At 37.7% G+C, this 144,179-nt stretch overlaps 1 pseudogene; it reads right to left on the bottom strand.

The window, feature by feature from the left end:
• Window positions 1-43,872: 43,872 nt before the first annotated feature.
• Window positions 43,873-122,837, bottom strand: LOC132266298 (uncharacterized; annotated as a pseudogene).
• Between the last annotated feature and the right edge of the window lie 21,342 nt (window positions 122,838-144,179).

Below are 144,179 nucleotides of genomic sequence, written 5' to 3'. Positions count from 1 at the left end.
TTCTTAGTGGAAACTCTTCGACCTTAACGTTTATCGTTCCCCTCGACGTGCTCTACCTTTCCCCCTTATTAGAATTCATTTCTGACTGTTTCTTGAGTTCGGGTTTGAAGTCAAGTTATGATTTTGATGGGGCTTCTTGTGGGTTCATGTAGATCGTGTTGTCCCCGACAAAACCCTTTGGTATTGTCGGATTCGGAGCACTTTTTTTTTCGGTGGGCTTTTGAGATTTTCATCTCAAAATGAGGTAGGGGATGTCTTAGGTTTATAATATTGTTGTATTGATTGTTTTATAAGCATATAAAACTTGTGAGCATGCCTTGTTCAAGTTTTTAGAATTTAATTCTAATGGTGGTATATAGTTTAGAATTAAATTGTGGCGTGCTAGTAATTTAGGCCTTGGTATACTGGTTGACATACATTAAATTTGGGGCATTTGAATAAGAACTGCAAAACTTATTTAATATTTATTTTTGTAAAAGATTAATTCACATAGTTGTATCAAGCATGAAATCAACTTGTAATGTGATATTAAAGTAGGCCTTGGTGAGTTCTTTAACATATGTTAAATTGAGGGCATTTGGATACGTTTGAAAATCTAGAGAAAAATTAATTAATTAACTTAATTAATTTTATTTTAAGTGTGTTAGTCACTTAAATTGATATTAGATGTAATAGGTTGATAATTCCTTGAAATGTAGTCCGTTTAATTACCTTGTGAACATGTTACTAACTTGTTGTAGAATTAGTACTTGTGGGCTCTAAAGATGGTGATTTGACTTAGCATGATATGTGATATCATTGTCTTGAATAGCTTGTTTAAATATATCTTGTGTAGGTATATAGTTTGTTAGAATATTATAATTGCTTACCTTGAAAGCTTGTTACTAAATTGTAGCTTATTCAGTACTTGTGGCTTAGGATGGTAATGTGGTTCAATTGTTGTAAAATATTCTTGCTTTGTGTATAAATTGCATAATAGAGACTTGACATGTCATATGCTATCTAGACTTGAATTCTAGGACATGGTTTGTGTGGATTCAACCTTATTTGTGCATGGAAGATGGTTTTATGCATTATTGGATTGAATATAAGTTTGGTCTAACTTATTGATTTTGGAAAGTTGGTGAGGACATATTTCGTGTGTTGGCTAGGGTCTGGCTCTAGTATAGAGACAAGAGTCTTCTAAGTCATAAGTGCGCACTAGGTAGTACCTTGTGGGTCGTAATTACCTGGAATAACTTATACATGTGCGCACTAGGTAGTGCCTTGTGGGTCGTAATTACCTGGAAACACTTGGTTGGTCTAGAGACCGCATGTCCTAGTCTTTCCACTCCTTGATTTTGCATTCCACTTTAAGTTGTTAATCATAGATTACTTGTAACTTGTGAATTAGTGTATGCCTTGTGTATTTGGATATTATTTAGTATACTTGAAACTGTATACTTTCTACGTGTTTTTAGACCTCATTTAGCATACTTGAACTTGTAACCTTGTTAGAGTGTCTAAACTCTATTTAGTATACTTATGCTTAGTATGCTTGTTTTGTGTAATTGGATTTCACTTTAGTATACTTATGCCATGTATACTTGTCTTATGCGTACTTGTTTAGCTTAGTATAGTTGTGCTTGTATACTTGATTCATGAGTGCTCTATATTTATATCGGATACCTGTGTATGTATGTTAGATATTGCTTATCTTGTTTAACATGACTTAGGGTACTTGAACATGTATGTTTGTACGTCATGTATCATGTTTTATTACGGTTTAGTGTACTTGAGTATGTATACTTGTATGCCGTTGTTCAATTCAATTGCATTAGTAGCTTAGGATGTTCCCTAAGTCTCATTTTGACATAGACGTTAGGTGGCATGAGCCCTTTAACATGTTTCACCTTAAGGTGATATAATTGTAAAATGCTAGGTCGATGCATGTTCATCTCCTATGGGTAGCTTTATGTTACTCACCCACGTAGTGGGGACATTTTTCAGGTACAGGAATCAAGGTTTGAGATTTTCATTTTGCTTGGATGATTTGTAGCCTTGAAGGTTTCAATTCTTGTAAAAGTTGGCATGAAATGCCATTTTGTAACCTTATTTGTCTAAATTTGTATTTTTTGATTCGTATATGTAAAGTGTAGATAAGTACACTCATTTTAATGTATTGGACATGTAGAAAATGAGGCCAGAGGCCAATGACATCTATCTTGTATACCATGCATTTTTGTTTTCATGGTTTATTATGAAAATATTGAGAAATGCGAAGTCATTGCTTCATAACTTTTGCATCGGGTGTGGGAATTTCATTCCGTTTCTTTCATAGGGTTTCTATGATCATGCATGAGGTGTGGCCAAGGGCCAAACACCATTTCATTTTAGGTTTTGCATTTTAGTTCCATTTATTGCATTTTTAGGCATTTTTGGCCGTTGAGAGGTTATATTTTGCATTGGGGTCATTTTGAGGCCACGGACCATTGGGACACATCCTAAATGTCTTTTTACGTTTGTGTGCATGTTCACATTGCATTGGGGTGTCAATTGAGTTCCGCGTTGGTTTAGCATGTTTTAGATGCTTGAATGAGGCTAGGAAATGTTTTGAAACATATTTGGATCATGTAGAAAGCATGTAGAACCTTGGAGATGGACCAAGCACCATTTCCACACATTGCAGCAGCTTTTCATAGCAGCAGCAGGTGTGTTGGTCAGCTGATAGAGCTTCATCGGTCGGCTGACGAATCCCTCAAGACCATTCCAGTAGCCTTTTTGGGATTTTAGGCATTTCGGTCTGCTGACCATGGGGGTTCGGCCGGCCGACGGTTGAGTTTCAATCGACTGATGGTTACATTTTGGTCGGCTAATTCTCCCTGGAACTATCCCTTCTCTGCTTCTCTTGGATAGTCTTGTTGTTCCAACTTTGGAAGACCATATCTCTTTTATTTCTTGTCCAAATCGGTTCATTCTTGAGTCTAAATTCAAGAGCTTGCAGTTAGCTTTCCAGTTCTAGTAAGATAATGTTGAGGTATGTCTTAAACGGGGGAAAGCCACTTTGTTTTAAATTCATATCTTTTCCGTCCGGACTCAGAATCAGGAGATTCTTGAGTCTAACTTGTTTATTTTTTGTTGTTTTTCCAATGGTGTGCACGGTGGCACCCATTTTAGTGTGGAATGACCATTTTGCCTTTGATTTATTTCTTTTCGAGTTAAGCATTCTTGCTTCATTTGTTGGCTCAACTGAGTTCCGTGGCTTCATGGGGAATCACTTTGGTGCCTTAGGGATGACGTACATCTTTTGAGGCCATTTTGCTTCTTTCGCTTCCGCATTTTGGATCCGTTATCGGGTCATCTTTTTGTTTATCACAGGACACACTGGGTTTAAAAATCCAGGGTCATCACAAAAACTTTCCCCCACAAATTCTGAGTTAAACCAGAACTGATCAACATAACATTCATCATTTCTTCGTGAATGGTACCATGTTCTGAACAAATATCAGCAAACGGTGTTTTGTATTCACCACCTCTATCATTTCTTAACACTTTGATCTTTTTGCCAAGTTGATTCTCATCCTCATTTTTGTAATGTTTAAACATTTCTAAGGCTTTATCTTTGTTTCGTAGCAAATATACATAACATCATCTTGTGCAATCATTGATAAAAAGTAAAGAATTACCTTTTTCTACCTCTAGTTGGCATAAATTTAAGATAATATAATATACTACATAATATCATATTACAAAATTAAAATAATTCGACCAATATAGAATTATAATCTACTCATATAACATGCTTCAATTTCACATAATATTGAACACATCAATATTTAGCATATTCTCATATAATAATGTATATAACATTATTTTATTATATTTTAATTATTAATATAATCTCTACTTGTTTATATCTTAAATAGAAGCATATAATAAAATCTACGCAGGGATTAAATTATCTTAAGATTGTTGGAAAATATATGCTTCAAATGACATTTAAGATATAACTAACCTTCTATTAATATACCATTAGATAATTAATAATATGCTAAAAAATAATTAATTAAACGTTCAACTCGATATTTAATTAAATATGCAAATTAAAGCAATAAAATAATAATAATTAATAAAGAACCTAGACCGAGGCTAGTATTAGATATTATGTCATTAAAACAATGTACGTTCCGCATGGTGCTGACGGACTTTGTGGCGCTTGTCTCCCATGATACAACGGTTTACATTCACCTACAAACTCGTGGATACGGCGAACCTCCTCTGTGTAATACTCTCTCTGACTCAAAAATGCATCTATGCAATATAAATGCTGAATTGGGTGCAATCCAAACCAAATGGTTCGGACCAATCTTAATATGGCTCGATGAAATTGGATTAGGGTCTAAGCGGCTTAGACCACATGATATATGGATTGAACCTACTTAGGTTGTGTTCAAATCTAGAGAGGGAGAGAGAAGAAATGAATTGAACGAATTGCAAATGGTAGCCCAAGGGGTTATTTATAGAAATAGAAGTGCCTTTTCAGATTGGGTGTGTCTCTTCATCATTGGACACAACCATTTATATGTGTCTCTTTATCATTGGACACAACCATTTAAATATATCTCTTCATCACTGTACACAACCATTTATATGTGTCTATTCATCACTGGATACAACCATTTATATTTGTCTATTCATCACTTGACACAACCATTTATATGCGTCTATTCATCACCAGACACACCCACTGCAATAGGTTGCAATGGTTCACATTGAATAGGTTATGTCTGTTGGTTTTAAGTTATATCTTTTCAGCCCACAACCAATCAGTGATCACACCTATTCAGTCAAAGGCATCTGTTGATGACTGATGAAATGATTTTTATTAAAAAATTCTCACACCCTTTTCCCGCCATGTAATGCAAGTGCATCTTTTCTCATCCACATAATCTCAATTTCACATATATAATAATGATGGAAATTGTATGGCATTCTCAATGCAAATGCAATAGGCATGGCATTGTGCATAATTTAACTATAAGTATAACATTCATAACCAATCAACTATAATCATGGTATTACTACTTCACATAACAACAAACATGCTTATTTATATGATTCTCATTACTTCCATCATACTAGCAATTAACATTTAGCATAGAAAAGCATCCATTTATTTCATGTAAGCATGCTTAGAACATAATTTCAAGTCATCATCACTTATCAAGTAACAAGTCGTAATCTTGCATTCAAAACATGAATTTCTCTATAAGAATGAACAACATGCTCAATGAGAAGCAAAGTACAAAGCATTAGGGAGACCCCTACCTCAAGATGTAAGCAAACAAGCCCATATACAAAGCCCTAATTTTTGAAATCCTCCAAGTGTGTGCAAGGTTGGTCTCAAATGGAAGCTCTTTTGTGTAGATCACAACATTTTTCCTGGCCTTCTCTCAAATCTCACTCTAAACCCCTCCAATTTTGCCTCAAAGCTTGAAGTGACGTGTAGATATATATAGATATATATAGAGAAAGGAAATTTTAGAGAGAGAGCTTTTACCGAAAAAATTAGGAAGAGGAAGTGGTTTAGTAAACTTTAATTTTTTGTGTGTGGTTCCTCCTTTGCCATTTGTCACAATTTGGGTGATTTTTACTTTTTGCAAAGTTAGAAACATGCCCTCCTTTAAACCATGGAATACCTTCCTTGTCCCATAAATATTTCTCAACTTATATAGATACATATATATGTACATGCTCAAGAAAAGTCCACAATGCCCTTCTATACAAACGGTAAAACCGGAAGAGGTTTTCGATCCCAGAAATTGTCCCGACTTCTGAAAAAAATTCTAAATGACCCCGTCATTACTAAATGAATTAAAATAATTAAAAATACATTTCTAAAACCCTCTGATAAGTGCTCAAATGTGATGCATTTTAGCACCTAAGTTCGGGTATTTTAGTCCATTCATCTATCTTACTTTCCTATTTTCGTTCTAATTTGTGTTTTTGTCTATTTTAGGTCAATAAGGTTCAAATAGGCTAAAAAGAGCCTTTTAGCTCCTTTTTAGCGTCAAGAAAAAAATTTAGAAAAAGTCAGAAAAACTGCACTATTCAAGTTTCGATCGATCAAAGGAAGCCCTGATCGATCGAAGAAATCTACAATCGATTGAAAAGAAGGCGATGCCAGCTCAATGGATAAGGTTGCGAGTTGTCAAGATATTTTGTGCCACATCATCTCTGATCGATCGAAGCAAGCTTAGATCGATCAAAGACCCTGTTGGCAGTGAGCTGTCTAATTCCCGAATGCGCCTGAACTCCACCAACTTTGGTAGCTGCGAGTTTGCACCAATCAAAGGCCTATTTTCTGACTTGTTTCCTACCAAAGAGGCTTGTATTTAACTAAAATAAACCAATTTTTAAAGGATTCCAAGAATTGTTCCTTTAGTTGTTACAATATTAGACATAGCTATTAGATATTTTTTCTCTCTTTAGAACTAGGGTTTTTGGAGAAAAGCAAAGAGGAAGAAGATGGTGCCTACATTGAAGATAGCCCTTGAGGGTTGGATGACACCAACCATGAGTGGCTAAATCCTTCTCTTGGGGCTAGAGATAGCCCCTAGGCTTGCTTCCTAAACTTAGTATTTTGTAGTTTTTGGGGATTTATGTTGTAAATAATGTTTTGACCATGATTATATATATATCTTGAGTTTCTACATGATTTGTATGGATTAATTCTTCTAATTAATTTTTTTTTTATCCATATGTCTATGTATACTAGAATGAATGGTTATGTGCTTACACTAGATTTTATGAGTTTGATGCATGCCTATATGTGTTGGAATTATAAATCTTGTAATGACCTGGTCATTTCCCTTCTTTTCTTTTTTTGGTAATTTTTTTTTTTTTTTTTTTTTTTTTTTTTTTTTTGTCTTTTCCCTATTTCGTCCTTTAGTCGTTTTTCATTTTTCCTTGCATAACCTCACTTTTGTGCTCGGATTTGATTCCGGCTTTGCATACATCCATGATATCTACATTTTCACTTTTGTAGAAAAGCATGTTACATGTTTACTTTTCTAGTAAAGAGCATGAAAGTATGCCTTTTTGGTAATTATCCTAAACTTGAGGGGGTTTGTGTAATTAAATAAAGTAATTATTTTTCGTCTTAGGGACCATTTTGCAATTTAATTTGGAAGATATTTTCAAAAAAGACCTTTTTTCAATTTTTGAAAAAAGTGACAAGTGTCACATTCCTAAGGTGCCACTTGTTGGTTTTGTGGTGGAACCACTTGGAGGCTTAATCTCTTGACACATGGAGGGTGGAGATTCACCCATTTGTTGGCCTAGGATTGGTGCACTTGTTGGCTTGGATGGTTGACAAGTGTAGGCTTGAGATTAAACCTAGGAATGAACCAAAGATTTGTGACAAGTGTAGGACTCACCTTTAGTCTTGCAAGTGTGTGTGTGTGAGAGGTAGTGCAAGAGCACCTAGTGAGTGGAGAAGCCCACCATTTTAACTTGGGCTTTCATATTTAATTCATTCAACTCCTTCCTCTCAAGAACCCTAACCTAGCCACCATTGGAGAAAAAGCTTGACTAGTAGCTTTGACTTCATTTTTGGTGCCTTTCCACTCACCTTAGATCATTGAGCTTGGAATACAAAAGCCTTTCCTCATCTTCCTCTTCATAACCCTAGAAGGAAAAACTTGACATTTCCTTTGCTTTCCTTAGATTCAAGAGGAACAATCCTCTTGTGAGGTAGGGGGTGTTATAATTTAATTTTTCCAAGTGATTTAAGTGTTCTTGTAATGATATAAAAGTTGTATGCATATTCTATGTTAATTTAAGAAATAAATGATTAATGTTAGCTTGCATATAATTCACATTAGACTTGATAAATGGCATGGCCATGACTTAATCCTTTTTGTATATTAATTTTACATGATTTAAATGAGCTTTTAAATCTAGAGAATTAATTTAATTTAAGTTGATTTAAATTCTACTTAGTTGTACCATGCTTAAATTCCATTTTTGACTTGATATATGGCATATCCATGAGTTACTACTTGTCATATATTTAATTAGAATCATTTGGATAACTCTTGAAATCTAAAGAAATTATTTATTTGGTTTAATTAATTTCTATCTCAATGTTCTAATGATTTAGTCATTAAATTCATGGAGCTTTTGTGTTTGTATCACATGTCATGACTTGTTGCTTAACTTGTTGATTTTGGAAACTTGGGATATTATCAAGAACTTGACTAGGCTAGGACTTGGTTCTAGTACGGGGGATTATCCTCCTACATTATAGTGCGCACTAAGGGAAAGGTACCCATGGGTTAGTAGCCCTAAAGTAATCTCAAGAGTACGGTTTCAATCCTGGCAATATCCAAGTATCCGCTTTGGTTTGATTTCGCACCTTAATTTCTAAGATGATAACTTGTGAATTTGCATCTTATTATGCTATGTTAAGAGTTTTAAGGTTACTTTAATAGCATGGATTGAATCATATTAAATTGGAAACCTTGTAATAAGTTGAACTTATGTATGCTCATTCCCTACGAGTAAACTTGTTTACTCACCCCGAAGTTACCGGGTGTTTTTCAGGTAAGGAAGCCATATTGTGGGATACACAACAATCATAGACTTACTAGACTACTTGGAGTAATTTTGCTAAGTTAGAATATGCACTTGTTAGCATATCTTGTTCCATTTTGCTTATTATGTCAAAACATGTATGTATTGTTCAAACTATGTAATATGCACTTAAGTGCACCTTTTGATGCTCTATGGATGTGTTTGCAATGAGGCTAAGGGCCAAACGTGTTTACTTTAGCACTTGTATATACTTGGTGCATTAGTTTGCTTTAAAAGTGTATTTAAACAAACTTTGGAGGTTTAGCACGTGAGATTTTTTGTAAATGATGTGTATGGGGCCATGAGCCGTTGTTTTACGTATAAACAATTCATATTAAGGTTATTGGCATGTCTATACATCCATATCTCATTAGAAATTAGTTTTAAACATTCAATTTTGAACCAAATCATCATGGGAATCAAAGTATAGGTTGAACCTTAACACCTTGGGCTCACAACAGGCCTTGCAGCAGCTTTTCGAAGAGTTTCGGTCTACCGGAACTCCAGTTCGGTCGACCGATGGCCCAAAACGGCCAACCGAACCAAACAACCCTTAAAAATCACTGTTCATAAAGTATTCTGTGAGTTTTGGTCAACCGAAACTCACACCACCTCTATTTCGGTCGACCGAAACTCCCCTCACGCGCCTGTATTCCAGATTCTGCTCAGCACTGAAGTTCCGACTTCAAATGGCCATAACTTCTTTGTTTCTAACCCAAATGGGGTGATTCTTGAGCCTAAATTCAGGAGCTTGAAGTCATATTTCTATTTATACCAACCATGCATTAAAAATACAATTGTAGTGACAGTTATTCATGTTTTAGCAAGGTAGTGTCAATTTTTGCTTGAACCGAAAAGGGGCGTTTTGAGGGAACTCTTATCCAAAGTTCTTAGAACCTCTTAGAATGTTGTGAAATGGTTAGATTAGGTTGTATTCACCTTTTTTGACTTGTTTAGAGTCAATTTTCTCCTTTTAATTTTGAATTAACCATTTTGCCCTTAATTGACGGATTTAGCCCGTTTTAACTCTAGTTCCTCTTTTGCTCTCTTTAGCTTCCGTGACCTCATGAAATGTCACATTGGTATCTTAGAGATGATTTATATCTCAAAGGACTATATTTTATCTTTCGCTTCCACATTCTGGATCCGTTAACGGGTCAATCCTCGGTTCATTACTTACCCACCTTGTTGAAAAAAACCTGGGTCGTTACAAATCTAGCGATGGTCAAGGCATGGTGCTTAATTGATTACTCTTATGGCTTATTTGATGGATCATGTTTATTTCTTGATGGATTGTGCTACCTCCTTAGCTTATTTAGTTTAATTTCCTTGTCATTAGTCTAGTTGTAGTTTAGTTGCTTTAAATTCCTAGATAGGTAGATGATCCATTATTGTTGTTTGATGATCCATGCTTATGAGTGCAAGTAGTACACTTCTCTAGATTTTTATGTGTGTATTAATTATGGGTTTATTGAATGGTGAATGGCTTAGTTTGATAGGTTTTCTTACTCACTATATTGATTAGACAATTTATGCTTAATATGTCATCCATGCTTAGTATTTTAATTAATGGCACACACACTTGGTTTACAACATGGAATCCCCCTAAATTGACAAATGCTAAATGTTTAGTGAAGTGAAGCTTAGTGGTGAACTATATGCCATAAGACTTCTCTCACATTCTCTATACTTAAATCTCTAGATTGTTCTTAATTTGCATGTTTTTAATTGAATCACTAGCTTAATTCAACCAACCAAACCCCTCTTTGATCATTCAACCTACTAACCCGTGTTTAATTTCGTAATACCTTGTAAATCCCTTGGGATGATCCCTACTCGCTCTTCCTACGTTAGTAGTAGTAGTAGTGGTTTTTATAAATTTAAACTTGACTAAAAAGGCTTTCTTGAACCACACTCACTCACAATTTTGTCATAACGTGACGGCCTTCGCCACCCTCGGCTCGAAAAATGACTGAATCGAAACTTGGGGCCCGCATGGCACGTAAAATGAGGTACAAAAATAAATAAATAAAAAATTTGAAAAAAATTTGGGAGATTATAATCTACCCTTCTTAAAGAGATTTTGTCTTCAAAATCTACTCTCCTTAAGAAGGAGGCCCACAACCATACACCTTCCCAAGAAACACCTCACACAACCCGCAAGACTATAAGCTCATAAACTTTATTGCCTTTGACACGGGATGTCAATAGGCAATCACGTATCATTGTTACTAGCAATACAATGCTCATCGCCTTATGTGGGTACTCATCATACAACACCCTACCACCAACACATCCCATAATCTACACAAGGCTCCGAAGCCCACAAAGAAACAATCGCTAGACCAACGACATCTAACCTTGACTTATCCTTTAAAGGATACACGAAACTCAAGACAAGGAAATCCTGACCACTACCTATCAAGTCCTAAATCCAGGTCGACACATTCCTGACAACCACTCCCATGCAACCTAATACATAGCTACAACATCATATAATCGTACAAGCGATTATTAATCGCAACCTCTAGTTTCATTATCCTTAACACCTCTCAAAATAGGTAAGTAGAAAATCTTTTTAATGATAGTGTAAGCACAAGTCACACAAACCACAAAATGTACCATCATGTACTCAGGATGCAAATCCCCAAAGCAAAATTTCAATAATCTAATGGTCGAACCATTATACTCCATTGGCCACATAGTCCTGACAAATGCACCTCTTCATCCGAGACCAACTATATTAATCTTTAAAACATTGTCGTCTCCAAGAGAGAATCTTATTCAGACTAAATCCACACCGTCACACTCATATGATGCACAGCACCACTCTCTCACTATCACTAGTTACCCAGAATAGTCATTGACCTTTGATCCGACATCGTTCTAAAGAGGGACTGATTCAGGAGAATTGGTTGGCCAGCCATTCTCATCATTAATCCATTCTCAACTCCAACATCGTTCCCGCAGGTCTAAACCTCAAACATAGTCTCAAGCAATCCAAAAGATAACTACAAGAGTCATTCATTATACAATCATTGTTCTACGCAACCATGACCACTATACAGTCATACACACTGCTCTAAGAACCCCGATTACACCTCAATCATATACTACTTCTGTCCCAATATAGTTGTCCACTTTATAAACTGTAATTGTGAGTAATAATTTACGAAGTGGACAACTATATTGGGATGAAGGGAGTAACTAATAATGAGATAAAAATAACTCAGTACCAAATACTACAATCATCGACCAAGCGCAAAAGCTTTTCCAGTCTGTTCCTAACAACCCGTACTAGAGAAAAAACTTCATAATATCATTTGATCCAACACTTACCCCACTAGACTATTCGCTTCCTGGAACCTCAACACCCGAGTCGATCATCATCATTATTCCTTAAAGGAATTCTACATTTACTTTTTTAACTACACAGTACTCAAACGATATCAACATTTTTCCTTAAGACACTGCTTAACGCAAACATCTATGAAAAATCCGAGTACATAACTCACATCGCATCACCTATACATCCTCACCCTTACGATTCACGACATATCCCCTAGCTATTACCGCTAATATCAGACATTAGAACTATACAATCAATACTCAGTAAATCCTACCCTAACGACACCGGTCAAGACCACCCTCAAAACAAGCACTACAAAACTTAAAGACTTCACCTGCCTCTATCGAAGTAAGTCAAATCAAACGTTTATCGAAGACCACTAACAATAGAGAGGGCTGCACGCAGTTCTGCTCATCCGCGAACGTGCACAATCTCCTAAGTGGATAAACAACACTCACAACCGAAAATGTCCTTGTCAGGACTAGTACAACCCAAAAAGCAACAAACTCTGTCCTTATAAGGACCAGAGAATCTGCACGTGAGTGTACCTAACACCTTGCCATACATTACTCGTCAAACGTCCAACCGTGGACATGAAATCTCACTCGAGAAGAAACTATTCTCCTTACACACTAGGAGAGAGAGAGAGAGAGAGAGAGAAAACTAATCAAGACAACATGCATGAAACTACGGACTCAAAACTAGTCAATCTTGCCACAGACTAACCATCTCGCACTACCAGTGCCTATCAGGACAACATAAAGGAACTCAACACTGAAACCTCGTATACCCAAAGCTTGACAAAATGAATCTAATATGCAACACCTACACGCCCAGTGATAGAATATAATCCACAACAGGACCACCGCACAAGAGCGTTAACGCTCGCAACACACTAACACTAAGAATGATTACTGCCTGCCGGACACCACGTCCCGATCTACCCAGAAACAATCCCTTCCCAATTGGTAACCTCCATGACATAAAATGATGCTTTGCCATCCATTCCATATCTACGTTCCCAGGTGACATAACCTTAAAAATTTGCACATAATACTCATGACATTAATCATAGCAACCTACCAACTTATCAGAAAAATGGAGCGCTTATACGGCAATAACGCCTTCACTAATCCCAAGGGTTAAAATAGTCTACATTTGCGTTGACAAACACTTGACCTTGACACACGTCAAACGATAGTCAACAAGCAACCCAAAACTCCAAATCTTCGTTCGGACCATACCTTAAACCATCTTACTCATCAGCACCAGAACAATTACGCCTTATCACCTCTATTACCATTCTTCCCGAATAACAGCCCGAACTTCTCATCTCCTCAGAACAATGAGCTTCTACTAGTCAACTTCCCCTTTAGCACATCTAAGATAACACCAACACATTGCGAGGGTATATATCACTCTCGACACTCTCTACAGTAACCCCTAACAAATCCCAAGAGGGAAAGGAACATTGTAACCCTATGGCTCACACCCAAACTAAATATAGTAATAATCAGTCATTGACTTCTAGCCAGTCACTCAAACCACCCTTCATAATGCGACCTATGCACTAAGTTAAAAGACCTCGTGCCCTTGCATTAACATCATTACTTTTCTCTTCATCAATCTTTGAAACACCCTCGGCCGGTCGGCCCCAACAAAAGAAGGAAATGGGCTACCTGCTAAGTCTATGAGATCATTCTCATCCCAATTCATTCTAATTAATAGTTCCCTCTCATGAATCCTCAAAACGATGAGTGCCATTCGCCGGTACCCCAAGCACATTCAAAAAATAATCAAACACTTTAATAACCACACACTACCTGCGTTGCGCAATTCCATGCCATCTAGCTAAAACTGACCACCATACACACCCTCGAGACTCACTCGACAACCGTACCAAACTATCAACTCACTAAGAGTCAAAATACTCATAGTGTACCTCTATAGGTTTCCAAAATGGAAATCGCCTCTTAATTAACCAGTCTCTAAAACAGGCTCCTATAAGACCGCGAAATGAATCACATCCACCAATAGGTCACCCGGCATTGGCGTGACTCCACTCAACACTTAGGTCAATCTATACTTACTAGGACTAAACAATTCTCTCTTAACAACCACAACCAACACGTCTCATCAGACCGTACTAAAGTACACGAAACAGACATTCCCCTAGACCATACTCATGACTCCGCCAATTTCTATCACACTTACCGCAACCCAGTTCGAAGAGAACCACCACGCCAAATCGTAATCTTAAATACAGGCACTGAATCCTTAAAATCACACATCCCTTACGAAAGTCTCACGTCATAAACCCGACCTCCACGGTCACAAGACCCCACACACTAATGCATGGAACTCACACACAACATGGATATTGTGCCATGAAGCATGAACCCATTCTAAAGTCGTGCCCCAAGCACCACACTATGAAAGCAATGAGAAGATCTAAAATGACACATGTCAAATAACTCAATCCACGAGCTAGGATCCCACGTCATTCGTTCGATAAGAATTAACACCTAAACAACCCCAGAACAATCGAGTTCCCTACCTACCTAATATGCTTGTGGAGCTACCAATAATAAAACCGCACTAGCTATAACATATATACCTAAGAAAGTGGTTAAGTAGGGGTATCGATCCACGAAGATTGCGAAGCTTATGGCAATCAAGTTTCAAAGATTAATTTCGTGCTTGTTAATGTCACAAAAGATGGTTGATTTGTTTGTTTTTTGTTTGCATAAGATTAAAATAAACTAAATTGATTTTAAAGAATAATAAAAGGGAGGCTAGGGAATTGAGTTCACCACGACCTCGTAATTATGCATACTTGTAAGTAACTTGGGGATACAATTACGTGTGATGTGTAAAGTGTAGAAATATAAAATAACTACAACAATTTTCAAGAAAATCATGTAATTTAAGACCAAACATAACCCATTTGCGGTTGCCATGGCTCATCCACCTAAACTAGGGTGTGGTATGAACCATCTTCCCTAGGCATGGCCTATCAAAGTCTTAACATTACAAATTTAGCACATGAAATCAATCCTCTGGCATAGACTATATTTGGTTGGCATGGACCATCTACCTAACTACATTACTCTAAGGGTGTGGCATGGTCCATCTTCCCTTGCCATAATCTATCTAAATTCATGTATAACATGCCAATAATCCCATTTCATGAATATAAATCCTCACTGTCACATATGAAGATATTAAGTGTATAAATATATAATCATGCTTTCTAAGACAAGAATTACATGGAGTATATACCTATATATATATATATATATTCTGCCTAGATTGTGTATCAATTTAAATGTAAATAAAACATAAATTGAATAATACATCACATCTTTATTCATAAAACTCTTCACACACAAGAGTTTTCCCCAAATTACATTACAAAATTACACAATTACTTAATCAAGGCTTCCTTAATCCCTTAGAAGGGGATTTCGCTCAGCCTGGTGGTGGTAGAAACTCCAATGGTTGAAGAGAAATACTTCACCTTTAACTCCATGATAGCCCCAAGCCAAGAACACTTAAGAATCCTAGCTATTTCTCATTTTCTTTCTCTGGAATTTTCAAATTCTAAACTATATTGATATATGATATAAGAGATATCCCTATACAAGTGTATATAACCTCTTTATGGCAGAATTAGCTCAAAAAGCCATTAAACTCATGCATTCAAGTAAGCAGGAGAGAGATAAGTAACTGAAATTTCTTTTAAATTTCAAATCTGGGGAATTGCGTCCAGACGCCAAGAAGTGCGTCTGAACGCTAGGTGTACATGGCTCTCATGGCGTGCGCGCATTGCTGGCTCGCGGGGCTATGGCATCGGGCGTCCAGACACATGGCTGAGCGTCTGGACATAAATTTACAACGCTACTGGAATTTCAAATTCTTCAATTTTTCATTTGATGATTATGGATTGTAAAGGGCATCCAGACGCAAGATTTGCACTAGGAAAGTGCATCCGGACGCAAGGCTGAATCCTTCATATTTTGACTTCTCTTTTTTGCTCAGCTTCCTGGACCTGACTTCATTCTCAAGCTGAGTACAATCTTTAGGCTCTAAGTTTATTTTGCCTGGTTCCATAACTCGCTAATTTCCTTGTCCATTAAAAAGCCTTAATATCCCCTTTTAACACCATTTTAGAGACAAGCCCTGAAAATGACAAATAAACACAAAAGTGTATAAAACATACTTTATTAACTTGCTAAATAGACTAAATAATGCAGTTAAGGGCACTTGAATATGCAATATTTGGCGCTTATCACTACCCAAGTCATAGCCCACACGACAAACCACATCGTATCAAGTACCATGCAATACTAGTAACATTCACATGCTCGACCGTATATATAAATCCATATACATATAGTAATCCGCAACATACATCATGACATAACTGTGTCCATTCACTTTAAATATACTTACATAAACCATGCATAAATACCCGTCACATTACCCTTTAAAACATGTTTGCACAAACAGTGCTCACTACTTGCCATTTTATTATGAATAACATGCTTTTGTCATTAACAAGTAACTTAACTAGTAAACACATATTTCAATGATCATGCTTAAAAAGTCTAATCATTTTAATTAGTCACATAAGCCTTTCACACTTAAACATTTTATATACATGCTTAAAATCACATACACATTTCATTTACATGGCCATGCATTTAACATATATCAGCATTTAAACACGTAAGCACTTAACAAGTTACATGCTTATTAAAACAGTAAACACTTAAACACAAAATATGCAATCAATGTAAGTCAACCTTCTACCATATCTAGGTAAGCCACTACCCGTCATTCGAAATGTATTCGAACCTTCACTCTGATACCAAATTTGTAACGACCCAAATCCACTGGATCCAGATTGCTAACTGGGTTCTTACCCGAACCCGAGGACATGCAGGGGTACTAAGGTCATTTCATAATAAATTAATACTTTAAGACTCAACAAGGACAAAAATGATCGTTTAACTTAATTATAATGGTTTAAGAACCGAAAAGGGTAAAACAGTCATTTACCAAGGAAATCCAATTATTAGGATGAAGTTTGGGGGTAATATAGTCGAACATGTGGTTAAAACATTTATTTTGGGTCACGTGGTAAATACTAGTAATAATAAATGGGTGATAAAGGGTAAAAAGGGAAACTAAATCACAAATGTATGTAGTAGGAACCGGTAGACGTGAGTACATTACACGTCGACTGGTTTGGCACATTCGGTCGACATGTGAGTAATTGACGTCGACTGGTTTAGGTCATCTATAGTGAAATTGCTCACTGCCAAAAATTTTGAGATACCGGTCGACGTGTAGGAAGCTACACACGAATGGTTCTCCCCAGACATGTATTTATTGGTTTTTTTTTTACCTAATCAAGTACAATAAACCACCCGAAACACAACCACTAAACCACCACAAATATACCATTAAGATGCCACTAAAACTGTTAATCAAAACACCATACACACACACACACACACACACACACACATATATGTATATTTATTTATTTCTACCCTAAATAATCCACTCAAACAAAACAACGTTAACATTTTACGATCATGGGTTACATACCCAAAATAGAATTATTACATTTACCACTCCCAACATACTACTAATGCAAAAGTATGGGCGAAGAATATTGTTATAATGTTAATACAATATTTTTAAAAATTTACAATTTCGTAACCACGTCTTTACCAAATCAAATGTAAATACAAAATGGGTCCAAAGAAAAAAAAAAAAAAAATGGAATACTAATCCATCTCTAGGCTCACAAAATCATGTCGTTAACCATTAACTACACATATAAGGGCTCGTCATCAACCACATCTTCATCATAACCTGAAAAATATCAGGAGAAGGGGTGAGCATGGAAGCTCAGTAGAAGTTGCCTAAGGCGTCAACTTTGGACTCCCTTAAGGCGCACAACACACATTAGGAATAAAAGAGAATCGGGATCATATATTGGGGATTTTATAACATTTAATTCACAAAACAAACCCAAAAATATCATTTTGGCATTTCAATATGAGTATGCATAAAATGCAATGCAATGCCCTATGATTCCCAACCTTAGTCTCGACCAGCCCCAAACTTGGCCTTTACCGGCACTAAACTTGGTCTCTACCGACCCCAAACTCACACTTAGAAAGAAAAAAAAAAAACATTAACCGACTTTACCGAGGCGAGATTGATAACTATCCCTGGTTCCAAGTCCAGCAACCATTTGGCGCCTAGTATCAACTTTTTCACGACCTACACCGAACCGCGCTCCCTCTAGGTCAAGTTAGCACCAGACCCGCGAAATCCGATTCCTTTTTATTAAAACTTTCATTTAACCTCTTCTCGTTCCCTTTTCCCGCGCATCTTTTCTCATCAACATAATCTTAATTGCACTTTAATATAACAACATGGCATTCTTAATGCAAGTGCAATAAGCATGATGTAATGACCCGGTCATTTTCCTTCCTTTCCTTTTTCTCAGATTTTTATGGTTATATATATATATATATATATATATATATATATATTTCATTGATCTTTTCTTTTCTGAGTTTGATTTCTCATCACTTAGTGCCATCTTGAGTGCTCGGGGATGGTTTCCGAGACTCTTTCCTTTAGATTGACAATTTCCTTAAAGGACCACATCATTTCCACATTTTTATTTTTTGGACACTATTCACTTTTTGTCTTCTTCCCCGTTTGTCACTTTGTTGGCATAACCTCACTTTTCATGTTCGAAGTTGAGTTTTGACTTCATGAGTTTTCATTCCAGTTGAGTTCCTCGAAACGCGTAGCTTTACTTTTGGAGAAAAGCTCGTCAGTTGTCTCTTTTTCCCGCAGGGGCATGGATGAAAGGATTCTTTAGAAATATTTTTCTTTCCTGGGGTGTTTTCCATAAATATCTTTTTAAGATGTTTATTTTAGGGGTTAATAAGAAAATATCTTTTGGAAGATATTTTCATTCTGGGCCAGTTTTACAATTATCACCTTTTGTAGTGGCCATTGTGCAATTAATGAAAGTTATTGCAAAATGCATCATTTTGAGCCTGGATCCTCGTGCGGGATTCATTTTCACTTTTTGTTGAGTTGTACTCTTAGAATTGTCTTCTGGTCATTTTTCCCAGTTTTAGGGTTTCTGACCCCAATTACCGCTGAACTTGTTCGGGGCATATTTTTTTACTAGGGACTCAATTTTCGACGTTGTTTCTTTTGTTATTTATTTTATCTCATTTTGGTTCTTTTTTGTTCATAGTGTTTTGTCGTTTAAGTGCGTCTACTCATGTGACGACCCTGGATTTTTAAACCCAGTGTGTCCTATGATGAACCAAAAGATGACCCGATAACGGATCCAAAATGCAGAAGCGAAAGAAGCAAAATGGCCTCAAAAGATATACGTCATCCCTAAGGCACCAAAGTGACTCCCCATGAAGCCACGGAACTCAGTTGAGCCAACGAATGAAGCAAGAATGCCTAACTCGAAAAGAAATAAACCAAAGCCAAAATGGTCATTTCACACTAAAATGGGTCCCACCGTGCACACCATTGGAAAAACAACGAAAAATAAACAAAGTTAGACTCAAGAATCGCCTGATTCTGAGTCTAGACGGAAAAGATATGAATTTAAAACAAAGTGGCTTTCCCCCGTTTAAGACATACCTCGACACTATTTTACTAGAACTGGAATAACTCTCACTACAAGTGGAGTTTTGATGAATGGTTGGCACAATTGGAAAGCTAACTACAAACTCTTGAATTTAGACTCAAGAATGAACCAATTTGGATAAGAAATAAAAGAGATATGGTCTTCCAAAGTTGGAACAACAAGACTATCCAAGAGAAGAAGAGAAGGGGTAGTTCCAGGGAGAATTAGCCGACTAAAATGTAACCATCAGCCAGCCGAAACTCAACCATCGGCTGGCCGAACCCCCATGGTCAGCTGATTGAAATCCCTAAAATCCCAAAAAGGCTACTAGAATGGTCTTGAGGGATTCGTCAGCCGATCGATGAAGCTCCATCAGCCGATCAACACACCTACTGGTGCTATGAAAAACTACTGCAATGTGTGGAAATGGTGCTTGGTCCATCTCCAAGTTTCTACATGCTTTCTACATGATCCAAACACGTTTAAAAACATTTCCTAGCCTCATTCAAGCATCTAAAACATATAAAACCAAAGAGGAACTCAATTGACACCCCAATGCAAGGTTTTTGCATAAAAACTTATAAAATTGCCCAAAAATAATTCCAAAGTTTAAACTCAAGAGTTTTATGCAATGTGGACATGCACGCAAACGTAAAAAGACATTTAGGACGCGTCCCAATGGTCCGCGGTCTCAAAATGAGCCCAATGCAAAATATGACCTCTCAACGGCCAAAAATGCCTAAAAATGCAATAAATGGAACTAAAATACAAAACCTAGAGGGAAATGGTGTTTGGCCCATGGCCCTACCTCATGCATGATCATAGAAACCCTATGAAAGAAATGGAATGAAATTCCCACATTCGATGCAAAAGTTATGAAGCAATGACTTTGCATTTCTCAATATTTTCATAATAAACCTTGAAAACAAAAGTGCATGGTATACAAGATAGATGTCATTGGCCTCCGACCTCATTTTATACATGTCCAATACATTAAAACGAGTGTACTTAAGTACACTTTACGTATATGAATCAAAGAATACAAATTTAGACAAATAAAGCTACAAAATGGAATTTCATGCCAACTTTTACAAGAATTGAAACCTTCAAGGCTACAAATCATCTAAGCAATATGAAAATCTCGAACCTTGATTCTTATACCTGAAAAATGTCCCCACTACGTGGGTGAGTAACATAAAGCTACTCGTAGGAGATGAACATGCATCGACCTAGCATTTTACAATTATATCACCTTAAGGTGAAACATGTTAAAGGGCTCATGCCACCTAACGTCTATGTCAAAATAAGACTCAGGGAGCATCCTAAGCTACTTATGCAATTGAATTGAACAACGACATACAAGTATACATACTCAAGTACACTAAACCATAATAAAACATGATACATGACGTACAAACATACATGTTCAAGTACCCTAAGTCATGTTAAACAAGATAAGCAATATCTAACATGCATACACAGGTATCCGATATAAATATAGAGTACTCATGAATCAAGTATACAAGCACAAGTATACTAAGCTTAATAAGTATGCATAAGACAAGTATACTTGGCATAAGTATACTAAAGTGAAATCCGATTACACAAAACAAGCATACTAAGCATAAAAATACTAAATAGAGTTTAGACACTCCAACAAGGTTACAAGTTCAAGTATGCTAAATGAGGTTTAAAAATACGTAGCAAGTATATAGTTTCAAGTATACTAAATAATATCCAAATACACATGACATACACCAATTCACAAGTCATAAGTAATCTATGATTAACAACTAAGAATGGAATGCGAAATCAAGGAGTGGAAAGAGTAGGACATGCGGTCTCTAGACCAAGCAAGTGTTTCTGGGTAATTACGAACCACAAGGCACTACCTAGTGTGCATATGAATAAGTTATAACGGGTAATTACGACCCACAAGGTACTACCTAGTACGCACTTATGACTTAGAAGACTCTTGTCTCCATACTAGAGTCAGACCCTAGCCATCACATGAAATATGTCCTTACCAACTTACCAAAATTAATAAGTTCAAAACTTATACCAAAATCAATAAGTTAGACCAAACTTATATTAAATTCAATAATGCATAAAACCATCTTCCATGCACAAATAAGGTTGAATCCACACAAACCATGTCCTAGAATTCAAGTCTAGATAGCATATGACATGTTAAGTCTCTATTATGCAATTTATACACAAAGCAAGAATATTTTACAACAATTGAACCACATTACCATCCTAGGCCACAAGTACTGAATAAGCTATAATTTAGTAACAAACTTTCAAGGTAAGCAATTGTAATATTCTAACAAGCTATATACCTACACAAGATATATTTAAACAAGCTATTGAAGACAATGATATCACATATCATGCTAAGTCAAATCACTATCTTTGGAGCCCACAAGTACTAATTCTACAACAAGTTAGTAACATGTTCACAAGGTAATTAAACGGACTACATTTCAAGGAATTATCAACCTATTACATCTAATATCAATTTAAGTGACTAACACACTTAAAATAAAATTAATTAAGTTAATTAATTAATTTTTCTCTAGATTTTCAAACGTATCCAAATGCCTTCAATTTAACATATGTTAAAGAACTCACCGAGGCTTACTTTAATATCACATTACAAGTTGATTTCATGCTTGATACAACTATGTGAATTAATCTTTTACAAAAGAAAAATATTAAATAAGTTTTGCAATTCTTATTCAAATGCCCCAAATTTAATATATTTCAACAAGTATACCAAGACCTAAATTACTAGCATGCCATAATTTAATTCTAAACTATATACCATCATTATTTAAATTCTAAAAACTTGAACAAGGCATGCTCATAAGTTGTATATGCTTATAAAACAATCAATACAACGATATTATAAACCTAAGACATCCCCTACCTCATTTTGAGATGAAAATCTCAAAAGCCCACAGAAAAAAAAACGTGCTCCGAATCCGACGATATCGAAGGGTTTTGTCGGGGACAACACAATCTACATAAACCCACAAGAAGCCCCATCAAAATCACAACTTGACTTCAAACCTGAACTCAAGAAACGGTCAGAAATGAATTCTAATAAGGGGGAAAGGTAAAGTACGTCGAGGGGAACGATAAACGTTAAGGCCGAAGAGTTTCCACTAAGAAAATCAAGTGGAGGAGAAGAAAGAATGAAGGCAGCCCCTTAGGCTCCCATGGATTCCTTCCAAGAGGGTGAAAAGGATGATGGAATTCTGACCTTTTGACTTAAGACCCCCTATTTATAGAAAATCTTAAAAAGTGCCCCGAAAGGGTCCCGTCGGGTCCGAAAAAGTGGATTTTGAGCAAACGCGCTCAAACGGAAAAACTCCATGAACGAAAAAGATTCTAAATGAGAAAATATGAACAAAAATAGAAACAGCATTAAAAACTGAGTCCCGAGCAGAGAGATATGCTCCAAACAAGTTCGACGGCATCTAGAAACCCTGAAATTGGAGAAAAATGACCAGAAGGAAATTATAAGAGTACATGACTCGACGAAATGTGAAAATGAATCCCGTACGAGGATCCAGGCTCTAGATGAGATATTTTGCAATAACTTTCGTTAATTACAAAATGGCCCCTACAAAAAGGGTTAACTGCGAAACTGCCCCAGAATGAAAATATCTTCCAAAAGATATTTTCTTAGATACCCCTGAAATAAAATATCTGCAAAAGATATTTATGAAAAGCACCCCAAGAAAAGAAAAAGATTCTGAAAAACTATGCATCCATGCCCCTATGGACACCAGGAGCAAGTAGAGTACTTTTCTGCAAAAGTAAAGATACGTATTTCATGGAAACTACTTAGAATGATGATACGTGAAGTCAAAAACCAACTCCGAACACAAGGAGTGAGGTTATGCCAATAAAATGACAAAGGGGGAAAAGACAAAATAGGGAAGAGGACAAAACAGGGAAAAGGACGAAACATGAATAGTGTCGAAAAACGAAAAATGTGGAAATGACTCGGTCCTCAAAGAAAGTTGTAAATCCAAAGGAAAGAGTCTCAGAAACCATTTTCGAGCACTTGAGACGACACTAAGCAACAAGAAGTTGAACTCAGAAAAAAAATTTCAACGAAAAAAATTCATTCGTAAAATTCTGAGGAAAAATGAAAGGAAGGAAATGACCAGGTCATTACAACTTAAATTCTACTTTTCTGGACCCGGTGGGACCCGTTCAGGGAACTTTTAGGGTTTTTCTATAAATAGGAGGTGAAATAAGAAAAAGTGGACTTTTCTTCTTCTTCCTCCCTCCCTTGGCCTGCCATCCATGGCAGCCTTGTGGTGCCACTCTTCTTCTTCTTTTTTCAGCCGCTTCCCTCGTGATAAATGTCGCAGTGCCTTAGCGTTTATTGTAAGTCTTGGTGAGATCTTCCTTCCTCCTTATTAGAATCCGTTTTCGGCCATTTTTTGAGTTCAGGTTTGAAGCCAAGTTTGAATATTGTTATAACCTCCTTAGTGTTTAATGTTCACCTTGTTGTCCCTGACATAACCTAGGAGTATCGTTGGATTCGGAGCTGTTTCATTTTGGTGGCTTTTGAGATTTTCATTTCAAATTGAGGTAGGGGATGTTATTGGTTTATATTTTTGTTGTCTTGCATGCTATTGATGCTTACATAACTTGTATGCATGCTTTGGTTCATAATCTATAATTTAATTTAATTATTTTCTTTGCGCAAGATTTAATTCACATGGTTATATATGTGATGGAATTAAATTGTGGCATGCTATTAAATTAGGCCTTAATATGTTTATTAATATATATTAAATTGGGAGTATTTGAATAAGTATTGAGACTTTTATTTAATAATTTTCTTTTATGAAAGTTTAATTCACATGGTTGTAACTAGCATGAAATCAACTTATAATGTGATGTTAAAATAGGCCTTGGTATGTTCTTTAATCTATGTTAAATTGAGGACATTGGAGTTGTTTTAAAATCTAGAGAAAATTAATTAATTAGTTTAATTAATTTTATTTTAAGTGTTTTAGCATTTAATTGGATTTTTAACTTGATATTGTTGATGGCTATGCTATGTTCTTTAACATACATTAATTTGAGGCTATTTGGAATTGATTTGAAATCTAGAGAATTTAATTATTTTTTATTTAATTAAATTCTATCTAATTGTTCCATGGATTTAATTATATTTTAGAAGTTGTTTCTATGTATAAATCATGGATTTAGACTTGTTGTGTATTCACTTGGTGGTGCTTTAACCATTGAATAACTTTGTTGTTAAATTTATATTCATGAGAACATGTTTCCAATATTGAATATATTATTGTCTTGTGTAATGAATTGCACACTTCGTTTTTGACATTATATATGCCATTTTAGAATTGAAACCCTAAGACATGGATTGTGTGGTTTCGACCTACTTGTGCATGGAAGGTGGTTTCATGCATTATTTAATTATGTATAAGTTGTGAACTTATTTATTGATTTTGGAGTCGCTTGGGACCTTGTTACTTTGACATGACTAGAGTTTGCCTCTAATGCGGGAGGTATGAGGTCTCCCCAATTTATAGTGTGCACTAAGGTGGTATTCCAAGTGGTTTTGTGCCCGGAATAGCCGTTTAGGTCTCGGTTTTACTCCGAGATTTGATGTCCAAGTCTTCCACTATTTAATTTCGCATTCAATTCCAAGTTGACAACTAATGTTTAATTGTAACTTTGGTTTTGGTTATTGGCGATTTAATGTTGTTAAGTACATTTATGCATTATGATTTTTAATAAATCATTGCAGTTTTAATGTTGTTAAGTACATTTAGGCATTATGATTTTTAATGAATCATTACAAATTTTGATGTTGTTAAGTACATTTAGGCATTATAATTTTTAATGAATCATTGCAAATTTTGAAGTTGTTAAGTACATTCATGCTATATTATTCAAATGTAGCTTAGGAATGATCCTGTAAATTCATTTGGAACATAGACGTTAGGTGGCATGACCCACTTTAGTGGTTTTCACATTTTAGATTTCAAGTTGATAACTTTGAGAATCTATATCATGTTGCCATGTATAACATGCTTCTATGCTGTTTGAATTGCATAAATGATGTGATTTATGCTATAAATGATTTAAGGTAGCTTATGATGCTCCTTGGGTCTCACTTTTGATAAAGACGTTAGGTGGCATGACTGATGTGTGTTTTTATTTATCAATAATATAATACCACTCGCAATAGAACGAATCCTTGTAGGATAGGGCTATGTTGAGGGTGTCAAATCTCAAGGACTGTGGTGGTTTATCAAGTTTTCAATTAATACTAATCCTTGTAGGATAGGGCTATGTTGAGGGTGTCGAACCTCAAAGACGCATCGCCATGGACCTCCAAAAATCCTTTGGGATCTTCTTCTTCAAAACCCTAAAAGCGGCCGTGAGAGAGATATATAAGACAATGGATTGATGAGATATGATATGATTGCCTTGTGCCTCCTTTTATAGAAGAATTAACTTCTAATAAGGGTTGGACGGGCTGTTAGGTCTTCTAGGGTAATCTGGGTCCATAAAGAAACAAAGAATGATGATTGTTGGTCATTCCCGCATGTATTTACGACTTCCGGGATGTCCAGGCTTGAGCTTCAGAGTCCCAGGCTCGAGCATTTGGGTTCAGGCTCGAGTATCACCTGTCAGCAACTTTGTCCGACTTTACAAAGAGATTTTGACCCATTTAGAGTGCGAATTGGAGATGGCTATTAGAGACAAAAACGTTAAGCTTCAAGTCTTCTTTCTAGTGCTGCTAAGTTTGCTCAATTTGGAGTTCTGAGTCAAAAGTTATGGCCAAAATACTAAAGCAGGTTCAGAGTTTTCAACCATGCTCGAGCCCGAAGTGTTGGTGCTCGATCCTTTAGATTCGTGCTCGACCCTCAAAGCTAAGGCTCGAGCTCTAGGAGCAAAAATTGTCCAGAACGTCTTTTTATTGATGGTGCTCAATCATCTCTTTATGGTGCTCGATCCCAAGGTGTTGGGCTCGAGCTTTGGGGCTGTAGGCTCGAGCTTTAGGTGTTAGTGCTCGATCCATGAAGCTTGGAATGAGGTCTGGGAGCTTGGAAATTAATTCCTTTAAATTCCGATGCCTTGTGCTCGAGCTTAAGGGTTAAGGATCGAGCACCCTATGGTCAGGCTCGAGCATCCTTTGTTCAGGCTAGAGCTTGAAGGTGCAAGGCTCGAGCTTCAATGCTTAGGCTCGAGCTTTGGATTTTAACTTCTTCCAAACTTCACTATTTTGACTCTCGACTTGTTTCGGATGACCGGCAATGACGCAGTAAGTTTCATTATCATTCTTTTCATCATAAAAGCCCGATTTTAACCGTTTGTTACGGAAAGTACCTACAAACACGAAATATATAGAAATTAGTCTAATAATGGATAGAAGTATCACTTTAGGTCATAAGATACGTATATTTAGGGGCTCGAATTTGTAATATTCAATGCTCATCACACCCCCAAACTTACATATTGCTAGTCCCTTAGCAATACAGAACTAAAAAGCCACTTTCATGGGAATGACGGTTGCATTTAGCTTATGCAACAAGCCTTTGAACCTCTAGGTTACCCCTAGTGGATGAGTTGTAGTCTCGTGAAGGTTTCCAGTGAAGATACTCACAGACTTCTCAAATCAGTGCCTTAATTGCACGATAAGCTCATTCAAACCTGTTTTTATATCATAATGTCCTAGCAATGCATCAATCAGTCAACTACAACAAGTATAAGGAACAATATTAAACATGAAAAATCTCTAACTCTCAATATTATATCAGTAGACATGGTCCCCATATGTCAGTTTAATCATATATTTAACAATCTCGATCCCCAAAATCTTTTTTAATAGTGAACTTACAATTTTAAACATGTGGCTTACTATCCATACTTACATCTAACTCATGTTATCCCTCAATTCACAAGTAAACCTTTCAAATTCTGATCCCCAAGGTATTTTTTCTAATTTTCTACAGGTATGCATTTATTTCATTTATCACTCAATTATTTTTCTACTTTTTTTTTTTTTTTTTTTTTTTTTTTTTTTTTTTTTGTCAAAAGGGTATTATGCATTGCTCAAGTCTATTAAGCTTTCTAAATCACTCTTGTAACGAGTTTTCAGCCAATGACTCCCAAACCAGATGGCTTTAGGGCATTAGGTGTTAAAACACCCCTACAAACCTAATTGCTCAAGTAATCTAGGCAACCTAAACTTTTTATGTAACAAACTTTCAACCATTGACTCCCAAACTAGATGGTCTTAGGGCATTAGGTGTTGAAACACCCCTAAGGACTTAATTCTTCAAGCATTCTAGGTACAGACCTAAACTTGACCATTTTTTTCTCTTTTCATTTGTTCCTTTCACATTTGTGAAAAACTTTTTTTTCATTTTTTTCATTGCATACATACCATTTTTTCTTTCAAAATATATATTTTTATATACCGTGGTTTTCAAAATCATCAAATTCACCTGCTCATTTCAATTTAACACAAATCAGAATAAGACTTCAAGTTTATACCCCACAGAATTCATGCAAGTGTGAACATGTGCAAAGTGAAGTATTCTAAGAATCTAAATCATCAAATTATAACTATCCTGACAAAGTGGACCACAGGCCACCAAATGTTATCAATTTTAAAAATCCTTATTTAGCATGAATTCGGCATACAAGACATCTTAAACCAATATCAGACTGCATATAGACATCACAACAATCAACAGATTTAAAATAATGCTTAAACAATTAAATTACATACTCTTGTGCACAATATATCAACAACAAAATTTTAAAAGGCACTGCCTTACCCCCAAACTTAAGATGCATATTGTCCTCAATGTGTGAAAACAGATGTAGAGTCAGAAAGACATTACCAAATACGCAGAACCAGCAAGGATCAAGAATTGATAGCTCAGAGGAATGAAATCATCACCTCACCCCCAAGCTTAGTCCTTTGTACCTAACAAAATAATCACACTCCACAACATACATCAGAGTATCAAGTATATGGAGTAAAACAAATATATATCATTATGCACAAGTCAATCAAATATATATATATATATATATATATATATATATATATAACTAAAACAAACCCAAACTAACCTAATCTAAAAAATAAAAATACAAAATACACAAAGAAACTAACCTATTTTTTTTTTTTCTTTTTATAAAAACAAACCTAAACTAACCTAATCGAAAAATAAAAGAAAAATACACTAAAAACCTAGAAAAACTCAGAATAAATAAATAAATAAAAAGAAAATTAAAAATAAACTAATCTAAAAAAAAATAACTAAAAAGATAATATAGAAAAAAATAAAATTAAAAGAAAAAGAAAATTAAAATTAAAACAAAAATGAAAATAAACTAATCTACAAGTGCTAAGTTTAACGTCTTTTGCAAACGTAAGGGTGACTCGCTAGTCAAAACTATAAAAAATGGGATATAGAACATCCACATTTAATCTCTTATCAATTTTTCCCATTACTTCCTCATTTACAAAAATGAAATCGTCTTCCAGAAAAATAACTTCAAAATAAATGGAATATTAAATATCATTCCCTTCATCCACGGTCTTGAAAACAAAATCAATAGTGGTCTGCCTTGCATCATTGTTGTGCTCTTGAAATATATCAAAGAATTATTTCCTATGTTATTTAGCAAGGCGGTATCTTTCAAAGAATCAATTGGATCTTTAGGAAACTCATTCTCTTCATCCTTTTTTTCTTCCTCTAAATGAGTCACATTCTCCTCACTCTCTAAGGTATTGATGGCCTGAATAGATTTATGATCTAACTCACAACGAATATCCTCATCAATCATGTTATGCTCTATTGGATTGGCTACTGGCTGACTTGCCACTTCCTCTTCCTCTTGACGAGATAGAATACTTATTATTTGCTCAACTTGAGCCTCTAATTTGGCTATAGCTTGAGAATGAGAATGAACAAGTGGGTAAATTTCTATAAATTTAGCAAAAGCAACTAATGCTTTTTCTTCAAATCCAGGCGAGTACCTTGAAGGTGATGAAGTTGATTCATTATAGAATTGTTGGGGAGGGTAGTGTTTATAAGGAAGATAAAAAGAATAATCAAGTCCATAATAAGATAATGATGCTTGTAACAAATTAGACTCAATTTCATATGGAACAAAACATGATGCAGGGTTATAAGTAGAAGGGATGTAATGATCCCTATAACCTGGATCTAAAATTCCTCCATTCACGCTCAATCCGCTTCAACATAAAATAATAATAATAATATACAACAAAAATAAGTGCAAGGATAAGAGTAAGAAAAACTCACAAAAGGTTTAGAAAATTCTATTCCTTCTACTTTGTTGCTCCCGTGCCTAAAATCTTGCACCTGGAAACAAAAACAAAAAAATCAAAAGAAAAATATATACAAAGTCCTAAACTACAAATTAAACTAGAATTAATTTCGAACTTAATAAATCCGTGACACAGTCCTCGGCAACGGCGCCAAAAATTGATGTGTGTTTTATTTATTAATAATAAAATACCACTCGTAATAGAACGAATCCTTGTAGGATAGGGCTATGTTGAAGGTGTCGAACCTCAAGGATTATGGTGGTTTATCAAGTTTTCAATTAATACTATTTTAATTTAGAAAGAGATTTGATTTGTGTGTTATGTTGCAATTTAATAATATATAAGAAAATAAACGGAATAAAAGGATTTAGATTAAGAGAAGAAATACTTAGGGATTGACTTCACCACGAACCTCATACTATGGTCAACTATCAACCTTGGGATTTTAATAATTATGTGTAATATGGAATTAAACTCAATAACATTCATTTAATTCAAATTTAAAGAAAGATGTTTCATGAATTTCAATTAATAATAACCTATCTTCAGTTCGCACGAGTTATCTACCTACCTATTTCTAACTAATTTTGCAGTATAACTTGTTTTCCCTAGGCATAGACTATGAAAACATTCATTCACAAAATACATTTGAACACCATTGCATGATCTTCATTCTTATGTCCAACAGGGCTCCGCCAGATATCGTCCAATAAGAATGGGTTGAATATAATTTAAGAGCAGTTATATCTAAGACAAGGTAATAACTATTCAAAAACTATTAATTAATTAAACACCAATTGAATTAAGTAATTGCCCAAAATCATGCAATCAAAATACATAATATATTAAATTCCCAAAGTATAGAACAATCAAACCATAGTATTCAAATTCGGGCTACATCAATGCCCTAAGATAGGAATTAGCTCCTCATGACGACGCAATATATCATCTGTGTTGTCGTGGTCTTTATCGCCATGGACCGCCAAAACTCCTTTGGGATCTTCTTCTTCAAAACCCTAAAAGCCGCCGTGAGAGAGAGATATGAGACAATAGATTGATGAGATATGATATGATTGCCTTATGCCTTATTTTATAGATGAATTAACTTCTAATAAGGGTTGGACGGGCTTTTAGGTCTTATAGGGTAATCCAGGCCCATAAGGAAACAAAGAATGATGATTTTTGGCATTTCTCGTATGTATTTACGACTTTCAAAACATCCAGGCTCGAGCTTCAGAGTCCCAGGCTCGAGCATTTGGGTTCAGGCTCGCGCATCACTTGTCAGCAACTTTTTCTGACTTTGCAACGCGATTTTAACCCATTTAGAGTGTGAATTTGGAGATAGCTATTAGAGACAAAAATATTAAGCTTCGAGTCTTCTTTCTAAAGCCACTAAGTTTGCTCAATTTGGAGTTTTGAGTCAAAAGTTACGGCTAAAATACTAAAGTGGGTTCCAAAGCCCGAAGTGTTGGTGCTCGATCCTTTTGATTCGTGCTCGAGCCTCAAAGCTGGGGTGGGAGTAAAAATTATCCAGAACATCTTTTTATTAATGGTGCTCAATCATCTCTTCATGGTGCTCGATCATAAGGTGTTGGGCTCGAGCTTTAGGGCTGTAGGCTTGAGCTTTAGATGCTAGTGCTCGATCCCTGAAGCTTGGAACGAAGTCTGAAAGCTTGGAAATCAATTCCTTCAAATTCCGACGCCTCGTGCTCGAGCTTAAGGGTCAAGGCTGGAGCACCCTATGGTTAGGCTTGAGCATCCTTTATTCTGGCTCGAGCCTGAAGGTGCAAGGCTCGAGTTTCAATGCTTAGGCTCGAGCTTTGGATTCTAACTTCTTCCAAACTTCACTATTTTGACTCTTGGCTTACTTCGGATGACCGGCAACGATGCGGTAAGCTTCATTATCATTCTTTTCATCATAAAAGCCTGATTTTAACCGTTTCTTCGGGAAAGTACCTACAAACACGAAATACATAGAAATCAGTCTAACAATGGATAGAAGTATCACTTTAGGTCTTAACATACGTATATTTAGGGGCTCGAATATGCAATATTCAGCTCTCATCAATGACCTTTTTGAATTATTTCATGTTAATGTGATAATCTTGTAAAACGTTAGGTCTTTGCATGCTCATCTCCTACGAGTAGCTTTATGTTACTCACCCCAAAGTTGCCGGTGACATTTTTCAGGTACAGGAATTCAAGATTTGGAGGTTGCATTTGCCTTGGCTGATTTGTAGCGTCTTATGACAAAACTTGTATATTTATTCTAAATATGTAATGTGTACATAAGTACACTTTTTGTGGCACATTTGATGTATATGATTTGTGGCTAAGGGCCAATTATCCTTAGTTTACATTTAAGTTCATGTGGTATTATGTTTTTACCTAAAAATGTAATTTTCCTAACTTTGGAGGTTTAGCATGTCAAAATTTGTAAATGAATTATAATAAGGCCATAGGCCATTGTAGCATGTTTAAAATGCCATATTACACTTGTGTGTATGTTCACATCATCACACAATAGCATATAACTTAAATTGATCATACTATGGGGGATTCATATGAGACTTAGGAACTTTTCTCCATTTTTGGTGCATGGTAGGTTCATATACACTTTCTCGAGTCATTTCAGCCGACCAAAATGCCATTTCTGTCGACCGATGACTTTTTGTATTTAATTGCATAGTAAAAACTCAATTCCAGTAGCCAATTTCAACTCTGAGCCACAAACTGGTCGACCGGTTTGTCATTTCGGCCGACCAAAATGAAGGCTCATTTCTTTTCTTTTCTTTTCCTGGCTCACTTCGGCCAACCAAAGCTCAATTTTGGCCGATCAAAATGAAGTTGCCTTGTAGGTTTTGTTTGATTTTTGCCTCTCTAGGCTTTTATTGTTTATTTCATTCCCACTCGACTTCGTTGACCTTGTGTAATACCCCTAGTTTTCAAAAGGATAAAATAGGAATTTAATTTTGATTTTTATTGCATTTTTATTTAATTATGTGACTTACATGCCTTATGTGTTTTTTCTTAATTGATTAATTGTGTTTATTTAATTAAATTGTTTAATTGTATTGGTGTATTTCTTTAAATTAATTATTTAACTGTACTTGTGATAAGCGCCGAATATTGCATATTCAAGCGCCCTTATTTGCATTAGTTAAGTCCATTATTTTATCATATTGCATATTCTGGCTTCATTTGTTTGCTTTTGTTTATTTTCAGGTTGGTTCCCCAAAGAGAGTTAAAAGAGATGCTTTGACGAGTTCTTAAAGAATCAAAGCACGCCGTTGCCAAGGACCTTCATTTTGGCCAAGATGAATGATCCATGGGACTCATGAAACTCTATGCAAAAAGTTCTAGGAAGAATTTCCCCATCTTCGGGCCGAGCTAAATCATTTCAGGTTGCTAGTAGCAAATTGGTGCAAGGCTGTAACAGCGCGGGTGCCGGTTCATTTTCCATCAGAATTTGACCTCCAATTCTGACCCTTTGTATGTGCAAATTTGGTCTTTAGTAAAACATGAAATATGAAGGACTATGAGTCAGATTTCCATAGACATAAAGTTTGCCTCATTTGGAGTTCGGAGCAAAGAGTTATGTCATTTTTACCAAAGGTGCGCGGAACAGCCTAGCAGCAGTGAAGTTCAACTTTGATCTTCATTTTAGACCCACCAAACTTGAGAACTGGACTTCCATTAAAACATGGTGTACTTAGATATTTGAATTAGCTTTCTAAAGCTTTAAACGGTTTGTCATTTGGAGTTTGGAGCAGAAAGTTATGGCCATTTTACCAAAGTAGTGCAAAGTAGATCAAGTGGAAGAGTGCAAGCTGATGAAACTTCGAGCGCTCGAAGGGCTTACTTCGAGCGCTTGATAATTGGGCAGAATGCTATTCGGGAACCATCATTTCAGCCCACTTGCACCTTGATTCCCTTAATTCTGATTTCTATCTTTATGAATTGGTTGGAGATGTCTTTTGAAAAGAAAAGGAGGGCCTTGTTTAGTAGGGTTTGGTGGAGAGGATGTCTACAAGGTGAGGGGAACCACACATAACATATCATATCTCATTTTGCCAAGATTTTTAGAGAGAGAAAGGGGAGGAGAAGATAGAGTTCTTGTGGCCAAGAATAGGGAGCTCGAAAATGGAGGGATCTTCCAAGCTTCTTCCTTCTTCTAGGGCTTCCATGTGTAACTAATTCTTCATCTAGGGAGGTGATGAAGCTCCTCCCTTGTAGGCATGATCTAGTATAGCTCTATTTTGGGGATTACAATGTATTTTCTATGGTCTTTTCATAACCAATAGCACTTCATTTGTTGTAATGAATGTTAATATTTGTATGGATGATTTCTTTAAGTTGATTATCTTGTTTTAGATGATGTCTTATATTAATCGTATTGCTTGAGTTTTCATGGTGAGAATGGAGACAAGGTTATGAAATGGTTTAATGGCATGTTGATAAGTACTTTGATAGATCATTGCTTAGGTGATGCCTTTGATGGTTTATGCTTATTTCTTACCTTCATGTGCTTCATCATTTTATCTAGGGCTTGATAATCTTTCATTCAAGTAAATGTGGTTAAGCTACACCTTAGTTAGGTAGTCTAAACATGTTCACCTTTGATGGAGCATGCTTGCTTGAGATTTAATGTACATCTTATTGATTATATTAAAACTATGTGTTGCTATATATTTCTTGACCATCATATATATTTTTTCCCCCAATTTAGCTCTAATCTAGCATGTGTATAGGGATGGAGGCGGATTCACTTTCCTAGTCCTCTTTACTTGTATTTCATCTCCTTTAAATTCTTGCAAGCTTTTATTTTATGCACCTTAATTTCATAGCTTAAGTGACAACCAACAAATCCTCTATGAACACCCCGTATCATTCTAAAAAGACTCTAGACACTTAGGTTGCCATAGATTAGCGCAGTCCCAGTGGTTCGACTTACCCGACCAATAGCCCTATTTTACAATGATTCGTGCTATTGCGAAGATTGATTTATTATAGATCGAATTCTCAACCGATCAACTTGTTTTATTGGTTGTATTTTTAATTGGTTAATTATGAGTTAATTTAATTATTTGAGTAATTGGTGGTTTAAATGACTGTATTGTTATATGAGTAATTTGGTTTTTATTTTATATGGTTGGGTATATAGTTTAGGTTAGGGTTTTCTGAAGATTAAGTAGCCGACTTAAATTAGTTGAAATTACAAGTAGGTTAAATAAAGGCCTATATATAGAACAGTATAGTCTGTTAGGGTTGAAAACCCTATTCACGTAATAGTCTGGAGAGGGAAAAACAGAGGCACACGGAATAGTTCTTGAAGGGGAAAACATAGAGGGAAATTGGGAGAACCAATTAGGCTTTCAGCTATGTACTAAAGGTGTACAACAGAGGAAGGGAGAGGTTGATTATGAGATAGAACTGGAGTAGTGTGACGGCCCAAGTTTTTCAACCCGGTGCGTCAGTGATGAACTGAAAGATGACCCGATAACGGATCTGAAATGCGGAAACAAAAAATAAACAACGGTCTCTAAAGATACAACATGACTCTAAGACATCAATGTGACCCTCAACGAGGTCACGAAACCCAAAGGAAACAAATGCGGAAGTAACGTTTCAAAAACGAACAAGAATGAACCTAGGGGAAAAAATGTCATTTCCAGCTTAAAAGTGGGTGCCACCGAGCACACCATTGAAAAGACAACAAAAAATTAATAAACTTAGACTCAAAAATCACTTGATTTGGAGTCCGGATGAGGAAAAAACAGGGGCAAAACGGTCAAAAAGTACCAACCCAAGAACATCTAATCGGTTAGATGACCTATTTAACCGGTTAGAAGGCCAAAAAAACACAACCAAGACACTGCCCCAAGTCATCTAACCGTTTAGATAACCCCTTCTAACCGGTTAGATGTGAAGTAGGCAGTAAGATGCAACCCAAAAACCTGGCAGTAGGGGTTTTTCGGGAAAAAGTGGATTTTTGAGGGCCTAGATGACATTTTTTGGAAAAACACAAAGAAGAAACCCCCCTCAAAATTGAGTTTTCTAGATAATTTGATTGAGAAATCGAAAAATAGTCACTGTGAAATGCCCAAAATACCCTCCCAAGAAACCTGGTCCAGAGGGTCGAAAAAGCTGCTAAATAGAAAAACAGAAGCTGAACTTTGGAAATGGTTTCCGATGCCAAGACGACATTTTCAGGAAAAACACGAAGAAGAAACCCCCCCTAAAATCACATTTTCTAAGTGACCATGTGAAGAATGGAATTTATTTCCCAAAGAAAATTTCCAAAATACCCTTAGGTCAAAATATGCAACAAAAGTGTAAAATGAGTCCGTAGGAGGCTCATTTCACTAAAGAAGAAGCTTTGCCCGGAAACGACCATGCACGCAAACGTAACTTACCTAATAAGATGTACTACAATGGTCCATGGCTCAAAAATATGGCCGATACAAAATATGACCCCCCAACGGCCAAAATGCCAAAAACGAAGTTTGGAATGAAAACTTGGAATTTAAAATCATGAAATGGTTTCAAAATGCTGTTTGGCCCTTGGCCACACTTCATACATGATGAATGAATGCTAATGGATGAGTTTCATACACAATGCACACGCCGGTGCAAAATAGCATACTAAAACGCATGATTTTTCATATATTTTCATTAAAGGCAAAAATCAACTTCCATGACATAAATGTGATTCTAAAAGAAGTTTGGCCCTTGGCCTCATGTCATATACATAAAATGAGAATCAAAATTGTGCTTAGGCACACATTATAAGTTTAGAATCAACTATGCACATTTGACAAATAAGACTATAATTGGCATTCCGAGCCAACCTTCACAAAAATGGAAGTTTCCAAGTCCACAAACCATCCAAGCATAATGAGAACCTCAACTTTGATTCTTGTACCTAAAAAATGTCCCCACTACATGGGTGAGTAACATAAAGCTACTCGTAGGAAATGAGCATGCATTGACCTACGTTTTACAAGTTTGAATGATTTATTTATTGTGGTTCATTCCACCTAACGTCTATGTCAAAGGTGGGACTCAAGGAGCATCCTAGCTACCTAAGATCATTTCTAGCATCAATCACCTCATTAATGCAATTTTAGCAACATAGGGTCATGCTTACACAAAGCAACAACATAGGAGTATGCTTACACAAAGCAACAACATAGGAGCATGCTTACATAAAGGAACAACATAGGAGCATGCTTACACAAAGCAACAACATATAGATTCTCAAGGTTATCGACTTGAAGTCTAAAATGCAATATCAACTAAATATAACAATTTAGCATAATTAGAATATCTAATACCACACATCAAGACATAGATTCTCTAGGTTATCAACTATAAATCTAAAAGTGTGAAATCAACTAAATATAGCAATTTAGTATGGATGTACTTAACAACATCAAAATCGCCAATAGCCAAAACCACAAGTCAACAAGGTAAACATGATTGTCAACTTGGAATTGAATGTGAAAACAAAAAGTGGAAGACTTGGACATCACGCTCGAAATTCTGCCAGACCTCAATGGTTATTCCTAGCATTAACCCACAGGGAAGACCACCCTAAGTGCGCACTATCTCAATGACTTAGAGGACTCACGTCTCCGTACTAGAGCCAAACCCTAGCCATCTCAACTCAACAATGTCCCAAGATTCCAAAATAAACCAAATAAGTTCATAACTTATACATATTACTACTACATAGTAACAAGTTAGCAATATAACTCTCAATTGTGCATAATAAGCATTTCATATTCATAATGCTATGAAATCACAAGTCAACAATATATATTCATATTAGAAACATATTCTCATGAATATAAATTTAACAACAATGCTCTTCAATGCATATAACATAATCAAGTGAATACATCACAAGTCTAAATCCATGCTCTTAAAATAGAAACAACTTCTAAAACATGATTAGATCCATGGATAAACAAGATAGAATTTAATCACATCAAAATAATTAAGCTCTCTAGATTTCAAATCATTTCCAAATGGCCCCAATATAATATATGATAAAAGACATATCATGGTCATTACATATATTCACACAAAAGCTTAATTAGGCCCATGAAACCATAAAAATAGATTTTAATTAATTCTCTTAATTAAAGTCTCTAGATTTCCAAACTCAACCAAATGCTCTCAAATTAAAGTATGTTAAAGAACATGCCATGACTTAATTTAAAAGCATATTACAACTCAATTTCATGCAAGGTACAACCATGAACTTTAATCTTTCACAAAAGATAAATATTAATTAAAAAGAGCAATTTTTATTTAATTAATAAAAATTTAATATATGTTAACCAACATATTAAAACAAGAGTTTCTACCATGCCACAATTCAAATCCAAATTTCTTATCATCATGAAAATTAAATCTTATACAAAGAATTAAATATTTCAAATGTCCTAGATTTGATACAAGGCATGCATATAGGTTGTATAAACATGGAAAATACATAATACAACACATATAAAATCCTAAAACATTCCCTACCTCCATTTGAGATGAAATCTCAAATCCCCACCAAAATAAATCGGCTCCGAATCCGACGAAACTCCTAGGTTTTGTTGGGGACAACACCACGAACTTGAATCCCAAGGAAGCCCCATCAAAAACACAACTTGACTTCAAACCTAAACTTAAGAAATGGCCAAAACGAGATTCCAATCTGTTGGAATCAAAGGCCTCGCCAACACGAACATAAAACACTAAGGCACGATAACTTTTCATTGAAGGGAAGAAACTCAAAAGAGGAGAGAGAAGGTGGCAGCCATAGGAGGAGCTTGGATAGGCCATGCGAGAGGAGAGAGAGAGAAAAATCTGATTTTTTATCTACTAACCCCCTATTTATAGAAAAACTCAAAAAGTGCCCCCAATGGGTCCGAAAAAGTGAAATTTGAGAAGACGAGCTCAAATGGCAAAAATCCGTGAACAAAAAAGATTCAAAATGAGAAAATATGAACAATGGAAGAAACGGCGTCAAAAACTGAGTCCCGAGCAGAGAGTTATGCCCCAAACAAATTTGGCACAAATCGGGGCCAGAAACCCTGAAACTGGAGAACATCGTCCAGGAGGAAATTCTAAGAGTCCACGACTCAACAAAATATGAAAATGAATCCTATACGAGGATCCAGGCTCAAAACAAGGTATTGAGCAATAACTTTCATTAATTGCACAATGGCCCCTCCAAAAAGTGAAAACGGCGAAACTGCTCCAGAATGAAAATATCTTCCAAAATATATTTTCTTAGATACACCTGAAATAAAATATCTTCAATAGATATTTACAAAAAACACCCCAAGAAAAGGAAATGTTTCCAAAGAACAATGCATCCATGCCCCTATGGACACTGGGAGCAACCAAAGTACTTTGTCACAAAAGTAAAGATACGTATCTCATGGAAACCACTGAGAATGAAGATACGTGAAGTCAGAAACCAACTCCGAACACAAGAAGTGTGGTTACGCAAACAGAGTGACAAACGAGGAAAAGACGAAATAGGGAAAAAGACAAAATAGGAAAAAGACAAAAAGTGAATAGTGTCAAAAAATAAAAAATACGAAATTGACTCGGTCCTCAAAGGAAGTTGTCAATCCACAGAAAAGAGTCTCGGAAATCATTTCAGAGCACTCAAGATGACACTAAGTGACATGAAATTGAACTCAGAAAGGGAAAAAATCAACGGAAAAAAAAATATCCGTGAAAATCTGAGGAAAGGGAAATGAGTGAAAATGACTGGGTCATTACAAGCAGTAAGTTCGTCGGAGAAATTAGAGACGATGTTGAAAGGTTTCAAATTGAAACCTAAATGCAAGTTTCATTCTATCTCCTGATCGGTATGACAATTATACATCAACCTTTGCAATAGCACAAATCATTGTAAAATAGGGTGATTGGTTGGGTAAGTCGAACCACTGGGACTGCAAGGTTATGGCAACTAAGATACTTAGAACAACTTTTAGAATGATGAAAGGGGTATATAGTGGTTTGTTGGTTTGTCACGAAAATTTAAGAATTGAACAATGCACAAAACAATATTGTGTTAGGAAGTAAGAGACAGAAAAATAAAGAGAGAGGACTAGGGAGATGAATCCACTTCCAACCCTATTCACATGCTAGATTAAAACTAATTTGGGGAAAAACAACATATATGATGGTCATGATATGTAGCAACACTTGGTTACTATAATATCTTCAAGAAGTTCATTAAATCAAAAGGGCAAGAATAACCTATCAAAGGTACACATGATTAAACTATCTAAACTAAGGTGTAGCCTTAAACATGCTCACTAAGTCAAAGATTATCAAGCCATTAATTTAATAATGAATGCACATAACGCTAGGAATCAAGCATAGACCATCAAAGGAGGAACCTAAGCCATGGACTATCAAGGTTCTCCATCTTCATGCCAATAAAACCATTCCATAATCTCATTTCCATTGTCATTATGAAAGTGCAAGCAATATGATTAAGAGAAGAAACCATCTAAGACAAGATAATCAACTTAAAATAATCATTTATATTCATTAAAATCCATTACAAGAAGTAAGGTGCTCTAGATCATGGAAAAACCAAAATTATACATCATTACCCTAAAATAAAATCAAAACTAGAACATGCTTACAAGGGAGGGCTTCATCACCTCCCTAGAGAAAGATTTAGTTACCCATAAGAACAAAGAATGAAGAGATTGATGAAGAATCCCTCTCCATTTTCTCACCTTAAGCTCAAGAACACCCAAAACCCTCTAAAATCTCTCTCTTTCTCTAGAACTTAGCCAAATGTGTGATATGGATCAGTACAAGCCTTCTCCCTCTTATCTAGGCAAAAACCTATTTCTATCCACTCTATCACGAGCACCAACCACCCTAGAGGTCATTTGGACCACAAAAAATGCAGAGGGAACAAGGATTAGCACAAAAGCAGGAGCAGGTAAGCTGCTTTTTGTAGATCGGCGGGCGCCCGCGGGTGCTTGTATCCGGAGGTGGCGTATTAGGGGTTTTGGCGGGCACCCGCGCAAGCGCACGGCTGGGGCCCACCAGAGCTGCGGGGCCTCGCGGAGGAGGGCCTGCTACTGTGATGATTGGCGGGCGCCCGCGGAGGCTTGACTTCCAAAAGCTCTCAACCTTCTCTATAGCCTCCTTGGTTGGTCAAGTGATGCGGTCGTTATTTTGAATACAATGCCGCAACATTCATACACATGATGGCTCAAGGAACTTGGTTCAAGTAATAGTCCCCAGCAATGGCTTACTTTGATTCTTCAAAAGATTGTCAAAACCGTTCTTTTAGCTACATTCGGGGGAACCAATCTAAAAATAAACGAAAACAAACAAATAAAGCTAAACTATACATTATTATCAACTAATGGACTTAACTAACGCAAATAAGGGCGCTTGAATATGCAATATTCGGCGTTTATCACACCCCAAACTTATATTTTGCTAGTCCCATATCAAAACCAAAATATAGAACCTAACAAAAATGACAACATATGAAATGCTGACAACATGTAACAATTGTAAAGCGAGAAATTACCTACAAAGCTCAAATGTAACTTAGAACAACAGAAAATTGGAGACAAACTCATTCAGCAGACTACCTTATATATGTGAGGCCTTGATAAACAAAAATGGTAAAATATATTTCAATTTTTACGCATCAATCATCATAGTCTATATAAACACTTCAATTGTCATTTCTAAAAGAGATTTGAACTCTAACTTCAGTGAGAGTGAACCGGATTCCCAATATGTGGCTTTTACCCTCTTTTTCCAATCTCAGAAACACAAGCCTTCAAATCATTGAATTTCCTTCTAAATGGGGTTTCTAAGGCATGACTACAACTTTTGTTGCTTGTTGAAAATTTATTCAATAGCTCAAAATGATACATACTATGGTTGTGCAATGCCGAAGCCCCTTAAGCTTTCTAACCAACCCTTGTAGCAAGTGTTAGGCCAACAACTCCCAAACCGGATGGCTTTAGGGTGTTAAGTGTAGAAATACTCCTAGGGCTTAATAACTCGAGTTGGAAAGGCTACGAACTCCAACGAACCATATTTACTTATTTATAACTTTTGTGAATGACCGTGCAATGTCTAAGTCCCTTAAGCTTTCTAACCAACCCTTGTAGCAAGTGTTAGGCCAATAACTCCCAAACCGGATGGCTTTAAGGTGTTAAGTGTAGAGACACTCTTAGGGCTTAATAACTCGAGTTGGAAAGGTTACAAACTCAAACTGGTCATTATCATTGCTTACTTTTTTCTTTGTTTTTCTTTTCTTTTCACTTTTTTTTTTTTTTTTTATAGATAATCAACTTAAAATATGCCAAAGATATCCATTCATTAGGGTCATCATCTCAAATCAGATGAGTCATGATCAAGGTCAATTGGGGTGCATACATCACAATTAGGTTCTCGGTGTGCATCTGTGTAATGTGAAGCATAAAAGAGTTTGAAATCCAACGAAAATCTAATTGAAGCGGTTATACAAACCGATAAGAATCAACATGGTCATTACAAATTTTTCTTTATTTCCAAAAATACCATTTGCCTCTATACACAAAGTCTTAAACATATGCTTCTATCTCCAATAAGTTCCATGATTACATTATCATTGCTTCCAACAGAATGACTTTACTAACTTACATGCATCAAGATATGGACATGCAAGCAAAAATGTTATCTAAAAAATGTAACAATTGCAATGCACCCCTAAACTTAAATGTCACATTGTCCTCAATGTGAGAAGACAAAGCATAAATAATGAAAAAGGAAGAGTGCAACAAGAACAATAGTACCAAGTTGAAGAGGAATTGAGTGGCGGTGTAAAAATAGGCCACTTCGTGAATTCCATGAGCATACCCCCAAACTTGGTTGCAAAAACCTGTCAAAAGCATCTACACACAGCAAGAATCATATAAATCCAAAATGAATGAAAATAACTACAATTTATTCAACTAAAAACTATAATCCATGCAAAGTAGCAAAAGTGATGCAGTTGTAAGTTCAAAAGAAGATAGAAAGCAATTGCCAAACGCGGCCCAAAGGAAGTCTAAAAAGTACTACTGAAAAGGGAAATAAGATTAGAAGCATAGATCACTTCATCATCAGAATGGTAAAGGATCTGCCAGGTGCGCCAGGTGCACGGTTAAGCAAAGTCTGGAGCATAACCTGTAAAACCTCCTGGCTCTCCTGAGTTTTCTGAATGGCGCCCTCAATGTTGCCAAAATGCATGTCAAATGCATCAAGACGAGCATTAAGGGCAAGATAATCAGCACGGGTCATAACATCCAACGGCGGAGCAATAGGGGCAGCTGGAGCAGCAGGGGCATCAGGGGCCGGAGCCATAGGAGGGGCTGGAGCATGCCAATCTAAGTCATCTCCAATTCAGGCCTGTCGAGACGTCTTAAGCTGAACTGTGCTGGACTTCCAGACCCCGAGGTTAAAGTCAGCCACTGTCTTCTCTTTTGCCTTACTACGAGGTGCTTTAAACTCAACATCTTTAAGCAACCTGGTAATAAGGTATGGAAATGGAAATGCCCAGGTGGTGGCACTGCTGGACCTCACCAAGATCAACTCATTATAAATCTTAAGAATTTGGCCCCAAACAAGTTGTGGGATGCAAAACCAGTACTCTTTTTCAGTGACGTAGAGGGCTTTCAGAAAATCCCCCTTACGCTCGAAGTGGCCTGGCACGGGAAGGACGTTCTTGGCCACGACCGAATCAAGAAACCACAGCCGGCATGGTAAGAAGAATTTATTGGTGCTTGTGGTTCGATTGTCGATAAATTAATTGTGACAAATTTCGCCCATAATGTCTGCCAAAGGAAGCTGAGCCGGTGGTTCACCATAAAGGGGGAGGCCTGCCTCATTTACTGGCAAAGCCAATGGACAATCCATAGCCATAGTAAGGTCATCCAGGCTAAATTCATAAACGTCGCCATTAATGGTGGTTTTGATGATGTCTGGTTCCGCATATGAATGGAACAGGTTTACGTAGAACAGATGGACCACGCACGGGTAATAGGCATGAGCATGTGGTTTGAAAAGTGATACGAGGCCACGTGCCCGCAATTCACGGACTGACCATGCAGTTTCTTGATTTTGCTCAAAATCAATGGCAATGTTGAATTTTACTTCGGGGACAATTGGCCATTCCGCCCAATTTAGAGTTGGAGGCAAGTTAGAAGGGCCCTTGGACGAACGAGCACACTTGGACACAACTTTGGGAGCCATTGGAGTGAGGAAATTTGGTTCAGGAATTTCTACGAACACCTAGCGTGCACAAGAATGGGGATAAGGGGCAAAATGATGTTAGATATGAAAAACTCCCTAAATTTTAACCTGCAAATGACATGCATTCAATACCCAACAATCATCAATCCTCCAAAAATAGATGCCCAACCTCCTTGGATCGAAAATTAAAAGAAAAAGAAAGGAGAAGAAACTTACCCAAGTTGGAGGGGCAAAATCCTCTTGTGTGTGATGAGAGAAGGATTGGAAGGAAGATTGAGATGGAAAAGGGAAGGATGATGAAGATAGAAAAGATGGAGATTGAGATGGGAAGATAGGGTTGGAGAGAGGAAGGTTTTTAGGGTTGAAGAGGTTTGGGGCGAGGAGAGAAAGAGAAAAGGAGAGGTTAAAAGTAAGGAAATGGGCTTCAAAGCCCATTTATCATCTAGCTGGGAGGAGGCACGGGTGCCCCGGTCGCGCGACGGGCGCCCGCGAGGCAACTTAGACGTACTGTGGGATTTGGCGGGCGCCTGCGGAGGCTTGGCGGGGGCCCGCGAGAATTGGCGGGCGCCCGCGGAAACTCCTAGCTCACTGCCTAAAACGGCGGGCGCCCACGATGGCTCTTCAAATGCTGCCTTGTGCAGCATATTGCAGCCTATAAGGGCCGGGACGTGATCTCCATCATCTTCAAACATAAATTTTGAATTGCGGAGGATCTTAATCACTGTGTATGATCACCGGGATGGAATTTGGCGCTCAATGGCCCAAGAGAGAGTCATTAAAACTTCGGATAAAATGGGAGACATGCCTAAATGACCTTGAATATTTCCCATGGTGCATGGAGACCTGAAAACGATGAAGAAGACTGAATGTGACTGCCGAAATACTGGGTGAGACAATTTCGGAAGAGTGCACATTTTGGTTAAACTTTGTAAATTTCTAGAAAATTCTTGGCAATTGACATGTGGAAGGGGGAAGCTCGGAAGATGGAAGAATTGCTTCCCATGGATGCTAAATTTTACGTCGATAGCTAAATGACCCAAGATCACGCATCAGTCCTCGTAAATTAGGTTCGTTAATAGGACTTTCTCCACTTTGCGGATAGGGACTATGCCATCAACATAAGGCTTAAGCCGCTGGCCATTAACCTTAGAGAGAGATCCATCGGTAGGATCTTAGAGTTCGACTGCACCATAAGGAAAGACGGAAGTGATAATATATGGCCCATCCCATCGTGAACGAAGTTTACTGGGAAAGAGCTTCAAGCGAGAGTTGAAAAGCCAAACTTTTTGTCTAGGGACAAAAGACTTGTGGACAATGTGCTTGTCATGAAAAGCTTTAGTCTTTGCCTTATAGATTTTGGCGCTTTCATACGCATCATTTTGAATTTCCTTAAGCTCATTAAGCTGTAATTTACGAGTAGAGCCGGCTTGTTGGAGATCAAAGTTGAGCCTTTTTATGGCCCAATAAGCACGATGCTTGAGTTCAACTGGGAGATGACATGCTTTGCCGAAGACAAGTCGATATGGCGACATGCCAATGGGCATCTTGTAAGCCGTCCGATAGGCCCAAAGCGCATCGTTTAGTCTTAATAACCAATCTTTGTGGTCCGGTCGAACCATTTTTTCCAAGATATGCTTAATCTCCTGATTAGATACTTCCACTTGACCACTCATTTGAGGGTGACAAGGTGTGGCAACCTTGTGAATGACAGAGTACTTAGAGAAGATGGATTTAAGATAACAATTTCTGAAATGAGATCCACCGTCACTGATGATTGCTCGAGGCATACCAAAATGACTATAAATATTGGATTGAATGAACTTGATCACGACTTTATGATCATTGGTTCTGGTAGCCTCGGCCTCAACCCATTTGGAAACATAATCCACCGCTATAAGGATATACTCAAAGCCATAAGAAGATGGAAATGGTCCCATGAAGTCAATTCCCCACACATTGAAAATTTCTAGGATTAAGATGGGGGTGAGGGGCATCATGTCTCTTCTAGACATGGAGCCAAGCTTTTGGCAACGCTCACAAGACTTGCAGAAGTTGTAAGCATCCCGAAACAAGGATGGCCAATAAAATCCGCTTTGAAGGACTTTGTTAGCGGTCTTTTTGGCACTGAAAGTTTGCCATAAGCAAGAGTGTGGCAAAAATTTAGGACACTTGTAGTTTCGGTTTCAGGAATGCATTGCCGGATGATTTGATCTGGGCAATATTTGAACAACTCTAGGTCTTCCTAAAAGAAATTTTTAACTTGGGAGAAGAACCGGTCTTTCTCTTGTTTGGACCAATTGGATGGAATTTTGCCTACCGCTAGATAGTTGACAATATCCGCAAACTAAGGGAGACTTGAATGGGAAATCTGAAATAGTTGCTCATCCGGAAATGAGTCTCGGACTGTAACAAATTCAGAGGATTTCTCAATGAGTAGGCGAGAGAGATGGTCGGCGACAAAATTATCAGTCCCTTTTTTATCCCGAATTTCAATATCAAACTCTTAGAGTAAGAGTATCCATCGAATTAGGCGGGGCTTGGTCTCCTTTTTTGCGAGCAAGTGCCTAAGGGCAGCATAATCTGAAAAGACAATGACCTTGGATCCAAGAAGATAAGAGTGGAATTTATCCAAGGCATACACCATAGCTAGCAATTCTTTTTCAGTGGTGGTGTAATTGAGTTGGGCATCGAAGAGAGTTTTGCTAGCATAATAGATAACATGGGGAAGTTTGTCCGCACGCTGGCCCAAAACCACGCCTAATGCATAATTGGATGCATCATACACGATCTCAAATGGAAGAGACCAATTAGGTGGTTTAATGATTGGGGCGGATGAGAGAAGAGTGCAAAGTGTCATGAAAGCTTCCATACAAGCTTCATCAAAATCAAACAGAGCATCCTTGGCAAGAAGATTACACAAGGGCCGAGAAATTTTACTAAAATCCTTGATGAAGCGACGATAAAATCCGGCATGACTAAGGAAGGATCGGATTTGACGAACAGAATTTGGAGGAGGAAGATTAGAAATTAACTCTACTTTGGCTTTGTCAACCTCAATTCCTCTTTTTAAAAATAATATGTCCTAGAACAATGCCCTTTTGGACCATAAAGTGCCTCTTCTCACAGCTTAGAATTAAATTTGTCTCCTTGCATCTTTGAAGTACAAGAGATAGATTGTGGAGACATGAATCGAAGGAGGAGCCAAAGACGGAAAAATCGTCCATGAAAACTTCCAAGAATTTTTCAACCATATCGGAGAATATGGACATCATGCACCTTTGAAATGTTGCCGGTGCATTGCATAGCCCAAAGGGCATGCATCTATAGGCAAAAGTTCTAAAGGGACATGTGAAGGTTGTTTTCTCTTGATCTTGGGGGGCGATTGCTACTTGGTTATAGCCAGAATAACCGTCAATTAAATAATAATAGCTTTGGCCGGCTAGCCTTTCTAGGATTTGATCAATGAATGGAAGTGGAAAATGATCCTTCCTAGTGGTAGAATTGAGTTTCCGGTAGTCAATGCACACACGCCACCCGATCGTGGTTTGTTGTGGCACGAGCTCACCCGTTGAGTTTTCAATAATGGTGAGGCCGGATTTCTTGGGGACCACTTGAGTGGGGCTTACCCACTTGCTATCAGAGATGGGGTAGATGATTCCCGTATCTAGCAATTTTATCACTTCTTTCATAACCACTTCTTTCTTGTTGGGATTCAACCGGTGCTGCAGCTCTCTGGAAGGTTTAGCGTCGTCCTCCAAATGAATGCGGTGCATACAAATAGAAGGATTGATTCCTTTCAAATCAGCCACTGCCCAGCCAATAGCTTCTTTGTGCTCTTAAAGCACCACTAAAAGGCTATTTTCTTGGTCTTTTAAAAGGTCCGATGCAATGATGACCGGAAGAGTTTGATTGACACCAAGAAACACATATTTGAGGTGGGCCGGGAGTGGCTTTAACTCAAGTTATGGTGGAGATTTCAAGGAAGGGACCGGAGGAGTAGTAGAGAGTTGAGGAAGTGGTTTTTTTGGCATCTTCCTAGGAGGAAAATCCATGATAGCACCTATGTCGAGCAACAAATTTACTTTTTGGATGGCTTGGTCAATATCAAAGCTCGAGAGATCAAAATGAGACATGCAAGTTTCCAAAGGATCTTTGCTTAGAATGAAGGGGAGAGATTCTTCAACCACTTCATTGACCACATCAATAAGGAAACAATCATCCTCTTCGGAAGGATGTTGAGTGGCATGGAAAATGTGGAATTTGACTTGCATATTTCCAAAGGCGATGTCCATGACCCCGGTTCTTCAATTAATTGAGGTGTTAGCCGTGGCTAAGAATGGCCTACCGAGGATCACGGGAATATGTTTCTTTGGATCATGGACCGGTTCCGTGTCAAGAACCATAAAGTCTATCGGGAAGTAAAATTTGTCCACTTTGATTATGGCATCTTCAAGAACACCCCGTGGGAGCTTGACCGATCTGTTGGCAAGCTGCAAGACCACGGAGGTTGACTTGAGATCTCCTACCCCAAGCTGTAAGTAAACTGAATATGGATTCAAATTTACACTAGCTCCTAAGTCAATGAGGGCCCTTTCTATCTTGTTGTTGCCAATGACACACGAGATAGTTGGGGTACCCAGATCCTTATACTTTGGAGGAGCACTGTGTTGAATGATTGCACTCACATTTTCAGTCAATCTTACTTTCTTTGGCAAATGATTATTGGAAGTGCGCTTTTGAGTGCACAAATCCTTGAGAAATTTTGCATAGGGAGGGATTTGCTTTATAGAATCTAAGAGAGGCAATGTAATGACCCGGTCATTTGCCTCCTTTCATTTTTTCCTGAAATTTTACGAATGAATTTTTTCGTTTAATTTTCTTTTCTGAGCTCTGTTTCGTGTCTCTTAGTGTCATCTCGAGTGCTCGGAATTGGTTCCTGAGACTTTTTTCTGTGGATTGACAACTTCCTTTGAGGACCGAGTCATTTTCACATTTTTCGTTTTCGACATTATGCGCTATTTCGTCCTTTTCCCGATTCTGTCTTATCTCCGTTTGTCAGTTTTTTGCGCAACCTCACTTCTCATGCTCGGAGTTAGTTTTTAACTTCACGTGCCTTCATCTTGAGTGGTTTTCTCGAATTACGTATCTTTACTTTTGCAAGAAAGTACTCTGGTTGCTCCCGGTGTCTATAGGGGCATGGATGCAAAGTTCTTTGAAATTATTTTCTTTTCTTGGGGTGTTTTTCGTAAATATCTTTTGAAGATATTTTATTTCAGTGATTTTTAAGAAAATATTTTTGGAAGATATTTTCATTCTGGGCCATAAATGCAGTTTTCACTTTTTGAAGGGGCCATTGTGCAATTAATGAAAGTTATTGCAAAATGTCTTGTTTTGAGCCTGGATCCTCGTACATAATTCATTTTCACATTTCCTCGAGTTATATACTCTTGGAATTTCCTCCTGGTCGATGTTTTCCAGTTTCAGGGTTTCTGGCCTTGGTTTGCGCTAAACTTGTTTTGGGCATAATTTTCTGCTCGGGACTCAGTTTTTGATGCTATTTCTTCCATTATTCATATTTTATCATTTTGAATCTTTTTCATTCACAAAGTTTTGCCATTTGAGCGCGTCTGCTCAAATTTTACTTTTTTGGACCCGGCGGGGCCCGTTCGGGGCACTTTTTGAGATTTCTATAAAAGGGGGGTGAGATATTTCATTTTTCATCTTCTCCCCTCTTCATGCACGACCTAGAGCTCCTATGGCTGCCCAAGGGGTGCTGCCATCTTCTCTCTCCTCTTTTGGTTCACTTTTCCTTGATGGAAAGTCTTCGGCCTTAACGTTTGTTGTTCCCCTCGCTGTGCTCTACCTTTCCCCCTTATTAGAATTCAGTTTTGACCATTTCTTGAGTTTGGTTTTGAGGTCAAGTTATGATTTTGATGGGGCTTTCATGGGGGTTATGTTCACGGCGTTGTCCCCGACAAAACCTAATAGTTTCGTCGGATTCGGAGCCGTTCCATTTTGATGGCATTTGAGATTTTCATCTCAAATTAAGGTAGGGGATGTTTTAGGTTTAAATTCTTGTTATATAGCATGCTTGTGATGCTTATACTACTTGTTTGCATGATTAAACATAAAATCTAGAGATTTTATTATTTATTTTTCTTGTACGGGATCTAATTTTCCCGGTTGCTCATGACTTGGTTTAAACATGTAGCATGATTTTATATTGCCCCTTGATATGCTCATTGTCGTGTATTAAAATTGAAACATTTGAATAAGTATTAAATATTTTATTTAATATTTATCTTAGGTGAAAGATTAATTCACATGGCCTTAACTAGCTTGAAATTAATATGTGTTAGCATATTATATTAGGCTTTAGCATGCTCTTCAACATAGTTGAATTTGAAAGTAATTGGAGGTGTTTTGAAAATTAGTAATTATTAATTAATTTAATTAATTAATTTGCTCCGAGTGCACTATTCACTCCATTTGAATTCCGACTTGATATTCTTGATCTACATGCCATATAGCTTCACATATATTTGATTTAGAATATTCGGTGAGGTTTTGAAACCTTTTATTTAATTAATTTCCTTGTTTAAGATTTAATCCACATGGTGATATACAACTTGGAATTGTATTGTGGTATGCTAGAAAATTAAGCTTTGGTGTGGTTGTTCACATATATTAAATTGGGATTGATTGCATGAGAATTGCAACCTTTATTTTATATTTAACTTTAGTGAAAGTTTAATTTACATAGGTGTAACTTGCATAAAATAAACTTGTAATGTGATATTACATTAGTCCTTGGCATATTCTCTAAGATATGTTAAATTGAGAGCATTTGGTTAAGTTTAAAAATCAAGAAATTTTAATTAAAAGAATTAATTAAAATCTATTTTGTGTTCCCATTAGCTTAATTAAGGTTTTAACTTGATGTTTGTATTGGCCATGACTTGTTTACTAGTATATATTAATTTGGGACTATTTGAAGTTGTTTTAGAACCTTGGGATTTAAATTAGCATGATTTAATTAAAGTTCTACTTTGTTGTTCTAACAACCTAATTGAGTTTTAGAATGGATATAGGTGATGACCTTGCCATGCCCTTTAACATGTATTAAATTGAGGTTAATTGAAATTGAATCGGAAGTCTAGAGAGTTTAATTGTGTTTATCTATTTAAATTCTATCAATTTGCTCCATGATCTAGTTGTGTTTTAGAAGTGGTTTTTATATTCAAATCATGGACTTAGACTTGTTGTATATTCATTTGATTATGTTTTGAACATTGGATAATATAGTTGCTATGTTTGTATTCATGAGAATATGTTTTCCTTATTGAATATATTGTTGCCTTGTGTAATGATTTGCACACTTCGTGTTTAACATCTTTCATGCATAGCATGTAACGAATCGCACACTGAAGATTCGACATTCATCATATCATATTAGTTGTGGATTTAGAGCATGTATTGTATAGGTTTCCAAATTTGGTTGTGCTTAGTAGATAGTTGATTATCTTGCATATTCCTGTTGATATATGCGTTGTTGCACAACTTGTTGATTTTGGAAACTTGGGGATGTCGTTGTTTGACTATGGCTAGGACGTGGTTCTAGTATGGGGGATAGTCTCTCTATATATAGTCTAGTGTGCACATAGGGAGGTTACCCATGGGCTAGTAACCTTAAAGTAACTATGTTGTCGGTCTGATCCGGCGTGACGTTCGAGTATCCACTTTGTTTGATTTCGCATTTCATTTTCAAGTTGATAACTAGATGATGTTGTAACTTGTTGTTTCTTATTTGTCATTCCATTTTAAGTTGTAGGATGTTAACTTTGCGAAATTGTGCTTTATGCGTTGTTTTGGAAGTTCCAATGTTGGTTAAATTGCATCGATATTGAAAATCGTGTTTTGACGTTCTAATAAAGCTTAGGATTGCTCCTATTGATTCATTTATAACATAGACGTTAGGTGGCATGAACCACTACTGTTATTTTGTGCTTTAGATTCTAAGTTGATGGCTTTGAGAACTTAAACCTTGTGGCATTATATAACATGCTCTTTTGTTGTTGAATTGCATGGATAATGTGATTCTTGTTAACTTGTATTCAACTATGTTTTTGTTATGTTGTATGGATTACTCTAGACCTAGTTCAATTGTATTGAAAATGCAATTCATGTTAATATATGCTCAAGCATTCTTCTTGTCGTGTTCTTTAGATTATCCCAACCATGATTCATTTCATACACGTATGTATATCATGATTCTTGTTGCTTAGACTCTAAGGTAGGTTAGGATGCTCCCCGAGTCTCACTTGGACATAGACGTTAGGTGGCATGAGCCCCTTTAACATGTTACACCTTAAGGTGATAAATTTGTAAAATGCTAGGTCGATGCATGCTCATCTCCTACGAGTAGCTTTATGTTACTCACCCCTACGATACTGGGGCATATTTCAAGTACGAAGACTTGGTTCGTGAAGCCTAGCATTCCTTGGACGTCGAGTAGCTTTCAAGTTTCCATTTCATGCAAATGTTAGCATGAAATGTCATTTTGTAGACTTATATGTCAAAATATGTATGTTTGATTCCATGTATGTAATGTGTACTTAAGTACACTCCTTTCAATGTATTTGATATGTATGAGATGAGGCCGGAGGCCAATGACATGTATATTGTATTTTATGCAACTTTTTAACTTCATGAAATGTTATGAAAAACTTGAAAAATCGCAAGTCATTTCTTCACCACGGTTGCATCGGGTGTGGGAATTCCATTTTCATTCTTTTATAGGGTCTTATTAATCTTGTATGAAGTGTGGCCAAGGGCCAAACTGTCATTTGATCCCGTTTTGCATTTTTGGATTCCATGTTTTCCATTCCAAGTCCATTTTTGCCTTTTTGCCCGTTGGGGGGTCGGATTTTGCATCGGCTATATTTTTAAGCCATGGACCATTGTAGCGTGTCTAAATAGGTAAGTTACGTTTGCGTGTATAGTCATTTCCGGGCAAAACCTCATCGTTTGTGTTTTGAGCCTCTTGTGAATTCATTTCGCTTTTTTTTTTTTTTTTTTTTGCATATTCTGATCTAGGAGCATTATGGACCTTTCACCTCAGTTTTATTTTCTTCTTTTGACATGGTCGCTTAGAAAACGTGATTTTAGGGGGGGTTTCTTTTTCGTGTTTTTCCAGAAAAGGTCGTCTTGGTACCGGAAATCCCTCGTGAAGTTTCAGCTTCCAGTTTTCATTTAGCAGCTTTATGACCCTCTTGTTCAGTTTTGATCTAGGTGCATTTTGGGGATTTCACAGTGAATTTTTTTCGATTCCGTCAACATGGTCAGGTAGAAAACTCGATTTTAGGGGGGGTTTCTTCTTTGTGTTTTTCTAGAAAAACTCGTCTTGACCTCCGTTTCAAGCCTCAGTTCTGGGCAGATCAAAAAAAATGTAGTAGCAGCCAAGGGCTGCCACCAGCCATGTCTTTGGGCGCCGGCATGCACGCCGGTGGGCTCACGCATGGGCGCCGTGTGCGCCATGGCCCCTCGTCGGGCCGCCGCGACGTCAATTCTTCTTTTGGGCTTTTCTCCTTTGTCCGGACTCCGATTCAAGTGAATTTTTTTTTGAACTTGACTAATTTTTCGTTGTCTTTCCAACGGTGGGCTCAGTTGCACCTGGTTCTTCCTGGATAATTACCAGTTTACCCTTTTTGCTTTAAGTGCTCGTTTTTCTTCGTCATGCCATTTCTCTTTCGTTCGGACTCCGAATCATGCGATTCTTGAGTCCATCTTGATTAGTTTTTCATTGTCCTTCCAGCGGTGTGCTCGGTGGCACCCGAATCTGTAGTTTTTAGAAATGACTATTTTGCCCCTGGGGGCTTATTTGTCATATTTTCGATCTTTTGCTTCCGCATCAGTTCTTGTTGAGTTCCACGACCTCATAGAAGGTCACTTTGACTTTTTAGAGTCTTGTTTTCTGTTTTCGCTTCCGCATTCGGATCCGTTATCGGATCATCCTTATGGTTCATCATAGGACACGCTGGCCTAAAAACCAGGGTCGTCACAGGCAAGTTGATCTTTACTTGCTTGAAAACTTACCACATGTCTTGAATTTTGCAGTTCTTGCTCCCAAAATGTGTCGACCTTTGGAGACGTTGAGGAAACGGAGCCTTAGGCTCATAAAACGTCTCCACATTTGGGTTGACAAGCTTGGAATTTTCAGCATTCGACTTTGGATTTTAAGAAGTGAATTTTGGATTAGAAGAGAGGAGATTTGGATTTTTGGAAGGAAGAACTTTGTCATTGTTACTTCTATCAACCTTGTTATCCACAACTCGACCACTCCTAAGGGTGGTGATTGCTTGGACTTGTTCATGAGTTGGCCCACTCGGTGGAGGGGTTTCGTCAATCACATGAATCCCTCTAGGATTCTCAAATAGTTGAGCGGGAAGCTTCCCCTTATCTCTTTGAAGAAGTTGGTTCATTGAAGTGGCTATTTGCCCCACTTGATTCTCAAGTTTAGCAATAGACTGATTGTGAGAATGAACCATTTGGAGAGTAGGCTGCAATGATGTCAATAGTTGCTTATTGGATTCCATCATTTGCTTGTTTGCAGCCAAAATCTCATCAGTTGGGAACGCAGGAGGTTGATTAGAGACATTTGGATTATATGGAGGACAGTAGCTTGACGAGGCCTGAAATGGCCTATTTTGAAATTGAGAAGAGGGCTGATTTTGATACCCTTGATTTTAAAATTGTGAATTTTGTGGGGCTTGTTGTCTCCACGAGAAATTCGGATGATCTTTCCATCCCGAATTGTAAATATTAGAATATGGATTATTTCCGGGCCTTGAGAACATTGCATTTGCTTGCTCTTGATTAGGATTAGGAAATTGTTCCGGTGTGGGACAATCTTCCGAGAGATGGAAAGGACTAGTGCATGATGCACACACCGCACTTGCTGAATTTTGAGACAATGAAGGAGAGAGATGTGGTGCCATCAATTGATAGAATTTATAAGCTATGGCATCAACTTGAGAAGACTCTTCCCTCATTGTCTTTGGTTGACGAGGGTTGGTGTTCTTTATATTGGTAGAGGTTGGAGCACTACGAGAATTATGTTGCAGTGAGTTTTCACTCAGATTCTCAAGTAGGGTTCATGCTTTATCCGCACTTTTAGACATGAATATCCCTCCACAAGTCAACCATGTATCTATGGGTATCAGTTAAACTAGCATAGAAGGCTTGTACCAATTGCCATTTTGGAATTAGGTGGTGCGGGCATTTCCTAAGGAGGTCTTGAAGCCTTTCCCAAGTCTCATTGAGTTGTTCCCCCTCGCTTTGTGAAAAGCTAAGAATAGAACGCCTCATTAGGTTGGTTTTGCTCACTGGATAATACTTTTTAAGAATTCTTATTGCAATTGAGCCCATGTAGTGATGGAGTTTGCAGCAAGGGAGTTCAACCAATATTTTACCCTTTCTTTTAAGGAGAATGGGAAGAGATGCAAATGGAGAGCATTGTCAGGGAAGCCCCTCATCTTGATGGTAGAACATATTTCGAAGAATTCATCAAGGTGCTTATAGGGGTCCTCATTTTCAAAGCCATGAAAAGATAGAAGCTTTTGGACGGTGCTAGATTTGATCTCATATTGGGCTACCTCGATGTTTGGCATCACTATGCAAGAGGGAGAGGCATAAGTTGTAGGGATGAAATGGTCCCTAAGTGTCATAGGAGCATTTGGAACTTCAGCCCTATCATCATGGATCCCTGCATTCCCGACATTTCCCTCATTGTTGGCCATTGTATTAATTGCAAGATCAAGACCTCTTAAAGTTTCTGATTCCCTAAGGTTTCTTCTAAGAGTTCTTTCAAGTGAATTTATATCAATTGGCACTTCAAGAGTAGGCAAGGATAGTGACCTACGACCCAACATCAACTACACAATTCACAACAAATATAATATCCCTTCACCATCACATCCACATACGATGTTTCCGTTCTCCTCAATTATCAATCAAGACTAGAAAAGTAAATGGCCACGACAAGGACCGATGCTTTGCAATATAGACAAACTAAGTATCTCTAATTTATACAAATGCAAGATATCCACAAACTTGAGACCAGGACTTCAAAAACTTACCGAGAGTTTTTTAGACTTACAAATTTGCTAGCTTTCCCACGGTAGGCCTTGAGTACCTAAAATCTCACAAGAAAACTTGAAACACAAATTAATCGAAACCAACAAGAATATATCCATAAGAACACAATATTCACAATCAAACCAAAGTTAGTCCTAGAACCTCCGTTGTAAAACCATTTGCAGTCCCTGGCAACGGCGCCAAAATTTGATCGATATGACAATTATACATCAACCTTTGCAATAGCACAAATCATTGTAAAATAGGGCTATTGGTTGGGTAAGCTGAACCACTGGGACTGCAAGGTTATGGCAACTAAGATACTTAGAACCACTTTTAGAATGATGAAAGGGGTGTAAAGCGGTTTGTTGGTTTGTCACAAAAATTTAAGAATTGAACAATGCATAAAACAATATTGTGCTAGGAAGTAAGAGATAGAAAAATAAAGAGAGAGGACTAGGGAGATGAATCCACTTCCAACCCTATTCACATGCTAGATTAAAACTAATTTGGTGGAAAAACAACATATATGATGGTCATGATATGTAGCAACACTTGGTTACTATAATATCTTCAAGAAGTTCATTAAATCAAAAGGGCAAGAATAACCTATCAAAGGTCCACATGATTAAACTATCTAAACTAAGGTGTAGCCTTAAACATGCTCACTAAGTCAAAGATTATCAAGCCATTAATTTAATAATGAATGCACATAAAGCTAGGAATCAAGCATAGACCATTAAAGGAGGAACCTAAGCCATGGACTATCAAGGTTTTCCATCTTCATGCCAATAAAACCATTCCATGGTCTCATTTCCATTGTCACTATGAAAGTGCAAGCAATATGATTAAGACAAGAAACCATTTAAGACAAGATAATCAACTCAAAATAATCATTTATATTCATTAAAATCCATTACAAGAAGTAAGGTACTCTAGATCATGGAAAAACCAAAATTATACATCATTACCCCAAAATAGAATCAAAACTAGAACATGCTTACAAGGGAGGGCTTCATCACCTCCCTAGAGAAAGATTTAGTTACCTATAAGAACAAGGAATGAAGAGATTGATGAAGAATCCCTCTCTATTTTCGCACCTTAAGCTCAAGAACACCCAAAACCCTCCAAAATCACTCTTTCTCTCTCTAGAACTTAGCCAAATGTGTAATATGGATCAATACAAGCTTTCCCCCTCTTATCTAGGCAAAAACCTACTTCCATCCACTCCATTACGAGCTCCAACCACCCTAGAGGTCATTTGGACCACACAAAATGTAGAGGGAACAAGGATTAGCACAAAAGCAGGAGTAGGTAAGCTGCTCTCTGCAGATCGATGGGCGCCCGCGGTGCTTGCATCCAGAGGTGGTGTACTGGGGGTTTGGGTGGGCGCCTGCGGGAGCGCATGGAGGGGGCCCGCGAGAGCTGTTGGGCCTCGCGGAGGTGGGCCGGCTACTATGAAGATTGGCGGGCGCCCGCGGAGTCTTAACTTCTAAAAGCTCTCAGCCTTCTCTTTAGCCTCCTTGGTTGGTCAAGTGATGTGGTCGTCATTTTGAATACAGTGCCGCAACATTTATACACATGATGGCTCAAGGAACTTGGTTCAAGTAATAGTCCCCAGCAACAGCTTACTTTGATTCTTCAAAAGATTGTCAAAACCATTCCTTTAGCTACATTTGGGGGAACCGACCTGAAAATAAATGAAAACAAACAAATAAAGCTAAACTATACATTATTATCAACTAATGGACTTAACTAATGCAAATAAGGGCGCTTGAATATGCAATATTCGGCGCTTATCATCTCCTTCTTGTAAACTTGTGTTCTGTGCATTCTATATGGTCTCCAGGAATTAATTCAACTTTAAAACAGAAATTTGATGTAAGTTATCAGACTGTAAACTGTTTGCATGCTTAATTAACTGATGTCAGTTCTTTTGCATAAACTGTTTTGTCTTCGTTTTAGATTTTTGTCAATTAATTCACACAGGAGTATGAGGAGTATCTAGGACTATATGAACTTAAAAAGAACCCTAAGAATGTTAAAAAGATTTGGGATAGGACGTTGAACTTCGCCGGAAACACAGAAAACAACCGCACGAAGCAGAGATAAGGCAGATGGGGTTGTCAGGGAGAGAGCTGGCTCCCTAATGGATGGAGCTGGCTCCTATGAAGAGAGAGCCGACTCTTAATAAGGGAGAGCCAGCTTTGGAAGCTATAGTGCCAGCTCCCATGGTGGGGGAGTCGGCTCCCTTGGGAAAAAACCCCTATAGGGTGTTTTCAGATAGTTTTCTGATTCCAGGGGCTTCAATGGAATTTCTGGAAAGTTATGGGAGGTTGTAAATATTTCAAATTAACATGTTAGACCCTCAAAATAGTTATTATAGGTTGGTGTACTATTTATAGGAGACATTGTGACGACCCTGGATTTTTCAACCCAGTGTGTCCTGTGATGAACCAAAACGTATCCAAAATGCGGAAGCAAAAGATAGAACAATGGTCTCTAGGGATACAACACTCCTCTAAGACACCAATGTGACCCCCAATGAGGTCACGAAACCCGAAGGAAGAAAATACGGAAGTAACGTTTCAAAAACGGAAAAGAATGAACCTAGGGGCAAACTGATCATTCCACACTAAAATGGGTGCCACCGTGCACACCATTGGAAAGACAATGAAAAATTAATAAATATGGACTCAAGAATCATTTGATTCGGAGTCCAGACAGCAAAGATATCAAGTTCGGAAGTCGAAGGAAGGGAAACCCTATCCCGGTTCGAACCAAAAACAGACACTACCTTACTAAAACTTGAATAACATGAGCCACAAGAAGAATCTGAAGCTCTAATTAGTACCATTGGAAAGCTTATTTCGACGCGATCAATTTAGACTCAAGAACAGACCAATTCAGAGTTAAAACGAAGAAGTTATGATGATTTGAAGTCGGAGGTGCAGTGTTGAACCAAAGCAAACACACACACCTGTGAACAGTAATTCGAGCGCTCGAACAAGGACTTCGAGCGCTCAAAATTTGCCCTAAGAAATCTGCCCAAAGTTCGAGCACTCGAACTCCCTATTTAGAGTGCTCGAACTCCTGTAGGCTGCCCTGAAATGTTGACTTGAAATGCAATTTTGAGGACTTTCTGGGCCTTTTTGAGAAAAACACAAAGAAGAAACTACCCTCAAAATCATGTTTTCTAGCCAACCAAGCCAAAAGAAAACTTTATTTTTTCAAGTGAATATCCCAAAATGCCCTTATGCTCAATTTAGGCTCAAAACGGCAAAAAATGTAAGTTTGCACCAAACATACTTTTGACTCCAAAGGCACTTCTAGGCTGAAACAAATATGCACGCAAACGTAATAAGTGATTTTGAGCACGCGGGAATGGTCCGCGGCTCCTGGAAACGACCGATGCAAACATAGTGAGACAATAACTTGACATTTTTCAATATTTTCATATTATACCATAAAGTCAAAACTACATAGGATACAAAAACATGTCATTGGCCTCCGGCCTCATCTCATACATGTCAAATATATTGTAAGGAGTGCACTCATGTACACATTACATGTTTAAATTCAAATATACATATTTTGACATATAAGGCTACAAGTGGCTTTTCAAGCCAACCTTTACAAGAAATGGAAATCTTCAAGTCCACCAATCATCCAAGCATGACGAGAATCGCAACCTTGATTCTTGTACCTGAAATATGCCCCAGTATCATAGGGGTGAGTAACATAAAGCTACTCGTAGGAAATGAGCATGCATCGACCTATGTTTTACAAGTTTGCATGATTTAATTATTGTGGTTCATTCCACCTAACGTCTATGTCAAAGGTGAGACTCAAGGAGCATCTTAGCTACCTAGGATCATTTCTAGCATCAATCACCTCATTCATGCAATTTTAGCAACATAGGGTCATACTTACACAAAGCAACAACATAGGAGCATGCTTACACAAAGCAACAACATATAGATTCTTAAGGTAATCAACTTGAAGTCTAAAATGCAACATCAACTAAATATAACAATTTAGCATAATTAGAGTATCTAATACCACACATCAAGACATAGGTTCTCTAGGTTATCAACTAGAAATCTAAAAATGTGAAATCAACTAAATGTATCAATTTAGTATGGATGTACTTAACAACATCAAAATGATTCATTAAAATCATATTCATGGATGTACTTAACAACATCAAAATAGCCAATAACTAAAACCACAAGTTACAATATAAACATGATTGTTAACTTGGAATTGAATGCGAAAACAAATAATGGAAGACTTGGACATCTACGCTCGGAATTCTGCCAAGACCTCAATGGTTATTCCAAGCACTAACCCGCAGGGAAGACCACCGTAAGTGCGCACTATCTCAATGACTTAGAGGACTCACGTCCCTGTACTAGAGCCAAACCCTAGCCATCTCAACTCAACAATGTTCTAAGATTCTAAAATTAAACCAAATAAGTTCACAACTTATACATAACTTATATAATGCATGAAAACACCTTCCATGCACAAGTAGGTTGAAACCACACAATCCATGCCTTAGAATTTCAATTCTAAAATGACATACATAATGTCAATTACAAAGTGTGCAATTCACTACACATAGCATCAATATATTCTATAAAGAAAACATGTTCTCATGAATATAAATATAACAACAAAGTTGTCCAATGCTCAAAACACAACCAAGTGAATACATAACAAGTTCAAGTCCATGATTTGAATATAGAAACAACCTCTAAAATACCAATAGATCCATGGAGCCATTAGATAGAATTTAATTAAACAAGGTGATTAAATTCTCTAGATTTCAAATAACCTCAAATTAATATATGTTAAGCAACATATTATGGTCTTTACATATATCAAATCAAAAGTGTAAGATAAGCAAGATATTATCAAATAGAATTGAATTAATTTAAATCAATTAAATCTCTAGATTTCAAAAGTTGTCCAAATGATCTTAAATTAATTTATATCAAGCACTAAGTCATGGTCATACCATATATCAAGTCTAAGATGGATTACAGGTAAAACACAATTTACTAGAATTTAAACCAAATTAAATCCATTTAATCTCTAGATTTGAAAACTCATCTAAATCAACCAAAATTAATATATATCAAAGATCAACTCATGGCCATGCCATTTACCAAGTCTAAAATGAGATATAAGCAAACTACCATTATTCATAATTTCTCAAATTAATACACTACATGCATACAAGTTGTATAAGCATCAAAAACATGCAAGACAACAACATATAACCCTATAACATTCCCTATCTCACTAGAGAAGTGTCTCTCTAGAATCCAAGGCAAAATCAACACAAAATGGCAAACCCTTCTAGGGTTATGAAGAGGAAGATGAGGGGAACAAAGTGTATTCCCAAGTTCAAGCTTGGAAATCAATGGAAGGCTCTCAAAAATCAAGGTCAAAGCTTAAGGCTTTAGGCTCCGTCCATGGAGGTTAGGGTTTTCTTTACAAAAGAGGGAGGAAATGAAAAAATGATGAAGATGAAATGTGAGTGGAGGGGATAGAGATCCTCCACTCACTATGTGCTCTTACACTATCTCTCACACACACACTAATGCAAGATCAAATTGTGACCCTACACTTGTCACAAATCCAAGGCTCCATCCTAGGTTAAATCTCAAGCCTACACTTGTCAACCATCCAAGCCAACAAGTGCACCAATCCTAGGCCAACAAGTGGTTAAATCACCACCCTCCACATATCCTCATCCAAGGCCTCAAAGTGTTTCCACACACATCACAACAAGTGGACCAATGAGAGTGTGACACTTGTCACACTTTCTGGAAATTGCAAAAAAATCCTTTTTGAAAATATCTTCCAAATTAAATTGCAAAATGGTTTCAAAGACGAAAAATAATTACTTTACAGTAATTACACAAAAACCCCTAAAGTTTAGAAAATTACAAAATGGTCATGCATCTATACCATTTACAACAAAAGTAAGCACTTAGCATGCTTTTCTACAAAAGTGAAAATACACATAGTATGGAATTTAAATATCGTAGATGCATGCAAAACCGGAATCAAATCCGAACACGAAAAGTGAGGTTATGTTAACAAAGTGACAACCGAGAAAAAGACGAAAGTGAATAGTGTCACAAAAGTGAAAATGACTCGGTCCTCAAAGCAAGTCGTCAATTCACCGAAAAGAGTCTCAAAAACCATTCCCGAGTACTCAAGATGACACTAAGTGACGAGAAACTGAACTCCGAAAGGAAAAGATCAACGAAAAAAAAATATCCGTGAAAATCCGAGAAAAGGAAAGGAATGAAAATGACCGGGTCATTACAACCTTCCCACCTAAAAAGGATTTCGTCCCCGAAATCCAGCCTCAACCAATAAAAGGCAAAACAAGGAACACCACAGAGTACATCTCCGAGTATTCCATACAACACGCTACACCAGCGACCTCAAAGTTGAAAGGAACCCCACAACCCAGTGTCATTTGCACCCACGTGCTCATGACAAGACAACCTCTTAAAAGGAAAATGACCACGCGGCCATACAACAAGTCAGAACTCACACATAGAACCCAAGGTCAGACAAGGGAACGGAAGACAACAACCGAAAGCATCCCTCCTGACAACCATCAAACGGATCCAAAACACATCCACCAAAAAGGACTCCAAAATAATCACGTATCAAATCAAGGTACAGAACAAACACAACGTAGCAGTACGAATAGTGACCAAAACCCGCCCACGACGCACTAATAATGTGTGGTAGCAATGACAGTACCTAGTGCCCGCCCACACTTATTCGTCAGTAAGGTAGCATCGACGGCAACTAGTACTCGTCCACAACACACAACTTTGTACGGTAGCATGACAGTATAAGGCACTAGTTCATAACCTGTCCCCACTAGGTATACCTATGAAACCTCTCCATACCAATGACATCAATGTCAAAAATGATCATTACCAAAAGCACTACGGAGACCAACATTTTGTGAGAGTTGAGATATGGTGTAAAGATGTCCAGCTGGACCATCCTGGCCAATCCCAAAGCTCTGACAACAATGCGATAGGTACCGTTATGCTTAAGGCCCCAAATCCTCAACACAGCAAAACTAACATCTCTAATGTCTCAAAATACCCCTATTAACAACAATAATCAGGAATCCAAAACCTGACAAGCAAATCAACACCTATAGAAATCAAAACGAACCTCACAATAAGACATTTCATCGAAAGTCCTTCATATCTCCCTGAAACAGATCAACTACAAGACTACACCATAATCAAACATCAGATCCGCATCCCTATCATGGATAACTAAATCCTCCAAATACAAATCCACCAAATGGCACACACATCAGAATGCCAACAACCAAGGTCACAAAATGAACCTCTCAAAACCGTACTTGGAAACACCAAGTTAAATCAAAATTCCTCAATTTTTGATCCACAACCAATCATCAGAACTACGATTCCTCAAAGCTATGCCTAGTCGTAACTAGGATGAGAAAACTCCACAGACAAGCCATATCCAACAACGATCTTTCAAAACTCTTCTAAGAGTCAACCACATCAAGGTCTCCAAAATTGAAATAAGTCTCCAAAAGACATCCTCAAACGAGCATCGAGCTCACCTCACGAATCAAACAAATCCTTAATGATATGGACACAAGTCCCAAAAAAAAAAAAAAAATGATCTCACACCAATCCACTCACTCTGAGCACCACAACCCATCAACAACCACGGCAAAACTCCCCAAGGGAAGACACGAAAGAAAAGGAACCACCAGTCTTAAGAAGAACAACATCACGACTCCATTTCTGAAATGAAAGATAGTAAGGTCAAAGACTCCACCCCTTACATGGAAGTAAGTCGACCAAAACCCATCAAATCCTTACCAAGGACTCAAGACAACGATAGTGATCCTCACGGACCAACCAACCCCAAAGCTATACACACTGCAATGAAGGGAAGAGACTCACTCCTTGTGAAGTCCCTAACACGAACCAACACAAAACCCTTGTGGAAACGCATACACACTATGTGCGACCAAGGGAAACGAATGGGGAAAACCAAACCTGGAAGTTATGCATATGACAAGGAAATGCAACTACTAAGAAATAAATCTACTCACATAGATAATAATCAAAGTTACATGCAGCATGTCTCCATGTAAGAATAAAAGCATGACACTAAAGTGCAATAACAACATGGCATCTCTAAGCATATAAAGAAGGCATGCGAATGCCACATAACAAGAAGGCAATTGTGGATAGACCTCTACCTACTCATACATCACAACATCAGAAATCATACTACTAACATGGTAGTAAACGAAACTGCAAAAGAACAAAAATGATGCAACAATGAACCCTATGGACACTGTGTCCTAGAGTGTCTAGGTAAAAGGAAGGACAACTCCTAGCCATAAATTGACTCCAAAACCAATGCGACAACAACCTGTCTTAAAACAAACATGAGCCTTTACCACAATGGTAAGACTCCAACAATCCAACTCCGAATCTAGAGGTGACACTATACATGACACTAGCAATGCAATGCTCTTACCAACCCAAAACATCGATCAATCGACTCGATCCCAAAAACATCATAACACAAAGAGAACTCAAACAAAATGGCTACTTTAGCTATACAATCAGACAACCAATTCAATCTCCAAAATCATCCTCAAAATGACCATCAATCACCCTCTCAACACCAGATGCCCAAAACAAAACTCACATCATCATCAACCAAAGGACAACGCCTATCACAACAAAACTAACATTGATTCCATCTGAACTGCACTTGTAGCTAGCCAGTACAGTAGCATGACAGTGCCATGCACCTGCCCATAACGTACCTGCCCACGGAAATTGCAATATCAGAGGAACCTTCTAAAACAATTAAGGATCCTAAGAGGTCCATGACCTCATCGTGGCCCAAAACCAATAATCTAGCACCATGGCAACGCTAAAGGACTCACCTCACGAGAGCCTAAACAAAATGTGTCTCACCACCTACCTCAAAACCAACACTAGGTCGACAATAACCTGTACTACCATAAAACCATGTGGACAATCACCAACAACCTCAAGGAAGAATGCCAAAATGAAACCAATTTCGCCAACCATCGTACTAAGTGAAAACTCGCCAAACGACTCAATCTCGACTCAAACATCCAATGACTAATCCCAAGTCCTGCCAAATATGCAACACAACAATGCATATACAATTCTAATCTAGCACACATCATATGTCATGCTCTTTACACTAGAATAAAATTATGCTTAAACAAACGGCATACTACATATACCACATAAGCACATAAGCATATAAACAAGTTATCAAACCAAAACATGTTATCATGAAGCATATAAACATATAGATCATGGCAACATAAGCATGATATGCACCCAAACCCGTCGTCTAAGGTATTCAAACCTAGGAGCTCTGATACCACTTGTGACACCCTGGATTTTTCAACCCAGTGTGTCCTGTGATGACCCAAAACGAATCCAAAATGCGGAAGCAAAAGATAGAACAATGGTCTCTAGGGATAAAAAACTCCTCTAAGACACCAATGTGACCCCCAATGAGGTCACGAAACCCGAAGGAAGAAAATACGGAAGCAACGTTTCAAAAATGGAAAAGAATGAACCTAGGGGCAAAATGGTCATTCCACACTAAATTGGGTGCCACCGTGCACACCATTGGAAAGACAATAAAAAATTAATAAAGATGGACTCAAGAATCACTTGATTTGGAGTCCGGACGGCAAAGATATCAAGTTCAGAAGTCGAAGGAAGGGAAACCCTATCCCGGTTCGAACCAAAAATAGACACTACCTTACTAAAACTTGAATAACTTGAGCCACAAGAAGAATCTGAAGCTCTAATTAGTACCATTGGAAAGCTTATTTCGACACGATCAATTTAGACTCAAGAACGGACCAATTCGGAGTTAAAACGAAGAAGTTATGATGATTTGAAGTCGGAGGTGCAGTGTTGAACCAAAGCAAACACACACACCCATGAACAGTACTTCGAGCGCCCGAACAAGGACTTCGAGCGCTCAAAATTTGCCCTAAGAAATCTGCCCAAAGTTCAAGCGCTCAAACTCCCTATTTAGAGTGCTCGAACTCTTGTAGGCTGCCCTGAAATGTTGACTTGAAATGCAATTTTGAGGACTTTCTGGGCCTTTTTGAGAAAAACACAAAGAAGAAACTACCCTCAAAATCATGTTTTCTAGCCAACCATGCCAAAAGAAAACTTTATTTTTTCAAGTGAAAACCCCAAAATGCCCTTATGCTCAATTTAGGCTCAAAACGGCAAAAAATGTAAGTTTGCACCAAACATACTTTTGACTCCAAATACATCTAGGCTGAAACAAATATGCACGCAAACGTAATAAGTGATTTTGAGCACGCGGGAATGGTCCGCAGCTCCTGGAAACGATCGATGCAAACATAGTGAGACAATAACTTGACATTTTCAATATTTTCATATTATACTATAAAGTCAAAACTACATAGGATACAAATACATGTCATTGGCCTCCAGCCTCATCTCATACATGTCAAATATATTGTAAGGAGTGCACTCATGTACACATTACATGTTTAAATTCAAATATACATATTTTGACATATAAGGCTACAAGTGGCTTTTCAAGCCAACCTTTACAAGAAATGGAAATCTTCAAGTCCACCAATCATCCAAGCATGACGAGAATCGCAACCTTGATTCTTGTACCTAAAATATGCCCTAGTATCGTAGGGGTGAGTAACATAAAGCTACTCGTAGGAAATGAGCATGCATCGACCTACGTTTTACAAGTTTGCATGATTTAATTATTGTGGTTCATTCCACCTAACGTCTATGTCAAAGGTGAGACTCAAGGAGCATCCTAGCTACCTAGGATCATTTCTAGCATCAATCACCTCATTCATGCAATTTTAGCAACATAGGGTCATGCTTACACAAAGCAACAACATAGGAGCATGCTTACACAAAGCAACAACATATAGATTCTTAAGGTAATCAACTTGAAGTCTAAAATGCAACATCAACTAAATATAACAATTTAGCATAATTAGAGTATCTAATACCACACATCAAGACATAGGCTCTCTAGGTTATCAACTAGAAATCTAAAAATGTGAAATTAACTAAATATATCAATTTAGTATGGATGTACTTAACAACATCAAAATGATTCATTAAAATCATATTCATGGATGTACTTAACAACATCAAAATCGCCAATAACTAAAACCACAAGTTACAATATAAACATGATTGTTAACTTGGAATTGAATGCAAAAACAAATAATGGAAGACTTCGACATCTACGCTCGGAATTCTGCCGAGACCTCAATGGTTATTCCGGGCACTAACCCGCAGGGAAGACCACCCTAAGTGCGCACTATCTCAATGACTTAGAGGACTCACGTCCCCGTACTAGAGCCAAACCCTAGCCATCTCAACTCAACAATGTTCCAAGATTCCAAAATTAAACCAAATAAGTTCACAACTTATACATAACTTATATAATGCATGAAAACACCTTCCATGCACAAGTTGGTTGAAACCACACAATCCATGCCTTAGAGTTTCAATTCTAAAATGACGTACATAATGTCAATTACAAAGTGTACAATTCACTACACATGGCATTAATATATTCTATAAAGAAAACATGTTCTCATGAATATAAATATAACAACAAAGTTGTCCAACGCTCAAAACACAACCAAGTGAATACATAACAAGTTCAAGTCCATGATTTGAATATAGAAACAACCTCTAAAATACCAATAGATCCATGGAGCCATTAGATAGAATTTAATTAAACAAGGTGATTAAATTCTCTAGATTTCAAATAACCTCAAATTAATATATGTTAAGCAACATATTATGGTCTTTACATATATCAAATCAAAAGTGCAAGATAAGCAAGATATCATCAAATAGAATTGAATTAATTTAAATCAATTAAATCTCTAGATTTCAAAAGTTGTCCAAATGATCTTAAATTAATTTATATCAAGCACTAAGTCATGGTCATACCATATATCAAGTCTAAGATGGATTACAGGTAAAACACAATTTACTAGAATTTAAACCAAATTAAATCCATTTAATCTCTAGATTTGAAAACTCATCTAAATCAACCAAAATTAATATATATCAAAGATCAACTCATGGCCATGCCATTTACCAAGTCTAAAATGAGATATAAGCAAACTACCATTAATCATAATTTCTCAAATTAATACACTACATGCATACAAGTTGTATAAGCATCAAAAATATGCAAGACAACAACATATAACCCTATAACATTCCCTACCTCAGTAGAGAAGTGTCTCTCTAGAATCCAAGGCAAAATCAACACAAAATGGCAAACCCTTCTAGGGTTATGAAAAGGAAGATAAGGGGAACAAAGTGTATTCCCAAGTTCAAGCTTGGAAATCAATGGAAGGCTCTCCAAAATCAAGGTCAAAGCTTAAGGCTTGAGGCTCCATCCATGGAGGCTAGGGTTTTCTTTACAAAAGAGGGAGGAAATGAAAAAATGATGAAGATGAAATGTGAGTGGAGGGGATAGAGATCCTCCACTCACTATGTGCTCTTACACTATCTCACACACACACACTAATGCAAGATCAAATTGTGAGCCTATACTTGTAACAAATCCAAGGCTCCATCCTAGGTTAAATCTCAAGCCTACACTTGTCAACCATCCAAGCCAACAAGTGCACCAATCCTAGGCCAACAAGTGGTTAAATCACCACCCTCCACATATCCTCATCCAAGGCCTCAAAGTGTTTCCACACACATCACAACAAGTGGACCAATGAGAGTGTGACACTTGTCACACTTTCCGAAAATTGCAAAAAAATCCTTTTTGAAAATATCTTCCAAATTAAATTGCAAAATGGTCTCTAAGACAAAAAATAATTACTTTACAGTAATTACACAAAACCCCTAAAGTTTAGAAAATTACAAAATGGTCATGCATTTATACCCTTTACAACAAAAGTAAGCACTTAGCATGCTTTTCTACAAAAGTGAAAATACACATAGTATGGAATTTAAATATCGTAGATGCATGCAAAACCGGAATCAAATCCGAACACGAAAAGTGAGGTTATGCTAACAAAGTGACAACCGAGAAAAAGACGAAAGTGAATAGTGTCACAAAAGTGAAAATGTGAAAATGACTCAGTCCTCAAAGGAAGTCGTCAATTCACCGAAAAGAGTCTCAAAAGCCATTCCCGAGTACTCAAGATGACACTAAGTGTGAGAAACTGAACTTAGAAAGGAAAAGATCAACGGAAAAAAAATATCCATGAAAATCCGAGAAAAGGAAAGGGATGAAAATGACCGGGTCATTACAGACATCATGAAATACCAATGTATAACGGGCATGCTATGAAGTAAGGAGGTAGGTTTATTTTGCTAAGTTTGTTTTAGCAACTTAAAGGGACTGATATTAAATTATTCATGGTATGTTATATGAATGATATATATAATTTAATGAAGGCCAGAAAGGTTGGTTTAGGTTACAGTTATAGACATTATGAGCTTTAGATACTAGGTTGTATGCTGTCAGGAGTTAAGGGGGTTTTACTTGCGGGTTGTGTTTTAATCAATTTAAATGGATTAATATAAAACACTGTTGGGGTTTTATATAGTGTGCAGTTTAGACTTCCAAGTGTCATTATACCATGCACCAGTGTTGTAATTGAGATTGGATGAACATCATGGGATTGAAATATTAATTTACATGCCACCCAGGATTGAGGAGAGTTTAATTACCAATCTTTGTTTTAGTAACTTAAATGAACTGGTATGGAAAAGGATTGATTGGGAATTCTAGCATAATGTGCTCAGGTTTTAAATTCTGATAATCATGTTACATGCTATGGATGTTAATTGATGAACTGTTTTAATTTTCTGTTCTGTCAATTATGCGGATATGAATAGTTTGAATTGTTTGTTATTACTTAGCAATTTAAACGGATGTTCTATGGTTATTATCATATATTGGATGCATGATAGGATCTTATTTATAACTAATTTCTATTATGTTGGTTTTTGGATGTACTTGATATTCATTTGAGTGTGCATCATTTATGGATCATATGCATTATATGCACTGATATGGGACGGTGGCATATCGGAGATGGATTAGATCAAAAAGCTAAGTCCTACCTCTTCATACATACGAAATGGATTAACTAAAATAGTTAAATCCTACATGAATGCATATCCTGTCAACTAAAATAGTTGAACGACATAATGGATGGTTGTTTTACTTTTCTGTATTAGGAAGGATTTATATGTATTCATATGATATTGTGATATGAGCTTCAGTCTCAGGAATATGGTTAAGGTGCGTTTATCGCAAAGGTTAAGTAACTAGATATAGCTGATGTTCCCTGATAGGAGATGCACATGGTCTCTGGAAAGTGTGATTTACATGTTTCCTTCTTTGCAGGCTGAACTACACTATACGCTAGTGAGCATCCTATAGTGTGTATCTATATATATATGGACTATTTTAGTTATTGTCGAGCTGTCTAGGTTGTATCTGCGTATTGGGTTTATGTATGGATTGTAGTAGGATGGAACTTGCATATGGGCCTGACCCACTCTTATTTTTTAGGTGTTTGTCAGTACTAGGCTTAGAGCTTGATCGTGATGAAGCAGATACAGTCACTCACTCTTCCGACAACATAGGATTTCCTTTCTTATTTTAGCTTTGAATTTTGGTTTTGTAATCATTGTTCATTTAGGATTATTAGGGGTCCACTGGATGGATTCCTGAGTTATAAGGATTGGAAAGATTAAATTATAATAATCTATTATTGGAGAATTTTTATATTTAGAATTCTTTTCAGCGTATTATTTTATTTTAAATTCTTTTTGTACTCTTGCTTGTTTACATATTAATTGTCTGATATCCCTCGGGTCTATGCTCGGACTTGATCACCCGTGGCTCTAGAATCGAGAGGTATCACAGTTGGTATCAGAGCATTCTAGGTTCTAGTGTCCTTAGGAGTGTTTTTCGTTATCTGACTTCCGCGTTGCGTCTTTTAAAACTTAGAGCCATATTAGGATTCGTTGTACTCTATTTACGGTTCGTCAGGAGGAGCAACAGATGTCAATTATATTTCATAATTATGGAATGGTTGGCACTAGGAGGAGGATGGGGTCCAATGCGACAGCTATACAGACCCAAAGGAGTAAAGGAGTATGTTATTGAGTTCTTTGTCAGAAGCAGAACTTAGGATCGAAGGTTTAGTTCTGGTTGGCGCTACTTTTAGAAGTATAAGCCATGGAAGGATTTAGGAGTGTGTTTTAGGTCACCGCATAATGGCACCAACACGATTTCAGTTGTTCTCATAAAGGAGACAAACGAGGAATATGAGTCCAAAAAGGATTCTAGTGGAGGAGATTTTAACATACCCAAGAAAGAGGGCATTGAATCTTGAAAATCAAGGATCGCGCGAGGGTGATGTGGTTCGCTAATAGTATAGTGAACGAAACTTGTAGAGTTGGTGTGGATCGACCTACATATGGTAACCTTTCGTATTACTTTTAAAAGAGACAGATAAAGAGAACTCTTTAGGAGTTTGGGATCTGATGGAGTTCTTATCGGAACGCAGGAATGATTTTATATCATGTTCCGGAGAGTAGGGGGAGTAGGTTGTGACGTTCTAAGTTGTTTTATAAGGCTACAGTAGACGATTTACATTCTGCATATAAGGAGGATGAGGGTTACGCCTTAGGTATTTGCTAAGGCAAATGGATTCTGTTTTGAGCTATGGTTAGAGCAGATGTTTCGAGGTTGGATGATTACCTCTAAAACTGTAAAAGGAGATTGTGAACCAATCAAGTAAAGTTGATTTCCAAAAGAGACTTTCTTTTCTAGGAGGAATAATTTTTTACGTAGGATTATATTGTGTTTTATTGTGTGTGCATTATGTGTTTCATTTTAGTCAGTTTTTCAGGATCAGGAATGCGGTTTAGTTGAGGACATAAGTGTGTGATTAGCCAACTACCGTTTTGGAGGAATAACGTTAATTACACCAGGATTTGGGGTATGTGGTCATAGGATTTGGTAAGTATACCTACCTTTAGCCAATCTAACGAACCTAGACATGCGTGGTTATGGTATGTTTTCAGGATGAGGATAAGTAAACCAGCAGTTCGAGTCAAATGATATAGATTCGTTTGATATACTATAACACCACGATGGTTTATTGGAGATACTGACTTTGCTGAACATCTTCTTGGAAATTTTAAAGGTTGTTCCCAAGTCGGTAGGAGGATTTAGTACTGGCTTAAGTACTTATTGGAACGGCACCGACTGATGATGGTGAACCGACTAACTATTCATCAATCTATTCTTAAATCAAGAATTTGATTCATGAGGGGGTGTCATTAAAAGGAGTCGTCGGGGTTGTATATCGAGGCGGAAGCAAAGTCTATTCATTTGCACAAATAATATGGGAATTTTTTTTTTTTTTTTAGGTCTCAGTTTGTAACAAATAGTTGTTGCTCAAAAATTGTTGACTGTTTGGAGGATGGACAGATTCTATATTCTTTTGAAGTTCGACAGGCCGTAGACACTTACTTGAGTTAGAGATATAGGATGTCAAAGACTTAAAGGTGAGACTGAACATTTAAATATGGAAGCTGGTGGTACCAGACTGACGATACTTTTTTAGACAAATTGGAAGGAGGATGTAAGGACTGAGGTTCATAACTCTTAGTTCTTTATTAATCCTGGAGGAAACATGATGTTTCACAGAAGGAAGCAGATGTTTGGAGGACAGGCAGGAGGAGGGACATAGTGGTTTTGGCTCAAAGTCTGATATCTAGTAGATAATCTAGATGGACCGTCAGAGATCATTAGATCCTTGCAGCCACTTCTTATACTAGAGCGGGACTGACAAAGTAGTTTCCACGGATCTAGATGAGAGATTGCTGATTTTACACAAGGGTCAGGATTTTGGTTTGGATATTGTTTGACTGATAAAATTAAATCAGCTTCACTTTGTCCATTTTAGACCTGGTAAGGTATCAGTTCCTACGAATAGCACGGATCACGAGACGGCTTAGATGGATTGATGTGGTGATTCACACTTTGTATTAATTTTCATCTAGTGGAAGTAATAGGGAGGAGGATGATTTTGTCAACTGATATGGTAATTGAACCTTCGACGGTTATTGCAAAACCAGTTGAGTTTTAGCATGTGCAAAAATAACACTTGCTATTACCGTGGTGATTGGAGGAGGTCAACTTAGAATATTAGATCTGACCCTGAAGGAGGTGATACCTTACTCAGATGAGCTTAGGGTACTGAAGGAGGATTAATGGTTTTCCTTAATGATGCTGCGAAGGTCGGAGTGACTGAGATGTAAAATTCATAAATTTTACAGTATAGTCAATTGGTTGTGAGTTACATCAAGACACACCATGTTAGTTCTGGTGAGCAGTACAGATCGGGATAGGAACATAATTGTCTCCCCGTGTATCACGTGTTAGCCTAATGGAAAATTGGTACTTGGATATCACTAGAAGTTTTAGCCACTTCCTACATCAAAATGGGAGTAGGCATAATCAGTAGAGGATGGGGGGTAGAAATTACCGCCATTGGTAATTAGATTAGGTTTTATTCACCTTATTTGACTTGTTTAGAGTCAATTTTCTCCTTTTAATTGTGAATTGACCATTTTGCCCTTGTTTGACGGATTTAGCCCGTTTTAACTCTAGTTTCCCCTTTTTCTCTCTTTAGCTTCCGTGACCACAAGGAATGTCACATTTGTGTCTTAGAGATGATTTATATCTCAAAGGACTGTGGTTTCATCTTTTGCTTTCGCATCTGGATCCATTAACGGGTAAATCCTTGGTTCATCACAGACGTACCGGGATGAATAAAACTCGGGTCACGACACGAATTGACATAATAACCCAATGTCAACCACCCAAAGGAGATCAGGGTGACTATATGTCGAAACAAGGAACATAACCAGAAGCAACATGGCAGCACAAATAGCGACTAGAACCCACCCACAACGTACCCAAGGTGTGGTAGCATCCACAGTGTCAAGTGCCCGCGCACACTCACATTACTAGTTAGGTAATGCAAGGTAGCATCGACGGTATCTAGCACTCGCCCACACACAACCTGTATGGTAGCATGATAGTATAAAGCCCTAATTCATCACCTGCCCCCAACAAGCTTACCCATGAAACCTATCGATACAAATGACATCAATGTCAAAATGATCATTAACAAAAGCACTACGGAAACCAGGCATTCTGTGAGAGTTGCAATATGGTCCAAAATGTCTGGCCGGACCATTCTAGCCAATCCAAAACTCTGACAACAATGTCTAGGCACCGCTACGCTTAAGACCTTAAATCCTCAATACTGGAAACTAACAATCCCAAGTCTCAAAAACACCATTGTCAACCACATCACACGAATCCAAAGCCTAACAAGTCTATGCCCTCAAGCCAATGGATCGGACTTTACAAAATCAAACAACATCACCTCCACCCTAGTCACAATAACTCCTAACAAGACGATGCACCCAAAATCCTCCACGTCATCCTAAAGCTGACCTACTACAAGGCTACGCCTAGGAATCAATACATCGGATCAAGCTCATACACACAATCCCGACAACCAAGGTCATACAACCCCCAATACAGTGCGGAATGATAAAAAGGAATGAACTAATACGGTAATTAGTCATGAAACATATATATATATCTATGCAAGTATACATTCACAAGTATACTAAGAAATGTCAAAACGGAAACGCAATATATGTATAGGTACAAGTATACACTCATAAGCAGTAATAAATCCATGGTAGACAAGTATACAGGCTCAAGTATACTAAACCAAACGGAATGAAATAAACAACGTTCAAGCATACTAGGTACAAGTATACTAAATATAACTAAAAATTTACGCACCAAACAACTAAACACATAGTGTACAAGGGCAATCAAATATGCTACCTATCACATAGGGGTCAAGCATCAGAGACATACTACACATCACCTATGATGCTAGCATGACAAACAGATATAGTAAGTGGAAAACGCATCACCTATATCAGCAAATAACTACCAAATAGTCATATCCCCTAAACATGTTTCTAAGGCACGCATAAAATAACAAGGCATATAAACATGTAAGAATGACTATGCAATTAACAATCCCACAAAATCGTAAGCAAGAAGGGATAAAATGCCTCTCAAAAGGACAAACTTACAAAAAGGAATCTCAAAAACCCGGATGAGTTCAATCTTTCATCGTAAGGAAAGGAATCATCTCCCAGAATGAACACTAAGTTCCCTGAAACAAAGAGTCTACAAGTCTTTCCCAAAACTGGCTCAAACATAAGGTGGAATCCTAACGTTACTCAAGACAAAACCACCATTCTCAGATTAAAAGGCATAAGAACCTTACCATTGGGGCGCACGAAGACAAAACTTTTAAATCCCCAAGGAAGGACTTGAGTCAATCTGACTCATCACCCCATGACGCTAGAAACAAGACCTCAATGACGTCACCACATCAAGGTAACCATGAAACCCTAAGAGATGACGCCCTAGCATCAATCTCAACCAACCAAGCTGGAACAACCCACAATGCCTAAACAAGACATAAAAGTAAGCAGTTAACACATAACACAGCAATAGACTACATACTTAAACAAGTAGAAAAGAATCACATAAGGCATGTTAATGTATGCATCACACAATCATGCTAAGATGAATAAGCTTATATAACACGCAAAAGCAGACAAACATATCTAACATGCTAAGTAGATAAGCGTAAAATAATAAGCTACACAGCTAAGCATATACAATGTACTAAAGCCGACAAGCATATACGGTATGCCAAGGCAAGCAAACACATACAATATGCAAATGCAAATAGGCACATACTACGTACTTAGGGAGACAAGCACAAACAATGTGTTAAAACCTACAAGTATATACAATGTACTAAAGTAAACAAGCACATATATCATGCTGAGACAGCCAAGTAAACTTTTAAATATACGTCCACATAAGCACGTAAACATGTTATCAAGAAGCAACTAAACACATAGAGTATGGCAACACAAGCATGATATGCACCCAAAACCCATCGTCCTAAGGTTTTCGAACCTAGGAGCTCTGATACCACCAGTGATGACCCTGGATTTTTAAACCCAGTGTGTCCTGTGATGAACCAAAAGATGACCCGATAACGGATCCGAAATACGGAAGCAAAAGAAGCAAAATGGCCTCAAAAGATATACGTTATCCTTAAGGCACCAAAGTGACTCCCTATGAAGCCACGGAACTCAGTTGAGCCAACAAATGAAGCAAGAATGCTTAACTCAAAAAGAAATAAACCAAAGGCAAAATGGTCATTTCATACTAAAATGGGTGCCACCGTGCACACCATTAGAAAGACAACAAAAAATAAACAAAGTTCGACTCAAGAATCGCCTGATTCTGAGTCCAGACGGAAAAGATATGAATTTAAAACAAAGTGGCTTTTCCCCGTTTAAGACATACCTCAACACTATCTTACTAGAACTAGAATAACTCTCACTACAGGTGGAGTTTTAATGAATGGTTGGCACCATTGGGAAGCTAACTGCAAGCTCTTAAATTTAGACTCAAGAATGAACCAATTTGGACAAGAAATAAAAGAGATATGATTTTCCAAAGTTGGAACAACAAGATTATCCAAGAGAAGCAGAGAAGGGGTAGTTCCAGGGAGAATCAACCGACCGAAATGTAACCATCAGCAGGCCGAAACTCAACCGTCAGCCGGCCGAACCCCCATGGTCAGCCGACCGAAATGCCTAAAATCCCAAAAAGGCTACTGGAATGGTCTCGAGGGATTCATCAGCCGACCGATGAAGCTCCATCAGTAGACCGACACACCTGCTACTGCTATGAAAAGTTGCTGCAATGTGTGAAAATGGTGCTTAGTCCATCTCTAAGGTTCTACATGCTTTCTATATGATCCAAACACATTTGAAAACATTTCCTAGCCTCATTCAAGCATCTAAAACATGCTAAACCAAATAGGAACTCAATTGACACCCTAATGTAAGGTTTTTGCATAAAAACTTATAAAATCGCCCAAAAATAATTCCAAAATTTAAACTCAAGAGTTTTATGCAATGTGGAAATGCACGTAAACATAAAAAGACATTTAGGACGCGTCCCAATGGTCCGCGGCCTCAAAATGACCCCAATGCAAAATATGACCTCTCAACGGCCAAAAATGCCTAAAAATGCAATAAATGGAACTAAAATGCAAAACCTAGAATGAAATGGTGTTTGTCCCTTGGCCACACCTTATGCATGATCATAGAAACCCTATGAAAGAAACGGAATGAAATTCCCACACCCGATGCAAAAGTTATGAAGCAATGACTTCGCATTTCTCAATATTTTCATAATAAACCTTCAAAACAAAAGTGCATGGTATACAAGATAGATGTCATTGGCCTTCGACCTCATTTTATACATGTCCAATACATTAAAAGGAGTGTACTTATGTACACTTTACATATACGAATCAAAGAATACAAATTTAGACAAATAAGGCTACAAAATGGCATTTCATGCCGACTTTTACAAGAATTGAAACCTTCAAGGCTACAAATCATCTAAGCAATATGAAAATCTTGAACCTTGATTCCTGTACCTGGAAAAATGTCCCCACTACGTGGGTGAGTAACATAAAACTACTCGTAGGAGATGAACATGCATCGACCTAACATTTTACAATTATATCACCTTAAGGTGAAACATATTAAAAGGCTTATGTCACCTAACGTCTATGTCAAAATGAGACTCAGGGAGCATCCTAAGCTACTCATGCAATTGAATTGAACAACGGCATACAAGTATACATACTCAAGTACACTAAACCGTAATAAAACATGATACATGACGTACAAACATACATGTTCAAGTACCCTAAGTCATGTTAAACAAGATAAGCAATATCTAACATACATACACAGGTATCCGATATAAATATAGAGTACTCATGAATCAAGTATACAAGCACAAGTATACTAAGCTAAACAAGTACGCATAAGACAAGTATACATGGCATAAGTATACTAAAGTGAAATCCGGTTACATAAAATAAGCATACTAAGCATAAGTATACTAAATAGAGTTTAGACACTCCAACAAGGTTACAAGTTCAAGTATGCTAAATGAGGTCTAAAAACACGTAGCAAGTATACAGTTTCAAGTATACTAAATAATATCCAAATACACAAGGCATACACCAATTCACAAGTTACAAGTAATCTATGATTAACAACTTAGAATGGAATGCGAAATCAAGGAGTGGAAAGACTAGGACATGCGGTCTCTAGACCAAGCAAGTGTTTCCGAGTAATTACGACCCACAAGGCACTACTTAGTGCACACATGTATAAGTTATTCCAGGTAATTACGACCTACAAAGTACTACCTAGTGCGCACTTATGACTTAGAAGACTCTTGTCTCCGTACTAGAGCCAGACCTTAGCCATCACATGAAATATGTTCTTACCAACTTTCCAAAATTAATAAGTTAAAACTTATACCAAAATCAATAAGTTAGACCAAACTTATATTAAATCCAATAATACATAAAACCATCTTCCATGCACGAATAAGGTTGAATCCACACAAACCATGTCCTCGAATTTAAGTCTAGATAGCATATGACATGTCAAGTCTCTATTATGCAATTTATACACAAAGCAAAAATATTTTACAACAATTGAACCACATTACCATCCTAAGCCACAAGTACTGAATAAGCTACAATTTAGTAACAAGCTTTCAAGGTAAGCAATTGTAATATTCTAACAAACTATATACCTACACAAGATATATTTAAACAAGCTATTCAAGACAATGATATCACATATCATGCTAAGTCAAATCACCATCTTTAGAGCCCACAAGTACTAATTCTACAACAAGTTAGTAACATGTTCACAAGGTAATTAAACGGACTACATTTCAAGGAATTATCAACCTGTTACATCTAATATCAATTTAAGTGACTAACACACTTAAAATAAAATTAATTAAGTTAATTAATTAATTTTTCTCTAGATTTTCAAACGTATCCAAATGCCCTCAATTTAACATATGTTAAAGAACTCACCAAGGCCTACTTTAATATCACATTACAAGTTGATTTCATGCTTGATACAACTATGTGAATTAATTTTTTACAAAAGATAAATATTAAATAAGTTTTGCAATTCTTATTCAAATGCCCCAAATTTAATATATGTCAACAAGTATACCAAGGCCTAAATTACTAGCATGCCACAATTTAATTCTAAACTATATAACACTATTAGAATTAAATCCTAACCAAAGAAAATAAATAAATTAAATTCTAAAAACTTGAACAAGGCATGCTCACAAGTTGTATATGCTTATAAAACAATCAATACAACAATATTATAAAGCCAAGACATCCCCTACCTCATTTTGAGATAAAAATCTAAAAAGCCACCGAAAAAAAAAAAGTGCTCCGAATCTGACGATACCGAAGGGTTTTGTCAGGGACAACACGATTTACATGAACCCACAAGAAGCCCCATCAAAATCACAACTTGACTTCAAACTCGAACTCAAGAAACAGTTTGAAATGAATTCTAATAAGGGGGAAAGGTAGAGCACGTCGAGGGGAACGATAAACGTTAAGGGTGAAGAGTTTCTACTAAGGAAATCAAGTGGAGGAGAAGAAAGAATGAAGGCAGCCCCTTAGGCTCCCATGGCTTCCGGCCAAGAGGGTGAAGAAGATGATGGAATTCTGACTTTTTGACTTAAGACCCCCTATTTATAGAAAATCTCAAAGAGTGCCCCGAAAGGGTCCCGTCGGGTCCGGAAAAGTGGATTTTGAGCAAACGCGCTCAAAAGGAAAAAATCCATGAACAAAAAAGATTCTAAATGAGAAAATATGAATAGTAGAAGAAACAACGTCGAAAATCGAGTCCCGAGCAGAGAGATATGTCCCAAACAAGTTCGGCGGCAACTAGGTCTAAAAACCCTGAAACTGGAGAAAAATAACCAAAAGGAAATTCTAAGAGTACATGACTCGACGAAATGTAAAACTGAATCCGGTACGAGGATCCAGGCTCCAGACGATTTATTTTGCAATAACTTTCGTTAATTGCACAATGGCCCCTACAAAAAGGGTTAACTGCGAAACTACCCCAGAATAAAAATATCTTCCAAAAGATATTTTCTTAGATACCCCTAAAATAAAATATCTTCAAAAGATATTTATGAAAAACACCCCAAGAAAAGAAAAGGATTCTGAAAAACTATGTATCTATGCCCCTATGGACACTGGGAGCAACTAGAGTAGTTTTCTGCAAAAGTAAAGATACGTATTTCGTGGAAACCACTTAGAATGATGATACGTGAAGTCAAAAACCAACTCTGAACATAAGGAGTGAGTTTATGAAAACAAAGTGACAAACGGGGAAAAGACAAAATAGGGAAGAGGACAAAACAGGGAAAATGACGAAAAGTGAATATGTCGAAAAATGAAAAATGTGGAAATGACTCGGTCCTCAAAGGAAGTTGTCAATCAAAAGGAAAGAGTCTCAGAAACCATTTCTGAGCACTCGAGACTACACTAAGCGACGAGAAGCTAAACTCAGAAAAGAATTTTCAATGAAAAAAATTCATCCGTAAAATTCTGAGGAAAAAGGAAAGGAAGGAAATGACCTGGTCATTACAGTTTTGCTTTCCGCAAATTATGTTGTCAATAAAATACCTCAAAAGAATACTAATGTGACACCATATGAATTATGGAAAGGTCGAAAACCTTCCTATAAATTCTTAGAAGTGTGGGGTTGTCTAACTAAGGTTGTAGTTCCTACTCCTAAGAAAGCTAGAGTGGGACCTAAAATGCGGCGACCTTGTGTGTGGGTGTGCCGTGGGCGGGTGCAAGAGGCACTGACCGGTTACCACTTTGGGCGAGCTACAGGTACACAGTCCCACATTGCCTAGGTAAGGGAAAGATAAAGTGCTTTTATATAGTGGTGTGATCTCCAATTGGTATGAGGCATTTTGGGATAATAATAAGAACAAAACTATGCGGGCTCGGGCCCAAAACAGACAATATCATACCATAAGGTAGAGTGGATTGTTACATAAAATCTTTGATAGGTTATGCTAACATAAGTAATGCATATCATTTTCTTGTACATAAATCATACAATGAAAATAAGGATGAGCTTAGACGTAGCAAGATGGCTAGAACGTCTGAATATTTTGGTCCTAATTTTCTAGCATGTTTATTGGAGAATGAGTCACAAAGCTTTAAGGAGGCAAAGTCTTCTCCTGATTATTATTATTTCTTAGATTAATTATGTGATATATTTAATCATGTGATATAATATTAAACTATATTGTTATATTTATTTATGCGAGTTCAATATTGTTTTTATAAATGTTTACTATAATATTGAACTATGTAATTGAATGACTTAGTGTGCATAATAATTCAATTTTATAATATAGTTTATCTAATGTGTGATATAATTATATTTGTATGAGTTTATGACTGGTTTGTGTATGTATACAACGAACAAAAATTGACTAGTTTAGCTATGTCAATTCTCCCGATAGTCAAGGGAAAAGATCTATAATAATGTCTAAGACACGTATAATTGTGAATGGGCTGAATAAGAGAGAGCTTTCCGATAACTCTATAGAGTTTAATGGAAAATGTTATAGATACACTAAGGTAGTACACTGAGATAAGCTAAATCAAGCTAGTTAGCTTTACTATATAATTTAGCTAAAAGCTAAAATGTTACTGATCATTGAGGTGCACAGAACCTTAGAGACGTTAGTTGGTTCTAGCTCTCAACTTAGTAGTAAAAAATACGAGGGTGATGAGTAGCCAATTTAGGCATAAGCTATTCAAGCTATACATCATATCTACTCCTGTAGGAGGGAATAATACTACTTGTAAATTAGTAGTTTTTGAAGAATATTCTTCAAAACAAATTACCCTACTACCAAGGTAGACTACTTAGATAAGTGTGTACTAAAGTTAAGAGCTACTAGAATTGATAATTGAGCAAACTTAACTTCAAGCTAGTGGTAATAGCAGAGAAGTGGGTGCTTATCATAACTTAGTAGTGAGATATGAGAAGAGTGTGCTTAATCTAAGCTATCACTTTTAATAAGTAATGATAGTTGAGAAGTGAGTGCTCAGTATGCGGTGATGTATCCAAAGCTTAAATAATAAGTGAGTTATTTGATTAAATGATTGAGTTATGTGATGTGTGACACATGAAAGGTTAAGACATGCTAATATGATTGACTTAACATGAACCTAAACATGAATAACTCTTTTTCATAAATACAAGAGATGTAGAAGCAAATATTAATTAGAGCCCATTGTAATTAATATTTCTAGCATTAATTCACAATAATGTCTGTGACTTGTTATAAGAACAAGCTAGAGATAAAGTGAATACTTATGCACTAGAGAATGTTATATATGCTTGTTGAGAAGCGAATAGAAACCTTGGAAAGGTAGATGAGGTGAAGTATTTAGTATATGGTATTTCAAGAGTTAGAAAACCATAATAAATACATCATAATTAAAATTTTAGGATTTTCCCAATGTTGTATGGGAGATACTATCCATAGATGAAATTTGTTATGATTTACCCCATCTTAAGAGAAATACTTATAAATATGGGGGTTTTGAGTCCTAACAGATTTAGGATAGAACCAAAAATTATTTATAGTATTATAACATTAATGCATGTTGTTTTCTATGAGATAAAATATTTAATAGGACAATTAAAGGAGTTCGTTGTTACAGCTAAAGAGTTAAGTGTGTAAGCTTATAAGTCCTTAAGTGGATTAAAGCAAGAATCGAGACAATGGCATAAATGTGATTGACAAGTCACTGTATGCCTTAAAACATTGATGATATACAAATTAGTGTATTTGATATGAAAGATTTAACATCAGATAGCATAATATATTCTCAATAGAGTGAGATTGAGATAATACTAGTTATGATAACAAAAGCTTAGCTAACTTTTGTAGATGTAAATCTCAAATATAAATACTAATTAAAGTATATCACTAGTTGATATTGCAAGGCATTTTAATAAATGTGATTAATTGTACACTTTCAATCTAAGATTTGATCACTAAAAAATAATAAATTGGGTAGTTGAGATACACCCTCAGTTAAATATTGCATAGATCGAGGTATCTAATTAAATTGGAGGTGTAACAGTGATGCAATCTGGATGTGGGATATTAAAGACTTCAAATCCAAAAGCGGATATGTCTTTAATGTTAAAGGTGTAGTTGTATGTTCTTAATATAACTAAAAGTTAGAAACTTTGAATAAATCAAATAAGAAAGTCAATAAACTTCACCTAGAGGATATTTCAAAGTAAGTCTACACCCGTGCCCCTAAAGAAAAGGATATTGTTAATAACCAATTTTAGGGTACAAAGTATACATTTGCTCTCTGATAAGCACCGAATATTGCATATTTAAGTGCCTTTAATTGCATGGTTTAGTCTACTTAGCATGTTAATAAAGTATATTTTACAGGCTTTGTTGTATTTTGTCTATTTTCATGGCTTATCTCTAAAATGGAATAAAAGCGGGATTTTACGGTGTTTTAATGTGATACCCTCGGATTTCCCGATACTGGTTGGCCAGGCCCACGCCCGAGTACCCAAGGATATCAAAATAAATCAGCAATAATCGAACACAGATTACAAATATGAAAAATAAGAATAACTAAAATGCTGATCAGGATCTAAAATGATAAATAAATCCTTAGAATAAATTTCTATTAATAAATTCTTCTGATACAAGTGATCCTCCAATTTATATAACTTAGGAATCCATACTATGTGGACCCTTGAAAAACCAAAACTGAATAATCAACGGTCTACAACTAGATACTGAAATCATAAAAGGGAATTCCTATGTAGACAATCAGGAATAATGAAGTAGATGATCCTAGCTCAGCACGAACAATCCCTACTCCTGAGACCCGATACACGTATACATCTTAGTAAATACAACAATAACTAATAGTCTATATATATATAGATATACACTATAGCACACTCACTGGACTATAGGTCTGTCTCAACCTGAATAGAAAACAATATACAAATCGCACATAAAGTGAGCATGAGTACCTTGACCTACCAGGGCACCCAGATGTCTACTATATCCAGTTATCTATCCTAGGAAATATACACACCTTAACCATGATCCTGAGACTTAAGCTCATATCATAGCTTATAACTATATATATATATAATCCATCCCTAATCCAGAACATAAAATAAACATCCGGTATGTCATCCAACTTATTCAGTTTACCTGATATGAATATATGTAAGAATAAAAATTTGTTTGTTAATCCATTCCGTTACATGAATATGTAAGACTTAACATTTTTAGTTAATCCATCCCTAATATGCCACTGTCCCATACCGGTGCATATAATGCATATGATCCATAAATGATGCACTAATGCGTTCAGAAAATAAGCATAATAGAAATCAGATATGTAGATAATCATATTATGTAGCCAATATATGATTTTAAATCATATAACCTGCATTTAAATTGCTAGAATAATTTTAAGCAATTAAATCATCCACAAAATCCAATAATTGATAGAACAAAATAAAGTAACTCATCAATTAAAATCTAAAGAATGATATTGTAACAACCCGAACCCGTGGGTCTGAATTGTTAACCGGGTCCTTACCCGAACCCGAGGTCAACTAGGTTATACCGTCAATTTCGTGTGTCCTTATCTATCATACAAGTCAATCTAGGTCCCCTAAACATTACAAGATATAACCTTTTAGTGAGGGATGGATGATACAGGACAAAAGGGGATGATCAGTTAGCTGATAGTGCAGGATCGGTCGGCTGACCAATAAGATCGGCCGGCTGAAATGATTGTATAAAATGCATGCTCTCAGGACCTGCTACTGTAGGTGTGTCGGTCAGCAGGTGGAGAGGTTCGATCTACCAAACCTAGGGTTTTGATCGACTGATGGTAAGGGTCAGTAAGCTAAAACATGGCCCCTCACACCCAAACTCTCTGAAATGGCCTCTAATTGTGCTAGTTATGAGCCAACCTTATACTGGACCTGTTATGGGATCAAGTTCCGAATTCACGGCAACAAGGTATGACATTAAACAATTGAAAGGCATCATTAATTGGTCAAGATACACTTCATTCCCTATTTATCCTGAAATAATTTCATAGTCTCAATTTGTATCAAAATACCATTAAGAGTTATAATTACAATACACGGTAATCATTTTCAAAACGAATATACTTTACAAATGTGACGGCCCTGGATTTTTTAACCCAGTGTGTCTTGTGATGACCCAAAACGGATCCAAAATGAGGAAGCAAAAGATAGAACAATGGTTTCTAGAGATACAACACTCCTCTAAGACACCAATGTGACCCTCAATGAGGTCACAAAACCCAAAGGAAGAAAATGCGGAAGCAACGTTTCAAAAATGGATAAGAATGAACCTAGGGGCAAAATGGTCATTCCACACTGAAATGGGGGCCACCGTGCACACCATTGGAAAGAAAACAAAAAATTAATAAAGATAGACTCAAGAATCACTTGATTGGGAGTCCGGACGGCAAAGATATCAAGTTCTGAAGTCGAAGGAAGGGAAACCCTATCCCGGTTTGAACCAAGAACAATCTGAATCTGAAATTGGTTCTATTGGAAATCTTACTTCAACGCGGTTAATTTAGACTGAAGAACGGACCAATTCGGAGTTAAAACGAAGAAGATATGATGATTTGAAGTCGGAGGTGCAGTGCTGAACCAAGACACACATACGAGCGCTCAAAAATTGCCCCGAGAGTTCTACCCAAAGTTAGAGCGCTCGAAACCCCCTTTAGAGCGCTCGAATTGCTGTAGGCTGCACCTAAAATGCAACTTTGAAATGCAATTTTGAGGACTTTCTGGACCTTTCTAAAAAAAAACACAAAGAAGAAACTACCCTCAAAATCATGTTTTCTAGCCAACCATGCCAAAAGAAAACTTTATTTTTCAAGTGAAAACTCCAAAATGCCCTTATGCTCAGTTAGGCTCAAAACAGCAAAAAATGTGAATTTGCACCAAATGAATATGCACGCAATTGCAATAAGTGATTTTGAGCGCGCGGGAATGGTCCGCGGCTCCCAGAAATGGTCGAGTTAAAATCTGACCTCCCAACGGCCAAAAAGGCGACAATAAATTTGAAATGGATATTTTGAAAACCAAAATTAGCAAATGATTGGAAATTACCGTTTGGCCCTTGGCCACACTTTATACATGATTAATAAGATCCTATGGAAGAATCAAAACGGAATTCCCACACCCGATGCAAACATAGTGAGACAATAAGTTAACATTTTTCAATATTTTCATAATATTTCATGAAGTCAAAACTACATAGGATACAAATACATGTCATTGGCCTCCAGCCTCATCTCATACATATCAAATACATTGAAAAGAGTGTACTCGTGTACACATTACATGTTTAAATTCAAATATACATATTTTGACTTATAAGGCTACAAATGGCTTTTCAAGCCAACCTTTACAGAAATGAAAATCTTCAAGTCCACCAATCATCCAAGCATGACGAGAATTGCAACCTTGGTTCTTGTACCTGAAATATGCCCCAGTATCATAGGGATGAGTAACATAAAGCTACTCGTAGGAAATGAGCATGCATCGACCTAGTGTTTTACAATTTATCACCTTAAGGTGAAACATGTCAAAGGGCTCATGCCACCTAACGTCTATGTTAAAGTGAGACCCAGGGAGCATCCTAAGCTACTCTAGAGCATAAATTAACAAGAATCGTGACATACATACGTATATGGAATGAATGAAGATTGGGAAAATCCACAGAACACGACAAGAAAGATGCTTGAGTATAGATCAACATGAATTGCATTTTTAATAAAATTTAATAAGGTTTAGAATAGTCCATACAACACGATAAGAAGAATACTTGAAATTAGGGACAGGGCATAATATCTATGCAATAGAACAAAGTTGGAACATTTCATGAAACGCGAAAAGTTATAGATTAACATGAATCACATTATCAATGTAATTGAACAAGGCTTGGAATAATCCATACAACACGAAAAGATTCATAAATCTTTAAGGAATACAACACTTGAAATTTAAGGGGTTAAATCATGAATGAAGCATAAAATCTATGCAATGAAACAAGATTGGAGCATTTCATATACGCGACAGGTTTAAATCTTCAAGGAATAGCAACTTGAAATTTAAAGAGTGAAATCAACCAATGTGGAAACTCGGATATCGCCCGGATTAAAACCGTACTCTTGAGATCACTTTAGGGCTACTAAGCCATGGGAACCTTTCCCCTAGTGCGCACTATAGTTGTAGAAGGACATTCCCCCATACTAGAACCAAGTCCTAGCCATGTTAATTCTTGATTGATATCCCAAGTCCAAAAATCAACAAGTTGTGCAAGTCCAGGTAGTATCAAGATACAAGTAATGCATTAAGATACATTCCATGCACAACCAAGATTTTGGAACACACAAGTCATGCCCTAAGTTCTTAACTATGATGGCATGTGAAATGTCAAGAAATCATAGTATGTATCCACATAGACTATGAACTAGGATATATAGTACATAGAATCCATTGATGTAAATATACCACAAGCATGAGATTGATGATTCAACTACTTACTAAGCAACATATGAGTAATCAAACCATTCCAAGATAAAGGTGCAAGTTCATTAACTACATTAATGGAGCCAAGTTGCAACAAGTCATGATATATGCTAAATGGGCAAAAGCCCCATGAAATAGATGTCCCTGTCATTAGAACACTAAGAGGAAATTAATTAACCTAATTAATCAATTTCTCTAGAAATCAAAGTTCTCCAAAAATTCTCAAATTTATATATGTGAATGTCCATTCCATGATGGTTGTAAATATCACATTAATTTCACAAAGGGAGCAAAATATAATCATGTGGAATTTAATTAATTTAAATTAATTAAATCTTTAGATTTCAAAAGTTGTTCAAATGATCTCAAATTAATATATATCAAGGATTAAGTCGTGGTCATACCATATATCAAGTCTAAAATGGGAACAAGCAAAACCCAATTTACTAGAATTTAAATCAAATTAAATTCATTAATTCTCTAGATTTGGAAACCTATTCAAATCCTCCCAAATTAACATACAACAAGGATCAAGTCATGGCCATGCCATATATCAAGTCATAAGTGAGTTATATGCAAGTTACAACAACCATTATTTTCTCAAATTAAAGTTAAAACATGCATACAAGTTGTATAAGCATCAAAAGCATGCAAGATAACAAAATATAAACCAATAACATCCCCTACCTCACTAGAGAAGCGTCTCTCTAGGATCCAAGGCAAATCAACACAAAATGGGAAACCCTTCTAGGGTTATAAAGAGGAAGATGAGGGGAACAAAATGTATTCCCAAGTTCAAGCTTGGAAATCAATGGAAGGCCCTCAAAAATCAAGGTCAAAGCTCAAGGCTTTAGGCTCCATCCATGGAGGCTAGGGTTTTCTTTACAAGAGAGAGAGGAAATGGAAAATGATCAAGATGAAATGTGAGTGGAGGGGATAGAGATCCTCCACTCACTATGTGCTCTTACACTACCTCTCACACACACACTAATGCAAGATCAAATTGTGAGCCTACACTTGTCACTCATCCAAGCATCTATTGTAGGCTTAATCCTAAGCCTACACTTGCCAACCATCCAAGGCAACAAGTGCACCAATCCTAGGCCAACAAGTGGGTGAATGTTCACCCTCCATGTGTCATCATCCAAAGCCTCAAAGTGTTTCCACACACATGTCAACAAGTGGATCAATGAGAGTGTGACACTTGTCACACTTTCTAAAAATTGCAAAAAAGTCCTTTTTGAAAATATCTTCCAAATTAAATTGCAAAATGGTCCCTAAAACGAAAAATAATTACTTTATAGTAATTACACAAAAACCCCAAAAGTTAGAAAAATTACAAAAAGGTCTTGCATTTATACCCTTTACAAGAAAAGTAAGCACTTCTTTTCTTCAAAAGTGAAAATACACATAGCATGGAATTTAAATATCGTGGATGCATGCAAGACCGGAATCAAATCCGAACACAAAAAGTGAGGTTATGCTAACAAAGTGACAACCGAGAAAAAAACGAAAGTGAATAGTGTCACAAAAGTAAAAATGTGAAAATGACTCGGCCCTTAAAGGAAGTTATCAATCTACAGAAAAAAGTCTCGGAAACCATCCTCGAGCACTCAAGATGACACTAAGAGACGAGAAACCGAACTCAGAAAGAAAATATCAACGGAAAAAAAATATCCGTGAAAATCTGAGAAAATGAAAGGAAAGAAAATGACCGGGTCATTACAACCTTCCCACCTTAAAGGGATTTCGTCCCCGAAATCCTGCCCCAACCAACAAAAGGCGAAACCAGGAAAACTACAGAGTACATCTCTGAGTATCCCACATACCACGCTACACCAGCGACCTCCAAGCTGAAATAAACCCCACAACCCAGTGTCATTTGCACCCACATGCTCATGACAAGATAACCTGTCAAAGGAAAAGTGACTATATGGCCACACAACAAGTCTGAACTCACACACAGAACCGAAGGTCAGACAAAAGAACGACAAATAACAACCGTAAGTGTCCCTCTTGACAAACCATCATAAGGAACCAAAAACAACCACTAAAAGAACTCCAAGATAACCACATATTAAATTAGGGTACAAAACAAACACAACGTGGCAGTACGAATAGTGACCAAAACCCGCCCACAACGTACTCAAATGTGTGGTAGCAATGACAGTACCTAGTGCCTGCCCACACTTACTCGTCAGTAAGGTAGCATCGACATCAACTAGTATTCTCCCACAACACACAACTTTGTACGGTAGCATGACAGTATAAAGTACTAATTCAAAACCTGCCCCTTACTAGGTCTACCTAAGAAAATTCTTGATACAAATGAAATCAATGTCAAAATGATCACTACCAAAAGCACCACGGAGGCCAGACATTTTGTGAAAGTCGAGATATGGTCCAAAGATGTCTGGCCAGACCATCCCGGCCAATCCCAAACTCTGACAACAACGCCATAGGTACCGCTATGCTTGAGACCTTAAATCCCCAATACAACAAAGCTGACAACTCCAATGTTTCAAAATACTTTCATAACAACATCAACCAAGAGTCCCAATCCAAAAAAAACAAGTCAAAACATCCAGAAACCAAAATGAATCTCATTATAAGACATTTCATCGAATGTCCTACATATCTCCCTGAAACAGATCAACTACAAAACTACACCGAAGTCAAACATCGGATTCACATCCCTATCATAGATAACTAGATCCTTAAAATAGTGGCACTATATCAAAATTCTGACAACAATCAAAATTACAAAATGAGTCTCTCTAAATCGTACTTGGCCACACCAAGCTAAATCAAAATTCCTCAATTTTCCATCGATCCATAAACAATCACTGGAACAACAATTCCTCAAAACCACGCCTAGTCATACTAGGATGAGAAAACTCCATAAACAAGCCATATCCAACAACGATCTTTCAAAACTCTTCCTAAGAGTCGACCACATCAAGGTCTCCAAAACTGAAACAAGTCTCCAAAGGACATTCTCAAAAGAGCATCGAGCTCACCTCACGAAATCCTCAATTAAATGGACACAAGTCCCCTTAAAATGGTCTCATACCAATCCACTCACACTGAGCAACATAACCCGTCAACAACCACGGCAAAACTTCCCAAGGGAAGACACGAAAGAAAAGGAACTAGCAGTCCTAAGAAGGACGACACCATGACTCAGTCTCTGAAACGAAAGACAACAAGGTCAAAGACTTCACCCCCCTACATGGAAGTAAGTCGACCAAAATTAACCAAATCCTCACCAAGGACTCAAGACAACAATGGTGATGCTCATAGACCAACCAAACCCAAAACTGTGCACAAGGCGACGAAGAAAAGAGACTCACTCCTTGTGAAGTCCCTTACTCGAACCAAGAAAGAAAAGAAATCCTATTCTCCCATAAATGTCAACACGACAAGCATGAAAAGGGAACAAAAGGGAGAACTGAATATGGAAGTCATGCATATGACAAGGAATGCACTACCAAATAAATAAATCTACTCACATAGATAAAAATCAAGGGTACATGCAGCTTGTCTCCATGTAAGCACAATATCATATCACTAAAGCACAGTAACAACATGGCATCTCTAAGCATATAAAGAAGGCATGCTAATGCCACACAACAAGAAAGCAACTGTGGACGTACTTCCACCTACTCATGCATCACAACATCATAAATCATACTACTAACATGGTAGTAAACGAAACTGAAGAAGATAAAATGATGCAACAATGAACCCTATGGACATCGTGTCCTAGAGTGTCTAGGTAAAAGGAAGGACAATTCCTTGCCATAAATTGACTCCAAAACCAATGCGACAATAACCTGTCTCAAAACAAACGTAAGCCTTTACCACAATGGTAAGACTCTAATAATCCAACTCTGAATCTAGAGGTGACACTAACAGTGTAATGCTCTCACTAACCCAAAATATTGATCAATCGACTCGATCCCAAAAGCGTCATCACGCAAGGAGAACTCAAATAAAATGGCTACTTTAGCCATACAATCGAACAATCAAATCGATCTCCAAAGTTGTCCCCAAAACGACTATCAATTACCTTCACAGCACTAGACGTTCAAAACAAAACTCATATCATCACCAACCAAAAGGACAACGCCTATCACAACAAAACCAACATTGATTCCATCTGAACTACACTTGTAGCTAACCAGTACGGTAGCATGACAGTGCCATGCACCCCCCCATAACGTACCCGCCTACGAAAATTGCAATCTCAGAGGAACCTTCCAAAACAATTAAGGATCCTAAGAGGTCTATGACCTCATCGTGGCCCAAAACCAACAAATCTAGCACTATGGCAATGCCAAAAGACTCACCTCACGAGAGCCTAAACAAAAGGTGTCTCACCACCTACCTCAAACCAATGCTAGGTCGACAACAACTTATACTACCATAAAACATGTGGACAATCACCAACAACCTCAAGGAAGAATGCCAAAATGAAACCAATTTCACCAACCATCGTACTAAGTGAAAACTCACCAAAGGACTCAATCTCAACTCAAACATCCAGTGACTAATCCCAAGTTCAGCCAAATATGCAACACAATAATGCATATACAATTCTAATCTAGCACACATCACATGTCATGCTCTCTACATTAGAATAAAATCATGCTTAAACAAACGACATACTACATATACCACATAAGCACATGAGCACATAAACATGTTATCAACCAAAACATATTATCACCAAACATATAAACACATAGAGCATGGCAACATAAGCATGATATGCACCAAAAACCTATCATCCAAGGTATTCAAACCTAGGAGCTCTGATACCACCTGTGACGACCCTGGATTTTTCAACCCAATGTGTCCTGTGATGACCCAAAACGGATCCAAAATGCGGAAACAAAAGATAGAACAATGGTCTCTAGAGATACAACACTCCTCTAAGACACCAATGTGACCCTCAATGAGGCCACGAAACCCAAAGGAAGAAAATGCGGAAGCAATGTTTCAAAAACGGATAATAATGAACCTAGGGGTAAAATGGTCATTCCACATTGAAATGGGTGCTACCGTGCACCCCATTGGAAAGACAACAAAAAATTAATAAAGATAGACTCAAGAATCACTTTATTAGGAGTCCGGACGGCAAAGATATCAAGTTCTGAAGTCGAAGGAAGGGAAACCCTATCCCGGTTCGAACCAAGAACAGACACTACCTTACTAAAACTTGAATATCTTGAGCTACAAGAATAATCTGAATCTAAAATTGGTACCATTGGAAAGCTTACTTCAACACGGTTAATTTAGATTCAAGAACGGACCAATTCGGAGTTAAAACGAAGAAGATATGATGATTTGAAGTTGGAGGTGCAGTGCTGAACCAAGACACATATACACCCATGAACAGTATCTCGAGCGCTCGAGCAAGGGCTTTGAGCACTCAAAAATTGTCCCAAGATTTCTGCCCAAAGTTAGAGCGCTCGAAACCCCCTTTAGAGCGCTCGAACTGCTGTAGGCTGCACCTGAAATGCAACCTTGAAATGCAATTTTGAGGACTTTCTGGACCTTTTTGAAAAAAAACACAAAGAAAAAACTACCCTCAAAATCATGTTTTCTAGCCAATCATGCCAAAAGAAAACGTTACTTTTCAAGTGAAAACCCCAAAATGCCCTTATGCTCAGTTTAGGTTCAAAACGGCAAAAAATGTGAATTTGCATCAAACATACATTTGACCCCAAATGCACTTCTAGGCTAAAATGAATATGCACGCAATTGCAATAAGTGATTTTAAGCGCGCGAGAATGGTCCGCGGCTCCCAGAAATGGTCGAGTTAAAATCCGACCCCCCAACGGCCAAAAAGGCGAAAATAAATTTGAAATGGATATTTTGAAAACCAAAATTAGCAAATGATTGGAAATTACCGTTTGGCCCTTGGCCACACTTTATGCATGATTAATGAGATCCTACGGAAGAATCAAAATGGAATTTCCACACCCGATGCAAACATAGTGAGACAATAACTTAACATTTTTCAATATTTTCATAATATTTCATGAAGTCAAAACTACATAGGATACAAATACATGTCATTGGCCTGCAGCCTCATCTCATACATGTCAAATACATTGAAAAGAGTGTACTCGTGTACACATTACATGTTTAAATTCAAATATACATATTTTGACATATAAGGCTACAAATGGCTTTTCAAGCCAACCTCTACAAGAAATGAAAATCTTCAAGTCCACCAATCATCCAAGCATGATGAGAATCGCAACCTTTGTTCTTGTACCTGAAATATGCCCCAGTATCATAGGGGTGAGTAACATAAAGCTACTCGTAGGAAATGAGCATGCATCGACCTAGCGTTTTACAATTTATCACCTTAAGGTTAAACATGTCAAAGGGCTCATGCAACCTAACGTCTATGTTAAAGTGAGACCCAGGGAGCATCCTAAGCTACTCTAGAGCATAAATTAACAAGAATCGTGACATACATACGTATATGAAATGAATCAAGATTGGGAAAATCCACAAAACACGACAAGAAGGATGCTTGAGTTTAGATCAACATGAATTGCATTTTCAATACAATTTAACAAGGTTTAGAATAGTCCATACAACACAATAAGAAGAATACTTGAAATTAGGGACAGGGCATAATATCTATGCAATAGAACAAAGTTGGAACATTTCATGAAACGCGAAAAGTTATAGATTAACATGAATCACATTATCAATGTAATTGAACAAGGCTTGGAATAATCCATACAACATGAAAGGAGTCATAAATCTTCAAGGAATACGACACTTGAAATTTAAGGGGTTAAATCACGAATGAAGCATAAAATCTATGCAATGAAACAAGATTGGAGCATTTCACATACGCGACAGGTTTAAATCTTCAAGGAATAGCAACTTGAAATTTAAAGAGTGAAATCAACCAATGTGGAAACTCGGATATCGCCCGGATTAAAACCGTACTCTTGAGATCACTTTAGGGCTACTAACCCATGGGTACCTTTCCCCGAGTGCGTATTATAGTTGTAGAAGGACATTCCCCCGTACTAGAACCAAGTCCTAGCCATGTCAATTCTTGATTGATATCCTAAGTCCCAAAATCAACAAGTTGTGCAAGTCAAGGTAGTACCAAGATACAAGTAATGCATTAAGCCACATTCCATGCACAACCAAGATTTTAGAACACGCAAGTCATGCCCTAAGTTCTTAACTATAATGGCATGTGAAATGTCAAGAAATCATAGTATGTATCCACATAGACTATGAACTAGGATATATAGCACATAGAATCTATTGATGTAAATGTACCACAGGTATGAGATTGATGATTCAACTACTTACTAAGCAACATATGAGTAATCAAACCATTCCAAGATAAAGGTGCAAGTTCATTAACTACATTAATGGAGCCAAGTTACAACAAGTCATGATACATTGCTAAATGGACAAAAGCCCCATGAAATAGATGTCCCTATCATTAGAACACTAAGAGGAAATTAATTAACCTAATTAATCAATTTCTCTAGAAATCAAAGTTCTCCAAAAATTCTCAAATTTATATATGTGAATGTCCATTCCATGGTGGTTGCAAATATCACATGAATTTTACAAAGGGAGCAAAATATAATCATGTGGAACTTAATTAAATTAAATTAATTAAATCTTTAGATTTCAAAAGTTGTTCAAATGATCTCAAATTAATATATATCAAGGATTAAGTCATGGTCATACCATATATCAAGTCCAAAATGGGATACAAGCGAAACCCAATTTACTAGAATTTAAATCAAATTAAATTCATTAATTCTCTAGATTTGGAAACCTATTCAAATCCTCCCAAATTAACATACAACAAGGATCAAGTCATGGCCATGCCATATATCAAGTCATAAGTGAGTTATATGCAAGTTACAACAACCATTAATTTCTCAAATTAACGTTAAAACATGCATACAAGTTGTATAAGCATCAAAAGCATGCAAGATAACAAAATATAAACCTATAACATCCCCTACCTCACTAGAGAAGCGTCTCTCTAGAATCCAAGGCAAATCAACACAAAATGGCAAACCCTTCTAGGGTTATGAAGAGGAAGATGAGGGGAACAAAATGTATTCCCAAGTTCAAGCTTGGAAATCAATGGAAGGCCCTCAAAATCAAGGTCAAAGCTTAAGGCTTTAGGCTCCATCCATGGAGGCTAGGGTTTTCTTTACAAGAGAGGGAGGAAATGGAAAATGATCAAAATGAAATGTGAGTGGAGGGGATAGAGATCCTCCACTCACTATGTGCTCTTACACTACCTCTCACACACACACTAATGCAAGATCAAATTGTGAGCCTACACTTGTCACTCATCCAAGCATCTATTGTAGGCTTAATCCTAAGCCTACACTTGCCAACCATCCAAGCCAACAAATACACCAATCCTAGGCCAACAAGTGGGTGAATCTTCACCCTCCATGTGTTATCATCGAAGGCCTCAAAGTGTTTCCACACACATGTCAACAAGTGGACCAATGAGAGTGTGACACTTGTCACAATTTTCAAAAATTGTAAAAAAGTCCTTTTTGAAAATATCTTCCAAATTAAATTGCAAAATGGTCCCTAAGACGAAAAATAATTACTTTACAGTAATTACACAAAAACCCCAAAAGTTAGGAAAATTACAAAAAGGTCTTGCATCTATACCCTTTACAAGAAAAGTAAGCACTTAGCATGCTTTTCTACAAAAGTGAAAATACACATAGCATGGAATTTAAATATCGTGGATGCATGCAAAACTGGAATCAAATCCTAACACAAAAAGTGAGGTTATGCTAACAAAGTGACAACCGAGATAAAGACGAAAGTGAATAGTGTCACAAAAGTGAAAATATGAAAATGACTCGGCTCTCAAAGGAAGTCATCAATCCACGGAAAAGAGTCTCAGAAACCATCCCTGAGCACTCAAGATGACACTAAGTGGTGAGAAACCGAACTCAGAAAGAAAAGATCAATGGAAAAAAAATATCAGTGAAAATCTGAGAAAATGAAAGGAAAGAAAATGATTGAGTCATTACAGCAAAGATTTGAGACTTTACAAAAGAATGGAAAATACACAAAAGATGTTTAAAAAAATGGATTTCTATTCTTCCTTATGCCTGTGAAGGGTTAGCGTCCATGTCTTTTCCAAGCCCTGAAAAATGTTAAATAATGGGGTGAGCGAATTGCTCAGTAGGTGGTGAATAAGACACACCTCTTATGGCCCTGTGAATCCAAATAATGAATAGGGATAGAGGATAGGAGTTATACTATACCGGGAAAGAGTATAACATCAAATCCAATTTCAAAATAAACAATACCGTGCCATGAAATGCGATGCCACGTGTGTCGCTCCCTATTTCCAATTCACTTCAATTCTTCACTTTTCAAACCATGAATGTAACCCGTCCCTCGGTACTCCCTTGGCGACACGAGATAAAGATTGGCTACTGTCCCTAACCCTTGGTAACCTCGCGGCATTATTTGGGGCCCAAATAGCTCAACCACCCTAGGGCGATCTCCCTAGTTCCCTCTAGGATATATTAACGCCACGGACCCTCAGTAATCCTTTGGCATCCGGGTTTTCACAAATATCTTTTTCTCAAATATTTTTCCCAAAAACCTCTTTTTCATTCACTTCAAATCACTTTGCCCTTTTCTTTCATGCTCAATGCCATGAATGCATGTTACATACTTTTCCAATATGAAAATAAAGGAAATTTACACTACACAATTTTACATGCTTCTTCATAGCAATTTCTGGGAATTTAATAAACACCATAGGCATGGAAATTAACATTTAGGAATGCTTATCATATAATTCCATCAATACACATAATCATAAACTTTAAATATAACAATTACATCATTTTAAAGGCAATCAACTCAAATTAAGCATGCTTGACTTCAAATTTTGAAGGAAAATTCACAAAAGAACAAGAAATTGGGAATTAGGAACCCCTACCTCAAGAATTGCAAAAACCTCCAAATTTGTGCCCTAAATTTCAAAATTCCAAGATTGTACCAAACAAGGACTTGCTCCGATCAATTTGTAGATCTCGTCGTGATCTTTAATTTGCTACAAACGGCTCCCTAAAATACCAAAAGATGAAGGAGAGATCAAGGATTGAATCTTTGTGTTGAAAAGAAAAGGAAAATGGATTAAGAAAGGGGAGAGAGAGAGACTTATGGGAGTGAGAAAAAAGAGAGAGAAAAATGTGAGGCCTAATGGTCTCTTGACCTTAAAAGGTGGTGGTGGGTGCCACCACCACAATTTTATTTCTTTTTCTTTTATTTTCATGCTCTTTTTGCACCACACAATATATGTCTATACAAACTATATAAAACCACATAAATTTACATTAAATAAAATGCATGAGATGCCAATGAACCCAACTAAAATCCCTATATGCAACAATTCCGGTAGCAAGTCCCACACGGGACCGTCCGGCCCGAAAAATGAAAAAATGTGAAACTGGTTACCCTTGCATTTCAAAGAGTCCTAGACTCAATGAAATGCTCTAAACAACTCTCGGACACAGCCAGCACACTTCGCAATGCCCGGTACGCAAAACGGTAAAATACAAAAATGCCCTTGCAACAACAAAAATTCTGGAAAAATAGAAAATGATGAAAAATGAAAATATTACAATCTACCCTCCTTAAAAAGATTTCATTCTTGAAATCTACCCTCCTTATGAAGTAGGCCCACAGCCACACATTTTCCGAGAACACCTCACAAAACCCTAAAACCATGAACTCACTAACATTATTGCCTTTGACACCGGACGTTACCAGGTAATCATACACCATTACCACTAAAACCCAATACGGGTATTCATCTCTCACCTCATCATAACATAAGACCAACTAGGCTCTACGCCTGACTCAAAATGAACATCAGTCTACTCCACACAGCCATGAAAGGCTCCAAAGTCCGAAAGGAAAAATAGTTACAAGACCCCGGAACATAACAACATCCAACCTCCACTCACCCTTCAAGGACACACAAAACCCCAAACAAGGAATCATATCCATCTCTCAAATAGTCTCAACTTTAATCTACATGTCCCAGACAGACCAAACACTTGTTATCTAGTACGTAGCTACACCACCACATAACTGTACCAACGACCACTAATCACACTATATGACAATAATTACATTTGACAACTTTGAAATGATTAAACAATGAATCCCCCAATGATTGCATAAACATGAATCACCAAATTAGTAAAGCGTACTATGCTGTACCTAAGACACAATTCTTCGAAACAAGAGCTTTAATAGTCAAACAAATTGGACACTGGGTCCCACCTAACACATCTCGTCACCCGAGATAACTTCCTGAATTCACACCACCACACTGTCACACGTCCAATACTATACTCTCACTATTCGTGACAACTCAAATCAATCATTAACCTTTGACCCGACATTGTACTAAAGAGGGATTGATTTAGGAGAAATGCTTGGCCAGGCCATCCTCATCCTCGATCCGATCTCAGCACAGACGTCATTCTTGTCCTTAGGTCCACATCTCAAATACAATCTCACACAGTTCACAAAATAACAATGAGATTCACTCACTATCCATTCATTGCCATACGTAACCTCAACGACTATGCAATCACCTCGTAACTCTAGGAATCCCAATCATGACTTAATCACACAATCATAACAAGCTAAGAGCAACATAGCACCAAGCATCACAATCATCAACCAATATATAAGATCTCTAATTTCCTCAAAACACCCATACTAGGTAAACAACTCCATAACGTCATTCGATTCAATTTTGACCTCGTCAAAACACACAATATGACCATCTCATGCCTAAAACCTTAAAACTAAAGTCAATCACTCATATTATTCCTCAATGAAATCACACATTCTCTCTCTAGCTGCTTATCACTCAAACAATGCCAACATTTGTTCCCAAGACACTGCTCAATTCGGACACCAATAAAAGCATCCGAATACATAACTCACATCACATCACCAAATCATCCTCAAAACTACCATTCACGACACATTCCCTAGCCATCACCGATAATACCATACACCAGAAACAAAATCCCTACTTGACAATCCGTGCCTAACATTCCATTAGTCAAGACCACTCTCAAAACAAACAATACAGAACCCAAAGACTACACCTCCCTCCGTGGGAGTGAGTCAACCCATTTAACCAAACCTTTACTAGTGAACCCTAATAACACAATGACTTACATACAGGTCCGTCCATCTGCGAACGCATACAACGCCTAGATGGAAAACAAGGCTCACGACAACTAACGTCCTTGCCAAGACTAGAACAAATGAAACGGGTAATGAACCCCACTCTCACAAGAGACCAACAACTCGTACTCGAATGCACCTGACACCTTATCACACTTTACTCACCAATCGTCTAACCATAGACACCCAATCTCACCTAAGATGAAGTGAACTCCTTACTCACAAGGAGGAGAACTGACTGCAAACACATATAGGACTACGACCGCAACTCTAGGCGACCTCGCCACAAACGGACCGTCATACACAGTTAACATCGGAACCTCACATACGCTACCCCACAACACCCATACTAGCCAAAACCAATCAGATAAGAGCACCAACGCTCACGTCACATATACACAAGGAACGAGACTCGCGACGCCAGTCACATCCACCCACGACTCGTCAAGGGAAAAAGTGCCTATCTGGCAATACTGCTCTCACTGGCTCAAGAGACTAAGCTGTCCTCAATCGCTTCAACTGACATACAACCCCATCACCTATCTGACAACACTCAACAAACAACTCACGATCCCTAATCTACCCTCGGATCACACCTGATCTCTATCTCTTGTGTTGTTGATGCATGTCTATGTGTGTTGATGCTATAGATCTATAGATTGTCAAGACATAGTGCTTAAAAGAATGCTCTTGTGGTTTATTTGATGGTTCATACTCATTTCTTGATGGATTGTGCCTCTCCCTTAGTTTAATTAGTTTAATTTTCATGTCATTAGCTTAGATATAGTGTAGTTACCTTACTTGTTAAATGGGAGGACAATCTATACTTGTTGTTTGATGTTCCATACTTATGAATGCAAGTAGTATATTTCTCTAATGTGATGTGTTTGGGTTGTGAGCTTAAAGGAAGGATTAATGGCTTAGTTTGATATATTGTGCTATTCACTGTGTTGTTTAGACAATATACACTTAATTGGTCATCCATGCTTGTTGAAACAACCACACACACTCACTATTGTTGCAACATATGTTTTTCCCCTCATTAATTATGAATTGAGTATATAGAAAAGTGATGCTTAGTGGTGATCTCTAAGTCCCAAGACCTCTCTCTTTTGTTTTCTCTATCCTATAATTACTTGTTTTATATTGAGCTTACTTAATCTTAATTGTAGTATAATCAACCAAACAATCTACCTTTGATCACTCGACCTACTAACCCTAAGCATTGTTTCCATTACTAGTAGCCCTCCAGTCCCTTGGGATGATCCCTACTCACTCTTGCTACGTTAGTAGTAGTGGTAGTAGTGGTAGGATTGGTTTTTAAAAATTTAAACTTGACCCAAAAGGCTTTTCTTGAACCGTGCTTTTGATCGGTTGATCAACTATACATCAACCTTCGCAATAGCACGAATCATTGTAAAATAGGGCTATTGGTCGGGTAAGTCGAACCACTGGGACTGCGCTAGTCTTAAGGCAACCTAAGTATCTAGAGTTATTTAAGAATGATAAGGTGTAATAAGGAGTTGTTGATTGGTTTGTCACTAAGCTAGTAATTGAAGTGTGCATAAAACAAGAATGCTAGTAAATGTAAAGGAAGGAGATCTAGGTAGAGAGGGCTAGGGAAGTGAATCCACTACCTATCCATAAACATGTTAATACATGATTTACTTGGGGAATAATATATACATAAAACCATGAAATGCAACAACATAAAATTGCTACATTACCTTCAAGAATTTTTATGAAATCAATAGGAAAGAATAACTTATCAAAGTATTGCATGTTTTGGTTACCTAAACTAGGTTGCAACCTTAGACATACTCACTAAGCATAGAGTTATCAAGCCCTTAATCACATAGTAGAAGCACATGACATTAGGAATCAAGAATAATCTATCAAAAGAGAACCCTAAGCTATAGACTATCAAATTTCCCAAGCATCATGCCAATAAAAACATTTCCATAAACTCATCTTCATTGTCACTATGAAAATGGAAGCAAAATAATCATAAGAGGAGACAATCTTAAGACAAGATCTTAAACTCAAAATGATCATTAATAGACATTGAAGCTCTTCACATCAAATAAAGCTCTAGTTCATGGAAAGGTCATATATATACATTACATCCCCAAATGTAAATAAAAAACAAGACATGCTTACAAGAAGGAGTTTCATCACCTCCCTAGAAGGGAGTTAGTTACCCATTGATGCACTAGAGGAAGGAGGAAGCAAAGCCTTGACCTCCATTTTCGAGCTCCCCTCTTCTAGCTCCAAGAACACACCTTTCTTGCTCTCTTCTCTCTCCTCCAATCTTGTAAAATGAAGCTCTCTCATATTGTGTGGCTTCCCTCTCTTATCTTCTAGAGATAAGGCTCTAGAAACCCCCACCAACCAACATCTCCAACCAACCATTAAAGAGGGAAATTAGAATTGAGGAACCCAAGATGCAAGTGGCTGAAAATGGGCCATTTCCGGATGCAATTCTGCCCTAAGTTCGAGCACTCGAAATAAGGGCTCGAGCACTCGAAATTGGAGCAGAATGCTCCATTCTTGCCTTGCTCCGCCCAGACCTACTTCGGTTAAACAGCCATAACTTTGCGCTCCGAACTCCGAATGATGAACCGTTTGAAGATTTAGAAAGCTAATTCAGAGCTCTAAATATTTCATCTTTTGGTGGAGATCCAATTCTCAAGGATGGTTGGTCGAAAATGAAGATCAAGGCAGAATTTCATTGCTGCCAGGCAGTTCTGCGCACCTCTGGTAACAAGGCCATAACTCTCTGCTCCGAGCTCCAAATGACAAACCGTTTGAAGATTTAGAAAGCTAATTCAGAGCTGTAAATCTTTCATGTTATGAGGGAAGTCCAGTTCTCGAGTTTGGAAGGTCAAAATGGCAAGCAAAGTCCAGGTTCTACTGCTGCCAGAATTCAGCATTGGCACCTTTTGTTGCTCAAGATTCCACAAGGCCTTATTCTTGTTCCATTTTGGCCAATGAACCTGAAAATGCATAAAAACATAGAAATGAAGATAATCTACATAAATTAACATACAACGGACTTTACTAATGCAATTTAGGGCGCTTGAATATATAATATTCGGCGCTTATCACACCCCCAAACTTACATTTTGCTAGTCCCTTAGCAAAACTACAATGAATACTTCAATGAAAAGACAACCATGGGCATGCTACTACAAAAATATCATCCATGGTAAAATGAGATAGATACATAGCTCAAATACAACTTGAAACAGACAAAAACTGGAGATTGGGTCATTGGGAAGACTACCTTGCATATATGAAGCATTGATACAAAAATTGGCTAAATACATTTCCACATACATGCATCAACATCAAAGTCTATATAAATAACTCAATTATCATCTCTTGAAAGGAAATCAACTCTAGCTTCAGTGAAAGTGAATTGGATTCTCAACATGCGGCTTTTACTTTCTTTTCCAATTCCAAAGCACAAGTTTGCAAATCATTAAATTCCCCTTTAAATGAGGTCCCTAAGGCATGATTTTATTTACAAGACAACTTTTGTTGCTTGTTGACAATTTATTGTAACTCATAAGCGAAACATAGAATGGTTGTGCAATGCTGAAGTCCCTTAAGCTTTCTAACCAACCCTTGTAGCAAGCGTTAGGCCAACAACTCCCAAACCAGATGGCTTTAGGGTGTTAAGTGTAGAGACACTCCAAAGGGCTTAATAGCTCAAGTTGGAAAGGCTACGAACTCTAGCAAACCATGTTTATTACCAGTTTATTTTTTTGAATGACCGTGCAATGTTTAAGTCCCTTAAGCTTTCTAACCAACCCTTGTAGCAAGCGTTAGGCCAACAACTCCCAAACCAGACGGCTTTAGGGTGCTAATTGTAGAGACACTCCTAGGGCTTAATAGCTCGAGTTGGAAAGGCTACGAACGTCAACTGGTCATTTTTTTCTTTCTTTCTCAGTTTTTTTTTAGACAACTTAAATCATGCCAAAGATATTCATCTATCAGGTTCATCAAATCAAATTAACTAGGCCAAGGTCAAGGTCGATCAAGTGGCATGCCTCACAGTTTAGTTTCCAATGTGCATATGTGCATTGTGAAGCTTAAAAGAGTGTTAAATCCAGCAAGAATTTAATTGAGACATTTATACAGACTAATTTGAATCTACATGATCATTTCAACTTAAATTTTTCTTTATTTTCAAAAATTTCAATTGCTTCTATACACAAGGTATTAAACATATACTTCATCTCCAACTAGTGTCAAGTTATATTATCATTGCTTAGCAAAAATGCAAAACCAAAAATGCATAAATGCACCCCCAAACTTAAATGTCACATTGTCCTCAATGTGAGAAGACAAGTAAATCAAAATAAGAGCAAAAAAGGGGGGAAAGGAACAATAATACCAAGTGGAGTGACGACGACGTAGATGGTCAGCCATGCGAGTGTGCAAATGCGTCCCCCAAACTTGGACATGAAGACCGATCAAAACACAACTAATGTACACAAGTAAAAATCAAAACATAAATAAAAAGAAAAACAGGACTTATTTATTTATTTATATATATATATATATATATATATATATATATATTTTGTTATAATATTATTATTATATATATATAGTATTATGTTTTTTTTTTTTTTTTTTTTTTTTTTTTTTTTTTTTTTTGGAATGAATGGCATGCATGAGTTGGTGGTGAGTGAGAAGGTGAGGTGGGTGAGGGTGGATGCCGAGGGTGAAGGGGATAGAAGCCAAGGTGGGTTGGTTTGGGTTGGGTGGCTGCATGGTTGAGAGTGGGGAGCGTGCATGGTTTGCATGCTTGGGTGGGGAGGTGTGGGTTGTTTGGTGGAGAGTGGAGAGGTGGGGATGCCGAGAGGGTGGCATGAGAGAGTGAGGGGCATGCATGCATGGGCTTGCATGCATGCATGCAGGAGGGTTGAGGTTGGTTGGCATGGTTGAGGAATTTCAGCGAACACCTGGCGTGCACCATAAAAAGGAGAAGGTGAAAATGAGTGGGGTGGAGGAGGAAACCCAAAAATTTTTGGCCCTGCAAATGCAATACACAACTCCCAAACAATCACAAATCCTTCACACAAGCAATCCCATCCTCCATTGATCAAAAATGTGAAAGAGAAAAAGAAGGAGAAACTTACCCCACAATGGAGAACCAAAGGCCCTGTGTGCGTGGGATAAATGGTGGGGATGGGTGGGAGGTTGAGGATGGTGCTTGGGTTAGAGGAGAGTGGGGAAAAAGGTGGAGGAGGTGAAGGTAGGTTTGCATGGGATGGTGAGGTTGAGGGTGGTTGGGTTGTGGAGTTGGTGGATGAGAGGGGTTGGCAGCCGAGGAGAGGAGATGAGGTTGAGTGAGAGTGGTGGGCTGTGGTTTTAGAAGGGAGAGAGAGAGAGAGGCTTGGTTCGAGCACTCGAAGGGTGCTTTCGAGTGCTCGAAATAGGGGCAGTGGCCTCGGTTGGTTTGCATGAGAGAGCCCGGGCAATGGCGAGCACTCGAAACTTGGGTTCGAGTGCTCTAGAAATCGGCAGAGAGGGGTGGGTTTGGGTTGGTGTGGTGGGTTTGTTGTGGAGATGGTTGGCATGGTGTGGGGGGGGGGGGCATGGTTGTGACATGCATGGCTGCATGGTGGCTGAGAGTGGAGGTGGCTTGAGGGGGTGAGGTTGGGAGGTTGGTTAGTTGGTTTGTTGAGTGGGATGGAGTCTTCGAGCACTCGCAAGGGGGAGGGCGAGTGCTCTGCATGGAGACAGCAGGCTCGAGTGGGTTGTATGGGGAGTTCGAGCACTCGGAAGAGGAAGCTCGAGTGCTCGAAATGAGAGCAGTGAGTTGGCCAAGCAAATGGTGAAGCTTCGAGCACTCGAAGCTTGGGCTACGAGTGCTCGATTCTGAGGCAGTAGCATGCAGCTGCGGAAGATGGGCTAAAAAGCTTAGAGCACTCCAACTGGGAGCTAGAATGCTCTAAATGAAGGCAGCAGGCTCATGATTTTTGGTGCTTGAACCTTGAATGGAGCTTGAATGCTGTTGCATGGCCATGCATGAGCTTGCATGGATGGAAAAAATTGCATGGAAAAAATTTTTCTGGAAATTTTTCATGGAAATTTTTTTCTTTACTGATGCATGCATGAATTTAAATTGCATGGAAAAATTTACAACTTTTACAACATCACACAAAGCTTGAATGCAATTTCTGAAGAAAAATTTTTTAAACGTTGCAAATTCATTCCATTCCAATGCATGGATGAAAATTTTTTTTTTTTTTTTTTTTTTTTTTTTTTTTAAACTTTGCACTGCACACAATGCATGGATGAGTTTAAGAAAATTTTCAAGCTTTTGGCAACATGATGCAAAAGGGATAGAATTCTCAAAAATGAAAATTTCAAACTTAAAACATTTCAACATGATGCAAAAGGGATAGAATTCTCAAAAATGAAAATTTTAAGCATAGAGAATTTTTGAAAATTTGCATGTCAGTCCTAAATTCAAGGCATGCATGGAAAATTTGAAACTTGACACATTATTCCAATCCAATGCATGGATGGATTTTTAGAAAAATTTGGAAAACTTTTCAACTTCTTTCTAATGCATGGATCAAATTGGAAATTTTTTCAAAATGTAACACCTCTCCAATGCATGGATAGAAAATTTTTGGAAAAATTGTCAAATTGCTCAACATTTCTAATGCCTGGATGAAAATTTTTCAAACTTTGCATTTCATCTCCAATGCCTGGAAAGTTTTGAGAAAATTTTCAAACCTTGCAGCTTCTCTCTAATGCATGAAAATTTTTGAGGAACCATGATTCAACAATGCATTGAAAAGGAGAGGTTGTGCACATGAGTTGCATGCCAAAGGTCCTATGAAATTGCTCAAAAGCGATAGAAATTTCCGGGAATGAAAATTAGAGCTAAGAAGGTCTAAGAGGCCAGTCTAAAATTGCGAAACACAACTGAAGACCATTTTAGAAAAATCAAATTTTTGGCTTATCGAAACCATTTCCCAGAAAATTTCAAGGCACGAGCAATTTAAGAAGGTAGAGAAGCTTGGAACATCGAAAGAATTTATTCCCTTGCTTTGCTAAATTTAATGTCGATAGCTAGACGAAGTTAGAGCAGGCACTATTCCTCATAAATGGGATCCGTCAAGGGGACTTCCTCAACTTTTCGAGTTAGAATTGTGCTGTCAATGCAAGGCTTAAGCCTTTGGCCATTTACCTTGAAGAGTGATCCACTTGCAGGATCATGAAGTTCGATTGCTCCATGAGGAAAGACGGTAGTGACAATGTATGGACCATCCCATCTTGACCGGAGTTTACCGGGAAAGAGTTTCAAGCGGGAATTGAAAAGCCAGACCTTTTGTCCCGGGGCAAAAGACTTTTTGACGATGTGTTTGTCATGGAAAGCTTTAGTCTTTGCCTTGTAAATTTTTGCATTTTCATACGCGTCATTACGCAATTCCTCAAGTTCATTCAATTGCAACGCACGATTAGAGCCGGCTTGTTTGAGATCAAAATTGAACCTTTTTACGGCCCAATAAGCACGGTGCTCTAATTCTACCGGGAGATGACATGCTTTGCCAAAGACAAGTCGATATGGTGACATGCCAATGGGTGTCTTATAAGCTGTCCGGTAAGCCCAAAGTGCATCGTTTAGCCGTAATGACCAATCTTTGCGATCCGGTCTAACCGTTTTTTCTAGAATGTGCTTAATCTCCCGGTTAGAAATCTCTACTTGACCACTCGTTTGAGGGTGGTAAGGTGTAGCAACCTTATGAATGACTGAATACTTAGCAAGGACGGATTTGAGATAACGATTTCGGAAATGAGATCCGCCATCACTAATGATTGCTCGGGGTGTACCAAAACGACTAAAGATGTGAGATTGAATGAAATGGATCACGACTTTATGATCATCGGTTTTGGTAGCCGCGGCTTCAACCCATTTAGACACATAATCCACCGCTACAAGGATGTACTCATAGCCATAAGAAGATGGAAATGGTCCCATGAAGTCAATCCCCCACACATCAAAAATTTCAACAATTAAAATGTTGGTGAGGGGCATCATGTCTCTTCGGGACATGGATCCAAGTTTTTGACATCGTTCACACGATTTGCAAAAATTGTATGCATCCCGGAACAAGGTAGGCCAAAAGAATCCGCTTTGAAGGATTTTGTTAGCGGTCTTTTTGGCACTGAAATGGCCTCCACAAGCAAGAGTATGGAAAAAATTTAAAATGCTTGTGGCCTCGGTTTCAGGAATACATCGCCGGATGATTTGGTCCGGGCAATACTTGAATAATTCCGGATCTTCCCAAAAGAAATGCTTGACTTGGGAGAAAAACCGGTCCCTCTCTTGTTTGGACCAATGAGCTGGAATTTTGCCAACCGCAAGATAATTGACAATATCCGCAAACCACGGAAGAGTAGAATGTGAAACTTGAAGAAGTTGCTCATCCGGAAAGGAATCACGGATGGCTGTAAATTCCGAAGATTTCTCAATAAGTAAGCGAGAGAGATGATCGGCGACAACATTGTCGGTCCCTTTTTTGTCCCGGATGTCAATGTCAAACTCTTGAAGTAAGAGGATCCATCGAATTAAGCGGGGTTTTGTCTCTTTTTTCGCTAACAAATGCCTAAGGGCGGCATGATCTGAAAAGACGATGACCTTGGAGCCAAGAAGATAGGAGCGAAATTTATCCAAGGCGTACACCACAGCTAGCAATTCTTTTTCAGTGGTGGTGTAGTTCAATTGGGCATCACAGAGAGTTTTGCTAGCATAATAAATGACATGCGGAAGTTTATCCACACGTTGGCCCAAAACCGCCCCTAATGCATAATCGGATGCATCACACATGATCTCAAAGGGAAGAGACCAATTAGGGGGTTTCATGATCGGGGCAGAGGAGAGGAGAATGCGAAGTTTGATGAAAGCTTCCATGCAAGCGTCATCAAAATTGAACGGAACATCCTTGGCTAAGAGATTACACAAGGGCCGTGAGATTTTGCTAAAATCTTTGATGAAGCAACGATAGAATCCGGCATGGCCAAGAAAAGAACGGATTTGACGGACGGAATTCGGAGGAGGAAGATTAGAGATTAACTCAACTTTTGCCTTGTCTACCTCGATTCCCCGCTTAGAAATGACATGTCCTAAAACAATGCCTTCTTGGACCATAAAGTGGCTTTTCTCCCAACTTAGAATGAGATTCGTCTCTTTGCATCTTTGGAGCACAAGAGATAAATTTTTGAGACACGAGTCAAAGGAGGAGCCAAATACGGAAAAGTCATCCATGAAAACTTCCAAGAACCTTTCAACCATATCGGAGAATATGGACATCATGCACCTTTGGAACGTTGCCGGTGCATTGCATAGACCAAAAGGCATGCGTCGATAGGCAAAAGTACCAAAGGGACATGTGAATGTTGTTTTCTCTTGATCTTGGGGGGCGATGGCCACTTGGTTATAGCCGGAATAACCATCAAGAAAACAATAGAAGCTTTGGCCGGCTAACCTTTCTAGGATTTGATCAATAAATGGGAGTGGGAAATGATCCTTCCTAGTTGATGAGTTGAGTTTACGATAGTCAATGCACACACGCCACCCGGTGGTGGTTCGTTGTGGCACGAGCTCGCCCGCTGAATTTTCAACAACGGTGAGCCCGGATTTCTTGGGGACAACTTGTGTGGGGCTCACCCACTTGCTATCAGAGATAGGATAGATGATTCCCGCATCTAGCAATTTGATCACCTCTTTCATGACCACTTCCTTCATGTTTGGATTTAACCGGCGCTGGACCTCTCTAGTAGGCTTTGCGTCATCCTCCATATGAATGCGGTGCATACAAATGGAGGGGTCAATTCCTTTCAAATCTGCCACTGTCCAACCAATAGCTTCTTTATGCTCTTGGAGCACCGCTAAAAGGTTGGTCTCTTGGTCTTTTTGAAGGTCCGAGGCAATAATGACCGGAAGGGTTTGCTTTGGACCAAGGAACACATACTTGAGATGGGCCGGGAGCGGCTTAAGCTCAAGTTGTGGCGGATATAACAATGATGGGACCGGAGGAGTGGTGGAAAGTTGGGGAAGTGGTTCTTTTGGAATTTTCCAAGGAGGTACATCCATGATAGCATTAATATCAAGCAAGGAATTGACGTCTTGAATGGCTTGATCAACATCAAAGTTTGAGAAGTCAAAATGAGACATGCAAGTTTCAAGGGGATCTTTGCTTAGGATGAAGGGGAGAGATTCTTCGACCACTTCATCAATGACATCCACAAGAAAACAATCATCCTCATTGGAGGGATGTTGAGTTGCATGAAAGATGTGGAGTTTGACTTGCATGTTTCCAAAAGCAATGTCCATCACCCCGGTTCGGCAATTAATTGATGCATTAGCCGTAGCCAAAAATGGTCTACCAAGGATCACGGGAATGTGCTTTTTTGGGTCATGGACTGGTTCCGTATCAAGAACCACAAAATCTACCGGGAAGTAGAATTTGTCCACTTTGATGATGACGTCCTCAAGAATACCTCGTGGATGCTTGACCGATCTATCGGCAAGTTGCAAAACCACAGAAGTCGGCTTAAGATCGCCCAAACCAAGTTGTAGGTAGACCGAGTATGGAATTAAATTCACACTAGCTCCTAAGTCAAGGAGGGCCCTCTCGATTTTGCTGTCACCAATGACGCACGAGATTGTGGGGGCTCCTGGATCCTTATACTTCGGGGGAGTGCTGTGCTGAATAATAGCACTAACATTTTCAGTCAACCTCACTTTTTTTGGCAAATGATTTTTAGAAGTGCGCTTTTGAGTGCACAAATCTTTGAGAAATTTTGCATAGGGAGGGATTTGCTTGATAGCATCCAACAGGGGCAAGTTAATCTTCACTTGCTTGAAGACTTCCCACATGTCTTGAATTTTACAATTCTTGTTCCCAAAGTGTGTCGACTCTTGAAGACGTTGAGGGAACGGAGCTTTTGGCTCATAAGTAGTTTCCACATTTGGGGAGACATGTGTGGGATATCCGTGAATGGTATTGGGACAAGAATTTGGATTAGAAGAGCTTGAATTTGGATTTTTCAACGGCGACACTTCTTCACTTTTGTCTCCATCGACCTTGTTGTCCACCACTCTACCACTCCGAAGGGTGGTGATAGCTTGAACTTGTTCATGAGTCGGCCCACTCGGAGGAGGGGTTTCGTCAATCACATGCATTCCTCTAGGATTTTCAAAAGGTTGAGAGGGAAGCTTGCCCTTGTCCTTTTGAAGCAATTGATTCACCGAGTTAGCTATTTGGCCCACTTGATTTTCGAGATTAGCTATGGATTGAGTATGAGAGTGGACCATTTGGAGAGTAGGCTGCAAGGATGTCAAGAGTTGCTTGTTGGCATACATTATTTGCTTATTTAATGATTCCATCATTTGCTTGTTTGCAGCTACTATCTCGTCAGTTGGACACACAGAAGGTTGATTGGAGACATTTGGATTGTAAGGAGGACGGTAGCTTGAAGAGGCTTGGAAAGGTCTACCTTGATATTGAGAAGAGGGCTGATTTTGCCGCCCTTGGTTTTGGAATTGGGAATTCTGTGGGGCTTGTTGCCGCCATGAGAAATTCGGATGATCACGCCAACCCGGATTGTAGGTGTTGGAATATGGATTGTTCCCGGGCCGCGAGAACATGGCATTAGCTTGCTCTTGGTTGGGACTAGGAAATTGCTCCGTTGTGGGGCAATCTTCCGAGAGATGGAATGGACTAGTACATGAAGCACAAACTGAACTTGCCGAATTTTGAGACAATGAAGGAGGAAGATGTGGTGCCATCAATTGATAGAATTTATGAGCGATGGCATCCACTTGAGATGATTCCTCCCTTATTGACTTTGGTTGACAAGGGTTGGTGTTGCTTGGAGTGGTTGCGGTCGGAGCCCTACGAGAATTGTGTTGAAGTGAATTTTCACTCAAATTCTCGAGTAAGGTCCAAGCCTCATCCGCATTCTTGGACATGAACATCCCACCACAAGAAGAATCAACCATGAATCTATGGGTTTCGGTCAAGCCGGCATAGAAAGCTTGCACTAATTGCCATTTTGGGATCAAATGATGAGGACACTTCCGAAGAAGATCTTGTAACCTTTCCCAAGTCTCGTGGAGTTGTTCTCCATCAACTTGAGAAAAGCTTAGAATGGAATGCCTCATTTGGTTGGTTTTACTCACCGGATAATACTTCTTAAGAAATTCTTGTTGCAATTGAGCCCAAGAAGTAATAGAGTTGGGAGCGAGGGAGTTCAACCAATATTTTGCCCTATCTTTTAGGGAGAATGGGAAGAGATGGAGATGAAGTGCATTGTCCGGAAAACCTCTCAACCGGATGGTTGAACAGATTTCAAGGAACTCATCAAGATGCTTGTATGGATCTTCATTATCAAAGCCATGAAATGATGGAAGCATTTGAATGGTACTAGACTTGATCTCATATTGAGCTGCATCGATGTTTGGCATCACTATGCAAGATGGAGAAGCATAGGTGGTAGGGATGAAATGATCTCTAAGAGTCATTGGCTCGATATTAGGAATTTCAGCCCTTTCATTCCCCGGATTTCCTACGTTATCCCCCATTATATTGAATTCAGTTTCAAGGTCCCTTGTAAGAGTGGGTTCCCTAAGGTTCCGTCTAAGAGTTCTTTCAAGAGAATTGATATCAATGGGCGAATCGATTGTGGGTAAGGAAAGTGACCTACGACCGAACATCAACAATAAAGCATATACTCAACAAAGCAATTCATCAACCACAACTCCACATACGATGTTCCCTTTCTCCTCAATTATCAAGACGGAAAATGTAAATGGCCACGACAAGGACCGATGCTTTAACACAAAATTTAAACAGGATAAGAGCCTCAACAAGGGCTTCACAACTAAACTAAAACTAAATTTAACACATGCACAATATTCACAACTCGAAACTAGAAGTCACGAGACTTACCTGGGGTCCTCTAGACTTACAGTTTGCTAGCATTCCCACGGCGAGCTTCGAGTCCCTAGAATCTTACAACACTTAAAACACAAAGGTGGTCAAAACACACAAGGAATATTCACAAGACACAATATTCACAATCAAACTAAATTTAACCCTAAACTTTGGTTGCTAAACCGTTTGCAGTCCCCGGCAACGGCGCCAAAAATTGATCGGTTGATCAACTATACATCAACCTTCGCAATAGCACGAATCATTGTAAAATAGGGCTATTGGTCGGGTAAGTCGAACCACTGGGACTGCGCTAGTCTTAAGGCAACCTAAGTATCTAGAGTTATTTAAGAATGATAAGGTGTAATAAGGAGTTGTTGATTGGTTTGTCACTAAGCTAGTAATTGAAGTGTGCATAAAACAAGAATGCTAGTAAATGTAAAGGAAGGAGATCTAGGTAGAGAGGGCTAGGGAAGTGAATCCACTACCTATCCATAAGCATGTTAATACATGATTTACTTGGGGAATAATATATACATAAAACCATGAAATGCAACAACATAAAATTGCTACATTACCTTCAAGAATTTTTATGAAATCAATAGGAAAGAATAACTTATCAAAGTATTGCATGTTTTGGTTACCTAAACTAGGTTGCAACCTTAGACATACTCACTAAGCATAGAGTTATCAAGCCCTTAATCACATAGTAGAAGCACATGACATTAGGAATCAAGAATAATCTATCAAAAGAGAACCCTAAGCTATAGACTATCAAATTTCCCAAGCATCATGCCAATAAAAACATTTCCATAAACTCATCTTCATTGTCACTATGAAAATGGAAGCAAAATAATCATAAGAGGAGACAATCTTAAGACAAGATCTTAAACTCAAAATGATCATTAATAGACATTGAAGCTCTTCACATCAAATAAAGCTCTAGTTCATGGAAAGGTCATATATATACATTACATCCCCAAATGTAAATAAAAAACAAGACATGCTTACAAGAAGGAGTTTCATCACCTCCCTAGAAGGGAGTTAGTTACCCATTGATGCACTAGAGGAAGGAGGAAGCAAAGCCTTGACCTCCATTTTCGAGCTCCCCTCTTCTAGCTCCAAGAACACACCTTTCTTGCTCTCTTCTCTCTCCTCCAATCTTGTAAAATGAAGCTCTCTCATATTGTGTGGCTTCCCTCTCTTATCTTCTAGAGATAAGGCTCTAGAAACCCCCACCAACCAACATCTCCAACCAACCATTAAAGAGGGAAATTAGAATTGAGGAACCCAAGATGCAAGTGGCTGAAAATGGGCCATTTCCGGATGCAATTCTGCCCTAAGTTCGAGCACTCGAAATAAGGGCTCGAGCACTCGAAATTGGAGCAGAATGCTCCATTCTTGCCTTGCTCCGCCCAGACCTACTTCGGTTAAACAGCCATAACTTTGCGCTCCGAACTCCGAATGATGAACCGTTTGAAGATTTAGAAAGCTAATTCAGAGCTCTAAATATTTCATCTTTTGGTGGAGATCCAATTCTCAAGGATGGTTGGTCGAAAATGAAGATCAAGGCAGAATTTCATTGCTGCCAGGCAGTTCTGCGCACCTCTGGTAACAAGGCCATAACTCTCTGCTCCGAGCTCCGAATGACAAACCGTTTGAAGATTTAGAAAGCTAATTCAAAGCTGTAAATCTTTCATGTTATGAGGGAAGTCCAGTTCTCGAGTTTGGAAGGTCAAAATGGCAAGCAAAGTCCAGGTTCTACTGCTGCCAGAATTCAGCATTGGCACCTTTTGTTGCTCAAGATTCCACAAGGCCTTATTCTTGTTCCATTTTGGCCAATGAACCTGAAAATGCATAAAAACATAGAAATGAAGATAATCTACATAAATTAACATACAACGGACTTTACTAATGCAATTTAGGGCGCTTGAATATATAATATTCGGCGCTTATCACACCCCCAAACTTACATTTTGCTAGTCCCTTAGCAAAACTACAATGAATACTTCAATGAAAAGACAACCATGGGCATGCTACTACAAAAATATCATCCATGGTAAAATGAGATAGATACATAGCTCAAATACAACTTGAAACAGACAAAAACTGGAGATTGGGTCATTGGGAAGACTACCTTGCATATATGAAGCATTGATACAAAAATTGGCTAAATACATTTCCACATACATGCATCAACATCAAAGTCTATATAAATAACTCAATTATCATCTCTTGAAAGGAAATCAACTCTAGCTTCAGTGAAAGTGAATTGGATTCTCAACATGCGGCTTTTACTTTCTTTTCCAATTCCAAAGCACAAGTTTGCAAATCATTAAATTCCCCTTTAAATGAGGTCCCTAAGGCATGATTTTATTTACAAGACAACTTTTGTTGCTTGTTGACAATTTATTGTAACTCATAAGCGAAACATAGAATGGTTGTGCAATGCTGAAGTCCCTTAAGCTTTCTAACCAACCCTTGTAGCAAGCGTTAGGCCAACAACTCCCAAACCAGATGGCTTTAGGGTGTTAAGTGTAGAGACACTCCAAAGGGCTTAATAGCTCAAGTTGGAAAGGCTACGAACTCTAGCAAACCATGTTTATTACCAGTTTATTTTTTTGAATGACCGTGCAATGTTTAAGTCCCTTAAGCTTTCTAACCAACCCTTGTAGCAAGCGTTAGGCCAACAACTCCCAAACCAGACGGCTTTAGGGTGCTAAGTGTAGAGACACTCCTAGGGCTTAATAGCTCGAGTTGGAAAGGCTACGAACGTCAACTGGTCATTTTTTTCTTTCTTTCTCAGTTTTTTTTTTTTTTTTTTTTTTTTAGACAACTTAAATCATGCCAAAGATATTCATCTATCAGGTTCATCAAATCAAATTAACTAGGCCAAGGTCAAGGTCGATCAAGTGGCATGCCTCACAGTTTAGTTTCCAATGTGCATATGTGCATTGTGAAGCTTAAAAGAGTGTTAAATCCAGCAAGAATTTAATTGAGACATTTATACAGACTAATTTGAATCTACATGATCATTTCAACTTAAATTTTTCTTTATTTTCAAAAATTTCAATTGCTTCTATACACAAGGTATTAAACATATGCTTCATCTCCAACTAGTGTCAAGTTATATTATCATTGCTTAGCAAAAATGCAAAACCAAAAATGCATAAATGCACCCCCAAACTTAAATGTCACATTGTCCTCAATGTGAGAAGACAAGTAAATCAAAATAAGAGCAAAAAAGGGGGGAAAGGAACAATAATACCAAGTGGAGTGACGACGACGTAGATGGTCAGCCATGCGAGTGTGCAAATGCGTCCCCCAAACTTGGACATGAAGACCGATCAAAACACAACTAATGTACACAAGTAAAAATCAAAACATAAATAAAAAGAAAAACAGGACTTATTTATTTATTTATATATATATATATATATATATATATATTTTGTTATAATATTATTATTATATATATATAGTATTATGTTTTTTTTTTTTTTTTTTTTTTTTTTTTTTTTTTTTTTGGAATGAATGGCATGCATGAGTTGGTGGTGAGTGAGAAGGTGAGGTGGGTGAGGGTGGATGCCGAGGGTGAAGGGGATAGAAGCCAAGGTGGGTTGGTTTGGGTTGGGTGGCTGCATGGTTGAGAGTGGGGAGCATGCATGGTTTGCATGCTTGGGTGGGGAGGTGTGGGTTGTTTGGTGGAGAGTGGAGAGGTGGGGATGCCGAGAGGGTGGCATGAGAGAGTGAGGGGCATGCATGCATGGGCTTGCATGCATGCATGCAGGAGGGTTGAGGTTGGTTGGCATGGTTGAGGAATTTCAGCGAACACCTGGCGTGCACCATAAAAAGGAGAAGGTGAAAATGAGTGGGGTGGAGGAGGAAACCCAAAAATTTTTGGCCCTGCAAATGCAATACACAACTCCCAAACAATCACAAATCCTTCACACAAGCAATCCCATCCTCCATTGATCAAAAATGTGAAAGAGAAAAAGAAGGAGAAACTTACCCCACAATGGAGAACCAAAGGCCCTGTGTGCGTGGGATAAATGGTGGGGATGGGTGGGAGGTTGAGGATGGTGCTTGGGTTAGAGGAGAGTGGGGAAAAAGGTGGAGGAGGTGAAGGTAGGTTTGCATGGGGTGGTGAGGTTGAGGGTGGTTGGGTTGTGGAGTTGGTGGAGGAGAGGGGTTGGCAGCCGAGGAGAGGAGATGAGGTTGAGTGAGAGTGGTGGGCTGTGGTTTTAGAAGGGAGAGAGAGAGAGAGGCTTGGTTCGAGCACTCGAAGGGTGCTTTCGAGTGCTCGAAATAGGGGCAGTGGCCTCGGTTGGTTTGCATGAGAGAGCCCGGGCAATGGCGAGCACTCGAAACTTGGGTTCGAGTGCTCTAGAAATCGGCAGAGAGGGGTGGGTTTGGGTTGGTGTGGTGGGTTTGTTGTGGAGATGGTTGGCATGGTGTGGGGGGGGGGGGCATGGTTGTGACATGCATGGCTGCATGGTGGCTGAGAGTGGAGGTGGCTTGAGGGGGTGAGGTTGGGAGGTTGGTTAGTTGGTTTGTTGAGTGGGATGGAGTCTTCGAGCACTCGCAAGGGGGAGGGCGAGTGCTCTGCATGGAGACAGCAGGCTCGAGTGGGTTGTATGGGGAGTTCGAGCACTCGGAAGAGGAAGCTCGAGTGCTCGAAATGAGAGCAGTGAGTTGGCCAAGCAAATGGTGAAGCTTCGAGCACTCGAAGCTTGGGCTACGAGTGCTCGATTCTGAGGCAGTAGCATGCAGCTGCGGAAGATGGGCTAAAAAGCTTAGAGCACTCCAACTGGGAGCTAGAATGCTCTAAATGAAGGCAGCAGGCTCATGATTTTTGGTGCTTGAACCTTGAATGGAGCTTGAATGCTGTTGCATGGCCATGCATGAGCTTGCATGGATGGAAAAAATTGCATGGAAAAAATTTTTCTGGAAATTTTTCATGGAAATTTTTTTCTTTACTGATGCATGCATGAATTTAAATTGCATGGAAAAATTTACAACTTTTACAACATCACACAAAGCTTGAATGCAATTTCTGAAGAAAAATTTTTTAAACGTTGCAAATTCATTCCATTCCAATGCATGGATGAAATTTTTTTTTTTTTTTTTTTTTTTTTTTTTTTAAACTTTGCACTGCACACAATGCATGGATGAGTTTAAGAAAATTTTCAAGCTTTTGGCAACATGATGCAAAAGGGATAGAATTCTCAAAAATGAAAATTTCAAACTTAAAACATTTCAACATGATGCAAAAGGGATAGAATTCTCAAAAATGAAAATTTTAAGCATAGAGAATTTTTGAAAATTTGCATGTCAGTCCTAAATTCAAGGCATGCATGGAAAATTTGAAACTTGACACATTATTCCAATCCAATGCATGGATGGATTTTTAGAAAAAGTTGGAAAACTTTTCAACTTCTTTCTAATGCATGGATCAAATTGGAAATTTTTTCAAAATGTAACACCTCTCCAATGCATGGATAGAAAATTTTTGGAAAAATTGTCAAATTGCTCAACATTTCTAATGCCTGGATGAAAATTTTTCAAACTTTGCATTTCATCTCCAATGCCTGGAAAGTTTTGAGAAAATTTTCAAACCTTGCAGCTTCTCTCTAATGCATGAAAATTTTTGAGGAACCATGATTCAACAATGCATTGAAAAGGAGAGGTTGTGCACATGAGTTGCATGCCAAAGGTCCTATGAAATTGCTCAAAAGCGATAGAAATTTCCGGGAATGAAAATTAGAGCTAAGAAGGTCTAAGAGGCCAGTCTAAAATTGCGAAACACAACTGAAGACCATTTTAGAAAAATCAAATTTTTGGCTTATCGAAACCATTTCCTAGAAAATTTCAAGGCACGAGCAATTTAAGAAGGTAGAGAAGCTTGGAACATCGAAAGAATTTATTCCCTTGCTTTGCTAAATTTAATGTCGATAGCTAGACGAAGTTAGAGCAGGCACTATTCCTCATAAATGGGATCCGTCAAGGGGACTTCCTCAACTTTTCGGGTTAGAATTGTGCTGTCAATGCAAGGCTTAAGCCTTTGGCCATTTACCTTGAAGAGTGATCCACTTGCAGGATCATGAAGTTCGATTGCTCCATGAGGAAAGACGGTAGTGACAATGTATGGACCATCCCATCTTGACCGGAGTTTACCGGGAAAGAGTTTCAAGCGGGAATTGAAAAGCCAGACCTTTTGTCCCGGGGCAAAAGACTTTTTGACGATGTGTTTGTCATGGAAAGCTTTAGTCTTTGCCTTGTAAATTTTTGCATTTTCATACGCGTCATTACGCAATTCCTCAAGTTCATTCAATTGCAACGCACGATTAGAGCCGGCTTGTTTGAGATCAAAATTGAACCTTTTTACGGCCCAATAAGCACGGTGCTCTAATTCTACCGGGAGATGACATGCTTTGCCAAAGACAAGTCGATATGGTGACATGCCAATGGGTGTCTTATAAGCTGTCCGGTAAGCCCAAAGTGCATCGTTTAGCCGTAATGACCAATCTTTGCGATCCGGTCTAACCGTTTTTTCTAGAATGTGCTTAATCTCCCGGTTAGAAATCTCTACTTGACCACTCGTTTGAGGGTGGTAAGGTGTAGCAACCTTATGAATGACTGAATATTTAGCAAGGACGGATTTGAGATAACGATTTCGGAAATGAGATCCGCCATCACTAATGATTGCTCGGGGTGTACCAAAACGACTAAAGATGTGAGATTGAATGAAATGGATCACGACTTTATGATCATCGGTTTTGGTAGCCGCGGCTTCAACCCATTTAGACACATAATCCACCGCTACAAGGATGTACTCATAGCCATAAGAAGATGGAAATGGTCCCATGAAGTCAATCCCCCACACATCAAAAATTTCAACAATTAAAATGTTGGTGAGGGGCATCATGTCTCTTCGGGACATGGATCCAAGTTTTTGACATCGTTCACACGATTTGCAAAAATTGTATGCATCCCGGAACAAGGTAGGCCAAAAGAATCCGCTTTGAAGGATTTTGTTAGCGGTCTTTTTGGCACTGAAATGGCCTCCACAAGCAAGAGTATGGCAAAAATTTAAAATGCTTGTGGCCTCGGTTTCAGGAATACATCGCCGGATGATTTGGTCCGGGCAATACTTGAATAATTCCGGATCTTCCCAAAAGAAATGCTTGACTTGGGAGAAAAACCGGTCCCTCTCTTGTTTGGACCAATGAGCTGGAATTTTGCCAACCGCAAGATAATTGACAATATCCGCAAACCACGGAAGAGTAGAATGTGAAACTTGAAGAAGTTGCTCATCCGGAAAGGAATCACGGATGGCTGCAAATTCCGAAGATTTCTCAATAAGTAAGCGAGAGAGATGATCGGCGACAACATTGTCGGTCCCTTTTTTGTCCCGGATGTCAATGTCAAACTCTTGAAGTAAGAGGATCCATCGAATTAAGCGGGGTTTTGTCTCTTTTTTCGCTAACAAATGCCTAAGGGCGGCATGATCTGAAAAGACGATGACCTTGGAGCCAAGAAGATAGGAGCGAAATTTATCCAAGGCGTACACCACAGCTAGCAATTCTTTTTCAGTGGTGGTGTAGTTCAATTGGGCATCACAGAGAGTTTTGCTAGCATAATAAATGACATGCGGAAGTTTATCCACACGTTGGCCCAAAACCGCCCCTAATGCATAATCGGATGCATCACACATGATCTCAAAGGGAAGAGACCAATTAGGGGGTTTCATGATCGGGGCAGAGGAGAGGAGAATACGAAGTTTGATGAAAGCTTCCATGCAAGCGTCATCAAAATTGAACGGAACATCCTTGGCTAAGAGATTACACAAGGGCCGTGAGATTTTGCTAAAATCTTTGATGAAGCGACGATAGAATCCGGCATGGCCAAGAAAAGAACGGATTTGACGGACGGAATTCGGAGGAGGAAGATTAGAGATTAACTCAACTTTTGCCTTGTCTACCTCGATTCCCCGCTTAGAAATGACATGTCCTAAAACAATGCCTTCTTGGACCATAAAGTGGCTTTTCTCCCAACTTAGAATGAGATTCGTCTCTTTGCATCTTTGGAGCACAAGAGATAAATTTTTGAGACACGAGTCAAAGGAGGAGCCAAATACGGAAAAGTCATCCATGAAAACTTCCAAGAACCTTTCAACCATATCGGAGAATATGGACATCATGCACCTTTGGAACGTTGCCGGTGCATTGCATAGACCAAAAGGCATGCGTCGATAGGCAAAAGTACCAAAGGGACATGTGAATGTTGTTTTCTCTTGATCTTGGGGGGCGATGGCCACTTGGTTATAGCCGGAATAACCATCAAGAAAACAATAGAAGCTTTGGCCGGCTAACCTTTCTAGGATTTGATCAATAAATGGGAGTGGGAAATGATCCTTCCTAGTTGATGAGTTGAGTTTACGATAGTCAATGCACACACGCCACCCGGTGGTGGTTCGTTGTGGCACGAGCTCGCCCGCTGAATTTTCAACAACGGTGAGCCCGGATTTCTTGGGGACAACTTGTGTGGGGCTCACCCACTTGCTATCAGAGATAGGATAGATGATTCCCGCATCTAGCAATTTGATCACCTCTTTCATGACCACTTCCTTTATGTTTGGATTTAACCGGCGCTGGACCTCTCTAGTAGGCTTTGCGTCATCCTCCATATGAATGCGGTGCATACAAATGGAGGGGTCAATTCCTTTCAAATCTGCCACTGTCCAACCAATAGCTTCTTTATGCTCTTGGAGCACCGCTAAAAGGTTGGTCTCTTGGTCTTTTTGAAGGTCCGAGGCAATAATGACCGGAAGGGTTTGCTTTGGACCAAGGAACACATACTTGAGATGGGCCGGGAGCGGCTTAAGCTCAAGTTGTGGCGGATATAACAATGATGGGACCGGAGGAGTGGTGGAAAGTTGGGGAAGTGGTTCTTTTGGAATTTTCCAAGGAGGTACATCCATGATAGCATTAATATCAAGCAAGGAATTGACGTCTTGAATGGCTTGATCAACATCAAAGTTTGAGAAGTCAAAATGAGACATGCAAGTTTCAAGGGGATCTTTGCTTAGGATGAAGGGGAGAGATTCTTCGACCACTTCATCAATGACATCCACAAGAAAACAATCATCCTCATTGGAGGGATGTTGAGTTGCATGAAAGATGTGGAGTTTGACTTGCATGTTTCCAAAAGCAATGTCCATCACCCCGGTTCGGCAATTAATTGATGCATTAGCCGTAGCCAAAAATGGTCTACCAAGGATCACGGGAATGTGCTTTTTTGGGTCATGGACTGGTTCCGTATCAAGAACCACAAAATCTACCGGGAAGTAGAATTTGTCCACTTTGATGATGACGTCCTCAAGAATACCTCGTGGATGCTTGACCGATCTATCGGCAAGTTGCAAAACCACAGAAGTCGGCTTAAGATCGCCCAAACCAAGTTGTAGGTAGACCGAGTATGGAATTAAATTCACACTAGCTCCTAAGTCAAGGAGGGCCCTCTCGATTTTGCTGTCACCAATGACGCACGAGATTGTGGGGGCTCCTGGATCCTTATACTTCGGGGGAGTGCTGTGCTGAATAATAGCACTAACATTTTCAGTCAACCTCACTTTTTTTGGCAAATGATTTTTAGAAGTGCGCTTTTGAGTGCACAAATCTTTGAGAAATTTTGCATAGGGAGGGATTTGCTTGATAGCATCCAACAGGGGCAAGTTAATCTTCACTTGCTTGAAGACTTCCCACATGTCTTGAATTTTACAATTCTTGTTCCCAAAGTGTGTCGACTCTTGAAGACGTTGAGGGAACGGAGCTTTTGGCTCATAAGTAGTTTCCACATTTGGGGAGACATGTGTGGGATATCCGTGAATGGTATTGGGACAAGAATTTGGATTAGAAGAGCTTGAATTTGGATTTTTCAACGGCGACACTTCTTCATTTTTGTCTCCATCGACCTTGTTGTCCACCACTCTACCACTCCGAAGGGTGGTGATAGCTTGAACTTGTTCATGAGTCGGCCCACTCGGAGGAGGGGTTTCGTCAATCACATGCATTCCTCTAGGATTTTCAAAAGGTTGAGAGGGAAGCTTGCCCTTGTCCTTTTGAAGCAATTGATTCACCGAGTTAGCTATTTGGCCCACTTGATTTTCGAGATTAGCTATGGATTGAGTATGAGAGTGGACCATTTGGAGAGTAGGCTGCAAGGATGTCAAGAGTTGCTTGTTGGCATCCATTATTTGCTTATTTAATGATTCCATCATTTGCTTGTTTGCAGCTACTATCTCGTCAGTTGGACACACAGAAGGTTGATTGGAGACATTTGGATTGTAAGGAGGACGGTAGCTTGAAGAGGCTTGGAAAGGTCTACCTTGATATTGAGAAGAGGGCTGATTTTGCCGCCCTTGGTTTTGGAATTGGGAATTCTGTGGGGCTTGTTGCCGCCATGAGAAATTCGGATGATCACGCCAACCCGGATTGTAGGTGTTGGAATATGGATTGTTCCCGGGCCGCGAGAACATGGCATTAGCTTGCTCTTGGTTGGGACTAGGAAATTGCTCCGTTGTGGGGCAATCTTCCGAGAGATGGAATGGACTAGTACATGAAGCACAAACTGAACTTGCCGAATTTTGAGACAATGAAGGAGGAAGATGTGGTGCCATCAATTGATAGAATTTATGAGCGATGGCATCCACTTGAGATGATTCCTCCCTTATTGACTTTGGTTGACAAGGGTTGGTGTTGCTTGGAGTGGTTGCGGTCGGAGCCCTACGAGAATTGTGTTGAAGTGAATTTTCACTCAAATTCTCGAGTAAGGTCCAAGCCTCATCCGCATTCTTGGACATGAACATCCCACCACAAGAAGAATCAACCATGAATCTATGGGTTTCGGTCAAGCCGGCATAGAAAGCTTGCACTAATTGCCATTTTGGGATCAAATGATGAGGACACTTCCGAAGAAGATCTTGTAACCTTTCCCAAGTCTCGTGGAGTTGTTCTCCATCAACTTGAGAAAAGCTTAGAATGGAATGCCTCATTTGGTTGGTTTTACTCACCGGATAATACTTCTTAAGAAATTCTTGTTGCAATTGAGCCCAAGAAGTAATAGAGTTAGGAGCGAGGGAGTTCAACCAATATTTTGCCCTATCTTTTAGGGAGAATGGGAAGAGATGGAGATGAAGTGCATTGTCCGGAAAACCTCTCAACCGGATGGTTGAACAGATTTCAAGGAACTCATCAAGATGCTTGTATGGATCTTCATTATCAAAGCCATGAAATGATGGAAGCATTTGAATGGTACTAGACTTGATCTCATATTGAGCTGCATCGATGTTTGGCATCACTATGCAAGATGGAGAAGCATAGGTGGTAGGGATGAAATGATCTCTAAGAGTCATTGGCTCGATATTAGGAATTTCAGCCCTTTCATTCCCCGGATTTCCTACGTTATCCCCCATTATATTGAATTCAGTTTCAAGGTCCCTTGTAAGAGTGGGTTCCCTAAGGTTCCGTCTAAGAGTTCTTTCAAGAGAATTGATATCAATGGGCGAATCGATTGTGGGTAAGGAAAGTGACCTACGACCGAACATCAACAATAAAGCATATACTCAACAAAGCAATTCATCAACCACAACTCCACATACGATGTTCCCTTTCTCCTCAATTATCAAGACGGAAAATGTAAATGGCCACGACAAGGACCGATGCTTTAACACAAAATTTAAACAGGATAAGAGCCTCAACAAGGGCTTCACAACTAAACTAAAACTAAATTTAACAGATGCACAATATTCACAACTCGAAACTAGAAGTCACGAGACTTACCTGGGGTCCTCTAGACTTACAATTTGCTAGCATTCCCACGGCGAGCTTCGAGTCCCTAGAATCTTACAACACTTAAAACACAAAGGTGGTCAAAACACACAAGGAATATTCACAAGACACAATATTCACAATCAAACTAAATTTAACCCTAAACTTTGGTTGCTAAACCGTTTGCAGTCCCCGGCAACGGCGCCAAAAATTGATCGGTTGATCAACTATACATCAACCTTCGCAATAGCACGAATCATTGTAAAATAGGGCTATTGGTCGGGTAAGTCGAACCACTGGGACTGCGCTAGTCTTAAGGCAACCTAAGTATCTAGAGTTATTTAAGAATGATAAGGTGTAATAAGGAGTTGTTGATTGGTTTGTCACTAAGCTAGTAATTGAAGTGTGCATAAAACAAGAATGCTAGTAAATGTAAAGGAAGGAGATCTAGGTAGAGAGGGCTAGGGAAGTGAATCCACTACCTATCCATAAGCATGTTAATACATGATTTACTTGGGGAATAATATATACATAAAACCATGAAATGCAACAACATAAAATTGCTACATTACCTTCAAGAATTTTTATGAAATCAATAGGAAAGAATAACTTATCAAAGTATTGCATGTTTTGGTTACCTAAACTAGGTTGCAACCTTAGACATACTCACTAAGCATAGAGTTATCAAGCCCTTAATCACATAGTAGAAGCACATGACATTAGGAATCAAGAATAATCTATCAAAAGAGAACCCTAAGCTATAGACTATCAAATTTCCCAAGCATCATGCCAATAAAAACATTTCCATAAACTCATCTTCATTGTCACTATGAAAATGGAAGCAAAATAATCATAAGAGGAGACAATCTTAAGACAAGATCTTAAACTCAAAATGATCATTAATAGACATTGAAGCTCTTCACATCAAATAAAGCTCTAGTTCATGGAAAGGTCATATATATACATTACATCCCCAAATGTAAATAAAAAACAAGACATGCTTACAAGAAGGAGTTTCATCACCTCCCTAGAAGGGAGTTAGTTACCCATTGATGCACTAGAGGAAGGAGGAAGCAAAGCCTTGACCTCCATTTTCGAGCTCCCCTCTTCTAGCTCCAAGAACACACCTTTCTTGCTCTCTTCTCTCTCCTCCAATCTTGTAAAATGAAGCTCTCTCATATTGTGTGGCTTCCCTCTCTTATCTTCTAGAGATAAGGCTCTAGAAACCCCCACCAACCAACATCTCCAACCAACCATTAAAGAGGGAAATTAGAATTGAGGAACCCAAGATGCAAGTGGCTGAAAATGGGCCATTTCCGGATGCAATTCTGCCCTAAGTTCGAGCACTCGAAATAAGGGCTCGAGCACTCGAAATTGGAGCAGAATGCTCCATTCTTGCCTTGCTCCGCCCAGACCTACTTCGGTTAAACAGCCATAACTTTGCGCTCCGAACTCCGAATGATGAACCGTTTGAAGATTTAGAAAGCTAATTCAGAGCTCTAAATATTTCATCTTTTGGTGGAGATCCAATTCTCAAGGATGGTTGGTCGAAAATGAAGATCAAGGCAGAATTTCATTGCTGCCAGGCAGTTCTGCGCACCTCTGGTAACAAGGCCATAACTCTCTGCTCCGAGCTCCGAATGACAACCCGTTTGAAGATTTAGAAAGCTAATTCAGAGCTGTAAATCTTTTATGTTATGAGGGAAGTCCAGTTCTCGAGTTTGGAAGGTCAAAATGGCAAGCAAAGTCCAGGTTCTACTGCTGCCAGAATTCAGCATTGGCACCTTTTGTTGCTCAAGATTCCACAAGGCCTTATTCTTGTTCCATTTTGGCCAATGAACCTGAAAATGCATAAAAACATAGAAATGAAGATAATCTACATAAATTAACATACAACGGACTTTACTAATGCAATTTAGGGCGCTTGAATATATAATATTCGGCGCTTATCAGCTTTCACTACATTATTTTAGCGTATAGGAATGGCCATCGTCACAGTTCTTGAGATTGATTCGGTTGTCCGATTGTATGGCTAGAGTAGCCATTTCGTTTGAGTTCTCCTTACGTGATGACGCTTTTATGGTCGAGTCGATTGATCGATGTTTCGGGTTGGTGAGAGCATTGCATTGTTAGCGTCACTCGTAGTGTCACCTTTAGTTGGAGATGGATTGTTAGAGTCTTACCATTATGGTGAGGGCACGTTTTTGTTTTGAGACAAGTTGCTGTCGCATTGGTTTTTGGAGTCAGTGTATGGCTAGGACTAGTCCTTCCTTTTACCTAGACACGATATCTATAGGGTTCATTATTGCATTATTTTATTTTCTGTAGTTTTGCTTACTACCTCTTTCTGATTTGACCAGATAATCACTTCCAGTTGGAATCTCATATATGCTTATACAGTAAGAAGAAGCCACCATACAAAAGAATAACTGGCTTCCAGGTAGTCAATTTTCTCCTATTTGTGCTTGCATTGTCGCCTGTTTATGTTACTATCTTGTTTCTATTTGATAAAGTGTGCAATTCTCCTAATGTCATGTTACTCTACTCCAGTTTTATCCACAAGACCCCAGTAAACTAATGATCACTTATGCTAATTCACAAGTCAGGATTCTTAATGAAATTAATGTGATTGGCAAATATAGGGGTATGTGTTTATTCTTTTCTTGGGGAAAAAAATAAGGGAATTTCAAACGAAAGATAATAATAATAAAAAATAAAAATAAAAAAGGACATACCAGTTCTTAGCCCAGAGCGGTTTGAAATGCACAGTCAAGCAAATCTTCCCTCCTCTATACATCTAACAAAATCCGTAAAAGCCCAAATCAAATTATATCATTCCCACACGCACAGACACACAGATAAACAAATTGCCAAACAAAATTTGATAATAAAAAAATAAAAATATATAAAAAAAATATTTTAAACCTAATCGAACCTTGTTGATCTTGCCATCCAATTAGGGCAATTCGAGTTTGGGGGCAGTGGATGTTGGGATTTATATGCCCTGGCATAGCAAATTTCTATTTGGATTATAGTGACATATGTTCCTAACATATCTGAAATATTTATGATTTATATAATTGGTGAATTCAATGTATTATGTTTAGATTCATTATGGAATTGATAGTGTCCATTTGATTACAAGAGATATTTATATATGTATGTGATGGCGATCAATACATGAATATAAATAGTAATCATAAATTGTTTATAGTCGGTAATTATGGATGGATTCATTATTAACTAAGACTTGAACTGGATCCGCGTTAGGTTGAGATATATTGCGAGAGCCGTCGTATGCAATTGCTCCCTATCACTGTCACGTCATTTGACTCTTAAGTATGAGAGAAGTATAGATTCTTTTATTAATTAGTAATTACTTTGATTTGTTCGGCGGAATCTTCGGAATCCATAGACCGGCACTTTGGGTAATTATGTAATTAATAGTTAGAGGGTTATATTTTCAATATTTGCAACATTACTACTTGTATTTATTTTGTATTGATTATGGTTGATCACAAAGTAAATTCGAAGGCCTTCATGTGTTTTTAGACAAAATGATTTATTATATATTTATTTATTTAAATTATTATTTTTGTCAAACAAATGTTTTATTGTAATCCAGCCAGAAATAATCAAAAGTACCAGAATAAATATATTAATTAAGTAGTCAGATTGATGGCTTTATTTATCCGATAACTAATTATGCATATAGGGGTCAAAGTGCAACAATGACTTAGAGGTTATTTATTATTTAATTGGAGTTCAGTTAATTTCTTTTAGTGGAGTAGAAATTAATTAATGAATTAATTTACTTGGGTCTACGGACCGGGCCGATTATTAGTTCATTGTAGCCGAAAAAATAATAAGCCTAATAGGATTCTCACTCGTAGCCCAACTTGATATTGGAATCCTATTAGATTTGAGATATGTGATTTAGAGATTGAGAAGGATTTATTGTTTCCTTTTCTGATTTTTATGTTACCTATATATACATGGGTTCACGTATATTTTAGGAGAGACTTTTGGAAAAGAAAAAGGAATATATTTTTTTTCTCTCTCTAGATTTTAGAGTTTGCTTTCTCATCTAATGGAGGCTCCCACAAACCTAGTTTTCCAAGGTCATTCATGGAGGCTTATGGGTGATTCCTAAAGGCAAAACTATGACTAAGAAGATAGAGATCCAAGAAGAAGGCATCTAGTAAATGGATTTACAATAAGTGAGAACATTCACTTCAGATGAGAGATCTAAGGTTTACTCAAACCCTGATGTAAGTATTCAATCTATTAATTGAATGATACATCATATTTTATTTTTGCATAAAACTTGTCTCCATGTGATGAATCAAGATTTATGTATGAAAATCCCTTAAAAAGTTTTTAAAACTTGCACGCTTCCCAACAATGGTATCAGGGCATGGTTTGATTCATTACTAGAGATCACGTTTTTATGAAAATCATCACTCATGGATCCAAATTTTACATATATATATATATTTATTGATGTATGTTGATGTATGATTTAATATATTAATATATATTAATATATGATCATGATGTATGTATATTTGTGATTGGATGATGTTGATGTATGTTTGGGTCATGGATAAAACTTATAGGTTAATTAAATGTAATTTTATCTTTGGATGAATGTAATTAAGGCTTTGATTTAGCCGTTTGAAAGTTCAATGATGTAATTTAATTTTTTTCATTGTATTTCAAATTGTAAATATTTATTAAAGCCATGTAATCTTCATCAAAGGATATTATGAAGCTTCAAGAAGGTCCAAGAGGGTTAAATTAGGCTTCAGAAATTTTATGGGATTTTTTAGAAATTTTTCATAATTTTTCTGGAATTTTTAGGGCCTAAATTTAATTTTTCTGGTATTTTTTTTAATTATTTTCGGCTGTTTTCCGGCAACTTTCTTGCTACCGGAGCGGCGCAGGCAATGAGGGCTGTGCTGGAAGGGAGACGGCCCATCCAGTGCTTCACGGTGCACCAGAATTAGGTGCAACCACTTGCATCAGCCGTCAGATCAAAGAATAGAAGAAGAGATGTTCCAATGCTTCGCAGAAGACCATGCACTCAATACCCAGCCAACTTCAGGGCGCGTGAGCACCACGCGCAGCGAGGGTCAGCGCCATATGGCACGTATAGGCGCGTACAAGAGTATTGGGGCATGTGGGACTAGCTGGGATTGTGTTTTGGCTCCTGCAGGTGCATAGGTCCTAACGGTGGACCTCCAGGCTTGTTTTTAATGATTATTTTGTGCTGTTTTCACTCGTTAAAGAGTGAATTATTCCCCCAAAGTAGATTTTAATATTATTCTCCTTTATTTAAAGATAGTGGGAATCTAATAGGGTGCAATAATTAAAAGCAATTAATAATTATTTAGTTTTTAATGTTAAAAGCTAAATCCATTGGCCATTTTATTTACTTTATCTGTCATTTATTGATGTATGTGATGCATGGAATAATTAATTGCTAATTATTATTATTCATGCATTAGATCCATGTTTTTTTTTATTTAAATGACTTGATTTATATTAATTAAATTATGAAAATTAACTAGATGTGATTACTAATTAATTAGAGGGCACTTATTGGGAAACGAAAAATTATTTTTTGTAAATCATTTTAAAGTGTACTTCAAATTAAATATTAGTGAATCATTTAAAGTCCAAATATTTTCTAAATTTAATTGGATTAAAATCAAGGCGTTTTGCATGCATTATATCATGTAAAATTGAAAACCCTAATCATAAATAATTAAAAATTGAGTGGGAGCGGGGATTTTTTATACATTACCCCATGGTCTTCATTATTATAACCATTGTAATTAGATCTTCAAAAATAAGGCCCCACGCATGATTTAAAGAGTCTAAAAATTACAAGAATGGTTGTTGTTGGCCTAAGGATTTTAATCTAAAGGTCAATCTTATATTTTGATGATTACAAACCATTAATGATGTTTATGTACTAATATTTTCCTTGAGTGCTATATAGTTGATCAATTAATTCAATCCTCAATAATGAGCTAGAAGCATTCCAAGTACTCAGCAATGGATTCAAGGAAGCATTGAAGTTGCAAGAATTCAAAGATTATTCAAGTACTCCATCAAAGGCTAACCGATCATGGTCAAAGATTGAAGAAAAGGGTAGATTAGATGGTAAGAGCTTAAGATTTAATGTCAAAGTTAATTTGAATATATTTGAAGCTCAAAATTCAATCCATGCATTGCATTCCCATTTTATTTCTCAAAGAAAATTAAAATCAGCTCATGATCACATTCACATGACTTAAAGAATTTCATATTAATGTGAGATGGAGAAGGCTCCATAAAATAAAGAGAAGGCTCTTTTCTCTTATTCAGTGAGCTCTGAGAAGGTTCTTTTTTTTTTTAACTCCAGTAAGTCTTTGAGAAGTATTTAAGAAAAAGAGAGGGCTCAATCAAAAGAAAGAGAGGGCTCTTTTTGTTCCAAGAAAGCTACGAAAATGGATCTTCAAAATAAAGAGCAGGCTCACGTTTTTATTGAGCAGGCTCTTTCCAAGGAAAATGAACAAAGAGCAGGCTCTTTAGTTTTCAAAGAGACGACTCTCTTTAGGGTTTTGAACTGTAACGTAAACATTTTCATTAAATGTTCTCAACAACCTCTAACAGCTATATTGAACTCTGTTGTTTCTATAAATACTGAGGTTGGTCTTCAAACAAAAATATCTTTTTAACAGAGAACATTATATCATTCCTTGAAAAAGCATTAAAGAAGTATTCTGAGCTTTCATTCCCTCTCTTTTAATTTCATATCACTGTAGTAATTCTGAGCTTCACGTATATTCATCTTTTCTATTGTTGTGAGCTAAACTCTGTAATCTATCTTTGAGAGATTCTTGTACACTTGTTTCTTCAAATTTCAAAGCTATTGTAAAGGGTTGGTGTAACCCAAAAGAAAGCCTAGGAGAAGAGTGTTCTCCTAGCAAAGAAGAGAAGCAAGATCTTGTTTCAAAAGTGAAGGTTTGCTCTCCACCATTATGGAGAAGCTCTAGTGAATTTGGGAAGTCTCAAGGGGGATCTTGAGCCGAGGAGTAGGAGTTTCCGAACCTCGCTAAATCACCGAGTCATTGTTTGCAATCTCTTATCTCTATCTCTCTTATTTTTGTGCTTTATTTTGCTTGAATATTTCAATAAACTGATATTCAACAGTTTGGTAGAAATATAATTTTTAAATTGAAAAATTGATCCCTGACTCTATTCACCCCCCCTCTAGAGTCAATTAGTGACTAACAATTGGTATCAGAGCCTAATCTCTAGAAAAAGACTAATCATCTTAGAGAACGATCATGACCAATACATTTTTCCATCAAGAAGGTCAATCTAACAATAGACCCCCTTGGTTTGATGGAAGTGACTACAACTATTGGAAAATCAAAATGAGAGCATTCTTAAGAGGCATAGATGTAGATGTTTGGAAAGCCATAGAAAAAGGAGACCATGTTCCAACCAAGATAGTAGAAGGTGAAAATGTTCGAACACCCGATATTGAATGGACCCTCAATGACCGTAGGCTTCTACAATGTAATGTCAAGGCTATCACTAATCTCTATTGTGCCTTAAGCAAAGACGAATTCAATAGAATTTCGGATTGCGAAACGGCCAAAGAAATTTGGGATAAACTTGAAGTTACCTATATAGGCACTAGTCATGTTAAAGAATCCAAAATGAATATGCTTGTCCATAAATATGAACTTTTTACCATGAATAACAAAGAAACTATTAGTGAAATGTACTCTCGTTTTACTAACATTGTTAATCCCTTGAAAGCTCTTGGAATAAAATATACATCATCCGACAATGTAAGAAAAATCCTTAGATCTTTGCCAAAGAATTGGGAAGCTAAGAAGACCGCCATCTAAGAAGCCAAACTTATTGGTTCATTAATGGCTTACGAGCTAGAAATGAATGATAGAGATGAAGAAACTCAAAAGAAGGATATAGCTCTACAAGCTACTACCAAAGAAGTTACAAGTGATAAAGTTCCTCATGATGAAGAAGAAGAAGAAGTTGCTCTCATTACCAAAACCGTAAGAAGAATTCTTCAAATGAAGAAGTTCCAAAAGAGCAACCACTTCAAAAGAAATGGGTCGTCTAGTGAGCAAGGAAAAAGAGAAGCACCTACTTGCTTCCATTGTGGAAAACCGGGGCACTTCAAGTCCGATTGCTATGCCTACAAAAATGAAAAGGAAAGGAAAAAGAAAGGCAAAGCTATGCAAGCTACATGGAAGGATGATGATTCAAATGGATCCGAAAGTGACGATGAACTAAATGAATTGGTTAATCTTTGTCTCATGGCCGATGAAGATGAGGTTTGCTTGAAATCTCCATATTCATCCAAGGACAAATGGTTCCTTGATAGCGGATGCTCAAGGCATATGACGGGAGATCAATCAAAATTTCGCTCCATCAAACCTCATAAAAGAGGAAGCGTCACATTTGGCGACAACTCAAAAGGCAAGGTCATTGGCATTGGAACTATTGGTATCTCCTCCTCCTTATCTATTGATAATGTGTTACTTGTTAAAGGCTTAAAGCATAATCTGTTTAGTATTAGCCAATTATGTGATAAAGGATATGATGTTTTGTTTAAATCGGACAAGTGCATTGTCAAAAAGGATAATGTAGAAGTTTTCCATGCTCTAAGAAATGGTAATGTATATACTTTGCTTTTATGTGAATTACATGATCAAGATGTCAAATGTCTTGTATCCTCAAATGAAAATAGTTGGTTGTGGCATAGAAGGTTGGGTCATGCTAGTATGGATTTGATTTCAAAACTATCTAAGAATGAATTGGTCAAAGGCCTCCCAAAGACTAATTTTTCTAAAGATAAAACATGTAGCGCATGCCAAATAGGCAAGCAAGTCAAATCATCATTTAAAAGGAAAAAGGATATAACGACTTCAAGACCACTTGAATTAATTCACATGGACTTATTCGGTCCGGAGAGAATTGCTAGTCTTGGTGGAAAACTCTATGCATTTGTCATTGTGGATGACTTCTCTAGATTCACTTGGGTATTTTTCCTTACACACAAGAATGAGGTTCATACAATCTTTGCTAAATTTTGTAAGAGAGTTGAAAATGAAAAAGAATGTAAAATTAAGTCCATTAGAAGTGATAGAGGTAGAGAGTTCGACAACCAAGATGTGGAAAGATTTTGTGATGACAATGGATACAATCATAATCTTTCAGCTCCTAGGACTCCTCAACAAAATGGAGTTGTTGAAAGAAAAAATAGGTCTCTCCAAGAAATGGCTAGGACTATGTTAAATGAACATAATTCTCCTAGATCTCTATGGGCCGAAGCCGTTAGCACCTCATGCTATGTTATAAATAGAGTCATTATTAGAAAACTCCTTAATAAGACTCCTTATGATCTTTGGAACAAAAGAAAGCCAAACATTGGATACTTTAAAGTCTTTGGGTGTAAATGCTTTGTGTTAAATGACAAAGATAATCTAGGTAAATTTGAACCTAAATCGGATGAAGGTATTTTTCTACGATATTCTTCTCGTAGCAAAGCATTTAGAGTGTTTAACAAAAGAACACGAGTGGTTGTGGAATCAATACATGTTGTATTCGATGAATCACCACTACCCCCTCTTAGACGTTCATTAGATGATAATGAAGATGTGATAGAGATTGAAAAGAATATTGAAAATCTTGATTTAAATGGTTGTTCTCTTGAAGATAGCTCCAAAGATGTTCTAAAAGAAAGTCTCTCTCATAAAGACACTCTTCCTAAGGCTTGGAAGCAAGTGCCTAATCATCCGATAAATCAAATCATTGGCGATCCATCTAAAGGAATAAGCACTAGGTCTCAAACGAGTAACATTTGCAATTATGTGGCTTTTGTTTCCCAACTCGAACCAAAAAATATTCATGAAGCCGAAAATGATGAATCTTGGCTCTTGGCCATGCAAGAAGAACTTAACCAATTTGAAAGGAATAAAGTCTGGCATTTGGTTCCAAAGCCTAAAGATAAAACTATTATTGGCACAAAATGGGTATTTAGGAACAAAAAGGATGAATCGGGAATAATTATGAGAAACAAGGCAAGGCTTGTTGCTCAAGGCTATAATCAAGAAGAAGGAATTGATTATGAGGAGACCTTTGCCCCTGTAACTAGACTTGAAGCTATAAGAATGCTCCTTGCTTTTGCATCCCATAAAAACTTTAAGTTATATCAAATGGATGTAAAAAGTGCTTTCTTAAATGGATTCATTGAAGAAGAAGTATATGTAGAACAACCGCCGAGCTTTGAAAGCTACATTTATCCAAACCATGTTTTCAAATTATCAAAAGCTTTGTATGGTTTGAAACAAGCTCCAAGAGCTTGGTATGAAAGACTAAGTGGTTTCTTACTTGCTAATGGTTTTGTTAAAGGAAAAATTGACAATACTCTTTTTACTAAAACCATTGATAGCAACCTATTGGTTATTCAAATTTACGTTGATGATATTATCTTTGGATCAACCAATAGTGTGTTATGTGAAAAATTTGCTTCTAGCATGCAAAATGAATTCGAAATGAGCATGATGGGTGAACTTACTTTCTTCTTAGGGTTGCAAATCAAACAAACACTTGATGGCATTTTTGTTTGCCAATCCAAGTATGTTAAAGATTTGCTAAAGAAATTTGGCTTGGAGGAAGTTAAACATGCCAATACTCCAATGAGCTCATCTTTGAAACTTGACAAAGATGAAAAGGGCACTAATGTAGATATTAAAAAATATAGGGGTATGATTGGTAGCCTTTTATACTTAACCGCAAGTAGACCGGACATCATGTTTAGTGTATGCTTATGCACTTGTTTTCAATCTTGCCCTAAAGAATCTCATCTATGTGCCGTTAAATGCATCTTTCGCTATTTAAGTTTTACTACATTCTTAGGGCTTTGGTATCCTAGGCATACATCATTTGAGCTTGCCTGTTACTCGGACGCTGATTTTGGAGGATGCAAAGTTGATAGAAAAAGTACTAGCGGAACTTGTCATTTCTTAGGACAATCATTAGTATCTTGGTCTTGCAAGAAACAAAATTCCGTAGCTCTATCAACGGCAGAAGCTGAATATATTGCAGCCGGTAGTTGTTGCGCTCAAACGCTTTACATTAAGCAACAGCTTGAGGATTTTGGACTTTACTTTGATCATGTTCCTATTATGTGTGATAATACAAGTGCAATATGTATCTCAAAAAATCCTATTCAGCATTCAAGGACAAAGCATATAGAAATTAGGTACCATTTTCTTAGGGATCATGTCTCAAAATGAGACATTGAGCTTGTATTTATTAGTACTGAAAAACAACTAGCAGATATTTTCACAAAACCACTCCATGAGGACAGATTTTGCTTGCTCAGAAGAGAAATAGGTATGTCTGCAGAAGAAGAAATATTAAAGTAACTCTAGCAGCTAAAGAGCCAGCTCCATTCAGAAAAAGAGCTGTCTCCACACAAAGCAGAGCAGGCTTCACAAATGATTTCAAAGTGCATACTCTTGCGATCTCTATGTTTTTGAGAAAGAGCAGTCTCTACAAACTAAGAGAGCAGGCTCTATAAAAATAAGAGACGGCTCCTAACCTAAACTATAATCTGCATACACTTTTGTTGCTCTCAGGATCTCATGCAGATTTCAGAAAGAGCAGTCTCCAATTCTACAATGAGCCGGCTCACACACACTCATTTAAACACTCAACTCTCGGGATCTCATGCAGGTTGTAAAGAGCCTGCTCCAATTTTGCTTGAGCCGGCTCAATACACATAAATGGAGACGTCTCTCTTCAGAAGGAGGAGCCTGCTCAATTGATGGATTACATCTCCTTGCTCTCGGCATCTCACATTTGCACTTGGATGCAGGGCAAAAGAATGAAAGAGCCGGCTCCATGAAATAGAAGAGCCGGCTCCAAGAAACTTCATTGAGCCGGCTCTATGAACTAGTGAGCCGGCTCCAAGAACCTTCATTGAGCCGGCTCTATGAACTAGTGAGCCGGCTCAATCAATGAAACCCACACACACAGATTCTCGGTTTCATTTTAAGTGCACAGTAGGCTTTCATAATCCATCTCGGCACTTTCCATTCAGCATACTGACTCCATTCTAGACATAACAGAGGCTTATTCCAGAGCACTCTCTCGGCTAGGGTTGAAATATTTCCTCCATTGGGCATCTTCACAGGTAATTCCTTTCCTCAAATTCCATCTCAAAGTTATGAGTTCTTGCATTTTAGTTGATCTATTTTCAACAAATTTCAGAGTTCATTGCTTTTTCATCTCTCATCCATGAAACCCTTGATTTCACTGTAGACTTTCTCCTCACATGGAAAGAACATATTTGAGTAGAAATTGCTACTCTCTTGGTTTGTTAATTCAAATTTCTAGTAGTTATGCATTTGTCATATGACTAATCTATGAATTTATTTCATGTCAATTAAATCTTAGAAATATATGTTGTTTTCAGACCCCTTTATTTTTAATTTATCTTTGAATTCCATTTTATTTAGATGAATTTGTAAACTTTATTACCTAGATCATATTATCTGAATTTTTTTTTTGGGTTTTTAAGCATAAAACTTAAATTTGTATAAAACTTAAATTGGTACATTGGTTCAAAATCATTTTCAATTATAATCATTAATTCTCAGTCAAAACCAATTTGAGCTTTGAAATTTCCAGTATATGATAATTGAATTTTTTTTTTTTCACTCCAAACAAATTTAAGTGAATTTTTCTTTAGATATGTGTTCTAAGTATTCCTTCTGAAATTTCAGTTTCAATTTCTAGAAATGTCCACGGCTTCATCCTCTCATAGAAAGAATCCTCCTCGTAGTCATAAACGGAACTCTCAAAGATCTCAAGATGTTGGTTCAAGTCCTAGTACACAAACTCAAATCTCTGCTACCATGCTTTATAGAAACCCCACCTATAAAGTAGCATTTGACACTATTTATCAACATAGAAAATTGGCCACAGCAATGGTATTGTCCAAACAAATTTGCGATGATCTTAATTTCAACACCTATAGATTGTTTGACGAAATTGGCCTAGGAAACTTTGTTGGGTTGAGTACCAAATACTATCCAAAATTCGTAAAGTTATTTTACACTCACCTTGAAGAAAGTCCTGGAGAAGACAAACTTAATTGTTATGTAGCTGGAGTTCACTTTTACCTTGATAGAAGTAACATTGCTCGAATTCTCAAACTTGAGGATGGCATCCAATTCTATTCTCCTTCCAAATGGTTTTTGGACAAGGCTTTGACAAACTCACGGCTATTCAGCAAATGAGTTATGATTCCCGTGTAACCAATACAAAAGTGTTAAACACCAGGCAATTAACTATGGAAGCCCGATTGATTCACAAGATCATCATGTACTCCATTCTTCCAAAATCCGGCAGTAGATCCAAAGTCACTCACATGGACATCTTCCTTATCTGGTGTGTCTTAAATGGAAAGCCCTTTGATCTTGTATACATAATATTTCACCATTTGCTTGCTTGTAAGAGAAAGAAAAAGGTCTCTCTTTATTATGCCATGGTTCTCACTCACATATTCATGGATATGAAAGTTCCGCTAGATAGTTCTGAAGCAGTTAAACCAGGGTCAAGACACATGCTCACTGCTTCAAATCTTGCGTCAATGGGGCTAAAAAGGGATTCAAATGGTATGTGGTTCTATCCTAAGCAACGGAGGTTTGAAGAGGCTCGAGATAGAGGAGAAGAAATTGAGGAAGTTGATGATGAGGATGAAGAAGAACATGACAGTGATGACAGTGCTGACGATGACGATGTTCCAGCTGAAAATTGCACCAATCATGATCTTTTATTGAAAATTCTCGAAGCTACTCGTCAAAATCAAGCCACTCTTGAAGAACAACAAACCACTCTTGCACGACAGCAAAGACAACTTGACGAAGTGCATATGTCAATCACCCATCTCAATGAAGATTTTGAAGCATTTCGCAAAGGAAATAGACCTCCTTCTCCTTAGCACAGTATCACCCCCGTCTAAAACCTATTTATGTGGTCTCATTTGTTATATCTGCCTTAGAGAATCATATTCTTAGATATGTTCTATTTACTTATGTTATTTCATTTTGAACTCCTTATCATGTACTATGCTTTTATCTACCCATATGGTAGTTGTCTTCTAATTCTCCTTCTGTTTTAACTTCTGCTTTCTATAAAATGCCATATTTGCTATTTAATTGCTCTTTTCTTTATCAATTTTGATATTTCATGCAAAGGTCAGTATTTCCCATTGATAAAGGAAGCTTTTTTTTTAATATGACAAAGGGGGAGAAAGATGTGTTCTATGCTATATTGTGTCTATTCTATTGCATTGCTATTTTGATAGGGGGAGACACATTTTTTTTTCAAATATTTGTTGTTGACATGAATTCAAGTTATGCTTATTGATAGGGGGAGCATTATTTCAAAATGCAACTCCACCTTGACAATAAACACATCAATGTTTTGTCATCATCAAAAAGGGGGAGATTGTTGGCCTAAGGATTCAATCTAAAGGTCAATCTTATATTTTGATGATTACAAACCATTAATGATGTTTATGTACTAATATTTTCCTTGAGTGCTATATAGTTGATCAATTAATTCAATCCTCAATAATGAGCCAGAAGCATTCCAAGTACTCAAGCAATGGATTCAAGGAAGCATTGAAGTTGCAAGAATTCAAAAATTATTCAAGTACTCCATCAAAGGCTAACCGATCATGGTCAAAGATTGAAGAAAAGGGTAGATTAGATGGTGAGAGCTTAAGATTTAATGTCAAAGTTAATTTGAATATATTTGAAGCTCAAAATTCAATCCATGCATTGCATTCCCATTTTATTTCTCAAAGAAAATTAAAATCAGCTCATGATCACATTCACAGGACTTAAAGAATTTCATATTAATGTGAGATGGAGAAGGCTCCATAAAATAAAGAGAAGGCTCTTTTCTCTTATTCAGTGAGCTCTGAGAAGGTTCTTTTTTTTAACTCCAGTAAGTCTTTGAGAAGTATTTAAGAAAAAGAGAGGGCTCAATCAAAAGAAAGAGAGGGCTCTTTTTGTTCCAAGAAAGCTACGAAAATGGATCTTCAAAATAAAGAGCAGGCTCACGTTTTTATTGAGCAGGCTCTTTCCAAGGAAAATGAACAAAGAGCAGGCTCTTTAGTTTTCAAAGAGACGGCTCTCTTTAGGGTTTTGAACTGTAATGTAAACATTTTCATTAAATGTTCTCAACAACCTCTAACAGCTATATTGAACTCTGTTGTTTCTATAAATACTGAGGTTGGTCTTCAAACAAAAATATCTTTTTAACAGAGAACATTATATCATTCCTTGAAAAAGCATTAAAGAAGTATTCTGAGCTTTCATTCCCTCTCTGTTAATTTCATATCACTGTAATAATTTTGAGCTTCACGTATATTCTTCTTTTCTATTGTTGTGAGCTAAACTCTGTAATCTATCTTTGAGAGATTCTTGTACACTTGTTTCTTCAAATTTCAAAGCTATTGTAAAGGGTTGGTGTAACCCAAAAGAAAGCCTAGGAGAAGGGTGTTCTCCTAGCAAAGAAGAGAAGCAAGATCTTGTTTCAAAAGTGAAGGTTTGCTCTCCACCATTAAGGAGAAGCTCTAGTGAATTTGGGAAGTCTCAAGGGGGATCTTGAGCCGAGGAGTAGGAGTTTCCGAACCTCGCTAAAGCACCGAGTCATTGTTTACAATCTCTTATCTCTATCTCTCTTATTTTTGTGCTTTATTTTGCTTGAATATTTCAATAAACTGATATTCAACAGTTTGGTAGAAATATAATTTTTAAATTAAAAAATTGATCCCTGACTCTATTCACCCCCCCTCTAGAGTCAATTAGTGACTAACAGTTGTCTCATGAAAATAAAAATGTTAAATGTTCATTGTAATCATATCTTTAAAAATAAGGCCCTACGCATGATTTAAAGAGTCTAGATTATAATGACAAGATATTTAATATTTTATTTTTCATTAGAGCTTTAATAACGTTATACACTCAATCTAAAATCAATAGTGTAAGCTCCCCAACGGAGTGGTCTACACTAAGTGATTTTAGAAAGGCTAAACAAAATCGGGAATCATTTCATATGATAGACAAGGCATTGTCTTAAGAGATATGGAAATGATGGGATTTGCCCGCCAATAGCAATAATGAATTTCGCCAACCGAATAAGTTATTAGCGTATTGGTTATCAGATTTTTCATGATGTGGTTAAGGGACCCACATATTATTATTTTAATGAAAGTACTCACCTAATAGCAAATGAATCCCAACAATAGTAATAATGAACTCCTCCATCAGGATAAGTTATTGACGTATTAATTGTGTGATTTATTATACTACAGAGTTAAGGGACCCACATTAATTAAAAGGGATTGTTCACTAATAGTGATAATGAAATCTTATTCTATTGAGATTTATTATACTATGTGGTTAACAAACTCATTTTAATTTTAAATATGCATACTAGTATTAATAATTCACCTAGCATATTGTATGAACGCATTTATATTCAGATTTATTATGTCTAATCCATTTTATCTGCTTGCTAACATATTATGTCTATCCACATTTGTTTTCTAGTTGCGTGACATTAGCATACCTTATTTATATGGTTAGAGATGTCATGTTGTTACTGTGCTCTAATGACATGCTTTTGTGTTACGTGGAGACGTGCCGCATGTACCCTTGATTTTATCTATGTGAGTAGATTCATTTATTTGGTAGTTGCATTCCTTGCCATATGCATAACTTCCATGTTTTGTTTTCCCTTTTGTTTCCCTCGGTCGCTCGTAGTTTGTATGTCGATTTCTGTAATGGTTTCGTTGTGAGATTCTTTGTAGAAGAGTTGTTACATTTGTTTTGTCTTAAGATGTTTACTTCCCTAAGGTGGGAAGAATGCTCCATTTTTGTATTTGTCGTGTTGCCACTTGTGGGAGAATAGGGTTTTTCCTCTTTTTCTTGGTTCGTGTTTGGGACTTCACAAGGAGTGAGTCTCTTCTCTTCGTCACCTTGTGCACGGTTTTGGGGTTGGTTGGTCCGTGAGGATCATCGTTGTTATCTTGAGTCCTTGGTGAGGATTTGGTGGATTTTGGTCGACTTACTTCTATGTAGGGGGTGAAGTCTTTGACCTTGTTGTCTTTTGTTTCAGAGACGGAGTTGTGGTGCTTAGAGTGAGCTGATTGGTGTGGGATCATTTTACCGGGACTTGTGTCCATATCATTGAGGATTTATTTGATTCATGAGGTAAGCTCGATGCTCTTTTGAGAATGTCTTTTGGAGGCTTGCTTTAGGTTAGGAGACCTGGATGTGGTTGACTCTTACGAGAAGTTTTGAGAAATCATTGTTCAAGTGATTGTTTATAGATTGAAATTGAGGAATTTTGATTTAGCTTGGTGTTGCCAAGCACGGTTTAAGAGATTCACTTTATGACCTTGGTTGTCGGGATTTTAATGTGTGTACCACGTGGTGGACATGTATTTTGAGGATTTAGTTATCTATGATAGTGATGTAGATCCGATGTTTGATTACGATGAGTAGTCTAGTAGTTGATCTGTTTTAGGATGATATCTGGGATTTTGAGGCGTTGGAGTTGTTGGTTTTGTTGTATTGAGGATTTAAGGCCTTGAGCGTAGCGGTGCCTATGACATTATTGTCAGAGTTTTAGGATTTGCTACCCCAACTCTCACAAGATGCCTAGTTCCCGTAGTGCTTTTGGTAATGATGATTCATAACATTGATGTCATTTGTAATGAGAGGTTTCATAGGTAGGCCTTGTAGGGGCAGGTTATAAACAAGTGCCTTATATTGTCATGCTACCGTACAAGTTGTGTGTTGTAGGTCACTACTAGTTGTCGTCGATGCTACCTTACTGACGAGTAAGTGTGGGCGGGCACTAGGCACTGTCATTGCTACCACACATTCGAGTACGTCGTGGGCGGGTTCTGGTCACTATTTGTACTGCCACGTTGTCTTTGTTCTGTACCCTGATTTGATATGTGATGATCTTGGAGTTCTTTTGGTGGTTGCTTTTGGATCAGTATGATGGTTCATCAGGCGGAATGCTTTCGATTGTTGTCTTTCGTTCCCTTATCTGGCCCTGGGTTCTGTGTGTAAGTTCTGACTTATAGTGTGGCCGTGTGGTCACTTTTCTTTGAGAGGTTGTCCTATTGTGAGCATGTGGGTGCGAATGACATTGGCTTGTACGTTGTCTTTCAGTTTTAGGATTGCTTTTGTAGCATGTTGTGTGGGATACTCGGAGATGTACTCCGTAGTTATCCTGGTTTCACTTTTTGTTTGTTAGGGCTGGATTTTGGGGACGAAATCCTTTTAAGGTGGGAAGGTTGTAATGACCTGGTCATTTTCTTCCTTTATTTTTTCCTCAAATTTTACGAATAAATTTTTTTCCGTTGTCTTTTCTCTTCTGTGTTTGGTTTCTCGTCACCTAGTGTCGTCTCGAGCGCTTGGAAATGGTTTTTAAGACTCTTTCTTTTGGATTGACAACTTCCTTTAAGGACCGAGTCATTTCCACATTTTCATTTTTCTGGACACTATTCACTTTTCGTCCTTTTCCTTATTTTGTCTTTTCCCCATTTGTCACTTTTTGGCACAACCTCACTTTTCGTGCTCGGAGTTGGTTTTTGACTTCACGTATCTTCATTCTGTGTGGTTTCCATGAAATACGTATCTTTACTTTTG

The sequence above is a fragment of the Cornus florida genome, unplaced genomic scaffold, assembly GCF_030987335.1.
Source record: "Cornus florida cultivar Cherokee Brave unplaced genomic scaffold, ASM3098733v1 CherokeeBrave_3.0.0_Hap2_Chr07, whole genome shotgun sequence".
NCBI lineage: Eukaryota > Viridiplantae > Streptophyta > Magnoliopsida > Cornales > Cornaceae > Cornus > Cornus florida.
Note: the sequence above shows the minus strand (reverse complement) of the source record. Positions and strands in the feature narration are given on the sequence as shown.